Genomic DNA, 129,860 nt, shown 5'->3' on the forward strand with positions numbered 1-129,860 from the left:
TTAAACGTGGTTGTAGCTTTTTCAGGTTTGTTCTGAGCAAAGTCCTGGCCTACGTCAAAGCCAAATGTGAATCCAATTAAGTCTGTTAAATGATCCCCTGTGGAATCCATAGTCCACAGTCCAATGTCTCCCCATATGCTGATTGAAAAATTCATATTTTGATTTTGCGATGCACAATGCCTCCGTTTTAAGTTTAATCAAATACAGAGTTGATTTGTTTTTCAACTCTTTTTATGATTTTATGTTACTTTTTTGACAAATTCTAAGTTATATCTGAAGCAATGAAGTTTACATGATTTGTCCATGAGAAAGGCATATTTGTCTCAATTTTAGAGACCCATAAAATTAAAGATTTATGCACCACAAAGCACCATTAAGTTTTACTATGAATTATAGTAGCCGAAAAAAAAACATTATGCTGAAACTTTGTTTTTTGTTAATAAGAAAGGGACAAGGTCTGAGAAACGAGACATTTTTCGTACTTACACGCTGCACATTAACTTTCACCACACTGCATTGATTTTTTGTTTATCCATAGCATCTGTGGGTATTTTTCTTGACTACCTTGATAAAAGACCCATGTTTTTAGCAGCAGTTTAATCGGTTCAAGAGAACATCTGTTTTGTTTTTGTTTTTTCAATAAATTTTCAAAAAAATCTTGTGATGAAGTTACTTAGATAGTATTTCCATCAATTAGGATGTTACAAGACCCTGGGTTTGTTTTAGCATTGCCTGAAATAAAATTGTATAATTAAAGGCTTTTTTAAATAATCAATGAGATTCACCCACCATTTTAATGTAAAAGATTGTCTTTTCCAGGCCTGGAAATCACAATTTATAATTCCCTGATATTTCCAGAGAATTCTCTGTTTTTTTCATGACAATGGGAGCGCTATATCGAGTATTATCTGTCTAAAAATGTCAAAGTCTCATTTAAAAGAGTTTTCCCCAAGTATCCATTGTTTACATTGACATATTTTCCCCTGAGAGCCTCCCTGATGTCTAGGCTAATAGACCTTATTAAGGTTTCTATCACTTCACAGAGATGCTACTCATTTGACAGACAAGCCATTAGCAAAGGACTTTGGCCAAGTAATCCTGTATGTAAGTTACAGTCTTGAAACTTTCATAGTCAGTCTAATCAAGATGCTGAGATGTGACATGGTGTACCATTGTTAAGGATTTATACATCTCTCGCTCTCTCTCTCTGAAGGCATCTCGCTCTGACAACTTCAATCAGTCTACTGTTTGAGTGCACCTAGGTTGTTTAATTGCTTTTATTTGTTGTTTATTTATTCATTTTTAGAGGCGTTTTGGGCACTGTGCATTAGAGAAAAAACAAACAAACAACCAATGCTGAAACGTCTGGGGCAGGTGCGTAGGACACAGTCAATGCAATAGGAAAGAACATGGCAAAACGCGTGAAGGTCTTTGATTGAAACGTTTTTTTTAATGAAGATTTTCCACCTACAAAAGTGTGCAGAACTTTCTTTAAAAAAAAAAAAGAAAAAATAAACAGAAAAGCCTCGAGTTGATTCTCACTTCAAGGCTGCAGTGATTTGTGGGAGTTTTGTAATGTTTATGTAACACTGTGTCCATTTAAAGATAAGATCAACTTCAATGTTCAAGGATGTGACAACAAAAGTTGTCTTCAGCCCACAAATTGAAGTCGAACAATCTCAGACTCTTGTTGTGAGGCAGAAACACAAAATCTCTCACCCCTCCCCCTCCATGCTATGGAGCCATCACTATGATCTCTGGCATGCAGTCATCTCTTGGTTCCATTAGTAATGTTTGGGATCGTAAGCCACTGCAGCAGTAACCAGATCGACTAGAAATGAGAATGAATTTAGCTTTCTTTTCGTGGTCTTTATAACTGTCACGAGAGGACCACTTAATAATTATTGGGCTGGAAGATACCTGCTTGTCCCATGTCCAAACATGGGTCCAGGAAAGTGGTTAAGATCTATTTTCACCTCTATAACCCCCACCCCCAGGGTTATAGAGGTTCAGGGGTGTTGCAATACTGTACATGTAGTGAAGCACAAAAAGACGCAACTGCAAAATAAGACAATTTTGCAAAATGAAAAATGAGTCGTTATTTATTAAACATCGGTGTCATCTATCATTTTACAGTTGCACCTTTTTACGTTTCGCAACATGCTAACACAGTTGGAGACGTTAACTTATGCTTCGCAACATGTTAGTATAGTTGGAAACGTGAACAATTTATGCTTCATCATTTATGTTAACTTGTTACGCTTTGCAACGTTAGTACAGTTTGAGAAATTAACTATTTAAACTTCGTTATTTACGCTAAGTTGTTGCGCAATGCAAAATGCTAATATAGTTTGAGGTGTTAACTACGCTTTGGTATTTACGTTAACTGGTGCTTAGCAACATGTTAATATAGTTGGAGACATTAACTATTTATGCTTTGTTATTTACGTTAATTTGCTTCGCTTCAGAAGATGTTAATACAGTTGGAGATGTTAACTTGTTATGCTTCGCAACATGTTAGTATAGTTGGAGACATTAACTATTTATGCTTCGTTAATTACAATAATTTATGCTTAGCAACATGTTTATATAGTTGGAGATGTTAACTTGCGCTTCACAACATACTAATATACCTGGAGATGCTAACTATTTAGGCTTCGTTATTTACGCTTTACAAAATGCTAATATTGTTGGAGGTGTTAATTATGCTTTGTTACTGATGTCAACTTGTTACACGTCACCCCTTACAAAAAATCTAAACTAGCCGCAAATTTGATGCTTGTTATTTTCACTTGCAAATTAGCTTTTGATTAACCACAAATGTTTGCCAGAAGTTTGCAGCTCTTTGCCGGTAGTGGTGCAGCAAACCTTTGGCAACAATGGACAATTTGCCGCAAGTTTGCCGCAAAGCTCCTTTGCATGTGAAAATTAGCTGTGGCAAATTGGTCATGAATTCTCGATTTTCGTAAGGGATAGGATGCTAATATAGTTGAAAATGTTAACCATTTATGCTTTGTTATTTATTTTAACTTGTTACGCTTCGCAACATGCTAATATACCTGGAGACATTAACTTATGCATTGCAAGATGCTAATATAGTTGGAGACGTTAACTATTTACGCTCCGTTATGTTAACTCGTTACACTTCGCAACATGCTAATATACCTGGAGACATTAACTATGTACGCCTATGTACGTTACTTATGTTAAACTGTTGATGTTAATTTGTAACAAAATGTATTTAATAAGTAAACATAAAAATCATAATAAACAACTCCTCTGCCAAGTTATATAGTTATAAATAAAGCCTAACTTTAAGCTAACAACTGTTGCCTACAGTAACTTGGCATGTTAATAATACAGATTTAATTTAATGTGGGGTCATAGATGTGTGTATATTGGCAACTATTTTACAAAGACTTTAAAGATGGCTTTTCCAATCAACATGCTAATATTACTTAGTAATCATTTTGTAATTTCTCTCGTGGAGTCCGTCCAAGATGACAGGAAGTTAGCAGATTTGCTTACGTCAGTGCTTGTGTATTCAAGTGTAGCCTTGAGTTGGATTGGTTTCACTTTGCCCTTTGTAATAAAAAGTATTCAAAATTAAGAAAACAGAGAGAGCGAGCTGCTGAAGCAATGCATTGGGTATTGAAATTTTAATAGCAATTAACCTTTCGCAGAACCAGTGCAAAAATATTGACTATTTCTTGACAAATGCCTTGTTCATTCTCTGACAAGTACTCATTCTGACCTCATAGTACACCACTCTTTACATTGCTTTGTTTATAAAACACACACTCTAGAGTCATAAAAAAATAATAATAATAATTAAAAAAAAAAAAAAAATCTGTAATCATTTACTCACTCTCATGTTGTTCCAAAGCTATAAGGGTACATGATGACAGAATTTTTATTTAAGGTTGAACTATCCCTTTAAGTACTTTCAAGTCCTTAAAAAGGGCACCAAAAGGCCAAACACTGCCCACAATTGTGGCTCAAAAACATTCAGAAAGGTGCATTATTATAATTCTCTCGTTCCTTCTCTGGCTGTGAATGTGAGAGTAGCCAGCTGTGGAGGGATGCTGGGAGGTAAATCATGTCCAAGTGGAAATGTCAGAGAGGGCTTTTCAGATGGGCTGCCTTGAAATCGATAAGAGCCCAGATCATGTGGTTAATCAACCCAGCGCAAGCACTCAGGAGCGAAGGACCGGATCAGAGCCCTGCCGAGAGCGTGTCCTCGCTCCATACCAGGAAAAAACGATGCGCTTACACATAGACACACAAGGGTGACTGCTGTTGTTTACCTCTGTTGGACTCTGCTTCAGTGCTTAAGTGATGTCTTTATGAAACTATAACAAGACAGAAAGAGACACACATTCACGCGTACGTACTTATCCACCATATCAACCAATCCTGTCTCAGTCAAGCACACTTTCGTTGTAGTTAAAAAGCAGCAATCTATTTTCAAGAGGTCTTTGGAGAGCTCTCGTGTTCCTGATGAAAGCTGTCCGTCAGCTTTGCGATACACTCCTCAGCTGAAGAAATAGATGGATTTTTTAACCTTCTCCAGATTGAAATCACCTAGAAGAGAGCAATTACATGATTACAGATGCTTGGACTCTTAGGATGAAATATGTAAAAGGAAAGCAGGATATATATGTGTGTGTGTGTGTGTGTGTGTGTGTGTTTAGCACTCATTGTGAAGTCATTCAAACAGCCTGTGCCAACGGTCAGATAATAAATTCAGTGGGTGGTTCTGCCAGCATTGCAGTTAAAAATAATTTTTTTAATAATTTCAATGTATTTCAATGTTTATAGACTGGCCCCATTCACTTCTATTGTAAGTGCCTTAATGTAACAGTGATTTTTAAACAAACAACGGACAATAAGGACATTTTTTTTATGGTAATCAACATTATGCTACAAATGCTGTCAAATGAGCTTGTATTGAACGCGGAACATTCCTTTAACTGTCATGAAAATAATGTCACAATGATAGGTCTTAAAAAATAGGCTTCATTTTCTCGATGTGAAAAATAAGTTCTTATTTGTTTTATTTGATTTTGGGATGAAACTTTGACCCGGACCTTTCTTGACAGTGAGATTCACATGAGAGGTATTGTTGTGTGCTAAACTATGTCACTCCATTTAATCAACCCATTCATACTCTAATCAATTTCATTACAACTTGGAAACATAAATGAATCCCCATATAAATATAGATAAAGCACTTAAGCATTTTCAGCAACCATTGACTGAAGCATGGAATTGTGGGAGGTCTTCTAGCTTGTGAACCAAGGCGATGTCACCTTGTTGTAAAGAGCAGAGGAGAGGAAATCAGGCCTCTGGGACAAACACACCGCCTCCAGCTGTCCCCTCAGGGAGCCAGTTTCATTAGTGACAATAAGAAGGGGTCCTGGAAAAATACTGAGCATCTCTGTTCTCTGGGTTTCTCCAGCAATGTCTGATTCTGATAGATCTTTCTGACTCTGTAGTATTTACCAAGTGTTCCCTCTACTTTTGACCAATGGATTTCCTTGCTTCTTTCATGAATTTTCCAGTTGTTTCTGATTACTCAATGAGGATTTTCAAAATGATTTTATGGAGACTGCTGGGGCAGACTTCCATTTGTGTGTCAGGTACCAATGCTTTAGAAGTATATTGCCCGGCAAAGGCAAAACGAAGTAACTACACATTTTTGTCAAAATTGAGGTATGACCAAAATCATGTCTCTTAAGACTATGATCTGTCCTGTGACAGATACATCTACAAAATCCACACTTAAACCAAGCAATAGATCATCACACAAATTCATATTTGCATCCATTTGCACTGATTTTTAATTGTTTTTCTATGTAAACATGAGCTAGACGGGCGTCCTTTGCACCCCATCTAGCTGTTTTTTTATGCGTCACGTTTGGTGTGCATGGCCTCTAACTTTGAAGCCATTTTTTCATTTACAGTGTTGTTGTAGTTACTGCATTTTGTCTTTATAGAGCAGTATAGATATTATAGAATTTATAGATTTAAATGGTTGTATTTTTTAATGCAAGAATGCATTTGGTGTGAACAGCCCCCATCTTTGAATGAAGTTTGTGTTGTATTTATTGTATTTTTTCTTTGTAGAGTAGTAATGATACAATAGTACGATGGCATTTTAGTGCCATTTAAAAAAAAAAAAAAAAAACAATTTCAAGAATAAAGTAGTAATAATTTTAGAATAGTCGAAATTATGAGGATAAAGTCGTAACATTATGAGATTAAAGTCATAATATTTTGCGAATAAAGACGAAATTACGAGAATACAGTCGTATAATTATGTGATTAAAGTCGTAATAAATCAAAATTACGAGAAAAAAGTCGTAGCATTATGGGATTAAAGTCGTAATATTTTGAAAATAAAGTAAAAATTTAGGGAATAAAGTCATAGCATTATGAAATTGAAGTCATGATATTTTGAGAATAAAGTCGAAATTCCGAGAATAAAGTCATAACATTATGAGATTAAAGTTATATATAAAATATATATATAAAAAAAATTAAATTAAAAAGTCAAAATTACGAGAATAAAGTCGTAGCATTATGGGATTAAAGTCAGAATATTTTGAGAAAGTCAAAATTACAGTAAACACCACTAACCAGGGACATAACATTGACTATGCAAATTAATCAAATTAGCCGAGCTAAATTCGAGGGAAGTTTTTGCAAGCTCTCTGTTCATGAATGAGGTACGCATTAGTACAGGAGTTTTCAACCTTAGGGTACCTGTTAATGGAGGCACAATATATAGTCTTACACTCAAGTGAAGCAAAAAACAACAACAAACTGCTGTGAATTACATAGGTCCATTTCAAGTCACTGTACTGTATTGTGATTTATTTTCTCTCAAAATATTTCACATTTTATTCATGCAATACACTATTTTATTCTCATAATGCTATGACTTTATTCTCGTAATTTGACTTCATTCTCGAAATCGTAGATTTTTATTACATGGCACTAAAATGCTATCATAAAATAGAACTGACAGATTTAACTGGTTGTTTTTTATCAAGCCTTTATCAAGCGTTCAGTGTGAACAGTCCCTAACGTCCCTAAGCCATTTTTCTCCGATTCAGCGTTGCTGTAGTTACTGCATATTGCCTTTGTACAGAAATTCAGATACTATAAAATTTAAATTGTTACATTTCATTGTAAAAATGTCTTTAGTAAGACAATGTGGCAAAACGGCGAATTGCTCGAATAATATCAACAAAATATTTTAGAGCAGAGCTTAATAATATTAATTAATAATAATAATAATTCCTTATATTCATATAGCACTTTTCTAAGCACTCAAAGCGCTTTACATAGTATAGGGGGACTCTCCTCAACCACACCAATGTGCAGCATCCACCTGGATGATGCGACGGCAGCCATAGTGTGCCAGTACGCTCACCACACATCAGCTATTGATGGAGAGGAGAGTACTGTGATGTAGCCAATTCAGGGATGGGGATTATTAGGAGGCCATGATAGACAAAGGCCAATGCGGGGAATTTGGCCAGGACACCGGGGTTATACCCCTACTCTTTACGAGAAGTGCTCTGGGATTTTTAATGACCACAGAGAGTCAGGACCTCGGTTTAACATCTCATCCGAAGGACGGAAGTAGAAAAATGCATCTTCACTATAGAACTTTCCATGACTTTTAAGATTTGATTAATTTCCACTTTTAAAATGTTTAAATGAACAGATATTTCTAGATTTACCAATGACCGTAGGATCCCTGAAAGAAAAAATAAATAATTTGTGCAGTCCCAAAGTTAATACATTTTGTTATTTATTGCTTGTCTTTATTGATACTGCGATTTTAAACACTGTAAAAGTGCCACTCAACACTACTACTTCACAATCAACATCTTGATGAGCCAGATGTGTGTGATTTTGCAGTGAACGTGTTTTTCCGCCCATGTTGTCCAGCGCTTCCTCCCGGCATGTTACATAAACAGATTAAGCAGTTGACAGAATTAATTGTCATCAGTTTAATTAAATCCATCTTGTTGATGTACATAAAAGCACATGTGTTTTTGCAGGATCATTATGCAAGAGCCCACAGCTGCCTTAAAGCTGATAAGCTGTCAATTAGATAAGGTCAAACCACTGATCTGTTCGGCAGAAGGCAAAGATAGAAGTGGTTGACAGGCTAAACTCACCTGTCTGAGGAACCTTGGCCAAAAGCTCCGCCATCTTCCGGTATTCTTGAAACTTCTTTGGCTTGGATAGATCCCTGTGGGATTTAATATGGAGAGGCTTATATTATTGTTTTTTTTTTTTTTTTTTTGTATTGGTGTTTTGGGGCTCATCAGCCAAAATAGAAGCCAAATTCCAAAGGCATCACTCCACTCTACTGAGAATTACAGGCCAACTCTGTCCAATTACACACCAATTGAACCCTCCTTTAACTCTAAATAAATATATGAAACTAAAAATATTGCAATAATGTTTTATAAAGTTTTACACTTTTTGTTTACGTATAGCTGCCTCTGCATATTATGCTGGGATAGGAAACCGTATTTAAACATCGAAGAAATGACACACTTCACCTTTAATTATTAACTATAGTAGTTAAATACTGTTTATCAGCACAGATGTACATTAGGACTTACGGTGGTCTACTGCAATATTTCTGCAGGAGAAACCTGGACAGCTCCTCCAGAATGGGCTGACTATGAAGAGCCACAAATTGCTCACGACACACCTGAGGAGCGACAAAGAGCACTCAGTCAATCATTATGCACACTTATGTGCCAGCTTTAATGCTATCTCCCTCTCATTTCCTTTTTCTTATGCCCGTCTCTGACTTTCACCTCTCTTCTATTTAAACTGTCCCATTTTAGGAGGAATCTGTGGCCACAAAGCATGTCAGGAAAAGACTCACAGACAATAGACCCTTCACAGAAGGCGAGAGAGGGATAGGAGAAGATAAAAGTCAAAAAGAGGAACCAGAGTCCAATTCAGACAGCTGAATGTGGTTTAAAAGAAAAGGAAGGAGTTATTCCATGTGTGTTCAAAGGAGGTAATACTTAAGATATGAAGGTAACCGTCAAGTAGGTTCGAGAGGCTTTTATGAAGGTGTAGTGTGTTGTTGGTAAACCTTAAAGTCAGCATGAAAGGTCATTCACAAGCCATTTTAATTCTGTAATATGACGTATTCCCAAGTAAAACAGGACATGTAATGGAAAAAAGTAGGCAGAGACTTTTTATTCATCTGGAATTTATTGGATTGTGAAAAGTGGTCACTACATGACATATGGTTGGAGGGAAGGTGTTGAAAAATAAGGAGGCTTGATGATATCCAAAAAGGAAAGTTGTTTCAGACGTTATTACATTTTGAAGAAATATTACAAAGATTTATACGATTTTTTCTTTGGAATAACATAATGAATCAATACTCAAATACACTCACCAAGCACTTTATTAGCCACACCTGTACACCTACTTGTTCATGCGATTATCTATTCAGCCAATCGTGTGTCAGTAGTGCAATTCATAAAATCATGCAGATATGTGTCAGGAGCTTATGTTCACATCACAATGGGAAAAAAATTTGATCTCATTGATTTCGACTGTGGCATGATTGTTGGTGCCAGATGGGCTGGTTTGAGTATTTCTGTAACTACTTATCTCCTGGGATTTTCATGCACAACAGTCTCTAGAGTTTATTCCGAATGGTGCCAAAAACAAAAAAACATCCAGTGAGAGGCAGTTCTGCATACGGAAATGCCTTGTTGATAAGAGAGGTCAACGGAGAATGGCCAGACTGGTTCGAGCTGACAGAAACGCTACGGTAACTCAGATAATCACACTGTACAAATGTAGTGAGCAGAATAGCATCTCATAATGCACAACACGTCGAACCTTGAGGCGAATGGGCTACAACAGCAGAAGACCACGTTGGGTTCCACTTCTGTCAGCCAAGAACAGAAAGCTGAGGCTGCAGTGGGACCAGACTCACCAAAACTGGACAGCTGAAGACTGGAAAAATGTAGCTTGGTCTGATGAATCTCAATTTCTAGTGAGGCACACAGATGGTAGGGTCAGAATTTGGCGCCAACAGCATGGTACCAACCTTCCTTGTGTCAACAGTGCAGGCTGGTGGCTGTGGTTCAATGGTGTGGGGAATGTTTTCTTGGCACACTTTGAGTCTGTTAATACCAATCAATCATCACTTGAATGCCACAGCCTATTTGAGTCTTGTTGCTGACCATGTGCATCCCTTCATGGTCACAATTTACCCATGCTCTAATGACTACTTCCAGTATGATAATGCACCATGTCACAAAGCAAATTGTCTCAAACTGGTTTCATGAACATTGCAATAAGTAACCTGTTCTTCAGAGGCCTTCCCAGTCACCGGACCTGAATCCAATAGAACACCTTTGGGATGTGGTAGAACAGGAGATTCGCAGCATGAATGTGCAGCTGACAAATCTGCAGAAATTGTGTGATGCAATCATGTCAACACTGACCAGAATCTCAAAGGAATATTTCCAATATCTTGTGGAATCCATGCCACGAAGAATTGAGGTTGTTTTGAGATAAAGGGAGGCCTTACACAGTATTAGTATAGTGTTCCTAATAAAGTGCTCAGTGTACAGTATATTCGATTGTTTATGTAATGTGAAACTAGCAAATCTGGGCCTAAACACAGACATTTGTAAAATTCACCTCAACAAAGGTAAATAAAAGGTTACACCTTAAAGCATTTTTATATTTAAAGATTAGTCTGTTTCGTGGCAATTTTCCAAAAACTGCTGTCACTGAGAGGATGATAGGTATGGTGATACAATACCGAAATAACCCATGCTGACAGGGTTAGTTATTGAACATATGGTGTACTCTGCATGCAAACATCTGGCAGCTAATCTGACAGGGTTGGACTGCTCAGCTTTTCCTGTTGAAAATGCATTTAAAATACATCCTGCAGTGAACACTCTGTTTCTTACACACCTGGTTCATAGTGTCCACCGTCAGAGCGTGAGTCCAATAACAGTCATGGACAGATACAAATGTGAGACCAGCCCTACAACACAAAGACAGCGACAGGTTAAAAGTAAATTAAGGAAAAACTTACTAGTACATAAAGTATTTTGGAAAAATATATAAATAAATAAATCTCTCTCTCAAATAAATCATTAAGAGAAGTAGTACACCCAAAAACTATTTTTGGGTAAACTTTTCTGTAAATTCCAAAATTATGCATGACTAGTGAACAGTGCTTTTGGGTGTGTGATTTAAGACAACAGCTGGTTCATCACCTATAGCAATGCAGTGATGTCAGCATCATGTGAGTGGAGTCCAGGGAGTGGATGAAATTAGGAGGGAAGGCGTTTTTCTGCTTCACACTGTCTGGTTTCCTAAATAAGGCACAAGAAAAGGAGGAAAGACTGTCTTGTATGAAGTGCACACTCATTCTCTCTCACACACTCATGAGTAATTAAGGCCAGTGTAACCATATCCACAACGGCCATATCTACACCTGTAGTGTCTGGAGCTATACATCACTGAACAGGTAGGTCACTCTTAATTATCATCCAAGATGGACACACACATGAACTTAGTGCACCTACTAGACTGGCTGAGAGTAATGTGTGTGCTTATTCTGCCTGAAAACATTATATTATACAGCTCTATATCAGGTTGTATATAGAAAGAAAGGAAGGAAGGAAAGAAGGGAGAAATAAATCTAAATTATTTTCAAGACATTTGGTTCAGTTAATGGTTCTTGAATGTCTGCATTCTTCTATTGATGCAAACTGAATGGCATACTAAAATCCTCTGACAGCATTTCCCGCTAACAATGTCCAAACAAATTTGTAAACAAACACTTCTTTTCAGTCAGTTCTTTGCAATGAATTGGTCGCGAGTAGATAAAGTAAACATATAAGTAAAAGATTCGTTAATCGAATCATTAAGGAAAAGGAATTGTCAAACTCTGAAAATCGGTATAGGAACCAGAATTGTTAATCGTTAAATTCCTTATGATTTCCATCCATATTCCAAAGCCAATGTTAGAATGCCAGAGAAATAGGCTGTATTTCACATGCTTGTAAATGCAATACCAAAAAGTAGTTTTGCAAGTTAACATTTTTGAAAACGGTAATACTTTACGTGGCAGAGTCAAATGTAAAAGCGATAAAGGGTTTTTATCCGACTGAGAATGTTGTCAGATTCAAAGGTTTACATGGCTAATATTCTTCTATTTAACATATTATTTTAGGTTTACACGACCCTTTTCAATCAGATGGAAATTTCATTCTGATCGAGTTCAATCGGATCGACTTAGCTGTTTACATCAAGGTTTTTCAATTCCATTGAGCTATCGAATTATTACCGAATTATTAGGTTGCCTCTAAACGCAGCCACTGATTATTAAGCAATTGTTAGTAAACTGCCATCAAGAGGCGCTGCATTTTGTTTACGCTTGTTCAGATGCTGTTTTTAATCAGCGAACTCTCTCTGGACCATAATGTATAGGTTGTCCGTAGACCGCAGGGCTGGTGGCAGCAACTACGGTTGAAGGAGGCTTTTCTTTGTTGATCTCATCTCTGTTGTAGATGATAGTCTGGACTTTAAGGGCTTTAAATTAACTCTTATTAGTAGCATACCGAGTACTGAATGTGTCTAGAAAGTATCAACAGCTGCTAACAGATTATCTGCTTTAGAGACCTGCTTTACTTTGTGTTGGAAATCATATCTTGATGGGTGGGAATTTTGCTTCAGAAAGGGCTTTAGGTCGTTGCCACCCTCTTAATTTCATCATTTAAGTCTCTTCGTTAATGAGGGTCTTTTCAGGCTCTAATTAGACAACTTGAGGAACCTTTGAATGCATGGGTGTGAAAACTCCAGTTCAGTCTTTGCCAGAGTGCAGGAGTGGAAACAGAGTGAATCGCAAGGTTGCGTTTAATAAGTAAATATGCAGTCTGCATGTACAGCGCATTCAGTAAATGAGCATTGCTCTGTTGTTGGCCCAGTGTGTCTAGAATTTTTGGTTTCTGTTTCGGCCAAGAATTTTCACTTTGATGCATCACTAGTTGCGCCAAATCTCGTTGTTTTTTTCAGCGTCTTGTGCAGAAGCCCCATGTTTTTTTAGATGCCTTGTTATAATGCGCCTCTGCATCTAGCTTTTTTTTTTTTTTTTTTAAAGCAAGAACGCGTTAAGTCTGAACGCCCCAATTCATTTCTCTCTAAGGGATCACAGAGTAGTCTATTCCAAATTTCGAACAATCAAATGATCACTGGGTGAACAATCAAATAATCACTGGGCATCACCCTCGATTCAATATCGAAACTGCTCAAATGTAATGTCATTAAATAGATCCTATGACCAAACTTCACAATGAAGGGCTAGATGTACATTTTTCTATGGAATTATTCAAACTTTTATTAGATCAACTTGAAGGCTTAATTTTTCTTTTAACAACTTGAAGTATGGCTGACACTTGAAGAGTGGTATACTGTCATGAAGTAATTCTTTACAGCTTAGACAAGGGTATGTACAGCCTGTCACTTGGTCTTGAGTTGAACTGGACAGTAGTTTCTTTTTTTTTTTTTTTGCAGCTACACCTGATGATATCTGCTATTTCTCAAAGCCTGGGAGGGATGTACAATTGCAGTGGCGGCTATCTGTCTAGCCATGAGCACTTTGTCTTGGACAAGGGGGGGTTCCCTTTTCGTCACCCTAGCTTCTGTTAATGTGATTCCTGTCATAGCGAGTTCTGTTGTGGCTGTCACCTATCAGGCAGCGATAGAGAAGTATAAGTGCGCAAAAGTGAGGCCCATTGTAAGTGGTTTTTAATCATGTCCTGGCACCTTTTGGGGGAAGGTCACTGAGATAATTGTCATCTGAAGCAAGCAGACCTAGCCTGGAAGATATTTCATTGGTGTGGTATAAGCCAAGCTGTGGGTAAAGCTCTGCAAACTGTGAAATTAAGTGATGGTATTAAAGACCAGATGCTGGTGTATGGATTGAACATTTGGAGATTCAGTTTGACGAACAGAGTTTGTTTAATAAAAGATGATGTTGACTTGTAAACATACTGTAAAATGGTGGATGGATGACAGTACCTTACTGATGCATGAAAATTTGGGAGATACGCTGTTGGTCGAATAGGCAACGTTACTGTGGCTCAGTGTACACAACCTGTTACCAGTGAGGCTTAAAAAATAGTTCACCCACAAATGAAAAACTTATTGTTGTATGACTTTATTTAGATCTGTATGATTTTCTTTCTTCTGTGGAATGAAAAATGAAACACACTGAAGAATATTCTGGTCACTTTTTTTCCATGCAGTTACAATAAATAGGGACAGGAGCTTTCAAGGATGAAAAAAATATATGTATATCACCATAAAAGTGTCATAAAAATGGTCCACACGACTTGTGCGCTCTATTCCAAGTGGTATAAAGTCATACAGTAGCTTTGGGGTGAGAACTAGACTAACATTTAATTAGCTGAAAATCTCAACATCTACCTAGCTCTCCTTGGCATATTCATTGTAGAAGTAACAATGTCCGATTTGTGAATGAATCACCAATTCACTTAAAAAATCTGACTCAAATGAACGATTAATTCAAAAACCAGACATCACTACTTCTCTCATGAACTCTCAGGTGTTCTCATGGGTAATTTGGATAACTTTTATGGTGATTTTGCAGTTGAAAGCTAAACAGACATCATTTGTGACCAGTAAATCATTTACAATTTTTCCCTTTTCCGTTCCACGGAATACAAAAAGTCATAAGAGTTTGAAACAAGTTGAGGTTGAGTAAATGATAACAGATATTTCATTTTTGGTCAAACCATTCCTTTAATATAGCGTTAAATATAAAAACAACGCTAATGTGTCGAGCTCAGCGAATCACTTAAATTTGTCAAAATTCATCTTAACCATTTTAAAACATAGTTGCTTTCCAAAGCAAACGCATATCAAGAGATGATAAAACAAGTTCTGATGTTTAATCATTGTCCATTCTGGTTGGCCCTGCATTTAGTAAATGACATTTCAACACAAAATGCCACTCTTCTCATTTGAGGGACTTTCTGCTTCTTTCAAATCCTCCAGGGTCTTCCGTATATGATAATGTATGCTGCCTAGCCACACTGATGTCCCAGAACAAAGCGTCAAACACTTCCCGGACACAGGTGCTGCTTTCTAAGTGTCTAGAGAATGCAAAGTGTTCCTTTTATTCACCAATTTACTCATCATGCGCTTTAAGGATGCACAGATAGGAACTGGATGTCTGCACTTATATGAGATCAATTAAATCCAAGTTGCTTCATGTGGACTGATGGATAAATCATCAAAGGTTAAGTAAGCATCAATGCAGAGATTGTAGGAGGTAAAGAGACTGTGGGGTGGAGCGGCACTTACTCATTGGCATCATGGCTGATGTGGATGTTCAGATTCTGCATGCTGCTCTTGAGCTGTAAAACATACAAGAGAGTTTGAGTGTGTGATGGAGGAAGCAAGCAGATTGTGCAACACTAATGGTATATTCTGCGTCACTGCCTATTGACTACATAGGCAGCTACCTTCTAAGGCAGTATGCTAATATATAGAACCTCATAAATGACTCATTTGAAATGCTCAACATAGGCAGCAACATGTGTGTGGCACACAAATAGCGCTCCTCAAGGGATACTTGACACAATTAATTTAGATAGAGTTTGGTGTTAGCATGTTGCTAAGCTAACAAACAACTTGTTAGGCACAAAACAGTGCACCTTTCTGAAATCGGTGTGATGCTGTATTAAGCAAATGAATAGATAGCAAACACAAATATTGGGTAAAATAGTAAATTTTAATTAGATTGAACTGTTAGAATGTGTGAGACGAGGAGGAGGGTGTGGCTGGGCCGTGATGGAAAAAGGCCGGTGCTGAATCAGCTGATCTGTGGGAGAGTGAGATAAGGGGCAGGTGGAGATGCCAGTTCGAGAGAGAGAGACGCACGCAGCCGCGTTGCATGTGTGTCTGTGTCCTTATGTTTTATGTTGTTTTAAGCTCATTTACATTATTAAAGTTTATGTTTACTGTTCAGCCATTTCCCCCTGCCTCCTTGCCCGTCCTTTAACTGTAACATTTAAACAGTAAAACAAAATAAAACATAAGGACACAGACACACATGCAACGCAGCCATGTGCGTCTCTCTCTCTCGAACCGGCGTCTCCGGCTGCCCCTTATCTCACTCTCCCGCTGATCAGCTGATTCAGTGCCGGCCGTGCTCCATAACGGCCTGGCCACGCCCTCCTCCTCGTCACAGTATAATTTTCACGGAGCAAGGCGCAATGCATTCTCCATAAAGAATACATGCTATGCTGAATTCGAATTTGGCCAAAATAAGGTATCTTAGGAGCAGCATAGCAGTAGTTAAATTACCTAGTTTTTGGGCCAAACTTTGCACCCTGCACACACTTAACGACTGACAGCCTTTTATTTCGGTCACGCTGGTGTGCACACTATATGTCTGATCGCAGACTGAATGCATCAACAACAAGACCATTAATACCCGACTGAAGCTACAATCCCAGAATTCATTCACAAACGCACTCGTAGCAGCGGGAGAGTTTATTCGTTTATTCTTCAATGTTGTCAACAAATAACATGAAAGAAGGGCTCGCGCCCATTTTTGCATTGATTGCACTGAAGGGAGAAAACATCCATGAGTCGCACTTCTGACGATTTGTCGGCCAGATTTCAAACAGCTTAGTGTAGCATAACTAGTTAGAGCATGTTGCAGAAGTACACACATTACACGACCAGTCATGGGTACATCGAAGAACAGTTGTCGACTAGTTGCCTATGCAAAACATCAAAGGCAACTAGCTTGAGTCATGTACGCTAGGCTTATGATGCCATAAAATATTGCCTTCATAGGCAGCTCACTAGGTTTTAGAATAGAGCAATTTATTGCACTGTCTATGGGAGAAACTGCTTATATTGATACAGTGTCATAGAGGACAAGAGTTTAACCTTAGTTAAGGTTGTTGTCCATCATGTAGATGCTGAGATAGAGCCACTTGCATCTGAGTGAGTGACTGCTCTTGGTATAGGAGCTGGCAGTGCCAGGGCTGCTTCCATCACATTACTTCTTAGATTAGACTGTCCAGTGCCCCGGGAGCCTTTCCTGACTTCTAGTGCAGGGTGACAATGAGTGAAGTCTAGGACAGTGACGGACTGATATGCACCAGAGGAAAATGTACAAAGTGTTGAAGGGGGAGGTGGGGTAAAAGTTTTTGCTGGTAAATAGCCACGTTTCCACTATCGGGCCAAATGAGGGCATGCTAGTGCATGCCAGGGCCATTTGCGTTCCCACTTTCACTTCCAGTGCTTCGTCGTGCCTCTTTGGGGCTTCCTCAGGGCCAATGGCCTTTGGCCCACCGATTACCCTTGGGCCAAACAAGGCCAATGTCAGGTCATAGGGGTCAATGTCAAAGGCAAAGTTTCACTAAGTCAGGTCAGAGGTTTCAGCACCAAGATACCCATTTCCCATTCTTCTATATCCAGCTACCAGCTAACCTCAACAGATCAACGGAGAATGGACAGCCGTCAGTAATGGTCAGCAGACAAAATCAGGGCCCTTTTGAACATTTTGGCGGATGAAAATGTGCAACGTCAGATCGACGTAGAGTCTGGTGAACAAAGACGTGATTAAGTATATTGTCACCAAACTTGCCAAGTTGTGTATCCAGCGCACAATAATACAGGTTTGGGGAACAATGTAGAAAAAAAAATTGCAGGCACAGTAGAAATTAGTGTTCATTACGAGGGCTAGCTAGTCTCCACAATCTGATATCTCAGCTTGAGATTCCTTCTTGCTTATGAAATGGGCGGGGTGTGACACGTTGGCACCAGTGTGGAATATTAAGGGCGTTTTTTAGGGCAACACTGCAAGGCTATTGGCCACGTGGTGGGAATGCTGATAGATTTTGGTCTCGCGGCTTGATGTCCATGGCTTTTGGCCCCGGCTGAGCAGTTAATAGCCCTGGCTCGCACTGGCCCGATAGTGGAAAATGGCTAAAGAGTGTTGGACTGCAGGTTCACTGGGATGCATTGGGGTCATAACCAGGGTAAGAGTGATCTGAAAAAGGGTTACTGTGTGCATTCTGGATTGTCGATTTGGGGCAAAGGTATAAGGTGAAATAAAACATGTGGCCGTCAATTAAAAAGATCTATTAAGACAAATTCTTTGACCTTGTTTTGCCGCCATGAAGGTGAAGTTGGAGAGTTATCAGTTTATAACTGTAATATGTCTGATCAGTAACCTATATCCTGATCTGTTGGTTATGACAGATCTGAGCAACTCAAACTCAAGATTAAGGGAGACAAGTCCTAAGAAATTTGTTTTGTCACGCTGGCATGATACTCACGCAGTGAAAAAGGGAATCCTGTCTGAAGTGCGATTATTCCATGTTTGGACAGCTGCCTGTGTTTACCCTGCTGCTGATCAGAACACACATTGGAGAAGCACTGATCTCTATCACTTGTTCCCTTGTGCCCCCTTTTTTCCTTATTTAAACAAGGAAGGCCACCAACCTACCTTGCACGAACCTCGAAAATAAAAAGATGATGCTCTTAAATTAGTTTTTTGTAAACTTAAACCTCTTAAACCATTTTTGTGATTTCAACATTTTATTGGGAATGGAAGTAGATAGTTGACAGGAAATGATAGGGAGAGTAAGGAGGAATGGGATCAGGGCATGACACTGGTCAAATCAGAACCCTCCCGCATGAGCACCATAGCTTAATGTGTCTGGAGCATGTGTGGCGTGTCGAGAGTCTTTAAAGGAAACACCCCGGCATTACATCTTTAATGCAGTTATATTTAATGCGTTATAGTTTTATTAAAGTTAAAAAAAATAAAGAAGCAGGCCATGTAAATAACTACAAACTCTCTTCTATGAGTTGCGCGAAGGTCCCAATCTAAGGGGGAGAGATTGAAACTGTGCCCAGCTGAGGCACACTTTGTGGCTGGGACGCTCGTCCCTTGAGCGCACGCGCTTGCTGTAGCTAGATTATAATGTGATGGCTCGCGACTTATTAAACAATAATATATGTGTCACTGTGTGTTTATAATTGTGAAGAAAATTGGTAGCTTTATTAATAAGAGAGAGTTTGTTTTTTTGTCAGTTAAAAATGGATTGAAGTGAAGGTGAGAGGGTAGTCGTCGCCCCATTATACACTGCAACAAAATGTGTTTTTGATTTGTTTTTGTTTTGGCTTGTTTTCCAATATAAATATTTAAAACTCCTTTAAAGCAACGTACATTTTCTTTAGCAGCTATACTGCAGAAGAAAAAAATTGTTAACTGAGAATGTTGAATATAATATTAAAATACATATATTTTAAATTAGCTAAAAATCCTTTAAAAAAATATGTATTTACCTGAGCAGCAGCATATAAGATATTTAGACTTGCTTTTAGAGAATAGATCTTGAATACAAGTATATTTTGTCTTTACTGCACTCACAGAAGTATAACCAAGTGAAAAATATACACTTATATTTAAGATAAATTCTCTTAAAGCAAGTCTAAATATCTTATATGTTGCTTCTCAAGTAAAAGTATATTGTTTTAAGACTTTTTAGACAATTTTAAATGGAAAACAAGACAAACACTTTTTTAATACAACCTTATGTCGGACACAAGCTGAATAGTCGGTTAAGTGCTAATGATTAATCATTGCAATAATCTCCGAATAGTCGAATAATCGTTCTAATAATTGTTAGATTAGTTGATTATCAAAATAATTGTTAGTTGCAGCTCTACTAACAGGCCATAGCTCCACATATGGTGCTAGGGTATACTCAGTGTTGGGAGGGTTACTTTTGAAATGTATTCCACTACAGAATACATGCTGTAAAATGTAATTTGTAACGTATTCCGTTAGATTACTCAAGATCAGTAACGTATTCTAAATACTTTGGATTACTTCTTCAGCACTGGTAGATTTTTTCACTTGTTTTGACTATAAAAACTCTGCCAGTACAGTAAGACAAAATACACATGTTAAAAATACATTCTCTGAGAAACCTAAATATCTTATGCAGTGTTGTTTCTAAAACAAGATAAATCAAATTGATCTGTTTTAAGGGTATTTAGATATTTTTACAGGAAAATAATACAAAAATTATCATCAAGAATAAAAAATATTCCCTAATATCAAAGGTCTTACTAGAAAAAAGAAATTATGATCCAACGTGAATTTTCTTCATAAAAAAATATGATCATGCCTGGTAACATGCATGTAAAATGGCTAGAAGTAGCATTTTACAGCAGCTGACAATTTACACAAGGTTTCTTTCTATTTCTTGTGCTCCAAACTACTTCAAACTTACTCCTCTGTCTGCTCGTATGAATGTAACACATCATATGAAAGTGTTTCACCGCTGTTCAAATGCACTTTGGATCGCATCATTTATATGTATAAATGTTTTCCATCTGAAAGGACTAAATATTAAATGAAACAAATGACAAATAAATGCAAAGTAATCTCTTCAGTAATCTAAATACTTTTTGAATGTAACAATATCTAAATACCAATTATTTAAATTGTAAGTGTAGTGGAATACAGTTACTTATATTTTGTATTTTAAATACGTAATCCCTTACATGTATTTCGTTACTTCCCAGCCCTGGATATACTTAGTTTTTTCCATCTTAGTTTACTGACCACGAACCCAGACAGACACGTTCAATGCATGCACACTACGACTGCTTTATGATAGTCTTTTAGCACAGTCAATGGCATGTGCATGCAACGATGACACAGTGTGCATGACATTAATTTCGTTGTCAGCACAGAATGCTCACACAGTCCATGTGCAGCCCTCTGTACAATACACTAATTATAGTCCATATGAGCTCTTAACATTTAAAAATGTCTGACATATTAAAGTCGTCCAACATATAACTAGCTTGACATGACTGAAATCTCTTGCTGTGACAGTCCCATGAAAATGCTAATATCACAAGCCACAGATGGGATATGCAAGTGTGCCAAAAATGGCTGATTTGCATGGACACATGAAGGTCACAATTATTTACAAAATCAGCACACAAAGACTTTCCAAATTTTTAAATCCCCTGCATTTCACCTGCACACACAGGTGAAAATAATGGACACCTGATCAAACATGCTGGCATACAGATCCATCATTACAGTAATTAATCAAGCAAAGTTTCAATGGTTGCAACAGTGAAACCAGAGTGACAGATGTGCATTCTCTGTGACAGCCTCTGATCCTCAACATTCTGATCTCAATCTATCAAGGTCTAATGCTGAGTGCCATCTAATGGTAAAAAAGACACTTGGCATCATTGCAAAGGGTCAGATGAGATCAAAAAGGTATTGTCCAAAAGAGCTGTTCAGTTTGTAATCCTAAAACCCAGAAGAGAATTAGCATTTCAAGCCATTTCCAATGGGTTTTTACAAGAGTGTTTTTGAAAACACTTAAAAAGCAAAATAAATAAAGCAGTTTCAAAATTCACATTTGGAAATGAGGTGAAATTTATGTAGGAGTAAACATTAAAGTCTCTTTAACCTTCTGAAACCTGAGTGTGACTGCTGTGTGCATTTTCCATTTCCCTAGTAGCACCTAATAAAAAATAAAAACATTCAATGAGCAAATAGTTTACCTAAAAATGTATGGCAACATATGTGGACAGCGGGACTAAGTTGTGAAAATTTTAAATAATACAAAGCTACAAAAAAACAGATACAATTTTTTTATTATGTTTCCAGGAGTGTTGGTTATTCATGTAGACGTTACAGACATTACATCAGAAATTAGCATAACTTATTCAAAGTAATGGCCAACATCATCCAATCACTGCCAACCAAGTTAAAATAAAATTACACATTATAAATTTTGAATCTACAGTTGAAGTCAGACGTTTACATACACCTTAGCCAAATACATTTAAACTCAGTTTTTCACAATTCCTGACATTTAATCATAGAAAACTTTCCCTGTCTTAGGTCAGTTAGGATCACTATTTTAAGAATGTGAAATGTCAGAATAATAGTGGAGAGAATTATTTATTTCAGCTTTTATTTCTTTCATCACATTCCCAGTGGGTCAGAAGTTTACATACACTTTGTTAGTATTTGGTAGCATTGCCTTTAAATTGTTTAACTTGGATCAAACATTTAGGGTAACCTTCCACAAGCTTCTCACAATAAGTTACTGAAATTTTGGCCCATTCCTCCAGACAGAACTGGTGTAACTGAGTCAGGTTTGTAGGCCTCCTTGCTCGCACATGCTTTTTCAGTTCTGCCCACAAATTTTCTATTGGATTGAGGTCAGGGCTTTGTGATGGCCACTCCAATACCTTGACTTTATTGTCCTTAAGCCATTTTGCCACAAAAAAAGAAGACCCATTTGTGACCAAGTTTTAACTTCCTGGCTGATGTCTTGAGATGTTGCTTCAATATATCCACATAATTTTCCTTCCTCATGATGCCATCTATTTTTGAAGTGCACCAGTCCCTACTGCAGCAAAGCACCCCCACAACATGATGCAGCCATCCCCATGCTTCACGGTTGGAATGGCACTTTTCGCACCAAACTACATTCATCTCTAGGAGACAGAATACAACTCCTTCATGAGCTGTATGATGGCTGCGTGGTCCCATGGTGTTTATACTTGCATTCTATTGTTTGTCCAGATGAACATGGTACCTTTGGGCATTTGGAAATTGCTACCAAGGATGAACCAGACTTGTGGAGGTCCAAATTTTTTTTTTCTTAGGTCTTGGCTGATTTCCTTTGATTTTCCCATGATGTCAAGCAAAGAGGCACTGAGTTTGAAGGTAGGCCTTAAAATACATTGACAGGTACACCTCTAATTCAGTACACCTCCTACCAGAAGCTAATTGTCTAAAAGCGTGACATCATTTTCTGGAATTTTCCAAACTGCTTAAAGGCACAGTTAACTTCTGACCCGCTGGAATTGTGATATAGTCAATAAAACTAAACAATCTGTCTGTAAACAATTGTTGGAAAACTGAATTGTGTCATGCACAAAGTAGACGTCCTAAACAACTTCCTATACTACGACTAACACTATAGTTTGCAATATAGTATGAAATCTGTGGAGTGGTTAAAAAATGAGTTTTAATGACTGTAATGGGACAGTATATCCAGCTACGGTCAGCAATCGAACAGCTAAATCAGGCTGGGATAGCTAACAAAAAGAGTTTGCTAAGAGAAATGGCAACAGAAATAATAGAAACATCACCAAAAATATTGAATGATTACAATGTTATTTGGTTTTGCTTTAGCAAGCAGTAGTACGTGGAGATTAGCTCCCCTGACTCTACGAGGTGATAATTCTATTCCTGTCAGGGAGAGAGATGAGAGGAGCATTAACTGTTTCAATGGTTGCCCACAAGACTGACGCAAACAGAGGGAAACTTAATCCTTAATGTTCATGTCACATGCAGAAAAGTACGATGTAAAGCTTATAGAGCCTATCTTTACCACTAAATCTAGCTTAAAGGTGAAGTGCGTAATTTCTGCACTAATAGCGTCACCAAATGGAATTGGAGAAAAGAAAAAAAAAAAGAAAAAAAGTTTCAGGTCCTGATAGTCCCACCCCAAACACACACCATTGGTTGAGCCAATATTGATGTATTGGGCTGGGGTTTACACTTTTCATTTGAAATGTAGTTGTTCCAGCATATCAAGCTGGGATAGGAGGAATTTAACATAAAAAAAACTAGACACTTCATCTTTAAGAAAAGGCTAAATAGTTGGTCGGTCAAAATAAATAAATAAATAAAAAAACCAACTGCATGAAAATTATACTTGGTATGAGTAAAAACCTAAAATGGGGAAACATGGACCACACCGTTTCTGTGAGAACCAGACAGAGAGCTTATATTCATCAGTCAGGTTGAAATGCTAACCAGACTACAAAGTACAAAGAAACAGACTACCTTCACCTGGACAGCATCAAGGACAGGGTTTGTTTCATCTCAAATCAGCCAATTTTATATAACCAGAGTTTGTTACAGCATATATGGTCATTTTACCAAAGCGTGAAACGCCTCACCTTAGGGAAATCATCGATTTCCTTGAGTCGCTTTTCGATCTGTAGACGGCCCCCGTAGCGAGTGACGCCATAGACCACAGTCATCACCGTCTGCTTCACCACCTTCCTGCTGATGAAGCCCTCCAGCACCTGTGCAATCTTCAAACCCTTCTCTGCATCCCGAGCCCTGAACTCCTCCACCTGTGAGACATAGGACAGAACACTCAAAAGCGAGCAACAGTCTGGTTCCAGGAGTGAAAATCACATTCATTTTCACCATAGACAAATTGATTTTTAATGATAACTAATATACATTTAAAGACATACCTACTGTGAGCTCAGAGTTTGTTAATCAATGGGATATGCTTCTGTTATAGTCATCAGCCGGCATTATTTCAACTTCATTTGAAAAAATCGTTTAATAATAGCTAAATTCCTAATGAAGATCTACACTACCCATGTTGCTGAAGAGAAAGATTCACCAATCAGAGAATCGCTGCAAAGAAATCACGACAAAGGAGCTCTGCAGTGACGCACTGTGAATGATGCATTCGAGTCCATCTCCCAACACTGCTTAAGTGTACATCTGAATATTTTGCAATAAACTTAAAATATATTGTTTCTATACTTACAGTATAGACTTTAAATCAATAGATTTATATTTTTCCAGTTCCTGCTTCATGGGATTGTAGTTCATTCCCTAATCAATTAAAGACGTTAAGTACACAGTCTTGGACCTTTGTCTTTTTGTCCAATTTTTAAATACTTTTTTACTTCAAAACAAAGTTCAGAATGTTGTGATTCACCTCTGAGCTAGTTGAGTTGGTTCTAGGGGTGTAACGGTTAAAATTTCTCATGGTTCAGTTTGTATCACGGTTTTAGGGTCACGGTTTCGGTACGGTTCGGAAAAAGAAATATTACTGCCAAAGTAAAAATATTCTATTTGGTAACAAACACTTCAAGAGATTTACCCTCACTACAAATCACCATGGTTTTACAACAGTAACCATAGTTTAACCATGGTATTTGTAGTAAAATCACAGTAACCACAAAATTAACATGGTTACTCTCATGGTTACAATACTATAGTAAAACCATGGTTACTATATGGCTACTACAATTTTACTGAATAAAACCATGTCCTTAACTAAAAACATTTTTTTTCTCTAATTACTAACTCAACATTTAACTTAATACCTGTATTTATGCTACATGCATCAATATAAAGTGTATTTCATACTCAACTCAACATATATTCAACAGGAAGCTGTATATCACTATAGAAGAAAAAACCTTGCTGTTAAAATGGATGCTAGAAGGGATGTCGTAATGCAACACGAGTGTTTTAGTCATATGCGGAAATCCGACATCTTGATCAACGAAGTAGGGCAACATAACTTTGGCAATGAACACTCCAAGCGCTTTAGTTATTGTTATATGTTTGTCTGAATTAGCATTGAATTCCTTAAAGATGGAAGGGAGTGTGTTCAGTTTCGGGCTCACCTGCGGCTCTGTGTGCGCAGCGCGCTATCTATGTTTGTGTGATATCGACAGCTTCTCTCTGTAGCAAGTTGACCCACATGAAACAGGCAGAGCGTGCCTACAGAGCGATAAAGGTGCATTAGCGGAGGTAATAACTGCGCATGTCTATTTGGTGCTTTATTTTCTTCGCCAAACTGTATGATCCAGATGCATCATTAAACTTGAGATGAACCGCAGTGCAAATGCTTACCGAACCGTGGGTGGAGAACCGTATGGTTTGGTTTTTTACAGAGAACAGTTACACCCCTAGTTGGTTCATAGCTTTCTCGCATTCCATCTGGTTTGGTCTGTGAGTGAAATAAATATGCTTGTGCACTAGTTGAGACATTTCTAAAGATATATGTCATTTCTAAAGATATATGACATGTCTATCCGATCTGTATGTTTTTACCTGTTTCCTATTATGATTATTGTCATCATATTTCATAAATTTTGAAATGGAACACTTCTAAATAGTCAACAAATAGAGTGGTTCATATCCAGAAGACTAATTCACCATGGGTTCCCTCTGGAATTTCCAATGGGTTTTTATAGTAGGTTTTTTCAATTTATGAGTGAAATAAGGTCTGTGGTAGGGCTAAACGATTTGGACAAAAAAAAAAATCTAATTCCAATAATTATGAAAAATATTGGAATTTGAGCTGCGATATGATTATATATATATATAAAAAAAAAAACGTAATGTTCATAAAAATAAAAACGACCTACACCTGTTTTTGTCCACTTTGTGACAGGGTCTCAGACCACTTTTCACTATTATTTTTTGAAACCCAATAATTTAAGAAATTATTATGGAAATATATTTGTGTAAAATTCCACTTCTACTAGTCAAGTTAATTTTATTTGTATAGTGCTTTTCACAACACTCATCATTTCAAAGCAGCTTTACAGAAAATTATGCTTTAACAGAAAAAGAAACTGAAATATCTGTAATGTCTATATCTGTAACTAATACTACCACTACTAAATATAGGCTTATGAGTTTAACTGGACCGCATAGGAGTGCTGCATGCAAGTGTAAAATGGTACATAAATATGCTACTGTTTTATAATAATAATAATAATGGTCAACGCATGTAGAAAGTCCCACCTAACAGGTAAAAGAGCCAATCACCTTTTAGATACAGAGATCGCCTGTCAATCAACTCGAGAGCGTGCATGTGTATTAGCTATGCAATCCGGGAAAAATTCGTTTTTTTAACGTTATCTGAGGTAATGAATCCTAATTTATGATTCCAGTGTTATCAGATTTTATTGCTGATTTGAAATATGTTCATTGATCGTAATCTTGACCAACCATTTATGAGATTTCGGTCTTTCCCCATTCAAGTAGATAGGAGGTGCACTGTCATGACTGGAAATAGCCTCCCGGAAGCATTCCAAAGATGGCTGACAGTGGACTGACTTGCTAAAAGACTAAGCACAGGGAGTAGCGTGTGCAGACCATTTATTTAGTTAATTAAATCGCAGCCCTTCCGGTTTGATAATCGCTCTACCTCATTTCGCGATTTCGATTGTATTTTGATTAAATGTTCAGCCGTAGTCTGTGGTAAACATTAATTGAATATACTTGGACATTTTGTTCTACAACATAAATGACACAGCCATACCTCAAACGTGAATCAGCCATGTTTAAAAAAAAAAAAATGTTGCTAAGGAGTTACTAGATAAGGACTACAAATACCACAAGCATGTGAGTGAAAGTGCCTGCTGAAATGGAAAATCATAGTTTTCTACGATGTAAGGGAAAACTCTAGTTTAGGAAAACTGCCATTATAAAACAATCCAGCAGAAAAACCTTGATGGAACCCATGGCTCGAAAATTTGATTCTCTTCTGTGTTTTTGGACTACAACCTGAACAGCTCTATTAAAATGCAGTAGTTAGGAGTTGGTCAGATTGCCTATATACATTATAAAATTCAGAATCTCAGCTTTTAACAACACCTATTTTGTGTAGTGGGAGTTTTTTTTAAATTTTTTTATTCATTAGTTATCCGCTCCATTTAAAAGGGTTAAAACACAAGCTATGCAATTTTTACGGCCACAGCAAGCTGTTGATCATCGGTTATTGACCGAGAAATGTCATATTCGTGGATCCCTAACAATTATCCTCCATGAACTAAAAACTGCTTAATCTGCATGGAGGGGCAGAACAGGTTCATTAATCACACATGAGATGTGAAAGTTGTTGATGGTCTTATTGGGGCTCTTGAGAGCTTACCCTATGAAACAGAAGGTATGATCTCGGCTTGTGAAGAGCCTGGGAACAGTGAGGCTGTGTTTAGGCTAAACTCTGACTCAGCACTCTGACATGCTCAGAGTTCATTGAGAATCTGCAGTGTACTCCGATGCTATGGCAAGCACAATCTGATGTTTTTGGCTAGAATGGTTCAAGACTTTAGAGTTAACACTCACTCACACCGCATTCCCAAATTTAGCAAAATCAATTGGTAGCTCAAAATATCCCAGACGGTGTTCTCTCAAAATATGCAGTCATCCCAGAAATGAATACTGGAGCTTTGAGACCATAATTTGAGACTGTGCTTTATAGAGCTTTGACAGTTAAGTATTATTGTAAATATACTAGTATGTTGAAATACCTATACTTTTCAAAATATATGACAACATGTACTGCAGGGGCAAGAAAATGCATTTCCAAAATCAAAACAGATTTTAAATATACATGCAAATGTTTATGGACCAGAAAAAGGTTTATGTAAGTGTATCCATCCCTTTAAAGTGTGTAAGCAGCTACAAGTAGCTTTATTTTAGAACTTGTAAATGCACCAGAAAAGCAGACAGAATAGTGGGAGGAAAAAGCCTAAACTATTTTTATTCCTGCTGAATGTCTTAAGGATAACTCAAATATATTCATAATACTTTTATATAAGGGTCAATGATATGACACTCATTTTGTCTGGATACAACAAGTTATAAAAAATAAAAATAAAATAAATACACATATTAAAAATGCAATTCATATTAAAAAAATTGCTTGAATACACCATCTATGATGAGCATGTTTTAAATTGCTCAATTAAAAATCTTTTTGATATTTTTGTGGGCAATGTGGGGTTTGAAGTAAAAAATGTCTAGGTGGTGTAACTGTCCAGAGAATGTAAAAAAAAAAAGTCTCATTAAAAGGTGCAAATCCTTGAAAAACAAAATACAGACTTAAGTAGTTTGCTTAGCTAATATTATTTTATTTTTATAAAAAATAAATAAGCTGGAAGCAATCCCGGATATCTTTATTTGTCATAGACCAATACATTTATTTCAGTATATCTTAGAAATATATTTACGGGCATTTTTGTATATTTTAAAACACACAAAATTTATATATATCAAAAAACATACAATATATTTTTGTCCCATATAGGGTAATACACACCAATGGCCCCTGGTGCTATAGTATAACTGACCTGATGAGCTACACCACTGTACACATCCTGAGGAACTTCACAAGGCATTAGGTTCACCGAAGTAGCACCAATCACATCCCGCCCGAGAGCAGCATAGTGCTGGAGGCCGTTACAAGAGCCATCCTAAAAGAGAGAAATAATGAGGATATGTTTGATTATGTGTGATTATTCTCATAAACAAAGACCAGAAAAACAAACAAGACATACAAGGTCACAAATTTTATCTTAATTTAAAGTCCATCAAGGATATGTAAACTACCACTTGAATATGATTAAAAAGCAATAACACTTGTGAAAGAAAAAGTGCAGTTATTGAAGTAAAGCATCTAGCCATCTGGCAATTGCAAATGAGTGAGTTTTAATGGATTTGCAAATAAAAAAGACATGTGCAATGAGTCTGATGGCATTGAAAAGTTCTTATGCTTATAAATCTGTAGCGGCACAGACAATACAATCACATGTGGGTCCTTCTTCAACTATGGTGACATTTACGTTGAAGCGGTTGATTTTAATTCAAACTAACAGAGTTTATTAAACTTCTTTCTTTTTGTTATATTAAGGTCACATTCAAACTATCTTTTAAACTTTATTTCATGCCTTTATAATTTATTTTTTAAACTTTTCCAAAGCTTATGTATAGATTTTTTTGTTATACCCATGTACCAGACCCATAATTTTAATCTTAAACTATAAAATAAGAATTATTAAATTCCTAACAGTTAAATAAATAAAACTTTTCAATATGTATTGTGTGAAAATGGGTTTTCATTTTTTACACAAATTACAGTTGCCCCACAGTTGTGGTGTCATTTCCATCACAACCAACAATTTTGCCCTAATAAAGTTTTCAAAAGTTACATGTAAACCAAGTGACAAAAGTATCAGTGAAGAGCATGCTTGAGATAAAATATGATGAAGAAAATAAAGAAAAATAAAAGGTAATCATCATTTGTGAACAGGATATTTTTGTTATTTGCAAGTAAACTGTAATTTTTGCAAAGAAAAAATATCCAAAATGTGTGAAAATTTTATTTGTGTTTATTTAGAATACATAAAATGCTAACTATGAAATACCAAGACAAAGGAGTCATTTCATTCTAACAATTTTTAAAATGTCATTTCCACCACAGAATGCTATCAAATACAACACATCATGTGAGATGTGGTGGAAATTACATTTCTTGGTTTAGAAAAAATGATTTGGTTCTTTGAGGGAGCTAAAGAGTGCCATAGTTGAAGAAACAAACACACATGTAACGGCATCCATTCAGTAGCCAGCAGAGACAGTACCTGATGAACAGGGAAATAGGAGATGAAGTTGGTGTGGTCAGGTGACCGAGAGGCATTTGCTATCTCCATACAACAAGCCAGTGCCTGCCACGGCTCATCTGCATTCATCCACCATTTCCGACCCTGCAAAATAGAGCTGTGACTCTTTGGGAACAAGGAATTTTAATAAAACCCAAAACATAAAAATATTGCTCAGTTACCACTGTGCCTGTGGTATATTTGACTTGGAACAGAGATAACACAAAATCAATTATATCTTAGTAAATGTAGAAAATCTAAATACACAGTATGAATATTGTAGGTACTGTAAGCAGATGGCACAAGGTACCAGATGTACAGAAATAAATACATCAAGTATGAACTATATTTTAATAATGCAAATGGTAGGGATGCACTATTGTAGAAATTTTGGCAAATACAATAGCCAATAATCGTTCATGTTTTGGCTAATATGAACAACTGATACGCTGGACGATATTTTTAAATCTATACTCTTTTGTCTGTTACTTGTTTTGTGTTCATAATAAAGCTCTAATCTAGAATAGCACAGGCTGAAATCGGGTTTGAAAAAGCTAAATTGGAAAAAAATAAGACTCATATACTCTGGTTCCAAAATTGGCCAATTCAGACCTAAGCTGATTTAAAAAAAATACTCTAACACTGAACGATACTTTTAATGCTTACATCAAGAGGATGGTCTGCCGAGTCGAGAATATCCTCCATGATACTCTCTGCATACTCCAGTCTTCCAGCTAGTGAGCTACACTTCTTCAACCCAGTAAGATTCACCAGGTGGATCTTCAACCAATCAAGACCTTTAGGACCAAGAGGTCTTCCCTCAGCAAACAGCAGCAAAGCCCTCGTCACATCACTTCCCAAATGGTTAAAATAAGGCGGCCGGGGGTACGTACGGCCACGGAAGTCCATATTGTGAGGGAACCAGAAGATCATGTCCCTCACGTGGTTGGCGATGGACAGCTTATAAAGAGCGTCCATTCGGAGACTGTGCATCTCTGCAACCTTCTTCTTGGCTTTAATGCCCTCATGTTTCATATAGGCCTTCTCCACTTGAGTATATATAGGGTCATGAGGGTTAAAACGTGGAATTTCGGGAGCTTCGGACAAGGGCGGAGGGATGCAGAGCTTGTCGCTCCCCTTGTCGTTGAAGATAGAGATGATAATGTCCAACAGTGGCTTATTGATCTTCCAAGCGCAGTTGCCCACCTGATTGAGGGAGTCCAGCACGGCGTGGAGATCCTCATCTCGGCTCTTCTCCAGAAGGAGTTGGTGCTGGATGGCTCCATCGGTTGCACGCATTAGCTTGGTGGGCATCAGGAGGTAAGCACCGCTTTTAGGAGATGTCCAAGGCACAGGCGGACAAAGCATAGGCATGACGTAGGAGTCAAAAGTCAGTTTTGTTTCCATCGCCTCCCTCTGAATTTGGGTCACAATAGGGTGCAGCTTAATAAAGCCAATCTAATGAAAATGTAGAGGAGGAGTGTAGAGGAGAATCAAGAATTGACCTTTATTGCCTGCCGTCAAATGGACATTAAACATGGGCAACTAAATCTTGCATGCTATGACAGATCTACATTAATAGCCATCTCCCTTCATTGGCCTGCAGCAGCCCTGTAACCCAACTTAAATAAACCAGAGATGATGTATGCTGTGTGCTACTTGTAAAGTGTTTATGGATCACAAAAGACGTAACTGTGTTTGACAGTAAGATCAAAAACTTCTATTCACAGAGAAAGAGAAAGCAAAGATACACATGCTAATAGCTTGTCTAAACAGGGACCATGTTTACATGCACTAAACGATTTATTCCAGGGTTTTTGCAGAAAGCTGTGTTCTCAAATGTCATGTAAACGAGAATGCCATTGTCCTTACGCAGTTTAGGGGATTAAAAGAATGCGGGTTAACACAGCCAGGTTTCTCCCGAAGAACATGGCTTATGTGGCCATGTAAACGCATAAGCAAAGTTCTTAGAGGTTTTTGAAGAGTGTGCATGTGCGTGCAACAGACCGGAAAACTAATGTCATAGGATGGAGCCATACATCATATTACCAGTCAACACTGTGGAAAGAATTCAAAAATTTTGGGGAGTACAGTTGGAAAAGGGAAAAAGCACATACACTATAAAATATACCCATTTAAACACACTAATTTAAAATATCGACTAATGTCCCTCATGTCTGCTTATATGCAATGAAGTACAGTGGGGGAATCCCAGAGCTTTATGTAAAAGGGAAACCCCACTATTGCAGCAGAATCCTGCTGCAGGTCATAATGAAAAGTTAAAGGATTAGTTCACCCAAAAATAAAAATTCCGCCATTGTTTACTCACCCCTGTGCATTTTGGACCAGTGCCAGTTCATAGCATACGGGGTTACCGGCCACGATGCCAAATATAGAAACCAAGCGATTGACAGAATGTTCCGTTGCTCTTCACAGCTGCTTAGGACAAAAAAAAATTCTAATTAACATAGAAAAGATAACTTTTATTGCATGTCGTTTGGCGTCTGAGTAGGAAACGGTGTGACTGTAGCTACATTCAGCCTGATTTCTCTGTTTGATGGAGGACTCCACTGAAATGCATCTATTCTTCCACTACAAACTCTTCAGACATGTTTGTAAGTTCTGTTCTCCGGTTTGTGGGCAGCTATGTTGTGTTTTCTGTTATTAATGTCGCTGGTGGTCCTGTTTAAACGAAACAAAACGAGTTTTCGATGGAATGCCCCATCTTGTGCGTGCTGCGTAACTACTGTTTCTCTGGTGCAAAGAGCTCTAAAGTTCACGTGCAGACTCATGAACGTGCACAGGAGAATAACTGTCAGTGAACATTTTTACTAAATAATACATTAGATTTCGGTTTGTTTCGCACCAAGCCTTATCGTATGCTTTCATAACAATCATGAGTGTCATGGAATAATTTATTAGACTTCTGAATTCCTTTTGAAGCTTGAAGAGGTGATATCACTGAGAACAAAAATTTTTCACAACTTCTCCCTTTGTGTTAACAAAAAGAAAGAAAGTCATATGGGGTTATAACAACACAGGGGTGAGTCAACAATGACTGAATTTTCATTTTTGGATGAACTATCCCTTTAAGGATACAAACACAGTAACAACTCTAAATATCTGGGAATAAAGCGAAGCAACAGAAAATAAACTAGCGTGTCTTCCTTGGATCCCATATTTGTTATTTACTCAAGCGTTGCAGGGAAATTTTGTTGCTGTGGAGAAAGCTGCTTTCTGACTGAGCCACAGAGAAAGCCAATAACACGGTGTATGTAAATGCATACGCCGATTTTGAGTCTTAAGCAGCTTTTTCGCAACAGATTTATAATAATGTTAGCTTGACAAAGCCAACATACTGTTATTCTATAAACTTTGTTTAGGTTTTTTTTTTTTTAATCCCTAAACAAAGACCTACATTTCTGACTGTAACTTCTCCTAGAGCTTTCAAGCTACATCCACCAAATTTGGTACAGACCTTCAGACTGTTCTGGAATAGTGTGCTGTCTCTTCAAAATGATCAGACATACGGTTTTCACACAGCGAACTATCAAAATTCTGAAAAAGCCCATAGATTTGCATTGACGGAATGTTCAAATGGGCAAATGAAATGCTGGTTAATTCAAACTCCAACTGTCAAAAATTCAAATGTAAACAAACCCACTTAAGACTTTTAATCAGCTTTAAGTTGCTCTTTCTCTCTCTCTGACAGTCTGTCTGAACAGCTAGATATCTAGCTGTTTGTCTTACCGTATTGGCTGTTAACCATCAAAGGAGGCCTCTGTCAGAGAGCACGGCCATGCCTAGAAACAGGCCAGCGAAGTTAGGAATGAGACTCAGGGGACAAAATGGAAAACCCCTCCTGATCTTTTCTCTCTTTCTCGCCCCAACCCCCTTTGCAATCCCATGGCAGTTAATCAACTGGGCAATTAAGCAGACAGTAAAAAAAGAGATTAGTTTTGAAGCAATTCGTCTTCCTCCGCTGGCCCCGCGATCACTTGCACAGGAAACATTATTCCATAATTCATGAAAACGTGCATGCCCCTGAGAGGTTTCGGAGGGGCAGGAGGTGGGGGATGGAAGGTTTATGACAACTTTTAATGGACAGTCTTGGTTTCAAATGAAGGCTTTCTGGCCAAGGAAAGACTTTACCATGTGAGCAATAACAAGCTTGTCTTGGGAACATTGTGAAACAGCTGCTACGAGAAGACTGATTCCTCTTATCTCCTGTTTAGGGATGATGACAAAATTACTCAAAATAAATTTCCAAAGTTTGCTGATCTTGTAATACAACTGCCACAACAAGGTGATCAATCCCTCTCATATTCAGTTACGGTCAAGCAGGAAGTTAGCTGTCTGGCTAGTCTACGGCACTTACCTTCCGACTGCTACGGAACGTGTACATGTGGTAGAGGACAGGAATGAGCTTCTCCTCTTGAGTGGGGTTCAGGATGTTGCTCTGGACTTTGAGCTCACGCACCATTAGGTCAGTCAGAAAGCACCCAAGCTGTACCATCAGGACCAGTGGCCAAGGGGTGTCGTCGCTTAAAAGAGATGGGCCGCTACTCCTTTCCATCTCCAGACTCGCCCAACACTCCCGTGGCAACATGTCACTGGTCTGCAAAGAAGCAGGAAATGATGTAAGAGCAAATGCATTTTACACCAAAACGGATATTTGATACTAGAGCATACAGAAGGGCTTTGAGAAACACTGTAAAAACTGTGAGCAGCAACCAAATTTCTATCAGTCATTAAGGTAAACTTGAAACTGCATTCGCCACATGCTTCCATAATTGAGCAAATAAAGAGTGAAACAAGACATTCAATAGCCGCTTTTCCACTATTCCATATCAACTGCTCAGCCGGGGGGCAATAGCTCAGACCTCGTGCCACGAGACCAAAATCGGCCTGCATATCCACCATTGGGCCAATAGCCTGCACCTGGTGCCAACATCACATACCATGCTCATTTCACAAGCAAGAGGGAAACTCAAGCTGAGGTATCAGACTCTGGAGACCAGCTAGCTTGAAATGAACACAGATTTGTACTGTGCCTGCAATTGTTTCCGAACCTGTACCATTGTGCACTGGACACACAACTTGTTAAGTTTGGCAACAATATACTTATCACGTTTTCGTTTGGTAGATGCCGTCGATCTGACGTTGCAAATTTTTCTCAGCCCAAATATTCAGAAGAGCCCTGATTTCATCTACTGACCAGTATTGACGATTTCCCATTCTCCATTGAACTGTTGAGGTAAGCTGGTAGCTAGACATGAAAGATTGGGAAATGAATATCGTGGTGCTGACCCTCTGACCTGCCTCAGCTAAACTCCACCTTTGACAATGACCCCACCTCAATCCCAAGTTGGCTTTCTTTGGCTCAAGGATAATTGCCGAGGAAGCCCCGATGAGGCACGATGAAGCCACGGAAGTGACAGTGGGAACACAACTGGCCCTGGCATGCACAAGTACGGCCTCATTTGGACAGATAGTGGAAACACGGCTAATGAAATTAGGGTGGGACTTGATTTTATCCATCGGGAATTGATTGGATAGTGAAAACTGGTAAGAGTGCTTGGTGTATTAATAATGTAAATAGAGCTCAATTTGACTTATGTCTACTTCAAAAATGTTTCATCACAATATGAGCCACAGAATAAAACAAGCGGTCATTTTCATATCAAGTCTGGCAAAAGTAAAGCTTGTACCTTGGTATCGTTTGCCAGGAGTTCAGCATATGAGCTGTAGATGTTCCCGAGCTTCTCGATCATCTGACTGTGGCTCTTCTGCCGGATGCAGTACATATTATGGACTCTGGTTCCCATCTCTTCTGCCATGACGAGTAAAGATTCCCCACTGGGTGACAGTTTGGCTACACTCTAAACAAGACAACCCATCAGAAGCAAAGGAGAGATACAGCCGCCATACAGCTGCACAACAGAGCTCAAATCACTTAACCACTAAATGTATTAAACACTTGAATACTTATCGTATAATAACTGTAATTTGATGAAGAGTACCACTTTAAAGTCTATCACTAGTGAAAAGTCCAAGAAAATTTTCAATATTTGTGCACCTTTAATATCACATGTTTGTTTCAGGTTCAGTTCAGTAGGTACCTGAAGCATGATGTTCACATACTCCTGATCATCCAGAATACAAAGGTAAGGGTATATGCAGGTACTCCAGGCCCTCTGGCTGTTGTTGGCTAATATCTGTTTCTTCTCTTTCAATGCCTGAAAGAGAGCTTTCTCCCAGTTTGCCCGCTGGGTTGCTAGTAAATCTCTCTATGAAAATATAAACATACATATTACTTTATTTGAGAGCGCATAACACATGCAAGACTATTAAGCTAAAAAAAAATCTGATTGAAATGCTTGCAATAAAGTCTTAAGCTTTGCGTCATATAGATTTGCACAAGAGTTTGAAAAAAAGAGACTGATTACAATGTGCAGATTCTTTATGCACTTAGAAGTGATATTCAGCATACAGAAAATTTTAGTTAAGACAAAAACTCAGATATACATGGAAGAGACTTATCGACTTGTTTAGGGCTTGTCATTTTATCGTGTCACACCTGGTTGGGACACATTGTTTTATGCAAAAACTGCAAAGTCTTGCCACAAATCAGCATACATTTACTTAAGTACCACAAATACTACCATGATGTATACTATTAATCATACTTCACAAAATGTACTTAATTTAAGTAATACATAAATTACATAAAATATTATATTAAATGAGAATCTTTTTTTTTGGGGGGGGGGGGGGGGGATATGACTAGTTTCTTGACAGTTTTCATGAGATTCAACCAGCTACTGTTTATGGCCTGTTCAATACATTACACACACAGATTCTCCTCTTATGCTACCTATGGCTTCAGGAGTACCGGAGACTTTTTTTTTTTTTTGGTGTACAGTAAAAGAACACAGGCAGCTAAGGCAGGGAAGTAAATGCCAGCCTAGAAAGAATTTGGATTGTGGGAATATGCCTACTTGCAAATGCATGAGTTGAAAACTTTCACAAATGTCTGTGCTGACATTTTGTGTCAATTTGAATCCTAACAAAATATCATGCTTTAACTATTACAGGGAAAATCTGGGCATCTCCACAAGTATACATTATGTGTTTTTGAAAGGCCTCTTTATATTAGTTTCCCATGTTTGAGGATTCCCGCTGTGTTTATATCAGTTATGCTAGACATCCCAAATATTAATACTGGCCTACAAACTAACATAAATAATGTTGTATGGGTAGTTGTCCAGTACCAGTTGCAAAACATTTAGGTTAAATTTCTATGAACGCATATATTTCAGGTGCAATGACTGGTCACCATAATGTATTTGCAGGCACTAGCTCATTTCAAATAGACCTGCAGCGTGACAAATACATTTTTAAATGTAAAAATAATTAATGTAGTCTCAAAATGAATATGCAGTCATAAAACTAAGAATAAGCTAAATGTTAATGCACACACAAAAAAGTTTTAGACGGAGAACAGCATGTCAAAACCACAGGATATATCAACTTTCCAAAACTATTTCATGTCAGCTACCCATATGCTTTAATAACAGTCTTAATTATTAAATGAAATCCTTCATAAAAATTAGATAACTTGAAAAACAGACCGTTTGATTGATTCTCATTAATGTTAGATTCATCTTGGTTTCATACCATTTTAGCCATGTGTTCTGTGACAGGCTTCATGGCCTCCACTGAGTCGATGGTTATGGTATTGGCCATCTCCATATTCAGCTGAAGATTGAACCGATCCCGCAGTTCTGTCAGGCTGAAGTCCAGTTTAGGATATGTGGCACCTTGCCTCTAAAACACACAAGATGGGAGGGTAGGAGGTACAACAACAAGGAATTAAGGCATTATTTTTTAGTATAGTTGAACATACTAACAACACTCAAGCAGTGAACTGGCATATACTGTAAATATATATATATATATATATATATATATATATATATATATATATATATATATATATATATATAAACTGTTTAACACAAGTAACATAATTCCAATTAGCCAATTCCTGTGGCCAACATAATTCATTCAAATTAGCCAATTCCTGTGGCTAAAATTGGCATATATAAATTTCCAGGTGGTACACGCTCAAATTGACAGCACATCCTATTACAGAAACTGAGCAGTGCAAGCTTATTCATTATGCACGATGCATGTCCCGGGCATAATAAACACGGGAGCGTATTTACTTTACGGAGAATGGAGACTTCACCTGCAAGTGGTGAGCCAGGAGTGGGAGAGATATAGGCAAGCTGCCATATCTCTTCGCATCACATGAAAGTGCTCACTCCCCGTAATCTGAACCAGTGTCAAAAGCAAAAGTGCTTGAGAGAGACCAAGTGTGTGCACGACAGAGCGACCAAACGAAAGCCAGAGAAAATAAGTTTTGAGATTTTCAACTTCAGCAATCTATTTGTTTTAGATCTGTATGAATAGTGTCTGATAATGCATTGGTAATATACACTTAATGTTATCTTGCCAATAAAGCTTGATATGAATTAAACCTGCCCATTTGATCCTATTACTAAAAAAGTCCAAAAAGATTTAGCCAAACTTTTAATTACAGCAAATCCACTGAGAAAACTGTGAATAATCGATTCACAGCCCTATAGAGAGAGAGAGAGAGAGAGAGAGAGAGAGAGAGAGAGAGAGAGAGAGAGAGAGAGAGAGAGTGTATATAAGCCTACATTTCAGACCGTAAAGATTTTTTTTTTTTTTTTTTTTGCATTGTGACATTATTTTCAGGACAATTCTTAAAAATCTCCATGACTGTTCAAAGCCTGAAAATCACATTTTTAAAATTCCCTGATTTTTCCATTTTTCCATGACTATTGCTACCCTGTGGATGGTTATTTTGACAAAGGGTAGATTGCTATTAACATTTTTACTGACTGTAAAACATTATAGCACAATAATGCTTTAAAGCTTCCTGGCAGAACCAGTGTTTGTTTGTGTGTGTGTGTGTGTGTGTGTGTGTGTGTATGTGTGGTGATAAGTCAGCTCAAGAAGATCTGTTAAATAATGAGCGCAGAGAATCACAACTCAGCCAGGGGCTCAATGTTGATTATTACTGGCTCTTTATAACTGGATGTGAAAGCTGAGAGGGTTTAAATCTCGTTTGCACAAACGATCATTCATTTGCATGAAGCAAAGAAGCTAATTACGAAAAAGACAATTTACTTCTACCTTTCACACTTTGTGCACTTTGTTATGAGACCTGATCGAACATCGACGCTGCATTTTAAGCCCCAATTTAACATGATTATGGTACATTTAATGGGATAGATCACCCAAAAATGAAAATTCTGTCATCGTATACTCGCCTTCATGCTAAAAAACTTCTTGTGTTAACGAGCTTTACTCATAGTACTCATGAACTGCTAAACAGACGTTAAGCTTCTCACTGAAAGTGTACTTAAATTTTGTATCGTATGCCTTCAGGAGATTAGAAATATGACGCAACAGTTGCATGAACTATTTACATGACACTTTTGGGTCCTTTTTGAACTTTAAAGTGAGTTCCTATCAACTGCCATTGCACTGAAAAGATGGACCAGAATATTCATTAAATCTCCTTTTGTGTTCCAAAGAAGAAAGTCATATGGGTTTGACAAGAACAGTCCTGAACTGGACTGTTCAACCTCAGTTGATTTTAATTGGCCATATGTGGAAGTTACGAGACACAATAAACACATTTAGAATTTGACATTTGGATGTTATCCTAGCTATGGTTCGTGGCTGGCAGCCTAATGGGTGGCTGCATAAAATACGAACTGTAAATACGGCATATATTACAGCAACAGCCTGCTGAGTGGATCAGAGAATACGCTAAAGTGGGCTGTGTGCTGACATGTAGTCATTTATTATTTGAAGGGAGGCGTTGGAGGTCGGCAGAGACATCTGCGAATTATCACCAAACATATCATGAAAGGGCTGGAAAAGTTCGGCCTTAATGTCTCCTTTTGTTTTCCAAGGAATAAAGAAAGTCACAGGTTTGGAGCAACATAAGGGCTAGTAAATTATGACAGAATCTTCATTTTTGACCAAACTATCCCTTTAACATTGAATTCATGCATATGTGTATACCAGCTATTTTACTATGTTTTCAAAAAAGGTTCATCCTGTCTTATTTATAATGTATTACTTTTTTGAGTATAATTTTTTAAAATATAAATTGTGAAAAACTTGATGCCAGCACGGATGACAGACTAATTAATGAGCTATTAATAATTGTATTTTTTGGTTAGCATCCATTAAGTTCCAAATATGATAAGGTACCTTTCATTTGTGAGCTATTTAATTAACTGTATTATACAAATTTCAGGCTTTACTACATATTTAATACATGAAACATTTTGGGTTGAATTTCAAGCTAAAATAACTACTTTGTGAAACATACCATTACCATGATATAAAATTACTTATACTGTGGATCTAAGATTTTGGTCACACTGTAAACCCAATATACCGCATATGAAAATTTCCGCCTGCACAATGCTACATTTTATTACCACATAAATGCCTGATGGGCATCACTAGTACTTTGACCAGTTAGTGAGAGTACCATTACATCAACTGATTTGTGCAGAGAGTTGTGGTATTTTCAGAACGCCACATGACCCAGTTACTCTGTACTTTCCAGGAAACTTTCCATTGTTAAAAAAAAAAAAAGGTGGTAGAAGGCAGTGTGGGAAACAAATGGGCTTATTTGCACCTGCAGTAATGAACCAGCTGGGAAAAAGGGGGATGACAGGGAATTAGTGGAGGTGTAGTCTGGCCTGATAACAACACTCAGAGTGGCCAAAAATAGTGCGGGTACCTCCTTCTAGACGAATTATGTAGCAAATGATAGCAGATGACATGCTAGAGAAACTCTGCATTTTGACACATGGGCAGGTTCAGGCAGGTCTATTAATGCTGTCCATGAAGACAGGTGTATATAGTCTTATGAAGCACATCTTGTTTTGTTGTACCAGCCTTCGTCAGAATGTTGTTTCAGTAACGCTATTGGCCCATTTTACAACCAGTTTGATTACTAATAAATAGGACGAATACCAGTGTTCATATATGACAGAAATTACATTCCATAACAAAAAATGGTGAAGAGGAATCAGGTATTTTTTGGGTGTAAAAATATTGAAGGTCAAAGTGTCAGGTTGTTAAAATATGTAGAACATCTACAGCTCTAGTAAAGTAACAAAATGCAGAGTTTAAAATTAATATAATTATGGACATATAAAAACAGGAGGAGAGGACAAAATAGAATAGAACAGGACAGGAAAGGACAGAATAGAATAGAGGATGTGACATGCAACGTGTAAGCAGCAGATTGCCCTTTGTTGCCGGATGACTGTATAGACGGTCTTTATCTGCTAGCATGATTACTGAATGCATTTGGGCTGAAATTAATCGGCAATCGATAATCTTAATTGTTCAAATTATTAACGATGTATAATAGATAGTCGATTATTCATTAACATCCCTAGACAGGCCATAACAGTCTAGGACAGGACAAAACAAAAAACAGAGTAGGAAAAAAAAATAGAATAGAACAGCACAGGACAGGACAAGGGCTCGGTTTCCCAATTCGATTCTGATTCACAACCTCTCGATTGTATAAATACATGTATTTGTTATTTTTTATAAAGCAACAAATACATGTATTCAATCAATAAATAAGATATTATATTTCATATATTATTTTCTGTTACATGATTATTGTTTAATTGCATAATATGTACTATTTACAAGAATTTACATTGATTTATTGAACACGTGCTATAACCGTTACTCTCTCTTTAACAAAACCAGCATTTCTGTAAAGAGCGTTTGTAAATGAGCGCATGTTAACGAGAGACTCAAATGGCTTTATCACATCTGTGACATAAATGATTAGAATTAAATGTTTATTTTTTGTTGTTTTTGATCAATAACTGACAGCAGAGAACAGAAACAGTTTTAAAAGAGACATTATTCAATGACAAAACGGATTTCGTCTTTGGACACACATTACACGGAACAACTTTTACTCTCAACGCGAAGTGAAAGGATCTCGCTGCTGAATCCTCCACCACTATCCTACACAATCACTGGTGAGTGAAATCTAAATATTTACCAGCCAGTTGCCAAATACATAATTTTTTAGTCAAATGGGGTGAAATTTGGTTGCAATTGCGAGTGATTTTCTCTCATTGTAGTGGAGGGTTGCGCAAAGAGTAAAAGACAGATCTTGGTATTTAAGAATGGATATCGAGATTTTTTCAAATGAAGATCGCGATGCATCAGAAAATCTTTAATTTTACCCAACCCTAAACAGGACAAAATATAAACGCACAGAATAGAACAGAATAGAGTAGGACAAAATAGAAAAGGACAGGACAGATAAGATTAGGACAGTACAGAATAGAATAAAATAGGACAGGACAAAATAGAATAGGATAGGAAAGGAAAGGACAGGACCGAATAGAAAGAACAGAAAAGAATACAAATTGAGGAGAATAGCATAGAGCAGAACAGAATTAAAGAGCACAGAACAGAACACAATGGATGAGAATAGAATGGTACCTCAGCATAGAACTGTTCCACCAGTGGCAGCGAACAGAGTGGCTGATCTTTGGATACATGGGGTTGGTAGTCGGGCTGCACCATTCGCACAGCTCTCAGAACCAGGTCTCTCTCGTCCTGCTTAAACACACAATCTCTGAACAAATCATCCACCGACAGACCGTCCACCGCCATCTGCTGAAGACACCTTTGTGGAACAGAAGAAAGAGATTTTTGTCAGCAACAATATAAAATGTATTGTCAACTTTGCACAAGAGAAGGGGTAGATACACCTTAACCATGTCTTCTAGTGGTGGGTATTTAACCTTCACAGAAAATACTTATGTATAATTCTGCATCTTAAAGTCTCATCCACTCAAGCTTATTTTTAATTGCAGGCTGAATTCCCAGAATAGGCAAATAGTGCAAATCATTAATTTGTAAAAACAAAATATTTTGATAATACAAAGGCAGGGAGGAAACCTTATAATGAGACACCTTGTACAACTGGCAGGGTGTTGGAGCAGAATATCAAATATTTGCATTGACTCACAGCACCTTCGAACAGAACACTCTACTCCTTCAAATAGTCAGTGTCAGATAGGTCACTGTCATAAGTCCAAGAATTACAAGACGGAAAAAGTGTGAATAAAGTCAGAGTCCCACACAACTGACCGGCTCCATGTCACAAAGAAATGTGGTTGTCGCTCACAAAACTTTGCAATGTGTACGTGGCTGATTTTGTAATGATAAGCCTGACTGAATAGACCTCGGCACTGCATACTCTCGCTCTACTGCAACCCACAGAGCTATTTTACATTGCCAGGAGGCCGCAGGACAGACTGGGTTATTCCAAATGCTTGTCTGAGAATGCAATGATGCCTCAATTGTTTCCAAAGCAACAGGCTCCTCTGGGAAAGACTGTGATCAAAGACTGTGAGTCATCAGTGCCCTCTAGTGGGCACATAATGAGCTGATGAATTTATAGAGGGCCTTGAAAAAGAAGACATACCTTTACCCTTTCAATCTTGGGCGTGACAGAGAAACAATCACATCATTACCTCCTGGGGGTTACATTCAATACTGCCTTTAAATTTTAAACCCTAAGCTGCATTATTGTGCTAAAAATAAACTAGATGCAGAGCGATGCATTTAGTAGAACGCAGGTATCGAGAAGTACTTTGAAAAGTTGATGATGTTCTTTACGCGACACAGCTTAAAAAAAGAATAATAATAATTGCCGCAACCACCCAACAGTCAAAGACGTCTATCTAACACAATAACACATTCGGTGTGAACGGCCCTTCATTTACACAACCCATGGCATAAAAGAGGTGTATTTTCAATGTTGCTTCAGCTGAACAATCGACATATCCAGTTTTCCTGACCAACCACTGGGCTTAATGGTCAAAGACGTTCTTCTAGAGCATGTTTACATAGAAAAACCATGGCAGAAAAAAAAAACCCCGCAGATGGACACAATAACATGTTAACACTGTAAACTACTCTTAATTTTCACAACCCATGGTGTAAGAAAGGCATATTTTAAATGTTGTGTCGGCTGAACAATCGACTTACAGTTTAACAATGCAAAGCACTGAAATGCTGTCCGCCTATCTTTCACAGCCTTGTTTTCTTTCAAGTAAAATAAAGGTGAAATGTGTCTTTTTTGGGATGTTAAATACTTTCTCCTCTCCCAAACTTGATGTGCAGAGAGTGTGTGTAGTTGGTTTTCCAAGATTATTCTGATTGCCGCAGATTTTTTTTTGGTTGCGGTCTCTGTAACAAGCAATGTAAAAGCTACCGAAACTTGCAATCCAGACGGAGAACAACCACCATTTTAAGTGTTAGTTGGAGTAAAAATTAGTTCAGACTCAACTTGTGCAGTTGTCGGCTGTCATAACAACTCAAAGTAGTTAAAGATGTCAACATAATTAACCAGGGGCCATCGCTTCATGACATCTACACACTGACGGTTGAGGCACTGTCAAAAGACGGTCATCGTGACTCTGCAAAGTATCGGCACTTTTGAGCCACATGTTTTTTTTTTTTATTTTGGACATTTTTGCAAATTTAACACACTAAACATCACATTATCCACCAAAAACAAACACTGATGCAAGTGAAAACACTGGAGACAGGACAATGAAAACAGGCTGCCGTTATGAATCGTGGAACAGTTTCACGTTCAGGAAAAAGGTGGATACAAAAAGCTAACATAGAAAGCAAGGTCTGGAAACACTAGGGCTGGGTATCGCCTGGCACCTCACGATACAATACGTATTGCAATCCACGTCACGATTCGATATATTGCGATACATTACAATATCATAATTTGATTCGATTCCGAATCAATTCCAATTTCAACTCCATTTAATTTGGGTATATTTCGGTTATATACTGATGTCTGATGAAGAGCATGTAGCTGGAAACATCACGTTTTTATCTCTTGGTGAGCTCATGAAATTAATTTTGGAAGTAACAGTGTGCCAACTTTGTGTGTTTACATGATATGAATACACAAATAGTGTAATATAAATATCGATACATGGATCTCAAGTATCGATACAATATCATGAGAAAAAGTAGCACGAGTTATCAATATTTTTTCTTTTCTTTTTTTTTCTCCCCTTTTCTCCCCAATTTGGAATGCCCAATTCCCACTACTTAGTAGGTCCTCATGGTGTCATGGTTACTCACATCAATCAGGGTGGTGGAGGACAAGTCTCAGTTGCCTCCGTTTCTGAGACAGTCAATCCACACATCTTATCACGTGGCTCGTTGTGCATGACACCGCGGAGACTCTCAGCATGTGGAGGCTCATGCTACTCTCCGCGATCCATGCACAACTTAACACGCGCCCCATTGAGAGCAAGAACCACTAATCGCGACCACGAGGAGGTTACCCCATGTGACTTTACCCTCCCTAGCAACCGGGCCATTTGGTTGCTTAGGAGACCTGGCTGGAGTCACTCAGCACGCCCTGGATTCGAACTCGCGACTCCAGGCGTGGTAGTCAGCGTCAACTCGCTGAGCTACCCAGGCCCTCCCGATATATCGATATTGGATTGTATCGATACAGCCCTAGGAGACACACTTTTAAAAGCTGACGTTATGTTTTACCTGACACCGCATCTAAAGAAATGTGTCGCTCCTGTGTGAGATGCTGAAAAAACAGTTTAATGCGCCGTATCCAAAGACGTCCTTCTAGAGCATGTTTACGAAAAAAACACAGACGGACACAAAAACGTGCGCTGTAAACCGCTCTTAATATTCACAACCCATGGCATAAGCAAAGCATTATTTTAAAGTTGCGTCAGCTGAATAAACAACTTAAGCACTTATATACAACAGTGCATTGCTGATTCTGATTGCCGCTGCATTTTTTTTCTGGTTCTGGTCTCTATAAAAAGCAATGTAAAAACTACCAAAACAAGGAATCCAGATGGACAACAACCATTTTAAGTGTTCGTTGGAGTAAAATGAGTTCAGGCTCAACTTGTGCAGTTGTTGGCTGTCATAACTTAATGATATCAAGGTAACTTACCGCAGGCCATAGCTTCATGAGCTTCAAGTAATCTACCCACTCCTTAAACTTTGACTGAGGCACAGTCAAAAGATGGTCATAGAAACTCTGTAAAGTATCGGCACTATGGAGCCAGATGCTTTTTCAGCGATTTTTATACATTTAATATGCTAAACATCCCATTATCTTCTAAGAACATTTGCTAAAATTTTTGCAATTCCATTTAGTAACGCTTGTGGCTCAGAAATTACACACTACACCTTTAAATATAGTGTCGACCCTGACTAAGTTCCAAGGCGTAAGAAGGAAGGCGAATGTGGAAAAGGACAGATCTCTACGAAACCAAAAGGACACAATCGGAAATTTCGGATTGCAACGAAGGCTGCAACAGCCATGCCACATCAGAGCAAGAAGACAAAATGAAACTGGAGGAAGAGACAAAAAACAGGCTTCTATGGGGTTTGCAAAAAGAAGATTTCCACTGCAGAATAGTGTGTTTGTTATCAGCTTACAGTGATCGATCACCCAAACAGCTGTCACATGCCACCCTGCACCTGTACCTCTGTTCTGTCATTGGCAGACACCATATTGCATTAGCAGTCACATTCAGCATCTACCGACTTCACAGATTCACATATGGCCGGATACAATCAGGAGGATCTCTTTAAAGTCCTGTTACAGTGTGGTAACACAAGTTGCTAATGACAGGTAACAAATCTAAGGTGGAGACATGCATGTTTAGTCTGTTTCTTAAATTAGGAGGGGGATTTTCTTGGCCAATATCTGTGGGAGGAGAATTATTACTGCTAGCTGTTGAACTTCACTGAGACATCTATTTGATGTGTTTTCATCTGGACAATGTAATTTTTTTTTATATAAAACATGCCAAAATGCTCCCTTTGGGATATTAGAACGACATTCAACAAATGTTTTGTGATATTTATGATAGAAAATGTTGTTGAACCAATACCCTCTTTTTATTAGTTTTTAGAATTGTGAATCTAATGAAAAAACATGGCCATGTCACATTTCATTTCAAAATCAAAAGTTTTTTGTTTTGTTTTTTTTTACATAAAGAAAATTAAGCCTATTTTTAGCTTATGTCTATTAAAGGAATATTCTGTGTTCAACACAAGTTAAGCTCACCTCATTCTAACCTCATTCTATCAAGGAACTCCCCTTATAAATGCAAGGTGAGGTACAGGGAGGATGTATTCTCTACTAAATTCCTCCATGAGAAGAGCAGCACACAAAACAAATAGATGAGTTTATGCTCTTTAGATGAATGACCACAATTTGAATTTCAATTTTTGGACATGGTCAAGTCTGACTCAGAATAATCCTACAGTGCTATGTATGAATGAGTAAGCTTATGGAATATATACACAAGAATGCATATATATGAGAGTCATCATATCCGTGACAAATTTGAATTTGGATTCTAACAGGGAATCTAGACATTGATAAAAGCAGAATTAATCTTTGTTGTAGGTGACTAAATCGAATATTGCAACACTGACATCTAGAGACAAATTATGGAATTGTGTCAAAAACTATAAAATATTCGTATTATTATCAAATGTGTATTAACACTCAAAAATCAAATGTTTCTCTCATCATCGCACATATCTAGATGGTTCAAAGTCAATGTTAAAAATATTAATTGCACTACAAAAATAGCCTAAATTTCCTTTATGGAAAATATAATTTTATTTATAATAATTTCTGTTGATTTTTTTTTTTTTTTTCGCTTGGCTTTTTTGGGTTGAAAAATAAATAAATAAATCAACAGAAATTATTATAAATAAAATTATATTTTCCATAAAGGAAATTTAGGCTATTTTTGTAGTGGAATTAATATTTTTGTATTGTGACATTATTTTCATGACAATTACACATAGTGCCCCCTCCTCATTCCTTTTCTGTCAAAATGACGACACCATTTCGAATTGTTCATAAATGTTTTAACAAATTTGTGTTGTTTTTTTTTATGCAAATGTCATATTAACAACACCTTGCAAAGTCCACCACAGCACAAATTAAACTGCAATGAGATGTCCGGATTTTTTTCCCCAATTGTCTGGCAAAATGTATCATTCCTGGACATAAAAATTTTGGAAACTCTGATACAGACAGCCAAACACTATAAACACATGTGATGGAATAAAAAGCTTTTGGAGTAAATACGCATTGACAAGTGATGACTGACTGTCTGCAGGCCACAACTTAAACATGGTTGTGATTGGAACTCATTAAAGTGAACCTGTTGATCGAATATGGTTTGTCAGTGGGTACCTGTGAATGATCCATGATGAGCAGTCAGTCATGCGGCCCATACACTCTAGTGCAGCACTGTAAGATGTAATGTTGGGTTTCAGACCGGCTTCTTCAATCAGAATGAACAAACGACGAATGTGATTGATGGAACCCTGCACAGCACAGTTAGAAAAAAATCACTTAAAAATTTGTGTTACAGAACACTATGGAAAAATCAATTGGAAAATGTAGAACCTTATCAAAATTAAGCTTTACTAAGATTTTAAGCTCAACCAAAAATTTATTTAAGAAGTCAAGGCTAAAAATAAAATTCTAAGGGCTGTTCACACATAACGCGCCCTTTTGTTAAAGAAAAACATAAACTCAGTGCAACGAATGGAACAGAAAGCAGGTGTCTCGAGAAGTTTTTTTTTTTTTAAAGTTGAACTTGTTTTTACTTGACACAGCATCTTAAAAACACCTAACATACACAAAATACTTACAAAGAGCATTTTTATTACAACACATGCAGACTAGATGTTTACATTTTCTGAGGATAATGCTATGCATGTTGCTATGTAGTAGCTAGAATGCCCTGGGTGGTTCCTATGCCATCCTAGGTGGTTGCTTACTGGCCAAAGTCTCTATATGATATTCTGTTCCCTAGTTATGTCTCGGGTCCCTCCTTCAATGTAAGTCTATGGGATTTTTCGTCCATTATGCGGAGATTATGCAAAAAGTTTGATCACTAAGAAAAGTAATACCACACCTCTCTTTAACAAACCACATGACTTGAAGTAATTTTCATGTCAGTTGCACATATTGTGCAGAATAAATGAGAGGTGCAAAGACTTTAAAGGTGCGTCCCATTTTGTAGTATGTTTACACTGAAAATGCAACAAAAAGAAGTGTACTACGAGAACCTGGATGATGTCCTTTTTTAACCATCAATACGGAGTGCGTAATGTTGCTGGTATGACAAAACATTTGTAAATAATGAAGAATGTAGCAACTAGTGGAACTTCAGTGAAGACAGCACCTTACAAATGTGAATTGAATGCTTTATCATCACCCCACGCTGTGTGAATACTTTGGCTTCACTAGGTTGGCTAAAGCTAAAGCTAGCGGCAACACCACTTATGTCAGCTGTTAAATGGCAAATGCTTCCGTGTAGTAAAAAAAATGTAAGTGCTCCATTTGGGCCGATAATACACTTTGACAATTCATACACTACATGGCTGAGAGCAAAGCATACTGTGTAATGCGTCATTTGGGCGTCACAGCTTAATACTTTGTGTTGGGCATTTGTTCAAACAACTAGCCCTAAGTATGAGCAATAGTAAAGTAATGCTTACTTTAGTAAGCACTGCTAATTAAAAGCAATATAAATTTGATAAACTTAAGATTGCAAAGAATATCTGTTATATATCCACATTTACTATTTGTTGATATGATGCAGAAGGCAACAGAGAGATGCAAAAGCGCACACATACTTTTTTAGCCCACATCTTCATTATAATGTTGTAGGCGCTGATAGACAGTTGCTTCCGTCTGGATAGGTGACGGTGATGAGACATAAGGCAGTTCTGAGCTCGAGCAACATCGTCATTGAACACACATGCCTCTAAATAACAGCGTACTCGGAGTTGTGGATCTCCGTAGCAGTTCCCCTCCTTATCTTCCAGAAGCTTTTCTGCAGTGGTCAGACTTTGCTGGTTGGTTTGGTGGTCTTCATCTTGCTTCTCTTCCTCTGCCAATTCTTTTCCTACTGGCACTGCTAGTTCCTCTTTTCTAGACATCTCAGGAACCCTGCCAACTTGGCCACTGGAGATTTTTAAGACCTTCTGCATTCCTGGAAAACTGGTGGTTGAACTTTCGGGGACTCTGTAGATCTTCTTTTTTGGCTTTTTTGGGATGTCTTTGGAGGTGGTAGTGGTAGATGCATTAGAGTTGAGGTCTTCTATTTTAGTTTTTGTCTTGCTTCTTTTGCCAGTTGTGATTATCTTTGTAGAAGTACCAGAAACCATCAAACTTCCTTTGGTGCTTTTACTAGTAACTGGCTGATCATGAATCCTTTGTGAAGCTTGTTTCTTGGGTTGATTCCACTTTTCACGCTCGAGTTTCTCCATCCAGCGACTTGCGTGAGTTTTGAAGGACACACCAATGCCACCTTCAGTGTTTCCCTTTTTAGTAGAAGCCCCACTTTTGGCCATTTCTGTTGTGTCACCAGGCAAGTTCTTTAGAGTATTTCCATGTAAAAGATCCTTTCCGCTTTGCTGAAATTTGACAATTTGTACTTCTGAACGTTTGACGTCTACAGCGACATCAGATTGTAGCTGTTGGATCCTGGCCTCCAGAACTATGAGAAAAATGTTGAAACATTTAGTGTCTAGCAAAACAGCATTGAGCATCTAGCCAGAAGCTATTGTCAATTACTTTAAATGTGTGTGACCACTAAATCATGTAAATCCATAAATTACAATATGTAACCATAGCCTACCATAAATCATACAGCATATATGAACAAGTCCTATAAAATTAAATTGTTAAACTTGTACAACAGAGAATTTTAATAGACAATGCAGTAATCACTGGCTTTTGTACATTAAAACCTATCAAAGCCAATTAAAAAAACATTTGAATATAGATAACCATAAGAAAAAGCTAATAATATTCACACAGTACATACCATCCAACAAATGAGACCGTTCCCAGAATCTTTTCTTCCCATCCTTTTTAGGGATGGCTGAATAGTGTCTTTGGTAAATTGGAGCCCATGAATCATCTGAGAAACCATAAGTAAGATAGATAAAAGGATAGATAAATGGTGGAATAACAAAAAGTTTACTAACTCTGCTCTTTATTATTGCAGCTGGACTATAGAACTAGATTTAACACCAAATACATCAAAGAGTCCATGCAGACATAACTCTACTTTTGTTTTACATAGACGTAGCTCGAAGAGTACACAAAAAAGAAAATGTATCTAATCGTTTCACATGTTGTGAGTTGTGACCGATGTTGCATTTTGGTGCATTTTTAAAGCCTCCTTGATATTGAGACTTTAATGATCACCTATCCGAAATGTAAACAACAGCCAATGCTTGATCTTTTAGACATGTTTACAGTTGACAACCATTTTGTCTTATGTCTAATCTGTCCAATACACCATGAATTAATAGCAACTAAAGTAAAAAGCCTGACTTAGTGTGATTTGAAGGACAGTCAACTCTGCATTTGTCTACCTCCATTATTCCGTATTCTGAGACAACGGTGGCAATAATCGGCATTCAAAACTCCACGTACACTCCTCTCGACCGCAAAACTACGACTTAAACCGTTTGCATAGGCACACAGTCTCAAAAGTGACATGCTGTCATAGCAGTTATCAACCACCGCGTTATCCCGTGCAGAAGACCGCCATGTTTGATCAGACCTGATTAGTTCATAGGCGATACAATTAATCAAGACCTGCTCAATAGAGCAACGAGCAAATCGATCAAATATAATTTTGAAGTAGGAGGAAACACCCTTTCCGTCACATGTGAGTTCATTGTCATGTAATAACTTATATTTTAACTAAACTTTAACCTGTTAAACGTTCTTGTGAAACTGAACCCTAACGCAATGAAAAAAATATAAAACATAAGTCTATACTGGCGGGAACAGAAAAGGTTGTTTGAAATATCGACAATAAACAGAAATAGGCCCATTTTTCTAATTAAAATACATATATAATCCTTCCAAAAAATGTTCAAGAGTCCCAGACCGCATTGAAAATTTGGGACTCACAAACTTACCTTAATGAACAGAAAGTTTTAGGATTTTGAAAAAAATAAAAATAAAGCAAAGAAACGTTATGGTGTAAAATTAATTTCCGTACCATTTCTAAATCACTAATCAAATGTCAGCAAACTAATGTCGTTAACCACTCCAATGCTGGTCCAGAGATCTTTTATACTGACCCTCTGCGTTTTTACAATAGAAGAGAACGTAACGTCAACTAGCATGTTACGACAGTAAGTCACCGTTTGCGTATACCAGACAAATGAACGAGGAGAGCCGTAAACCGACACCTACCTGTCGCAAAATTGTCTGTGTCTTTTCTTATCCCCCTTTTTCCTGAACACGGAAGTATTCCAAGGTTCGCCTGTTTTCAATTTCCGGTCTCCAATGTTTTCACTCGCATCAGCGTTTATACTTAGCGGAAAAAGTATTACATTTGTAGAAATTGTCAAAAAGTACGTGACACTGTTTGCCTTATGCACCAGAGAAACTAGCGCGCAGCCATCTTGAAAATTTTGTCTCAGAACTTCCGTTCTAGCTGTTCTATATAGATATAAATGGTGTTGATGTAAAAGTGTAATTAGCTAGCGGAGTGGATTTACAAGTTATAAAGTTGTCATAAGCTATCATGAGTATTTTAAAGTGTTCAGGGGATGTCATAACAACTGGAAGCAGAGCAGGGAGATTTTAAAACAAGAGTACTTCATTCATAAATACACAAGATCCTACCTTCATGCAGTGGATGTACTGATGTGCCTCTGTGCTCATTAAACTCCAGTGTACGACACCTCTGACCATCTTGTCATTCACCCATCGGGTTACAGTTAAGGTGTGCCACTATACTGTATTTATACACACACATACATGTGAAAGTGTATGTTTTATTTTATATTCCGTGTACAACAATTTTAATAACATTTAAGCCTCTAAAAAAATGTAGGGTGACAAATTAATTTTAAAAAGTACAATTGTAATTTTCATGTTGAACTTGCATGTGTAATAATACGAGCTGTCACTGTTGGAAATTTCATGTCAACTACACATTTTAACACAAATTATTCACAAGTTGAAACCTAAAAATTAAGCAGAATTATGTGTGTAACAATTAAAGGCTTATGAAAAATTAAACATATTATGAAAAAGTGCAGTGTGTCATAGCTGTCTGAATGTGATCTGCCAGGATCAAACACCTCACGAGCATTTTCACATAGTAAAGGGGTGCTGTAGGCTCACACCAACTCTTGGTGAAAAATACTTTCTGTGCTCCTGCATGTAATTAATTTTGATCGACTCTTCTTAGTACCTTCAATTCAAACAGGAATTTAGATGACAAAATTCGGAAGAGGGGAGCATGGAAAAGGGGCGGGGCTGAATAAGGTGAAAGTGCCGATATGTCACAGAGTCGAGATAACACTGTGTAACAAATTATTATTATTATTTTTTTTTTTTTTGGTTCCTGGGTAGTAAGTGTTATTTCCTAATTGCTTATGCCTCAAAAGTATAGAAAATGGCTATTATTCCCCACAAACTTTGCTTTTGTGACCAGGACAGTGATATTTTGAAATGTACCTATTTTCCAGAACATTCCAAATAGATTCAATGCTGAGTAAACTTGGAGTAACTTCTAGAACTTTCCAGTAATATAAATAGTAGTATAAATACAGGGGCCTTAATCCCACCAGTTTAGTTTAGTTCCAGCTGCCTAAGTGGATACATATCTGCATTTTTCTGAGATGGCATCAAGAGGCTACAAGCATCCGGCAGACGCATTTTGCTATGTCTGCGGCCAGTTTATCAAGATAAGAGCGAAAAAGTACTCCGTGGAAGCATCTGCTAAGATGTGTGAGGCCTACAAGGCATATTTCGGCACGCCTGTCGGGGATCAAGACAAACCCTGGGCACCTCATTTCACCTGTGAGCACTGCAAAAAAATCTCTGGAAGGTAAGATGAACAATTGTTGCTTGGAATTTTATGTTATAAAATGTGTTAATTTTTTTAAATTGTAAAAGTTTTAAAATTTAGGCATCAATTTCCCCCTTTGCTGTAATAACAGCTTCCACTCTTTTGGGAAGGCTTTCCACTATACTGTATGTAGTAACATGGCTGCAGGGATTTGCTCTCATTCAGACACAAGGCTATCAGTGAGGTCAGGAACTGATGTTGGTCGATGGGCCTGACTTACAGTTGCTGTTCCAGTTCACCCCAAATGTGATCAGTGGGGTTCAGGTCTGGGCTTTGTGCAGGCCAGTCAGTTTCTTCCACGCCAGACACAGTAAACCATTTCTTTATGGACCTCACTTTGTTCACAGGGGCATTGTCATGCTGGAACAGAAAAGGGCTATCCCCAAACAGTTGCCACAAATTTGGAAGCACACAAAGCCCAAGCCATTACATAAAGAGACATTAAGATTTTTCTTTACTGGATTTAATGGAGTAACCAAATTCGTTAATTAGAAGGGGGTGTCCACAAACTTTTGGCCATATAGTGTATCATATATGAAAAATGTTGCGAGAATCTCTTACACATTAGTCATGGGTGAAATAAATGTATTTTTGTTGGATGGTACAGAGGGGAAAAGAGAGCCACGAAGTTTGCTATCCCAAGAATTTTGCGGGAACCCACTGACCACTCAAGTAACTGCTACTTCTGCATGGTGGACCCTTCCAAACATCGGACTGGCAAGAATGCACCTGCTATCACATATCCGGACCTTCCTTCATCTACCACCCCGGTGCCACACTGCCATGAGCTCCCCGTACCCACTCCTCCGGAGAGAGAACAGCCGTCTTTAGAAGAGAGCAGCAAGTCAGAGATCGAGGAAGATGTTGTAGATCCAGATGACAATTTCAGAGGTGGAGCTGAGGAGAGAAACCCATACTACCCCAACCAAAAAGACCTCAACGACTTGATTAGAGATCTTGGTCTCACCAAGTCCAATGCCGAGCTTTTGACATCTAGGCTCAAGCAGTGGAACTTGTTGGATGAAAGTGTGCAAGTTGCAGATCAGAGGAAGCGTCACCAACCTTTTTCCAGCTTCTTCACCAGTCAAGATGGGCTCTGCTTCTGCCACAATGTGACCAGTCTGTTCAAGGCAATTGGAATCGCCTGTAACCAGAACGAGTGGCGCCTCTTCATTGACAGCTCATCCAGGAGCCTCAAAGCCGTGCTGCTCCATAATGGTAACAAGTACCCGTCTCTTCCCCTGGCTCCCTCGGTGCACCTCAAAGAGGATTACAACAGCATCAAGACCTTGCTGGACGCCTTGAAGTATGATGAGTACATTTGGGGGCTGATTCGTGGAAGTGATTTACAGTATAATTGTAAATCTCGAAAAACTACTCACTTCTAAATCTTTTGTAGTCATTTTTGTATTGCTTTAGTATAAATACATGTTCATTTGGATTCATAAGTGGTTGTTTTTTCTGACTTTATGTGAACAAAAAGACACAAATTCGCCCGTTTTCTCATTGGAAATAGGTACATTTCAAAATAATCACTGTCCTGGTCACAAAAGCAATGTTTGTGGAGAATAATAGCCATTTTCTATACTTTTGCGGCATAAGCAATTAGGAAATAATTTTTAACAGTGCCTCACCTTAATAGATGCAAGTTGGTACAGCTGCAGACCGAAGACCTCCAAATGGGGGCAGAATCTCCAAAAGAGGGCGGAATTACTCCAAAGGGGGCGGGGTTACTCCATAAGACTGTTACCCTACCTCCAAAAGGGGGCGTCACTTTCAATCACGGTTAAGGTTAGGGAAAGTGTTAGGTTGGGGGCTCGCTATATCTTTAATGGTGATTTGGAGCTCACGCCCTTTTTGGAGCAATGCCTGCAGATATTCCAGATCCCGTCTGAAGGGGAGCCTACAAGCTTAGCCTAAAATAGCATAACGCAGCAGTACTATAGACATTCTATGGGCGGTACACTAGCGAGGAGACAAGAGGCCGATCTTTTTGAATGGATTTATATGGAGGAGATGCTTCAGTGTGCTGAACAAACTGTTTTTGTGAGGAAACAGCTCTTCACTTAATGCCTGCATTGTCCGCCTGTCCGCTAATCTTCAATATGTTTTACACTAAACAATCATTTTGGAGTGAACTGTGTGTGGGGTTTACTACGAAAAAATTGCTGTTTTATAAGAGAATCACGGACGATTTTGCGATAGGTAGTGTCAATTTACGGCTCTCCCCATGTATTTGTACGGTATCCTCAAACGGTGACTTGCTGTCGTAACACGCTAGTTGACCGTTATGCTCTCTACAAAGGTAAATACGCGGAGATTGTTATCTCGGTATTGAAGATTTCCGGCTATACTTTACTCAATAGATGACATGAAGCAATGGTTCAAGATTAGTTATATTAATATCATTAACTACTTTAGTTGTTATGACAGCCACCAACTGCACAAGTTGAGCGTGAAATTGATATTTAATCCAAATAACACTTAAATGGTTGTTATCCGTGTAGATCGGCCCTTCTGTTAGTTTTACATTGCGTTTCGAGACCAGAAACAGAAAACAGGCGATTAGAATCATCATGGCGCCGCCCATGGTTGCTCAGGAAAACTGTGGATAAAACAGCAATTGTATTGTAGTAAACTTCACACATAGTTCATTCCAAAAGGATTGTTTGGTGTAAATCACGTTGAAGGTTAGCAGACAATATTATAATGAATAATCATTTAATTAAGTGATGAGCTTTTCCTCACAAAAACAGTTTATTTAGCACAATCAAGCATCTCGTCCAACAGCCTCTTGTCTCCTATCCAGTTTAACACCCATAGAATGTCTATTGGACCACCACGTTATGCCTTGCTTTTCTAACCTTGTAGGCTAAAATTGGTGCTGGTCCATGCTAACTTGAGAAGCAAATGGGAGACTTGCCAACAACGAAATTCATGCAAACTATTAAATTCAGCTTTTCACTCAAATTGTTATGCTGATAACATAATCTGTAATTAATAAAACTAAAAAAAAAAAAAAAAAAAAAATGCAAGATGGACTCTTGTGAAACTCTAGATGGCAGTCTTTGGCAAATTCACGCATTACAAGGTCACAGTGCTCGAGGGGTTGTTCTTCAGCTTTCCAATTTTGTGACTTTAAAACATATTTAAACAGCTCGTCTGATCTGTTAAATGTGCCTAATTCTTATGTCTTCATACTACGATAGCTGAAGTTTTGTTATCTGTAGGCCAGTATGACAATTCACCTCATGTAAGCCTGATCCTCAGAGAATAACTTTGTCGTAAGTGCATTTTATATAAGTAAAATGAACTTTATTACTTGTTATGTAATTGTGTTACCATTTAAAAAGTCTCTTTGTGGACTGAATTGTTTTTTTTTCTATCTACAAAGTCCCAAATGAAAGCATCCAGTTTTCAGGCATTATTGAAATATGTCGCCTAATTAGGCCTATGTATTTTTCAATTGTTCCTTATAATGTAAAATGGATTCCCTTCTAAATAAAATGAAAGGATGGAGGATTCAACTTAAATTGTATGCTGTAGTGATTGCCTGTCAACAAAAGGACAGAAGACAGCCATTCAAACTCTATTCAAAGGTCACCATTTTCTGAGACTCAGTATGAAAGGGACATTTCTTTGTTTTTGGAAATGAGTGCTGCTCTTTAATTTTCACCTGCATGAGTGGGTGGTAGTAGGCTAAATATGTATATACAGTTGAAGTCAGAAGTTTACATACATCTTAGCCAAATACATTTAAACTCGGTTTTTCATAATTCCTGGCATTTAATTGTAGAAAACATTCCCTGTCTTGGGTCAGTTAGGATCACTACTTTATTTTAAGAATGTGAAATGTCAGAATTTCTTTCATCACATTCTCAGTGGGTCAGAAGTTTATATACACTTTGTTAGTATTTGGTAGCATTGCCTTTAAATTGTTTAACTTGGGTCAAACATTTTGGGTAGCCTTCCACAAGATTCTCACAATAAGTTGCTTGAATTTTGGCCCATTCATCCAGACAGAACTGGTGTAACGATGTCAGGTTTGTAGGCCTCCTTGCTCGCACACGCATCAGATTGAGGTCAGGGCTTTGTGATGGCCACTCCAATACCTTGACTTTGTTTGCCACAACTTTGGAGGTATGCTTGGGGTCATTGTCCATTTGGAAGACCCATTTACATCTGAGCTTTTATTTCTTGGCTGATGTCTTGAGATGTTGCTTCAATATACAGTGAATCCGGAAAGTATTCACAGCGCTTCACTTTTTCCACATTTAGTTATGTTACAGCCTTATTCCAAAATTGATTAAATTAATTATTTTCCTCAAAATTCTACAAACAATACCCTATAATGACAACGTGAAAGAAGTTTGTTTGAAATCTTTGCAAATGTATTAAAAAAAAAAAAATGAAAAAAAAAACATCACATGTACATAAGTATCCACAGCCTTTGCCATGACACTCAAAATTGATCTCAGGTGCATCCTGTTTCCACTGATCATCCTTGAGATGTTTCTACAACTTGATTGGAGTCCACCAGTGGTAAATTCAGTTGACTGGACATGATTTGGAAAGGCACACACCTGTCTATATAAGGTCCCATAGTTAACAGTGCATGTCAGAGCACAAACCAAGCCATGAAGTCCAAGGAATTGTCTGTAGACCTCCGAGACGGGATTGTATCAAGGCACAGATCTGGGGAAGGGTACAGAAAAATTTCTGCACATTGAAGGTCCCAATGAGCACAGTGGCCTCCATAATCCGTAAATGGAAAGAGTTTGGAACCACCAGGACTCTTCCAAAAGCTGGCCGCCTGGCCAAACTGAGCGATCGGGGTAAAGGGCCTTAGTCAGGGAGGTGACCAAGAACCCGATGGTCACTCTGACAGAGCTCCAGCACTTCTCTGTGGAGAGAGGAGAACCTTCCAGAAGAACAACCATCTCTGTAGCACTCCACCAATCAGGCCTGTATGGTAGAGTGGCCAGACGGAAGCCACTCCTCAGTAAAAGGCACATGACAGCCCACCTGGAGTTTGCCAAAAGGCACCAGAAGGACTCTTAGTCCATGAGAAACAAAGATTGAACTCTTTGGCCTGAATGGCAAGCGTCATGTCTGGAGGAAACCAGGCACCGCTCATCACCTGGCCAATACCATCCCTACAGTGAAGCATGGTGGTGGCAGCATCATGCTGTGGGGATGTTTTTCAGCGGCAGGAACTGGGAGACTAGTCAGGATCGAGGGAAAGATGAATGCAGCAATGTACAGAGACATCCTTGATGAAAACCTGCTCCAGAGCGCTCTGGACCTCAGACTGGGGCGAAGGTTCATCTTCCAACAGGACAATGACCCTAAGCACACAGCCAAGATAACAAAGGAGTGGCTACGGGACAACTCTGTGAATGTCCTTGAATGGCCCAGCCAGAGCCCAGACTTGAACCCAATTGAACATCTCTGGAGAGATCTGAAAATGGCTGTGCACCGACGCTCCCCGATGGAGCTTGAGAGGTCCTGCAAAGAAGAATGGGAGAAACTGCCCAAAAATAGGTGTGCCAAGCTTGTAGCATCATACTCAAAAAGACTTGAGGCTGTAATTGGTGCCAAAGGTGCTTCAACAAAGTATTGAGCAAAGGCTGTGAATACTTATGTACATGTGATTATTGTTTTTTTTATTTATTTATTTTTATATATAAATTTGCAAAGATTTCAAACAAACTTCTTTCACGTTATCATTATGGGGTATTGTTTGTAGAATTTTGAGGAAAATAATTAATTTAATCAATTTTGGAATAAGGCTGTAACATAACAAAATGTGGAAAAAGTGAAGGGCTGTGAATACTTTCTGGATGCACCGTATCCACATAATTTTCCTTCCTCATGATGCCATCTATTTTGTGAAGTGCACCAGTCCCTCCTGCAGCAATGCACCCCCACAACATGATGCTGCCACCCCCATGCTTCACAGTTGGGATGGTGTTCTTCAGATTGCAAGCCTCACCCTTTTTCCTCCAAACATAACAATGGTCATTATGGCCAAATCCTTCAATTTTTGTTTCATCAGACCAGAGGACACTTCTCCAAAAAGTAAGATCTTTGTCCACATGTGCACTTGCAAACTGTAGTCTGGCTTTTTTTATGGCAGTTCTGGAGCTGTGGCTTCTTCCTTGCTGAGCAGCCTTTCAGGTTATGTCGATATAGGACTCGTTTTTCTGTGGATATAGATACTTGTCTACCTGTTTCCTCCAGCATCTTCACAGGGTCCTTTGCTGTTGTTCTGGGATTTATTTGCACTTTTCACACCAGACTACGTTCATCTCTAGGAGACAGAATGCATCTCCCTCCTGAGCAGTATGATGGCTTTGTGGTCCCATGGTGATTATACTTGCGTACTATTTTTTTTGTACAGATGCACGTGGTACCTTCAGGAGTTTGGAAATTGCTCCCAAGGATGAACCAGACTTGTGGAGGTCCACAATTTTTTTTATGAGGTCTTGGCTGATTTCTTTTGATTTTCCCATGTTGTCAAGCAACAGGCACTGAGTTTGAAGGTAGACCTTAAAATACATCCACAGGTACACCTGGTTAAAAAATTAGTTTTAATGACTTCAACCTAAGTTTATATAAACTTCTGACTTCAACTGTATATACAGTATATGTATGTATGTATGTATGTATGTGTGTGTGTGTGTGTGTGTGTGTGTATATATATATATATATATATATATATATATATATATATATATATATACACAGTATAACATATTGAGGGAAATCTCTCCAAACCTGTCAGTACCAATAATTCAAAGTAAATGTGCATTAAAAAAAAAAAAAACCACGGCACTGAACAACAGATTTGCTTGAGTTCACACCGTTAGCACCAAACGTATCCCACATCTGAGAGCCGTATATTTCTCTGATTATCGCTAACAAGATTATCTCCAGTGTTTGAATGATGCACCACCAATCACACTGACTATCGCTTGTCTTTTTTCTTTAAAAAGTAACAGTCTTTGTTATCACTCCTAAATCTCTCTCAACTATCCCAAGAGGATGAAGACTCTCAGGAGCTGTTGATCAAATCAGACTACTCACTTATCACCGATTTCAGCTACAATGGACAATGGTCACGAAGCAGGAAATGCAAATGGACTGTTGTAGATTGATCCCCAGTTGTGGCGGCAGCAGACAGATCCTGAATTAGAAACGGATGTTTATGCAGGCGAACGCTCAGTGCAGCACACTGGTTATCTTGGCCACCTGGGTTGGAGGAACCTAGCAGGAAGTCTGTGGTTGACATGAGAGTTTTATAGTACAGTTGCATAACATCTGTTATGAGATGGTGTGATTCAGGACTATCACGTTATTATTAAATTGACTGCCAATAATTAGGGGATGGCAAAATTAGTTAAATGGATAATTGTTCACCCCAAAAAATTATATTGTCTTTCTTTCTTCCATGGAACACAAAAGGAGATTTTTAGGCAAAATATAGCCTTTTGTGTGAACGAAACATACGAGTTTGGAATAACATGAGGGTGAGTACAAGCAAAGACTTTCTAGCAAGTCAGTCTACTGGTGGCCATCTTTGGAACACTTTGGAAGCTATTTCCAGTCATGAAAGTGCAGCTCATATCTAGTTCAATGGGGAAATACTGAAATCTCCAAAACTGTTGGTCAAGATTATGATCAAAAAACTTATTTCAAATCAGCAGTAAAATCAACACTGGTATCATAAATTGTGCTTCTCAGATCATGCTAAACACAATTTTCCCGGCTTGCATAGCTAATGCGCATTCGCATTCTTGAGTTCATTGACAGGCGATGTCTGTATATAAAAGGTGATTGGCTCTTTTACATTTAAGGCGGGACTTCCTTTCTACATCTATTGACTGTTGGGTGTTCCAATTTCTCATATTCATTTTAATAGAATTGGCCCATCTCTGCTAAAAAGTCTCTGGTACAAGACAGAATTTTCATTTTGGGGTGAACTATCCCTTTAAAGGCCAAAGTATACTTTGGTTTTCCACATGCCACTGGATGATCTGTACATACTGTGCTGCCCAGTTTTAGAAACACAGACAGTCCGCATCGTCTGTATGCACCTGCCACTGACCGTACTGAAGAGTATCACAAAGTGTGCATGCGTCAAATGCGTCCGTATGGGCTCTCGGTCAAAAGTGTATACTTTGAAAGGCTGAGTGCTTGACTGTGCAAGAGACGGAGAAGCACGTGGAAAGATGAAGTATACCCTAGCCTTAAGTGGTCATTTAGGCTAATGCAAATATTGTGAAAATTGAAAGGCCACAGAATGCAAGTCATGAAAGTAATTAAATAAACATATTATACACATATACATATATATATAGGTTTGCAGGCTGATGGAATTTATCATAGGTTTAATGTTCTTTGAAGTAGTTGAGAGCAAGAAAGGGAAACTGAGGCCTGGCTGAGCGGGGGTTATGGAGGAGAGTCCATATGTTAGCAGGAGGAAGAAAACAATTAATAATGGGAGCTATTGGGGGGAGATCATCGGCGTAAAAGGGAGGTTGGGTTTCAGGCCCTTTTGGACGACTTTGATGGTACAAAACAGGCCTCATTACTGAGATATTATCTCCATTCATACACTTCCAGAGTTGCTGGGAGCCCTGCTGGGAAAGATTAGGTTCCTTAGGCTAGTGAACATCCCACATGGCTGCACAGATTTTCTCAGCTCAGGGCGCAACCGGCATAGCATGGCATAATAGGAGCTAAGCAAAGGCCCATTGATGGCTAACGATGTGCGGAATTAGTGATAGTTACAGCCTTTTACGTGAGGTCATGTCTATTAAAATTACATTTTCTTTTTTTTTAAGTTCACTATATATAAATGTTGAAGCACAAAAATGGAAATCTCAGTAACTTTAAAGTAATGGTGTTTTGGGTGGTTGTTTAGGGTAATGGCCTGAGTCAAAAAACCCCACCTACAAGTATCTATGATATTCTGATCCCTAAATATGGCTGGGGTCCACAAGGTTTTCGGATTTTTTTTTTCACCAGTTTTATGGACCCTAAATATGAGCAATCGTATTAATGAAGCCTGAGCAAATATGAATAATTTAAACTCGTGAAATGGCAATGATAAATACTTTTCTGTGCAATCAATTTTTGTGAGGAGCGAAAAGGCTGACAGACAAGAAAAAAACTTCATTAACACTTCATGTAGCCTTATTGGGGGTGATAGACTAAGATGCATGTACACAAGTTGAATTGAGGCTTTGAAGCACTGCAGTAACAAACCCATAGGCCAATATGCCAAAGCAGATGGGAATGAGTGTGGGGAGCTGAAAGACTGCAGACTGCTGTCTCCACAGGCTTTTATGGGCCAAGTTTGAGTGTTAAAACTTAAGAGATCAGTTAGTTAACAAGCTATCAAGGTGCAAAGAAACTCTGACTTTTCCCGGTAAAACACACTCCTCAAGACCATTTTCACCCTCTTACCCTCTTCCTCTGCCCCTAGACTGCACACATTATTAAAACCAGAAGCCTTTTAAAGGGACAGTTTACCCAAAAATGTAAATTCTGTCACCCTTATGGCATTCCAAACCGATAAGATTTTGTGTTCTTTTAGAAAATGATGTGCTTTTTAAACTTACAGCTGTTCATTAATAATATTTTAAGAGCATTATTCACCAGGTCAGAAGCTGACTCAAATAAGTGGATAGGGAGTGCCAACATACAAGTGTCATTACAGGCCAAAGAGACAGCTGTATTGCTATTGCTCATATTTGCTCCTCAAATTTATTCATTTTTAAAGTGGTTGAAAGGACCCTGACTTCAGTTCAATGCTTTTTAAATTGAGCAGATTTATCACCTGTCATTTACTTTGATAATTAACCACGGACCTCAATGAACACAACTGCAGTAGATCACACATGATTGCAACCCTCGTTTATTTTGGTTTGCCTGCCAAACTAAAGACAGGAAATTAAAATGATATGGCTCGTGCACATGCTGAGGATGATCATCTTCCTAAAGGTAAGGACATAGAGAAAAAAGAAAACACTATTGAGAGTGACATTTATTTAAATTGATTATGAATAATCCAGGCCCCACCCATCTCCTGTCCCCCAGATGCAAGCTCTGCCCTGAATAAAATGCAGGAAAGAACTGAGCCACCCTGCTAAAGAGCAAGCAGACAGCAAGGCACAGAGAGAGAGAGAAAATTTACAGCTTTACTGCTTCGTTCAGTCCGTCAGGTTTGCTCTCCCTGTCACCTCTATCTTATCCTCTCCCTCTCTTTCTCTCTCAGTAGTCTCACTCTCTCTTTGAATCTTTCTCTTATGCACACACTCATTAAAAAACACTCATTCACAGGCAGACAGGGTCAGGCAGCCTCACATTTCACCTTGCTCTGCACCTGGATGAGAAGAGAGAGCCCTGCAAGGTGCAGCCATCACACGGGACACAGGCTCCCATGGCTCAGTCAAGTTTGACTGAATGTCCTGAACGCAACAGGAAAATCTGAGAGGATACAGAAGTTTGTTTGGAATGGAATTGCAAAGTTTTAACTTATTCTGAAGAACAAGACTGGCAGCAGTAAACACAGACAGCTGGTTACAAGACCAAAGAGAAATACTCACTGGCTTTAATCATTTGAAGGGTTCCTGGGAAAAGAATCTATTACCCCCTCTTCCCATGTTCCTGCGTAGAAGGTCCATGTGAGGCAGAGTGCCAAAAGAAGTCCAGCATCATGCCGACTACTTGTGCAAGGGTCACCTTGGGAGTCTGACCCACCATGTGCGAATGGACACCTACCACCGCTGGTCTCTACTCTGACCTCACCTTAACTGGCTCAGCCCTCCATGGGCTGCAACTTCATTCTTATCCTTTTTCCCTGGCATGCCTGTCTTTGATCTTTCTGGCTTGCTCTGCTCTTGGTGGTTGCCCACATGCACTGGGGCATGACCCCTTTCATGTGCTGGCACAGGGTACGAACTGCTCATGGACTCTGGAGCGGCACACACGCAGCTATAACCACCTAGAGGGTGACGTCCGCCTGCGACGCCTCTACTCCGCCAACAAATTTTTTCTCTGCATCGACAAGACAGGCAAGGTGGATGGCACCCGTCGGAAGAATTACGCTGACAGTGAGTAGACGGCCAGTGTTTGTGGTCATTTATTTGTCCCTGCTGAAAGGGTGTGGGAGCTCATTATGTCGTAGAATTTTTATGATCTTCCATTGCCTCTCTTATCGTTTAGCTTTTTATGGGTGTTTTATTATTCGGGATTCCTATATCTCTGCTAGTCAGGTCAGACTTTTTGTTGTATGTACAAAGCTGTTGGATTTTTAATACTGAATTAAAATTTAAAAAGTATATTGTGTAAAGACACCATGATCAGCTTGGAAATACTGTGATTTGGAAAAAGGTATCAGTTTTACAGGCAAGAAATTAACTTTACAAAAAAAAAACAGCAAGCCCTTCATTTTTAAATAGAAAACGTAACCACAACTGTGTAGGCTATTTAGTTCGCAATTAAGTGTGGCCTCAAAATCTCCTGCAAGATCACATTGTATCCAATGTAATTGCTTAAGATCTTAAAACTTTCTGTATACAGTACTTTGACAGTGTCTTTTAATATTTAGTCCCCCTGAAAGACTCCAAAGAGGGCTAGAACAGTCAGTGAGCAAAACCTAATGTTTAGGAAAACATCTTAAAATAGCAGGTGCATTTGTTCTCTACAAAGCCTACAGTGATGCATCACCCACATGTGCCTGTCATCAGGGAGATCCCATGTTTCTTACAAATCATTGCCCCCAGAATCCTGTGTAACACAACCTTCTAGTGTGCTTCCATTATCATTCAGCCTTTCCAGCTGGAGCTTTACATTCTGTCATCCTGTGTCATGGTTTAATATTGGGTGTGTTTACATATACACCAATACGCTTATAACAACCAATATCAGCTTATTCCAAATATCCAACAACACAATAAAAACACATTTACATGAGATTTTAAATCTTTTGCTTATTCTGTGCTTTTGACGTCGAAATGTACAACACTTGTACACATTAGATAAGCCAATCAATAAAGGTGTTTACGTGCAATGCCAAATCAGTAATGGCCAATAATCTATGTGCCTTTGGTTTTTGCTCAAACTGTTTAAGACCTACCCTGATAAAGGAAAACTGTTTAAGGCATTTTCATGACTACACGCATTGTTGTCTAATTAAGCATAGAGTAATTGCTGTAACATTGTGCATTTAATGCGCTATGTGACATTTTGTTAGTTTAAATTGGGTTTTAAGTGGCCTGGGTCATAGAAATTACAGTAGGTTGACCTTGTTGTATGTATATGTGTTATTTCAACACTTTTTTTCAGGCAAGTTGGTTTAACTGCTCTGCCACTGTGTAGATTTTAACTGTTGCATGACATTTGTGCATGATGTACAGTGTTGGGTGTAATGCATTACTAAGTAATTAATTACTGTAATTAAATTAAGTAAGGGATTACTCTTATTTTTTCAGTAATTTAATTATAGTTACTTCTGATGTAATTGCATTAAATACTGTATAAACTATAGAACAATTCTATATAAAACAATAGTGAATTTAAAATAGAAAATTAACATCTAATTTCACGCTGCCCCCTTAAATTCTTTGGCCAGTTCATGAATAATTGATTTGTTTTAATTAATTTTACATGATTTATTTGAAAGAATTAAAAGAACAGTTTCATGTCTATCCTTGTATTTTTCATCTGGTCGAGGTTGATAAGGGTTTTAGAAAGTAATTAGTAATAAGTAATGCAATTACTTTTCAGAAAAAGTAATTAGTACAGTAATCTAATTACACTGTAGAAGATGTAATTAGTAGTTAGTGATTAATTACTTTTTTAGAGTAACTTACCCAACACTGATGATGTTCTGCTTGCCAAGGCAGTATCAAATCAGCTTAGATGCTCGTGCTTGGTAGAGCTGGGTGAAATTTTACAGTCCACAGAGGCAACTTGCTTTTACATTTACTTACCACCCTCTCATTTCCTGTCCCTGAATTAGGCTAAGGTCCTTTCAGCAAGATACCTTGCGTTTACTAGTCTCGCTAAATTTCTCAACATTGCCTTTCCTGGTATTGCCTTCCAAAATCATTTTAACTGAATAAATTTGAGAATCAAATTTAAGGGAATTTTTGATTCTCTCAAAAAATTAAAAAATACTAATTTAATTGGAGTTATAATTTATAATTAATTCATATTATATAAGGCAATGAAATACAGGCATCATGATTGATTTCAGCAAACAGAAACAGAACTATTTAGGGGCGTAACTGCAGGGTGGGCAGCCGCCCTATTGCCCGGGGTGAGATGGGGCCCCCAACAGTCAACAAAAAGAAACCATAAAAATGACTGCGGGCCTTACAGGTGAAGAAAAACAAGCCAGGCTCCCCAAGGAGTTGGCCCGACAGGTTCTTTGCACTGTGGCCTGTAAGATCCAAGTTACTCCACAGGAGCTATTTATAGAATACCAAATCCCATAAGAAAAAGAACTGTTACACCTATCCTTGTAGCTTTTCAGACTAAATTCCTCAATTATAATTGTTGTTTTTTTTTAATTGCGTAGCTTTCTCCAGCATCTTCTCATGTTCATCGGTCTTGTTGGTATTGCTTTGTTGCTATCCACCTCGTCCTTTGCGTAGCCCTCAGTGTCCATCAACACTGCTGTGTTGCCCAAACAGCCTTGCACTGACTCTCCCTCTCACTTTTTCCAACTCCCGCTCCCAAACTCTTAGGTGCAAAAACAGTTTGAATTAGTCCACGGGCCCTTGGCTAATTGAGGTAGGAAAATATTGTATCAATCCCAGTAAGCTGCTGACTGGAACAGCTGAGAGAAAAGAAGGACTTCAATGCGAAGGACTAAAGGAGAGGTTGAGAGGAGGAAGGATGCAATGGTGAAAATCGGATTGGAGATTCGATTAAACAGCATGTGTGTCAGTACTTCATCATTGCATGGAATGGTACACATTGCCAATACGTTTGACAGCGTTAATCAAACATAATTCTGTAATTTTCCTGATGACAACTTCTTTGGAGGGTTGTAAACAAGTAAATGAGCAATCGTCAAAACATGCTGTTTTTACCCAAGTTTCATTTGTTGACATGCTGATTTTAGATGTCACTGCTTGAGCCAGGACAAAATCAAGCACCCTGACCTGGTGGAAATGGCTTGCATAATTGTGCAAATGGTTTCAAGGCTTTACCACCCACAAACTAGCTTTGAAAGCCCTCGCTCTAATTCCTGAAACTTGTTTTTGTCGAGGTGCTAAATGGAACTCAGAACTTTGAGGTTTCAGAATTCAAATTAGATTAATGCCAGTCAGCTGCAATAAGATTCTTATCATTCACAGCTTATGCTGGACAAGATTTTTTACTGTAATATACTGCAGCTAAACCCTATAAGTTAAGAAAACCCTTGGTGACAATACACTTACAACTATAACTAAGGGTTTTCTTAACTTAAGGTTTTTTTTTGCAACCGGACCCTGACTTGAGGTGTTTGGTAGGGAGAATACTGGTAGTGGAGATCACAAGGGGTGGGCTTCTTGGGCTTAATCCCCAAATGTTTTTAGTAAAGTCCTGACTTTTTTATCATCTTGATAAAAGGGATGTCAAAAGTGCCAGTACTTCAGTACCAAGTCGATACCAAAATATACAGTTGTGCTCAAAAGTTTGCATACCCTTGGAGAATTGGTAATATATGTACCATTTTTAAAGAAAACATGAGTGAGCAGGCAAAACACATTTATTTCTTATGGGATTCATATTCAACTGTAGGTTATAACAGAATGGCACAATCATAAAACAAAACATAGCAACAAAGAAAAAAATTAAATGACCCCTGTTCAAAAGTCTGCATACTGCAATGTTCTTAATTACTGTGTATTGCCCCCTTTAGCATTAATGAAAGCATGCAGTCTTTTGTAATAGTTGTCTATGAGGCCCCAAATTCTTGCAGGTGGTATAGCTGCCCAATCGTCTTGGCAAAATGCCTCCAGGTCATGCAAAGTCTTTGGTCGTCTTGCATGAACCGCACGTTTGAGATCTCCCCAGAGTGGCTCGATGATATTAAGGAGACTGTGATGGCCACTCCAGGACCTTCACCTTTTTCTGCTGTAACCACTGGAGGGTCAACTTGTCCTTGTGCTTAGGGTCATTGTCATGCTGGAAAGTCCAAGAGCGACCCATGCGCAGCTTTCGTGCAGAAGAATGCAAATTGTCTGTCAGTATTTTCTGATAACATGCTGCATACATCTTGCCATCAATTTTCACAAGATTCCCCTTGCCTTTAGAGCTCACACACCCCCAAAACATCAGTGAGCCACCACCATGCTTCGCAGTGGGGATGTATTTTTTTCACTATAGGCCTTGTTGACCCCTCTCCAAACATAGTGCTTATGGTTGTGACCATAAAGCTCTATTTTGGTCTCGTCACTCCAAATTACAGTGTGCCAGAAGCTGTGAGGCGTATCAAGGTGTTGTCGGACGTGTTGTAACTGGGCTTTTTTGTGGCATTGGCACAGTAAAGACTTCTTTCTGGCAACTTGACCATGCAGCTCATTTTTGTTCAAGTATCGTCGTATTGTGCTCCTTGAAACAACCACACCATCTTTTTCCAGAGCAGCCTGTATTTCTCCTGAGGTTACCTGTGGGTTTTTCTTTGTATCCTGAACAATTCTTCTGGCAGTTGTGGCTGAAATCTTTCTTGGTCTACCTGACCTTGGCTTGGTGTCAAGAGATACCCAAATTTTCCACTTCTTGATTGAACAGTACTGACTGATATTTTCAAGGCTTTGGATATCTTTTTATATCCTTTTCCATCTTTATAAAGTTCCATTACCTTGTTACGCAGGTCTTTTTACAGTTCTTTTCAGCTCCCCATGGCTCAGTATCTAGCCTGCTCAGTGCATCCATGTGAGAGCTAACAAACTCATTGACTATTTACACACAGACACTAATCACAATTTAAAAAACCACAGGTGTGGGAAATTAACCTTTAATTGCCATTTAAACCTGTGTGTGTCACCTTGTGTGTCTGTAACAAGGCCAAACATTCAAGGGTATGTAAACTTTTGATCAGGGCCATTTGGGTGATTTCTGTTATCATTTTGATTTAAAAAGGAGACAAACAACTATGTGATAATAAATGCTTCATATGATCACTAACCTCATAAAAGTCATATTTTCAAAATCAATGCCAAAATTTCACAATTTCTGCCAGGGTGTGCAAACTTTTGAGCACAACTGTAAAATTTGAAACCAGTCTTACAGTATCCGTAATCAGTACACACATGGTGTCTACAGGCAGCTGCTTTCCAGCACTCATGTGTTTGCGCACATGAAAGAAAGGCGCTTGTGTCTCACGATTGTGGCTGTGTGTGTAAACGGTTAAAATGCCTGTATTGTTGAGATATTGAACATTGTGTTGATTTGGTCCATGGAGATGCAATAAGCAATGATTTTTATACAGATGTGCTTGTGGAATTTGCAAATTTGAACAGGACATTTGTGTTTTTCTGAATTCTTTCATTTAGACACAATGCTGCAAACTTTGGCATATCCAAAACCTTTTTTTTTTTTTCTCATAAGTAACGGCCTGTTAACAGGCGAATCAACTATATAAAACTGTCATTTGTACTCAAAAGTGTGGTGAACTACAAAAAGCCAAAGGGGACAAAACATAATTATTAGGTTTTTTTTAAGTAGCAATATTTGTTACTAACAAAATGTCAATCAGACATCAAAGGTAAGGATAGAAACTTTCCTAAGTCAAAGGTCATTGTTCAGATAATTATCATTAAAAAAGAAAGACTGTATATAGTTGTAGTCTATACCTAATCAGCCATCACTTGAAAACTAAAGTGGGCTGGTGAGAAACCAATGTTTTCTGTTCATGCCATTGTAAGATTCTGCTTAGCCAAGGTTGTTTTCGTTCACTTTTCATGTTGCAGGTATTTCTGAAATATTGCTGGCAGACACAACTAAGCTCTTTTTTCCTCTAAAATTTGTCTTTAAAAAAACACTGTTGAAGTCTAGGGCGTTTGTGGTTGAGGACATCAAATGCTTGACTTGAGTCCAAGCAACAACACTGCGCTTAAGGAAATAAAGTCGTGCGACAGTCATAATCAGAAAAGTCACTTTTGCTCAAATATGACCACTTTGCAGTTTGCCAGGCCTTTTCCTACATCTACCATTTTCTCTCGCTCTCCTTCCATTTCAGCTATATTTACAAGAGTTGTGTCATGTTTAACAAGTTTCCCCTCACTTTTCTGCATCTCACTTTAGATGTTACCATTTTCCCTTTGCTGTGATTTCATAGGTGTGTTGAGCTTGGACCCAAGTCACGGGAAGAAAATCATCCACCCGTTCTGAATATATTGTGGAATTATTTAAAACAGACTGTATTTCAAAAAGAGAGACTGTCAGTTCATAGACGCCTAGAAGTCACAGAGGAGATATTGTGTAGAACTGAATGCTGGCACATAAACCCCAAATAGAATCATGGGAGGTGAAAATTAATCACATAATGTCATATTCATCACTGAAGCATCATACCAGTGCTGCTCTTAACTTTCTATATGACAATTTTGAAGAACTAAAAAAATGTGTTTTAAATAGCCATGGTATTGACTTATGACAAAGTAAGAGCATGTATTTGATTTACAGACAGCTGATTTCAGAAAAGGGATTAAAGGATTCCCTTGACAGTCATCCAAAAGTATAAAAATGAGATGAGACTGTTCTTGCTTGCCTCAAATTCTTGCTCGTCTCAAATGTGTTAAGGATTGAGTGAGAGAGGGTGTGTACTCAGGACTAAGGAGCCTTTGTACAGTAAGTGAAGTGAAGATCCTGGTCTGTAAGGGCACATGGGTGCTAGGTGATTCCAAACGCGTTTGGAAAGTTTGGGAATGTTGCTTAAATTTAGCCTGTGGGGGCCTCTTGAAGATTTTAGTGCCAGGAAAAACGAAAATCCTACAAATCCAGCCTTTTTAATCCTTCTGATGGACAGTGGTCCAGAGTATAGTGAGAAAATGCTGAAAGTCCATCTCTTGCCAAGTGTTTCTGGCACAGGAAAAATTAATAAGACACAACTTGACACACACTTTGAGAGTGGTGATACAAAAGTGCCTTAATTTTAATAACCTCTTCTGTTTCGAAACAGAACGTGATAGCCCTGCGCTTCTCAACAGGTTTTGAATGCTTTAAGTGCGTGTCTTGATGGGCAAGTCTAGGGCATAAAAGACCACAGAGCATGTCAAATGTTCTCATGCTCTTTTAGCAGGTCCATAAACCTCACTTAACAGTGGTGACAGCAGCAACAAACATGACATATTCCAACCTTTCTCATGTTTACACTGTTGTCTGTAACAAATGTGTTCAGATTTGGAATTACCCTCATGAAAAACATAGTCAGTGGTGAAATACAGTAACTTGCATTTTGAACAGTCTGTCTAAAAAAATCTAATTTCCTATGTAGTGTGAACTGCAAACAAAGGATAACTGTCAACTAGCTGATAAGACAACCGTCAACAACATAAAAACGGTATTCTTCCTATTCTCCAACCAATGCAAAATACATTTTATATGTAGATTTATATGTTGAGTTCTTTACTATACTGTATATACCCAGTAGTGCAATTACTGACAGGTATACTCACAGTTCAGAAGGTATTACACAGCGTCTTTCATCTTCACTAGCCAAATAGTAACTTTTAAAGAAAACTGACCTGAAGCCATTTTATCGCTCAATGAGAAGTCATTAGCACTGTTATTATTATTCTAACTTTTTGTGAGGGATGTAAAACATATATTAATTAGATCAGTTGGGAGCCCACAGCTTGGCTCACTCGTGCAGTACCGCATGCGGACTAACATCTGCCAAAGGCAACACAGTCCACCTCTCTCAGCTCTGAGGTGAAATTAAACAGAAGGGACAGACAGAGAGACAGACTCAGCCTCATTGTGTCCAGGTTCATGCACTAGGCAGTGCCGACTTAAAGCACCCTCTTGGGATTTTTGTCGCTCTGAATTGACCTTTTGATTAAAGCTATTCACCTTCAAGCTCAGGTTAACCCAGACAGTGTATCTTGGAGACTAGACTAATATTGCTCTTTTAGTGACTTCTGGGGGATTCCCCTGTATGCATTTATGGCATTTTGGAGATTTACACATTCTTTGCCTGTACCATTATGATGTGGTAAAATTAATTTTTAAAGCTGCCATTTTGGGATAAAAAGCAAAAGTAGTAGTGCAGGTTTATTAAACTTATTACTCTTAGTCTGAATGATACAGGAGGCTTCTGACTTCTAAGTCTCCCACAGGACTTCAATGGGTTTTCTTTTCATTGTATTTATTAGTGATAGGTTGGTTGTTTTTTGACTAAAATGTATGCTATTTGTCTACTTGATGCTACTTGATGAACAGTGATATAATGGTCCCTGCGGTATACCAAAGCTACTTATAAAATATGGGCTGATAATAATGCGGCACACTTAGTGTGCAAATTTCCATTGGGAATACACTGTTTTACAGCTGATTGAGTTGTAAAAATTGCAATAAAAAATGAGTGACTAAAGACAGACCCTCCTTTGTTGGCCTGCGTTTTGGATTCTTAAGGCAGCACAAGTTGTTATTGAAGGACTTTGATCACTTACTGTAGATTATAGGGCTTATGCTAGATTTAGTTGAGATTGATTCATTGAAAAGGTACTTCCAGAAATGCAGGAAATAGTATGACTACAGATTTGGCAATTATTATTTTACAAAACCCCATGATGAACAACTTAAGTACGAAATTGTTAAGAAGGCTGCAAATGACTTTTTACTTTTGGAAGTGTGTTTCACAATTTCTGCCTACAATAATCCTAGTCATAAAACATCTTATATAAAACAGCACAAAGCAAACAGTTATTACCATAGTAGCAGTTTAATCTAAATAAGTATGTCTATTTAAATAGTTCTTAGAAATTCCAGAAATTGCACAAAATCAGACATGGAACAACAACAAAAGGTAGGCCACTCTGAAGGCCAACTACCTGGATTGAATATTTCAACAGCTTTATTTCACCACCTAAAGAAATAAAGTAATTATGATCTGCTGAAATCTGCTGTTGTGAAATGACAGATGAGGACATCTCATTGAGGCCATTCAACATGATGAGTCATGAGTACTCATCATGAGAGGAATTGCCCCATGGATCTGTGTAAACTGGATGTGTGTTCTTCACTTCTTTGGTAGTAATTGACTGTTAGTACAGTCAAGCTACAGTATATTGCTTATACATGTACAGTATCAGTAATTGGGTTTGTTTGTAAAGAAAGTGACTTGATTAGGCATGGAAACTTGAATATGTGTAGGGATGTGCAAACTTGACTAGTGAATGTGGTGCCTAAACGACTACTCAACTAAGAGGTTACAGTCTTAAATAAGATGCATTTGTTTGGGGAGCGTTTACATAAAACATGTTCTTGCATTTAAAAACAGCTAGACAGAGTACAACAGAATGCAGGGGTCCAACTTAAAATTTTGATTTTTTTTTTTTTTTTTTTTAGCTTCACACAATGTCTAAAAAATGCAACAGTTGTGGCAGGATGCTCAAAAAAACACCATGAGACATAGTGCAATTGCCAAAGAAGTCCATCTGAATGTGTATGGTTGTAGCAGCTTTGTATTAAAGGTGATACATTTAAAGATGCAACTTTTCCAAGAGGGTTTTGCTGTGCAAACTGACGCTAATTAAAGTACTGCTGTTAGAAATATAACATCTGAAGGAAAAAATCTAGATAAACCAGTTAACCTCACTAATTGACTAGTCAGTTGTTGGACAACTAGTCAACCATCGTGACAATTATGGGGATTGTTTGTAATTGAAGTGGCTTGATTTGGCCAATAAAGATTGAATCAGTTCTCCACAGTGATTGGAGTCATAATAATTATCCATATTAGCTCATAGATTCTGTGATAATAGACTAGAACTGTTTACTATCTCTTCCATTGCTGGTTAACACTACCTTACACAAAATGTATGGCTAGCAGTCTACATCCGCAACCATTATGTTACCACCATTATGAGGCTGTGACTGATGCATCATCTCAATTTCCTTGAACATTTTCTTTCCTTTTTGTATTGTCCCATCACCACCATATATGAGTCACAAATATGATAATAATAATTACAGAATTATATATTTCCTGCACATCTGTTTAGTTTTCTGTGTGGTCAATTAGCAGAATCAACATTTGCAGGATTTGTGCTGTCTGTCAATTTTCTGATTTTCCTCTGTGTCAAATATTAGGGTTGTTACATCTATAAGCAAATTGTACCATCTAACCTTTGATCTTTAAAGAATAGTAAACATCAGCAAACCAGATATTTATCTTTGCTAGTAAAACAGTGCAACGCCAGAGTCTAGCATGCAGCTGATGCTAAGTCTCCAGCCATCAGGGGCAACCCCTATTTGAAATGTGGGGAGGTGTTGTCTTGACACTCCCTACTACTCATTTCAGTTGCAGACTTTCAGGTGAGCTCTGATCAGAAATGCTCCTGACCAAGGTTGAGTGGACAAGGGCCAGAAATCCCCTGTGGGGAATAGTGTTAAGGTCAAGGCCTCACTCATAGCTGAGTGATTTGACATATATGACAAAAAGCTGATAGCCCCTTTGTGCCGCCTGTCAGCTTCCTTTTCAGTTCGTCTCATTTCAGTGCTTTGAAACACAGGGCCAGCTCCAGCCATGGAAAACATCCCATTTTGGATTGACCTAGTGGAACTCCTTGTCTATGCTCATTCAGCCCTGTGTCATGTACCTTCTCTTTTGTTGTCACTGCAACATAGTCTTTGTAACTATTTTTAGGTAAAGTGGTGTTGTTAATAAGAGAAGGTGATGTAATCGATGTGTTCTAGATTATGGTAATTGTCGTTGTTCTTTCTGACAACAGGTATTAAGCCCTACAAACTCAAGATAAGTTCTGGATAAATTCAAGCATTGCTTTGTTTGAATGAGCAATGCATATATTTTCATATGGGTGGTACAAAGATGAGGTAGTAGAAACTAAAAGGTCATGCTCTTCTCCTAAGCTAGTCAGGACAACTGCATCTGCATCTTGGCAGGCGAACTGTACTCCTCTCATGCAACTTGGTGCAATTAACTGCCTCTCAACAATGACCTCAGCCTTAATTCTGTGCCTTTTGATAGTGCTGGGCGCAGAAAACAACAGAAGCCTTGAGTCACTAAATAGCCCTTGAATTTGCGTGTAGCTATCTGTACAGGCCATTGATGGCTACCCGCGTTCTATCACAGGAAGTGATGTGTAATTTGAAGGCATTGCTGCACACCCTCTCCTTGATTAAAGAAAAGCCCATTAATGGGGTTCTGCTTTCTTTCCATGCCACCTCTGTTCTTTAGTACCGCACAAGAGCAGACACACCAGATTATGTCTTTATTCAAGGAATAGTTCTTCATTAATGTGATTACGAATTATGTCATCATTAAATCACATTGACATTTCGTGGTTCATTACAGGTATCGCAGCAGTTGAAATTGTGATATGTCCACTATATGGTGCTAAAAGCGAGCTAAATATTCTCCCAAACAGATGAGGTTTTTAAAGTTAATGCTCTATAGAGTTTTAAATCAACAAAACCTACCTCCCTACCCTAAACCTTAAACCTAAATCTAAACAATAATGTGATAAGCAAATATAAAATGAAAAATGCAATTGCTGAAGCAACCATTTCATTTTGTGATGCTTCTGACACTTTCAGCTCAGGTGTTGACTCGTACCGCGGTCCTTTGCATCGCAAGTGCAACGCTCTATAAGTTTCGTTACCACAAAACTATATTGCAATCGAATAAGCTGGTAATTGTAGTCGGTTATGTAATGCAAATGTTTAAATATATCGCCTTTCAAGTCATGCGCTATAGTAAAAATGTTTTGATATCAAAAGATTGCATTGTGTAAGAAAGAGAAGAAAAAACATGAGTTTATGAACTGATAATCTGCCATTTCACTTGTGATTTGTGTGAAAATGAATAAAAGACATTGTTGTAGTGCCTCTGGTGTTTATTTATTAAGAAACTGCCGCAATATGTACAACGAGCCACACAAAAATCATTTTGCAAATATCTAGGTATAATAACGTGATTCTATGAGACCAGGTTGCCCTTAAATTATGCACCATATACAGACAAACTTACAAATTCTGTAACATTTGTGTAAACTTATGAGCACAACTGTACTTTCCGTGTCTAGGCTTTAGTTTCCAGGCCTTTTATCTGACATTCCGCAGACATTTTAGATAAGCCAATGAAGTAAATTGTCTCAGTTGAAGTGTCTCACTTTACCCTTTGTGAGCCATACAGTGGCTAAATCGTTCTGGGATCCTGTTTGAGGGGTTGATGATGTCATTTGGCCTCTGACCTTGAATTCATTGACACTGGAAGTGGCTTCTTTATCTCGGACAGTAATTGACTAATGAAAGACTTCCTCTGCCTTGTGAGAATCTCTCTTCTACTAACTAGTCTTATCTCAGAGTAGAAAGAGAGATCTAATTTTTAACTCTAGATAGCAGCATTTAAACATACATTTCTACCACACACGCAAATAACAGAATGGAAACAAAGTTGCTTAGCTTGTCTATCCTAGACAGATTTGAATTTAATGATCCAATATGTTTTAAGCCTTTCTGTCACACATCTATCCCCTTGTATCACACATTTCCCAACATGAAACCCCTCTACAAGATATGGGGAACCTATCTATGACGGAAAGAGCAGTCTGTTAATGTAGACCAGGCAGACAAACAGACAAAAAGAGAGTGAGGCCCTGGCTAAGTCTCTCTTTGTCCCTGGCTGACCCCTGCTCTCTTTCCTGGCCTCTGTGCCTCTCACCTGGATTGTCTCTCTGTGTGCGGGGGGTAACGGGATACCTGTCACTGGCTCTAATGGCCTTTGGAGGACCTGGCTAATCCCCAGAGCTTGCATTCAGCAAGCCATAAAAGTGAAACGAAGCCAAGGGCAGGCCCCTGAAACTGTAACAGTTCTGAATTGTGTGAGAGGGAACATCACCCAAGTGTGCAGCCATGGCAAATGAGTGTGATAATGGGACTCTAAACTGAGGAGAAGTACGTTGATGCTCGTGGTTCATATTTACACAGCCTCACTTGCCAGTGTGATTGCATTTATGTTGGAGATCGAAATGTTGGTGCCACCAAAAAGTCATTAAATATCTTTTTGTGGTGATAATGAGGTTTCGAAGTTCTGTCATCATTTACTCATCCACATGTCGTTCCAAACTCATGACTTTCTTTCTTATGCGGAACACAAAAGGGGATGTTTTAATGAATATCTCGGTCCGTCTTTGAAATGGCTATGGATTGTGCTCCACTTTAAAGCTTAAAAAAGGACCCAAAAGTATCATAAAATTAGTCCATGTAACTCATGCATCATATCCAAAAATTCTGAAGGCATACAATGTTTTGGTGAGAAACATTTTGTTGAGATGCAACCTCAAATGTAAGTAATTTTTTTGTTAAAATCTTGATGTCCATTTTGCATTCATGAATGCATGAGAAAAGCTTGTTCACAGTGGCATGTTTTGATGTCATTTGTTTTGGTGGCTTGATGCAAGGAATATTCCATATACAGCTTGCATCATCACATTTACTGTAGGTGAAATAAAAACTTTAAGCGTCCTAGATAAATTAAAGATTGTGCATTTTCCACTGGGGTAAAAGTTGTTAGAAGACGCGCAAGTCACGACTTATTTTTTCTTTTTTTGTAGATGGTTTACATATATTTCATTTGAAGCATTATGTTTACATCAGCAAGGGTCAGATTATAATTTCTTACCATTTAACTTAAACCATACATGTTACGGTATCTAAAAAGGCCAGCTGTTGAGTTTTATTTTCTCGGCAAATCAAATTTTTACTCACATTTGGCATTTGGGGATTGATAATTTTGGACCCTGTTGGTTCCCCTTTACAAGTGTACCAGTGGCGTCTCTACATTAGGGGCAAGTGGGGCTGAGCCCCACCAGATGTGGCGCTATTGTGCAAATTGCATGGAATATTCATACATTTATTTTAGGAAATAATATGTTTTCCGCATAGTAAACTTGTTTTATGTCCATTATACAAGAGAACAGTAGATATTCTTTTAAGAAATTCTATCATTATTAAGTCCTGTTGCGTTAAAGCCATTTAATACTTTTTATTAAAAAACTCATTGTTATTCAATTGAGATTTGGAGAATGTAATACGCATGTGAAACAAGTGTTAAATGTTAGCTTGAGGGGCGCCTTTACCTACTAGTCAATAAAAAGCTTTGATCATATGGATGTCAAGCTGACATGGTCCTCGTAAATTACTGCTCTTGAATGCAGACCTGTGTAGTGAACTTCATTGGTAAGTTTTAAAAGCTAATTTTATTCTAATATGTTGCTGGTTGGATTAGTTAAAGCGTACCGCTCATCATTTCAATGAATTGTATGACATTGCTTTGAGGTGTTGTTGATGCAGTCGTTTGCATCACAATAACTGCTAAAGATTGAGAGTCTTTCCTTTTTGATTAGCTAGTTTTAAAAGTCTTAAAACCAAGGGGTTCAAGGGTCAAACTATCTGTCAATCAACCGCTGCGCTAAAACAAGTTTTTTGAATTGGTTCAAGAACATAATATATGCACAAGTTCACTGAATTTGTAGGTGTGCCTGAGAGCTACATAAAGTGTCACAGATAAGAAGCACACACATCTCTAAAGTTACAAGTTAAGACAAGTTTATACATTTACTCCAGTAAAATAACTGAGAATTCTACTCTAAACTTAATGTTTGTGCTTATATTAAAAGTATAATTAGCAGAAATTATGTGACGGACAGCATTTGGAATTATCTGTTAATGTTTAAAAAAATTGGTAAACTGAACCCCTGACATGTTGGGTTTAGTGATTGTTTGTGCCCCACCAGAAATAATGAGCCTGAGATGCCACTTAGCTATACACATGTATCAACCTCACGGCTGAGCATTCTGTTTGGAGCATCTGGGGTAAAGTACTCTATATCAGGCGTAAATTAGTTTCAGTATTATGGGTAAATGTAGTTTTCCAATCATGACCCTTTGGTTAATGGAATATTATTATTTTTTCTGTTGTTCACTACAGCTTGAGTGAATATGACATATCCTTTATTATACTGGAGCCCTATGAAGCACATGGTGAGAAGGAAAGACCAAGTCTGAACCAGACGTTTCACATTATAGCCAATGGACATTTATGAGACTGGACAGTAAATGCTTGGCAGAGTTTTTTTTAACTTGAACGTGTGTGAAATATATATATACAGGTGCATCTCAATAAATTAGAATGTCGTGGAAAAGTTCATTTATTTCAGTAATTCAACTCAAATTGTGAAACTCGTGTATTAAATAAATTCAATGCACACAGACTGAAGTAGTTTAAGTCTTTGGTTCTTTTAATTGTGTTGATTTTGGCTCACATTTAACAAAACCCACCAATTCACTATCTCAAAAAATTAGAATATGGTGACATGCCAATCAGCTAATCAACTCAAAACACCTGCAAAGGTTTCCTGAGCCTTCAAAATGGTCTCTCAGTTTGATTCACTAGGCTACACAATCATGGGGAAGACTGCTGATCTGACAGTTGTCCAGAAGACAATCATTGACACCCTTCACAAGGAGGGTAAGCCACAAACATTCATTGCCAAAGAAGCTGGCTGTTCACAGAGTGCTGTATCCAAGCATGTTAACAGAAAGTTGAGTGGAAGGAAAAAGTGTGGAAGAAAAAGATGCACAACCAACCGAGAGAACCGCAGCCTTATGAGGATTGTCAAGCAAAATCGATTCAAGAATTTGGGTGAACTTCACAAGGAATGGACTGAGGCTGGGGTCAAGGCCACCACACACAGATGTGTCAAGGAATTTGGCTACAGTTGTTGTATTCCTCTTGTTAAGCCACTCCTGAACCACAGACAACGTCAGAGGCGTCTTACCTGGGCTAAGGAGAAGAAGAACTGGACTGTTGCCCAGTGGTCCAAAGTCCTCTTTTTAGATGAGAGCAAGTTTTGTATTTCATTTGGAAACCAAGGTCCTAGAGTCTGGAGGAAGGGTGGAGAAGCTCATAGCCCAAGTTGCTTGAAGTCCAGTGTTAAGTTTCCACAGTCTGTGATGATTTGGGGTGCAGTGTCATCTGCTGGTGTTGGTCCATTGTGTTTTTTGAAAACCAAAGTCACTGCACCCGTTTACCAAGAAATTTTGGAGCACTTCATGCTTCCTTCTGCTGACCAGCTTTTTAAAGATGCTGATTTCATTTTCCAGCAGGATTTGGCACCTGCCCACACTGCCAAAAGCACCAAAAGTTGGTTAAATGACCATGGTGTTGGTGTGCTTGACTGGCCAGCAAACTCACCAGACCTGAACCCCATAGAGAATCTATGGGGTATTGTCAAGAGGAAAATGAGAAACAAGAGACCAAAAAATGCAGATGAGCTGAAGGCCACAGTCAAAGAAACCTGGGCTTCCATAACACCTCAGCAGTGCCACAAACTGATCACCTCCATGCCACGCCGAATTGAGGCAGTAATTAAAGCAAAAGGAGCCCCTACCAAGTATTGAGTACATATACAGTAAATGAACATACTTTCCAGAAGGCCAACAATTCACTAAAAATGGTTTTTTTATTGGTCTTATGATGTATTCTAATTTTTTGAGATAGTGAATTGGTGGGTTTTTGTTAAATGTGAGCCAAAATCATCACAATTAAAAGAACCAAAGACTTAAACTACTTCAGTCCGTGTGCACTGAATTTATTTAATACACGAGTTTCACAATTTGAGTTGAATTACTGAAATAAATGAACTTTTCCACGACATTCTAATTTATTGAGATGCACCTGTATATATATATATATATATATATATATATATATATATATATTTTTTTTTTTTAAAACGTGCAGATTTCATCACATTTTATATGTGAACTACAAACTCCTGAGCTATATCAGAAGTTATCCTTTGCTTTTGTACATCTTGTTTGAAAATATACCTGATATACACCTGAAATGATAAAACCAATAGTTCCAGTCATGGATGCTGGTTGGTCTATCATATAGTAACATTACCATATAGTCCATATTAGCAAAGTAAAGGCTAGGGCATACTTTTTCACATGCCATTCCGTCAAGTGCATGATCAAGCGATTCTGCCTTCTAAAGTATACTCTTTTAACCACAAGCCTATACAGATTTGTTCAATGCATGCGCAATACAACTGCTTGTGATGCTATATGCTACGATGCGCATAGATGCAGACTGTGCAAGGCAGATGTCTTTGATCTTTGTGCCGCATCTCTCTTTGAAAATTTTAAAAACGCATCTCGAGCAGCGTCTATTTAGCGCAAGAACTTGGTCTGTACTGCCTCTAACGAAGTTCACGTGTGATCTGTTATTGTTTTGTTTTTTGTTTTTTCAACCAACAATCCACTCACCATTGTTACCCAGACAACAAATGATTAAACAGGAATTTTTTTTTTTCTAATATTCAAGAATCCCTGAAAAATGTTGTCAGCTGTTGTCTGCTTTTGTGTACTTACTGTGCTGAGGCCACAAGGCATCTTGCTCAGGCCTATTATTGCTGGAAAATCTATTTAACGACCAATTTAATTGTGAAAAAGAGCATGTTTCCCTCACACATAGGCCTCTGGTGCAATGGATAGCAGACTAATAGGATGAGAAAGACTGATGTTATCAAAGCCAGCGTAGTTTAACACGCCACCCCACCCCTGGGAGATGGCAAGAATGTGGGAACGAAGACCGAAATTAGGCCAGGCAAAGAATTGCTTGAGTCACATCCTTTCTTTGCATTCTTGCCATTTCTTTCTTCCCCTTCCCTCTACCATTTTCACATTAAGGACAGGCTCAAATGCAAAATAGTACATTCGAACAAACCATTGTCCTCTTTCTGAAAAGATCATAGTGTATTATGCAGTATACTTTATTTTGTGCAATGTACATGAACGCAGATGCTTCCATCATAGCAAGCTTGAGTTAACGTGTCTTTGTGTTCTGAAATGTGTCTGAATGCAATCTATAACACAACACATTCATTATGAAAATTTATTGCATTCTCAATGTTGCCACAAGAGGCGCCATAGCGACATTTAAAGTAAACGCTTCATAAAAAATAACCGTAAGTAACCTTTATGACTGTGTACGATGTCAAGAGGACTAAATATGAATCTTTCAAAGTGGGTTGTACAATTATAGGCCTAGGCAGACTTGCGTCATTTGAGTAATAGTATATGAAGCTAAGCTGGAAAGCTACACTAAATGCTGGAACTTGGACAAGAGACATTAGTATACTAGGACAGTACCACTGAGGTTACAGGGTCACAATCTAGCCATACTGTATATGTTCTGTATGTGTGCAGTTTTCATGGACTGAACAGTTTAGAAGTGGTGTATGTGTGCGGAGAGGAGGCATGTGTCATAGCCTGTTGGCTTGGATGAATACACCCTCTCCACCTTCAGAGACTTCGTAGTTATGATGCATGTCCGGAAACTCAGGCTGGAGCTCGGCAGCTGGCCCTGAGTAACTACTCTCTGGAATACTTTCAGGATCATTCGCCTGTTAATAAGCTTGTAAATTTTTTAACCCCGAACAAGCTATTACTGCATACGGGTGAGGATGTTTGACCACATAAATGGTCAGTGTGGAGCTGCCTGTAAGTCTTGCCAAGGCAAGTTGTAAAATGGTATTAAGCTCAAATTGGAAAATGAAAGTTTAAAACATTTAAACATAGAAATTAATTTCCTGATTAAAACCATTATGAAATTACAATTACAAGGATAAAAGAACTGACCCCAACTACAATTACTGTAAGTACATTATCTCTTCATATTAAAGTATACTCTTTTGATCGCTCTTCATTTTCTTAAGCAGCATACTTTTTTTTGTTTTTTGTGGGATTAAATAAAGTTTAACAAATCACTAAAAAATCAATCGGAATATGTAGTTTTGCACTGAAATTAATGGCAATCCAGGTTAATGTGATGAAATCAAATCAGGAACAGACGTGGCTAAATTTCGTTTTGTTTTTGTTTTTTTTTATGTAACATTGAATGTTTATTTGTCTAGGATTATGTTTTACACAGTGGCTCGAAAGTGAATAGTTCTGTCTTGAATTATAAGAAAGAATTTCCCACTAAGTTATACATTTTATGGGAACTATAGGCCTAAGCACGCTTATTTAAATATGATATTAATACAGTTGCAATCAAAATTATTCAACCCCCCCAAGACAGTAAGGATTTACAAAGGTAAGCTTTTCTGATGACCCAGAATTTTTAAACTTTACATCTATATCAGTTGAGTGACACATTCAAAGTCAGTGTGTGAATATATAACCTAATATTTGTAAATAGCAGGATTTTTTAAAAATACCGCCATGTCATAATTATTCAACCCCTATTGCATGTAGCTGTTTCTTAAATATGTAAGGCTACACAAGTAATTGTTTTAAAACAAAATTAAGTCATCAATCTGCAATGGCACTCATTTAAGTTTTAAAATTTAAGTTTAGCGTTGTAAGCAAAAATGTATTTCTGTGCAAAAAACGCAATTAAAAAAAAGCTGTCTCAAAAGCTAATAGAGGAGATTATTTCATTACACAAGAAAGGTCATGGCTAAAAGTACATTTCCAAGGCACTTCAATTTCCAACAGACAAAGTTGGCAGCACCATTCATACATTTTTTAAATATGGTACAACAGCAACCTTCTTGGGGTGTGGAAGAAAGCAAAACTTCACCAAGGGAAATGTTGACTTGAATATTCAAGACATAATAGGAAAGAAGTTGGAAAGACCTGTGGAGTCCTGGAAGAAGGTTTAATAGATGTATGACACTAAACTGAAAATGAGTTTCAGACCCATGGGTCAGCAGTACATCTAGAGTAAGATGACAAGGTGATGACAAGAACGACCCCATCACCACAGTCAAGTGTGGAGGTGGGTCAGTCCTGTTATGGGGGTGTTTTGCAGCTGCAGGAAACGGCTATCCTGACTATGTGACTGACACCATGGATTCTTTCAGGTATAAGGCCATTTTGGCATGGAAAATTTGATGCCTTCAGTGTGTAAATTGAAGCTCGGTGATCACTGGACTTTCCAGCAAAACAACATCAAGGATACATCCACGTTGTCCAAAATCTGGTTCAGGGATAGGTCGTGGAATATCCTTAAATGGCCCTTTCAGTCCATCATTAAAATCCCATTGCAAAACTTTGTTGGGATTTCAAGGAAGCAGTGGCAGCACAGAAACCAAAGAATGTCAATGAGCTGGAAGCTTTTGCTCATGAGAAATGTGTATAAATTCTAATAGAGAGGTGTCCGAAGCCTGAGAACACTTACCTGAAACATTTATTTGCTGTTATTAAGGATAAAGGATGCTCTACAAATGATTGACTTTGGGGGTTGAATATTTTTGACATGTCATTTGTGGAGAGAATTAGTTATTTTTTATTTTAAAATTTGGGTAAACTGAACTCTTTGTTCTCAAAATCACTCAAATGTGTATTAAAAACTTACTTTGACTGTTTACTGAAGTTTTGGTTGATGTGTTTTAATTCACATCACCAGAATGTATTGCTGGTAAGGGGGGTTGAATAATTTTGATTGCAACTGTATAATTGGACAAGACTTGATATGATGTATTTTGAAGCAACTGTCTAGTCATATACCAAGACCTGTTTAGTGTGTTTAAATGCACTTTAAAAGTTTGATTTCAGTCGGACTGAAACAGTTCATTTTATTTTAACAAATAGTGTCATGTAACCGCTTTAGTCTGACTGAAATCTTACCATTGCGATTTTGTGCAAAGTTGCAATAACAGACTTAGATAACGCAATTGTAGCTTGACTTTGTCCAACATGCATACATGTTAATCAGACCGCAGTTGGCCTCAGCATTGTGCGCATGCTCCGAAACACAGAGTTGTAGCACAATGTATATTTAACACTCAACTTACATCCCTTTTTCAAATATTTGATTATGCATTGTCATGTATACTTGGACAGACGGATGAAGACTCTAGCATGACTATGCAAAAAATAAAACTGCACATAACTGCACATGTAAACGCATGGAGCTTATTTAGTAAAACATTTTAATTGGGAGTTTATATCTCTGATGAACAGTAGGCGATAGCATTAGATGATAAATGCTTTCCCAGGGCACAAGCGTTAAAGTGAAAAGAGATTTTGATGGTAACAGTGGTCTTAAAGTAGAGCAAAGCAGTTTCTCTCACACTTTGAACTCAAGCTGTTTAAAGTTGTGGTGACTGGGGTGGGCTTACTGTCTGAACACTCACCACACACATAGGACTAGAGTTCAGTCAGCTTAAGAGCACGTAGTAGAAGGAAGCTGATCTGATCAAACTTGCTGGTCACGGCCATTAAGCGCAGCAATAAGGACTCGGCATGAAAAGGTTGTGAACTGAAAAGGAGAGAGAGAAAAAAACATCAGTACCCTCTAAGTTTAAAGGAAAAAGCAAACTGTGGAAAAAAAAAAAAAAAAATTGAAAAGGTATGTCAATCAACTACAAGCACCAAGTTGGAGACAAGAGATTCCCAGGCTTTCTCTCTAAGGGGCGACAGGCCAGAGAGGGCTTCTGGAGAGGGCAACCTGGGAAATTAAAGACCCTCTTTAAAAAGCACATAAGGGGGGAGGGGGGACACTTAGCTCCATCTTTCACTCTGTCTACCCCCTCCTTCTCTTTTAATTGATGTGGGTGGAACTTTGCTCCCTGTGACAAAAGCCGGGTCATTAATGAGACCTTGTCAGCTTCCAAATCTCAGTTAGGTTACAAAGGCCTATTGGGAGCAAAGGGCCAGTTAAAGGAAACATAATTTTAGGAACCTTCTGACCTCTGCCCTGGCTCTCTTTATTACGAGTTTCTACATGTCGCTCTCTCCTGCTCCTCCTCTTGGCCGACAATAATTCTGACAAAGGAATCGCTTTGAGAGCTCCTTCCTGCTTTTTTAAAATTATTTGCTTTCAGCTTCGAAAAAGGGCTGAATGATCTGAAGATGGGCTTACTTCCAAAAAAGTAAAGAGTGGAAGATTAGGGCAAAACTGAAAGAGAAAAAAAAGACTGTGCAAAGAGCTTTTAGAAGTTACATCTGAGATGGAAAGAATGGGCATTCTACACTTGAATAAGTCTGTAAAAAAATTTGAATTTTGTTTGTAAAAGTTCAAGCAGCTTATTGACAGCTCCGGCCAAAACATGTCAAAGGTCAAGAGAATTTGCCAAAGATTAAATGAAAACAAACTTGCTGCTATTCACCATTTCCAACAAACTAATCAGAACATTACAAATTTCTTACAAAACGCCAACTTAAGTTGTCCTTTTCTTTCTCTCTACACTCCCAAAGTGGGTAAAGTAGAATGACTTACCACTACATGTAAAGTATTATTCAGGATAATTTCACAATATGGTATCTGTGAATATTAACATTTTGTGGGACTTCCTGCCCTTGTGGTTTATCTTGTTGGGCTGGACATTTTCATGAAAAAATTAAAACATGGAGCACTCCAGAGACCATGAGCTTAGAACACAATAGAGGACATTTTCAAAGAGTATAAAGATTAATAAAAGGTCCAACCTGCTTTTATTGGTGTTTTGTCAAGCATCAAGAGCTTAAATAATTTAAACTAGACAAATCCTCACTGCATATTCTTTGGATTTTCTCTACTGTGATAGATCGGCTGGTTCAAATAGTGTTACAAAAGTAGTAGATAAAGTAACTCTAATCTTTATACCAAATGAGAGAATGGGCTTTTTTTTTAAAGTAAGGTAAGATTTTGTGCATGAAATAAACCGAGTGGTGGTGACGTAGTGGGCTAAAGCACAGAACTGGTGAACGGAAGGTTGCCGGTTCAATCCGCATAGTGACCACCATTGTGTTCTTGAGCAAGGCATTTAAATCCAGGGTGATTGTCCCTGTAATAAGTGGACTGTAAGTTGCTTTGGATAAAAGGATCTGCCAAATGTAATGTAAATGTATTTTGGTTGAAATGATGATTCCAATATTGTCCAGCATTTTAGCTGGGCTAGACGCTTTGCCCTCGTTGGAAAGGCGAAACGCTTGAGAGGGATCCCCGTCCTGTACTGAAGTGCTGAAAATGCTGAAGCGTCCCATCTTCGCATGGCAAAAAGTTGGCAACTCTACCCCCATCAGGCATTTTACATCAATTCAAATATGATCACCTTTCCACCTGGCGCTACTGACTAAGCGTTGCGTGAGCAACCTCTGTAACAGGTTTCGGTGCCTTGGAAACCAGGAAGAAATTGCGTTGCCATAAACAATAATGAAAGCAATTCGGAGGTTGCATTTTCCCTGGATTTAATGTTTTCTCCACATAGAGTTAGGTTTAGGGTTGGGGTTTTGGTTAGAGTGTTGGGTTGATCAAATTTGATTTACACTCACTTTACAACTCGCTTTTGGCGCCACTCTGTGGTTATTTCACCCGCACACTGGAGTTCACATGGTGGTTCGAATTTCGGTAAACACAGACCGATTTCAGTTGAAGAACTTTCAACCTACTGTTGCCGAACGAACTCACAGTGAGATCAGTGTGCAAGGGTCTGTTTCCAATTTCCATGTCAATATAATCTTGAGACCACAGTGTGGTTAATAATACATATAATAAGGCATGTAATTCAGCAAGTGCCTTCATGCCAGGTAGTGTCACTATATTGCAGTCAATAATTGGTCTAGGAGTTTAAGCTGGGAGAAATGGCTCTTGAAATATAGCTACACCTGCTCAGACCTGACTGTGTGGGTTTATTCAGTCACAGCTGAAACGCTTTAACCAGAATTCCAACTACGGGTTCTTCAGTCTGCCACCTGCAACACTTGTGTTCAACAGATCCACCAACAAAGTACTGTGTTTTCTGCCTTCTTTTCCCAACTGGTGTAATGTCAACATCTCATTCAGCACCTTAGTGTGTTACTGTGTTTACAGACCTTGTCCAAATCCAACAGCTGATTTGTCTGCACCATTTCCCCTTTTCTGTATTATAGAGAGACACCCAGCTGACTCCAAATGTTTTTACTAGTATTTAGTATTTTTTCCTTTAAGCTGGTTTTTATGAGCCTTTCAAAATCATAGAAGATCTCAACAGATAGCATCAAACATTACGCATTTGATGAGATGTAATGAAGAGGAATGCTGTGACAGAGAGCAATACAAAAATATCCACAGATTGGCTGGGAGATTTTCATGACATCTCCAAAACAATTTGCCCTATTGTCATGACATACTGAGCAAAAACAGGTTGATCAAAGAGCCTAGCATTGCTTTATGATGGACATTCAACCCAAATCAATCTGAAATGTAACAGGCTAGATTTCCTACACTTTTTAAAAGCACATTTGACTATTGCTTCATACTGCCATATTGTTAAGTAACCAGATTTCCAAGGAAAACCAAAGTGTAGGTTGTTCTTGGAAGCTTCAAAAAGAGAATCATTCAAAATGGCCTATTGTAGTGTGTCCTGCTTTTTCTTGTCCTGGGAAAAAAACCTCATCCCTGGAGCATATGGATTCCTGCTATTCTAATCAGTAATGATATGTGGCTTTTTATGGGGAAACTCCCCCTCTCTAAACCAGACTTCTGTTCCTTTTTTTCCTCTTTTTCAGGTCTGATGGAAATCCGATCTGTCAGTGTGGGAGTTGTCGCCATCAAATCTGTCAGCACCGGCCTGTACTTAGCTATGTCCAAAAAAGGCACGCTCTTTGGTTCGGTAGGTACATCTCATAATGGTGTTTACAAGGCCAGCTGAGATGAAAGAAAATTGTTATTGATTTCGTCAAAGGAGCATCTTTAACCATAAAGATAAAACATAAACTTATGCAACTTTTCTTTAAATAAAGAAAAAAAAAATCTACTTTTCTACTACTAGTAGAATAGAGACATTTGAAGCAGTAGCAAAGAAACTTATAAGTGAAAATGGGTCATCCAGTGAATATTTAACCTAGAATGCATATCGTCGGTGTCTGATGAAAAACACATCTCCAAAAAACTAATTTTTCAAGAGCATGGAAAAACTATTTTTCTCATAAATATCTTACAATATACTTGTTAAACAGACAGCCTGATTAAACATCTTTTCATTGGTCATTTCAACACAAAATTCAAACAGTAGGAAGAGGTCATTCGGTGCATTCTGCCTATGGTAAAAGAAAACGGCCAAAACTGGACATATGTGTTTTCATCGGATAGCGACATTCCAAAGGAAACGTCATTATTCCAGCTCTTTTAATTTACAAAATGCAAACCAAAGGTTAAGAAAGGCTATTTACATGATCAAAGACATTTTAATTGTGGAATTCCAAAACAAATACATGTATAAAAACTAATGGTTAATGATTCAAATCCTTTTAATTTACAAAATAACAAACCAGATGTTAAGAACACTAATTCTTATAATCAAATACACCTTAGGAATTTCTGGAGTGTCATGATAGTACCAGTTCCTGTGAAAAAAACTGCAAAAATATCAGGCGCCACCTACAGTATGCATCTGGGTTTACATTAACTCAAACAAGGGTATTACAGGACTGCACTACACTATCCAGAATGTGTGGTGGCTCACAACACAAGTCAGTGTGTGCCACCAGACAGTTGATTGTGGCTTGTTTAATGAAGACACCCCTTTGCATGCTGCCTGAATGCTTTAACTGCTCTCTGAAAAATCTCTCAACTATGATAAGATGGCCTACAGATATCTTTCCTCCAATGCCATGAATAAACATGACAGACCTTGGGAATCATTCAAGACTTAAGTACCCTTCTTCTCATCCCCTTTCAGATAGGGACGGGCGATACCAGTTATTTTCTTTTTGATCCAGTACCAATAATATCAAGTCCAATATCGTCGACAGCAAAACAGATACCCCTATTAAATGGATTTTCACAATTTCTTGGGATAAAATTGGTCATTTTAAATATACTTTTTAGTCATAATTCAAGTCTTTTTTTTATATATTTAGAAGCCTAAACAGAAAAATATTAGGCTTGTTTTTTGTTTTACTATCTTTTACTACGTAAATCAAACATTGTTTTACTACATTAACCATAGTTTAACCATGATATTTAGTTAAACCATAGTTACCAAAAAATTAACCAAGGTTACTACAATATTACTATAGTAAAATCATGGTTAATTGTATCAAAACCATGGTTTCTGCCAACCATGAGAACTACAATATTCTTGATACGACATCAGTATCGTAAATATAAGTATTTTAGGACCGATCTTCACATCCCTACTTTCAGATCACATGTAAATGATTTTAAATCACATTCACTCATTGCAAAGTGATTTTATTAGACTAAGGGGTTTTGTCACCATGATCTTTCTCCGGTCACACTTTATATTAGGTGGCCTTAACTACTAAGTACTAACATTAAATACACACAAGACTATGTATTTACTGTATAACTACATGTTGTTCTGCAAAATTCCCACATTTGCTGCTACTGAGGTTGAGGTACGGGTAAGTTTAGGAGTAAGGGTAGGGTTAGGGTTAGGATTAGGGGTTAAGTTAGGTTTTGGGGTAAGGGTTGGATTAGGGTTAGTGGTTAAGTTAACAGTGTAACTACAAATGTTATTAAATGCACATACTTTAAATGTAATTACAATGCAACAACATGTATGTACATAATAAGTACATTGTATCAAATGGTTAAGTACATAGTAGTTAAGGCAACCTAATGAAAAGTGGGTCCCTTTCTCCTTTTCAAGTTAAAAGATTTCTCCAGCTGTAGCAGAGTACCAAAAGCTCTTTGGCTTTGTCAGGTGGCTTTTTGAGCCCAAAAGAGAGGGTGATGGTTGGTTTACAATGACAGACTGGATAAGATAAATAAGAATGTGTCATAGATACGCACTGGAGCATTTGGAACACGTCTCACTTATCACAGTTTGACCCAGTGTAGGTAATTTGTAGATGTCAGATGACACACAATTCTCATTTAATTTGCTGTTTTTCTCCATATGGTTCAGTTAGCTTGGTAGAACAGTGCGGATCAATATGTCAAACATGTGAAAGTACCAAGGTTGTAACCACATATTCAGAACTGGGGGAACCAAATGTAATACAGTAGTTTCAGAAATGGCAATTGAAAAATCTATATAGAGTTTATGGTCACAAAATCTGTTTAAAAAAAGTCTCGTGTAGCAACACTTTTCACTGTTGACATAAAGTCTGGTCAACTTTACAGTGGATTTTACCCAACTTTGACAGGAAGTGGCCATCAAACTGACATGCAAAGCGACCAACCACAGTTCACTTTTCCACATGATGTTCCTGGCAGGATAATCTAAAATTAGATAGCAAAGGATGTGGTCAATGATATCTTGCTACTAAACCCAGAATGTCTTTTAAAGATTTCATGTCAAGTATATTGCAATCTTTGGAAAGTCCAGTGACCAACCAGCCAATCAGAGTGGAATTGACGATTTTAGCTAGCTCTTTCCAGTTTTGTGAGCAAAACTTAATCAGGGTCTACGCCATATTTAATGTGTATCTAATTACTGTGGCAAAAATCTAGCAAAATGACAGTATATTACTTGATTCCTTAGATGTTTCGCATCAGTTCCAAGGTGGCATGTACACTAAATGGTGCTAAAAGTGAGTTAAATGTTCTCCCAAACAGATGAGGTTCAAGTTTTAAATCAACAAAACCTACCTTAATCCATAAACCTAAACATAACCGATAGTGTCATAAAAAGCAAATGTGACATTAAAAAAGCAATTGCTTAAGCAACCATGTCATTTTGTGGTGCTTCTATGACACTTTTGTCTCAAGTGTCTACTCTTGCTTTCAGACTCTCATGTGTGCTCTTTAGCAGAAACATGATTCTATGAGGCCAGGTTGGACAGAACATTACAAAAATGTTTATCCCTTATAGCCTCGTCTTCAGTTGCGAAAAATTAAGTATGGCATCAACCCAGAAAAAGGTCTGTATGTGGCAGATCACTGAACAGTCCATTGATGTGCTGTCTGTTTTGATGTGCTGTCTGTTACTGAGACTAATTTCAGTGCAACTCTATTCTATAGTGTTTCAACAACCCAGTTTGAGTAGGAACTCACCTGAACTCTTCACTTGATGTATTGCAGGTCAGATACAACACCAGCTGCAAGTTCAAAGAGCGCATTGAGGAAAACGGCTATAATACCTATGCCTCCCTCCGTTGGAAGCACAGGGGGAGGCAGATGTTTGTGTCGCTGAACGGCCGAGGGAAACCACGTAGAGGCCACAAAGCTAGACGGAGGCACCCATCGACCCATTTCCTACCTATGCTCCCCACATAGCTGGACTTTTCCTTATGAGGAAGACTAATAGAATCATGGACATCATTTAAGTCCATCTACCCCACATATTTACTTTTATGTGCATTTGACGGGGACTTGATGTTATTAAGTGTTGGTTTGTCTGTTTTGACTTTTTTTTATTTTTTTTTTATAATAATATTAACAAAAAAAGCTCTGGTACACAATGATGTAAATTCTCCCAACATACTGTTGAAATTTAATTATTGATATTTGGTTTTTGCACAATTATGTTGTCTGTCCAATGTGTATAGTTTAAGGGCATTACCTCTAAATTGTCTAAAATGGTAAAACATACACTATATTGCCAAAAGTATTCGCTCACCCATCCAAATAATTGAATTCAGGTGTTCCAATCACTTCAATGGCCACAGGTGTATAAAATGAAGCACCTAGGCATGCAGACTGCTTCTACAAACATTTGTGAACGAATGGGCCGCTTTCAGGAGCTCAGTGAATTCCAGCGTGGTACTGTGATAGGATGCCACCTGTGCAACAAGTCCAGTCGTGAAATTTCCTCGCTACTAAATATTCCACAGTCAACTGTCAGTGGTATTATAACAAAGTGGAAGCGATTGGGAATGACAGCAACTCAGCCACGAAGTGGTAGGCCACGTTAAAATGACAGAACGGGGTCAGCGGATGCTGAGGCGCATAGTGCGCAGAGGTCGCCAACTTTCTGCAGAGTCAATCGCTACAGACTTCCAAAGTTCATGTGACCTTCAGATTAGCTCAAGAACAGTGCGTAGAGAGCTTCATGGAATGGGTTTCCATGGCCAAGCAGCTGCATCCAAGCCATACATCACCAAGTGCAATGCAAAGCGTCGGATGCAGTGGTGTAAAGCACACCGCCACTGGACTCTAGAGCAGTGGAGACGCGTTCTCTGGAGTGACGAATCACGCTTCTCCATCTGGCAATCTGATGGACGAGTCTGGGTTTGGCGGTTGCCAGGAGAACGGTACTTGTCTGACTGCATTGTGCCAACTGTGAAGTTTGGTGGAGGGGGATTATGGTGTGGGGTTGTTTTTCAGGAGCTGGGCTTGGCCCCTTAGTTCCAGTGAAAGGAACTCTGAATGCTTCAGCATACCAAGAGATTTTGGACAATTCCATGCTCCCAACTTTGTGGGAACAGTTTGGGGATGGCCCCTTCCTGTTCAAACATGACTGCGCACCAGTGCACAAAGCAAGGTCCATAAAGACATGGATGAGCGAGTTTGGTGTGGAAGAACTTGACTGGCCTGCACAGAGTCCTGACCTCAACCCGATAGAGCACCTTTGGGATGAATTAGAGCGAAGACTGCGAGCCAGGCCTTCTCGTCCAACATCAGTGTCTGACCTCACAAATGCACTTCTGGAAGAATGGTCAAAAATTCCCATAAACACACTCCTAAACCTTGTGGAAAGCCTTCCCAGAAGAGTTGAAGCTGTTATAGCTGCAAAGGGTGGGCCGACGTCATATTAAACCATATGGATTAAGAATGGGATGTCACTTAAGTTCATATGCGTCTAAAGGCAGATGAGCGAATACTTTTGGCAATATAGTGTATGTTAAAATAAAAAGACAATGTTAAGATATACCATTTGATTGACACACTGGTGGAAACCTTTGGAGAACCTTTAGTCACCCTTTCAAAAATGGCAGTTTTCTGAGAAACTTAAAAAATGGAACTCATACACTCACTGAGCACTTTATTAGGAGCACCTGTACACCTACTTATTCATGCAATCATCTTAGTACAATTGTAAAATGAAGTACAATGTATAAAATCAAGCAGATATGGGTCAGAAGCTTCAGTTAATTTTCACATCAACCATCACCCACCCCCGGCTGTATGCACGCATGCTCACACACACACACACGCACTGGAACCACTTGGCTGCATCCGAGACACCAAGGCATTTTGAGGACACAACATCGTTTGAGGTAAGTAACGTTAACTAATTTTACAGTATCCACTGCAGTTATCCACTAGTCCAAACACAATTTTATCATTATCAGTGTACGACAGCAAACAGATAACGTTACTGCAGAAGTTATCATTGATAATAACGTTAATCTAACGTTGGCTAAATTAGGTAACGTTAACATTAGCTAAAGATGTTAGCTGTCAGTCTCCTTGCTTATGTCGACTGACATATTCGGCTGCTTGTCGTGAAAATTATGTATAACGGATGAGACGTTATGTCTAGCTAGCTAACGTTAGCTAATTATCTAACATTAATGTTATTACCAGCGGCTCTGGAAATCTGGTAATCATCATAATTCATATCTATATATGTGTTTATGATTAAATTACTACTAGAACACAAAATTGTTTACAAGAGCACAAAGTTCTTCATAGATCTAGCCTTTTAATTTTGCTCTCAAAGTGCACCAGATTGAAACATTTAACTTTAAAATGTACAACATTTTATTATGGAGGAGCATGCCCCCGCACCACCCTAGAGGGTCCGAGGTCCACCCACCACAGTCTCACAAAATCATGTGGCAAACACTGAACGTCATTATAACTGAAAGGATTTGAGGCACTTCAACTATATATTGAAGTTCTGTTAGTTCACAATAGGATATTTGAGTGCCTAGATGTTCTCCACAGGGATCCACAAGTGATCTAATAAACTCCAAATGGTGCTTATATCTTTTAATTTTTACAATAATAGTCTATGGACTTAGAAGCTACCAGTCTCCAGAAATGATCCAACAATGGAACTTCACTCAGATATCGCTGATTCCACCCTGTTAGCATGCAACAAGGGTCATCATTAATGAGGAACAAACACTGATATGGTTACACGAGTCCCCACCGAAGATGGACAATCCATTAGACGAAGTCACATTCAGCATCCAGAATCTATGACATGCAAATGGATTCATTCCTCAGATTTCCTTTTAGCATAACAAACTTCCTGTAACTCTCTGAAAATGTGTTTTTATACCCATACTGTATGTTCTTACTATGTCACATTAACATATCTTTTTTCACAACTTGTCGCAAAATAGAACATTTAATATATTTCAATCTTTTGACCTGTTCTGTTCAGCTGTGGTGTTATTGTTTTTATCCTTCGAAACCGCAGTCCCGTCCAAATCTGGCTCCCTCCATGTGCCAGCAACCACAACTGCATGTTCTACCTACTAATGATGAGCATCACCTGTCGAGTGGTTAGCAGTGGCAGAAAATCCCAAGATGTTGTCCAAAAAGGCGGAATTCTAGCCACGTTTATGGGAGCTTCATTTGTTTGAGTCAAAACTGGAGATCTGGCAGTCTGTAAAAAGCTATGGAGAGTTTTTAACCCATATCAACTGTCAGTCAAAAAGTAAAACGAACACAGGATTTTATTCACTGTGTGAAATATTGGTTGACATTTTTATATAGCTATTTGTGTTTGAGCAAGGTGATGAAACTAATGGGGTATGTTAAGGTATGTGCGTATATTACATTACAAGAGTCTTGTGGTATATTTTGGTGGTTTATTAGGCTCATTGATTTTCATCTTACTGTATTTGCATGCTTAATGATGACAAAAATCCCTAATATTATTGCTACTGACATAATGATTCAACAGTCTTATTAACAAAATGGTATTATTTGGTCCCACTTGTGCTGCAAAGTTTGGAAGACATGAGAAAAGGTCTATTCAGAAGGAAAGTCCCACAACGTAGAAGGCCAAAGGATCTTTACCTTAAACTGAATAAACAGAGCAAACTATAAAGACTGCATTAGGAATATAAGTGAAAATCTGTTCTGTGTGCTGTAATATTACATGGTTTTATTTGGTTTTATGCTACGTCTGCATTGTAAAATAAGCAATGAAGAATAAATTAGATGCATTAGAGCATAACATTTTAAGCCGTATGGATGAAGGTAAGTAACTTGATAAGTGTTAAGACACTATGGGCCCAATTTTAAGAGCCCTAATGCTAAATGCAGCACTATGCTTTACATTGTAAGTGCAAAGTCAGTGGGCATGGCGATGATGTTTTGGTGAAATTATGTGTGCAAAGCGCTAATAGGCTGGGTCAAGCGCAATTCTTAGGTTGTTCTCTGGTTATTCCAGCATCTGCATCCTATTATATAGTTGATTCCCTGTCAAGCACCAGCGATATAAACAAATACTGCACATTTATAAGTTCATAGTGTAAATTAACTGTATGCAATTAATTAGAAGAATAGAAAACACTTCCACCCACGGCCACTTGCGTTGGCACAAAAAAATAGTGCTTAGAATTACCGCTCTCACGAAAATTGAATAAGATGTTGCGCATGGTCTTAGCGCGTAGCGCTCTGCTTTGCGCGCTTTTCGAAAATAGAGCCCAAAATGTTAAGACAAATGTTAAAGCACTAAAAAGAGGATTCTCTTTTGGATTCCTTTAAATATTACTACACATTCAGACTGATCTTACAGGAAAATCAGCGACAGAAGGTTGAATGTTTTGTGTGCTAAAATCGCTTGATGCTTGTCGCCTGTACGCAAGCGCTTCTTGAATGAATGTGATGTGAAAGGCACAGCATGTCCAATTTTCAGAAACATTTGAGTAATAATTACATTAATAGTGTTGTAACCCTAACCATAACAGTACTGAGACTAAACAGCAGTATATAAAGGAACAGCATGTCCAATTTTTGGAAAAGTTTGAGTAGTAATTACACTAATGATATACTTGTAACCCTATCCCAACCCCTAAACCATAAAGGCAAGGGTACACTACTGTTATAAAAGTTATGTAAAAGTATAGTTTTTTGACCATAGACCATACAGATGTGTTCAAAGTTAGCGCACTACGACTGCTTTATGATACTATACAATTAAGGTTAAGTAAGTAAATATGTAAGTAAGGTACACTGCAGGCGTTTTTCGAGGCATGAACATTCACTGCATGGTTGCGCTTGTCCAGAATTCGGTACATTGGGACCAACTTTACATTAAGAACTAACACACAGATTTCCTGTGTGATCATGTTAGCACATTACAGCAAAGCAGAAAAACACCAACCTTCTGTCATACAGAAACATCTACTATTTTCAGCAACTAAGAGTAAAAGCACTTTAGCTATCAGCCTTTACCTGCACTACAGCTCAGGAATTCAGGCCGTAGTACAGGGTGTCTGTTTATGCCAGTTTTCTTCTTGAAAGACAGAAAGAAACATAAAGAGGAGCCTGTAATTATCATTGTTGGTCTACTGTCCTGTCAGTTCGCTCGCCAGTGAGACCGGAGTGAACTTTTGGCAGCACTAGGACGAAAGATCAAAGCTGTGGACCTTTGATCAATGGTAAAACAGCCCGCAAACGTCTCTGTGGAAAATCTCTGTGGATGGAATGCCTGAGAAAATAGAGGACAGGACTCTGGAAAGCTTGGAGAAGACATCTTCTGTCATCTTCCATTTTTAAATAGCATGGCAGCTTGATTGCTCAGGTTTTGTGTCTTTAATTTAGATGTTGAAGGAACAGTGAAGGATAATGTCTTGATATAGGCCTAATAGATCGATGCACTATTTTTGGTATGAGGCATTCAGTCTTAAAATAGATTTTACCTCTACATTGTAGGTAAAATATGTGTGGCCAACAACACCACTCAAAGAACCAGAGAACATAATGCCAAAGGGTTTTCTAAAATTGATGCAGAAAGATCTTTATGTGCACTGAAAAAAAGTTGTTGGTTTAACTTAATTAAATTGTGGACATTGGCTCCACACAATGACAATGAGTTTCTTCGATATAAAATTAAAATGCAAGCTCTACTCAAATACTTTGTGTAGCGAAAACCTGAATGAAATGAAACCTCACTTAAATTTTTTCTGTTCAAATAACTCTGTTGTATCTTGCAGCTTGTTGCTAGCTAGCATCAAACACATTCATATTAGCATATTATATATGTATCTTTTTGTACTGTATGGCAAGTTTGGTGCTATTGAGAGTTTAAAGAGACCCAATCAGTCTTACTGATGAACACTCAGTATTTGCTTCATGCCATAATTCGCACTTTCAGTAGTAAAGTATACAACCTCGGACTTAACCTTAGCTCCACTCTTCTCCACAATGGTAACCTCCAAAAAAAAATTAAACATGACAAAAACTCTAAATACTGATATAACAGAACATTAAACACTAACAAGTCTCCTACTTCTTTCAATTTGCATCGAAATGCATTAAAATAACACTGAATTCCATTCCTATGCAAAATCCGGAAATTCCCTTCCTGGCTTCAGCAACACATTGATGCAACAAATATTATACACATAGTCCCAACACAAGTGGATTAAGTGAACATAGATGGTTTGTACACAATAAAATTGAGTTGATACTACCAAATGCTAAAGAATTGTGTTGCATTAGCTCATTTGAAATAAGTTAATTGAGCAAGCAGTAAAAACCATCTGTTAGAAGTCTGAATCCATCTGAACATTTTATAGCAATGTGATCATAGCACTTTTTGATGACTGATTATTATTATATTAATAAATATAAATGTATTAATTTGAATTTAAGTGTACTGGTTTACTATTTTCATTAGAGATGCTTTCCCTTTTTTTTTAGTTTAGCCCACAAAGGAAGTTCTTCAGAGAGGCTTTGTAGTCTGTAGGGACAAGGACCACTGAAGATCACTACCAAGCCATCAATTCGCTCCGACATCCACTAATTTCTTCAAATCACACCATTTAGCCATTTACAGCCTTACTCTCTTTCTCTACTGCTTTCACTCAAAAGCATTTTTTATCTATCCCTTAAGGCCAAAAACACTATATATTTGCTAGATTAACATTTGCAACTAATAACCAGTGAACCTGTTCTGTTTTTTCACTATTAATCAAGTTTGTCTCATGAAGAGCTCACTGATTTAGAAACAAGAATGAACAGAAACTACATTTTTCTAAATTTTTTGGGGCACATTTCAAGGTTGTTTTGAGATTGATCCAGTTTGTGTAAGTAATCCAAAAAAATAAAATGTTACTCTCAACATCTCTTGCTCAAATTTGCCATTTAATTTTGGTCATCATCTGCACCATCTACTTAATATGAGGCAGTGTTATTATTGTTAATGAAAACTAAATCATTTTTAATAACTGAAATAAAAACTAATATAAAATTGTAATAGCTGAAACTAGACTAAAATAAATTTTTATGACTCCAAACCTTACTAAAATAAAATTAAAATGACAACTTTCATATATTATGAAATTTGAAATCATTGACATCTGACATTACATAGTGAATCGGTCCGTTTGGACAGTTTATGTAAATGAATCAATTCAAAACATGTCACCATTTTGAGTCCCTGCATTGCTATTTACTATTTATAATATACTATTATATATATATATATATATCCCCTTTTCTCCCAATTTGGAATGCCCAATTCCCACTACTTAGTAGGTCCTCGTGCCTCCACTTCTGAGTCAATCCACGCATCTTATCACGTGGCTCACTGTGCATGACACCGTGGAGACTCCCAGCATGTAGAGGCTCATGCTACACTCCGTGATCCACACACAACTTACCATGTGCCCCATTGAGAGCGAGAACCCCTAATCATGACCACGGAGTTTACCCCATGTGACTCTACCCTCCCTAGCAACTGGGCCAATTTGGTTGCTTAGGAGACCTGGCTGTAGTCACTCAGCACACCCTGGATTCGAACTTGCGACTCCAGGTGTGGTAGTCAGTGTAAATACTCGCTGAGATACCTAGGCCCCCTCCATGTATATATATTTTTAATTTATAACTCAATTATAAAAATTAAGGCATATTCTAGTTGCTTTTTAATTGTATGTAGTGTACAGTAATTACTAAATTACTAAAACTATTTACCGAAAAAAAAAAAAAAATTATATATATATATATATATATATATATATATATATATATATATATATATATATATATATATATACTTATATAAAACTATATACTAAAACTAAAATACTTAAAAAAGGAAAAAAACAAAAAAACAAAACATACATAAAATATAATACCCTGGTATGAGGCCAATATGTTTTTTACATATAGTGTATTAGCTTTTTCAGGTCTGTCAAAGAGCCTAGTATTGTAGCATTGCATCTGTCCGAAAGAATTTAAGAAGGCAATTAAAATGAGTTGTTGCATGTCTCTCAGGCTGAAAAAACAGTTATTTCAAAAATTCCTCGTTCCAAAGCAGGTTTTTTTCCTTTTGCGGTTGCTCTCTTTCTTTCAACCTTGGCTGACATGACAAGATCCATCATGGCGTTGATTTTCATCATGTCGAAGATTAGTGTGTGCTGTCTGAAGCAACTGGATGCGCATGAATACTGGAGCGGTGCACACACCTCACGATCCCCGTCATGCCACTGTCGCGGTATGTGCCGCCACCACAAAGTCTCCCCAGACTTCGGCACCATTTTGGCATTCCCAGAATGCTTGCGGACGAGCCAAATCCTGGCGAGCGGGTTGAGGAGGCTGCTGTGAGGAGAAGGGGGGTTTGTGAATAGAGGAGGGCCAGGTTGCTGTCCATTGTTATAGGTTTTGGACAACTGAAGCAGGCTGTATATTGACTGCAGTCCCAAGATTGTGAGGTTGTCTTTGGCTTTTGAGGGACTGGGAAATGCGTAAGATGGTATGGGTCCATGCAAATCCTATATGGATGCCCATGCCAAACCTCGGTCTGTCATGCTCTCGGAGTTCTGTCGTTTGTGTGTATGTATATGCATGTGTGTGTGTTTTAGAGAGAAAGGCTTTCTTTGGTTTAGACGGTTTCTTGGGGAAATATACTAACAATAAATTGTACCCGCTAATAACATAGTTTTGTTGTTTTAACACCCAATTCAATAAAGGAATTATGAAAACCAGCTAACTATGCAAACAAGCCCAAAACATCTGTGCTGAAAACAATTTGCACAATGCAGTTCCCTATGTTGCAAGCCGGTTTTGATTGCTAGGTTGTGGAGGAATCAGAAGACCCCCACAATCGGTCATAATTTGCTAAGACTGTACAGCATTGCTCAACCACTGCGATCCAGGCACCTAAATCAGCTTTTTAAAATGCAGAAAGTGTACTAAACTACAATACATATCTGGGTATATGCCCAGTTATATTGCTACTCTCTCTCCTTTGATGAATTATTGCTGCCATGATCGACAAAAGATGTATACAAATAAATAACACCAAAAAACAAATAAAGTATTTGCATGAACATGCATGCCACTCTGAACGAGCTTCACTTATAGCGCTCATGAATGTGCAACAAAAACCTATAGTACACCTTTAGAAGATTTGGAATATGATCGTATGGACTACTTTTATAATACGTCTTGGACATTTTTTAATTTTTAAAGAGAGACACTAGCCATTGCCATTGTAATGAACAGATAGCACGTGATATTCATTGAAACATTCCATTTTGAATGAACTATACCAAATATACCAGGCAAATTCACTGAGTTTTGTGAATAAGGCAAAGTCTACAGTATAATAAGCCAATTTTACATAGGAGGCGTGTTTGCACAAAAAAAATAAAAATAAAAATAAAAATAAAAAATTAAACCACTAAATTTCAACAATAAAAATTCAGCGCATTTAGCACTTGTTTAAACTATATTGCAGGTGGTAAGTGAATAAGGGGGCATTCACACTAGCACTTTTTGTGTCACACCCGGGTTCGAATGGCTCTGTTCATTTGGGTGATGTGAATGCTGTTTTTCAAACTCCGTTCCACTTGAAAAATGTGGTCTGGGGAATGGTTCATGTGAACTCCAGTATGGTTCGCTGCTTATATGAACACAGTTGTACCAAACTGCGGAAGTGAACCCTTGTAATGACGTATAATTTGTGTCTTTGCAGGCTCCCGATCGCAATTGTTATGGAATAATGCATTTCTCATACCTGCTTGTCTCCAAATAAATCACCATCAGAGAGCATCTCACATTCTTCACATCTCTTGCAATGCATCCGAGGGCTCGCGGCAGACAAACGCTAACATCCATCATTGCACATTCAGTGCATCCATGGAAGACAAACACAAGTGTCGTTCTGTGCATGGTAAGTTTCTGTGGTAAATCCAAAGAGAAAAACTATAAAACTACACTTAAAACAGTGATGTCTTCTCAAGTTGTTACCTAGTTACAGTGGTAAACAGCTGCCGCTTTTATGCACGTTGATGAAGTAATCGGACAGCGGTTCGGACCCAAATAATATGATGTGAACAGAGACCAGCGGGGGCAGGGGGAGGAGGATGAAATGAACTCGGGTTGAAGTGTGAAAGCACCCTTAGACACAGATTGTTGCACTGAAATACGTTGTACAGCCCCTGAAATAAATTTGTCCCCTTTGTCTTTTGTCACCGTCTGTGCACTGATATTTTCTCTGTAGAAACTTGCGCTGGCCCTCAAATGTTCCTCAAGAGCTCATTCTGTATTTTTCCTCCCTGAATGTTTAAAGTTAGCTTTTCATCACACTTTCTCTCCCTCCCATCCAACAAATTTGGTAAAATAAGCTTGTCTATCTGTAACCGAGACATTTATTTTGGACTGTTTCCACTGGGCTAGTCTAAGTCTCACAGAGAACAGTGGCCAATCAGATTTCAGTCCTAGTTTGTCATCGTTTTCTCTGACAATTACGTTATCTTGATATTGCTGGAAATATCATACGCACATGTTGTTTCCATTTGGTTTGTCTGATTTTACAGGATATGTTATTGAACCTAGTAAAAGTGTTTAGAAATGAATGAGATTTTCATTGATGTCCTGATGTGAATCCAGCAGACTTTGAGGTGTGTGCACATGTTTTCAGATATCTAGACATTTGTGCCTTTGGCATTAGCACAGAATATGCTTCTGGTCTCCATCATTGTGTGTGTTGTATCCAGGAACGTCATTGACAACCAGTGATCACCTTGCATTTTCGTTGCATGGGAAAGAACAGATTTCACATTTTGATAATATCTCATTTTGTGTTTCAAGTGGGGAAAAAGTCATACACATTTTGAGTGACATGAGGGTGGGTACATGATGACAGAAGTTTCCATTTAAAAGCAAATGGACTGACTGTCCACATTTACTGTAGACATGTGAATGAGTGATTTTTGCCACAGCATTTTTGACAAAAATGTTTTTACTTACAAAAATCATGCAGTTTTATAAACTCTACAAATACATATTTTTTGGAAGTTGCATACACAATCTACTAACTTACTAAAATGGTGTTACCTAGTATTATTACAGTGGCCCCGTAGTGCACAACACAACAAAGTTAGCAATGCAAATAAAAGCTGAAAACACAGCAAAAATAAACTACACCACAAGAAAATTAAGCCATAACACAACAAAATCAAGCCATATTCTGTGTACAAACCATCACTATAGTGTTACTGACACAAATGTGACTGAGACCTCAAATGCCGAGCTACTTATCAAACAATATAGTATCACATTATCAGAATCAAGAGGGCTGCATTGAATCAAATTTAAAATTGATGGTAAAATGTATATTTTTTTACATCAACACTATTGTTCCCAAGCCTGTTGAATTAGCTTAGTCAAATAATTTTGCCATTTAAAGCTGTTTATGTATACTGACATTGATTTACACATTATAGACGAGACTACATGCACCATGCATATGTAACAGTTTTAATCTTATCATCCAAATGTCTCCTTAATATAAGCAAAGAGGTATTAACAAGAAACTATCTTCTTACCATCAGTTTTGCAGGAACCATAGATTAAAAAAAGTGTTTTTTCAACTTACCGTTGTCTCCGCCTACCCTCCGCCTACCCTTACCATATTTATACTTACTTTGTCAGTGAGAGTTCACTTCGATTGTGTTCTTCATCATGACCATTATCGCTCTGCTCCTGCTAGCCACTCTGCTGCCAAACCTGACCTTCACTGGTAAGATTGATCAGCATATTAATCACCAAAAGTCAAAACATTGTTATTTTGTATAAAGTTGTATGAAAACTATACACCAACAACATGTCAGTATGGTCTCAGCAAACCTTTATATACTGTATCTCCATTTAAATGACTGATTAACTGATAAATTCTAACTGATACCTCATAAAGATGTTTTTTTTTTAACTGAATATATAATCTGAATATGATGATGGCAACTCTCTTAGCACATGAATGTGGGTATAGTGAATGGCACAGAAGCAAGACCTTATGTGGTTTCTGTTCAGATGAACAACCAACATATCTGGGTGGATTTCTAATTTCTGATGAGTTCGTTTTGACTGCTGCACATTGCAAGGAAAAGTACGATTTTGTTTAGTTTGATTATAAGTAAAACTTTAATCTCTCATGGTGAGTGTCTGAGATGATCACTGCACTGATTATTGATGGCACCATAATCTGAGTTATAATTTAGTTAGGGCTGGTAATTTAACACATTAATTTAGCATAATTGATTATAAATGTATATATAAAAATAACGTGTTAAATAAATAAACACAATTAATCATGCCCCCTGAACCATACGTAAATGTTTCCTACCATCAGAGAAATGTAAGCTGGAAGTACATGTAAATTTGTGTTTTTATGAGCCACATCTGCAGGGGGCAGTCAGAGCAGTTCAACAAACCAAATCTCGCAAACACCACAGCCACAGAATGAGAGTCAGTCTCACAGGAGTGCACGTTCTTGACAGCTAGACAAAGCACAACAGAATGCAGGAATGTCGATTTACAACTTTTTTTAAACTTGACACAGCGTCCTAAAAACTGAGCATTAATTATACTGTTAACCAGTAAGATGCTCCAAAAATGTCATTTTGACGCATATGTACATAAATCGGCAAATACATATAGCACAGACAAAATCCAAAAGTATGTCCTGTGAAAAAGGGATTTAGGTCGACTGCAGGCTTGTTCAGTGATTTGGGAATAAAACAAACATTACAGTACATAATGTAGCCACTTTTTGTATTATCTAATCAATGCTTTACTCAACTGCCACAATAATGCAGTATACCCTATTTTAATCATAAAACATATATATAATAATTATTATTACTTGAATTATTATGCATTATTTATATTGAATTATCTTTATTTGGGGGCCATTGATATATGCGATTAGTTGCAATTAATTTGATTAATCGGCATGTCATGTAATTCATTTGATTAAATATCTGAATCGATTGACAGCCCTAATTTTACCTACAAAAATGACTGCAGTGCGACTATAGAGTTTATCATTCTGAAAAGTCCATCATGACTTTTGCCACCACATCAGAATTTAACTCAGAATTTTTAGAATACAGAAATATAAGTAAAAATATAGCTGCAAGCAGCAAATTCATGGCCAAGCACCAACATGGCAACCACTGCAGAACACAAAGATCCCACAGAACAAGTATAGATACCATTGTCCCCAGATGGATTTGAATGCATGACTTGCCGTTCCACAGTTCAGTATGCTATCCACTGCACCACAATATTGCCAGTCAACAAAGGGGCATACCAAGCTTAGAGGAATCACAGCTGAGCACAGCTATTACCATGTCCAACTTTTCATTCATGTAACTTTTCAACAAAGATGCAAATCAACATTTGATTGGGAAAAGCCCAGTCTCCATTCAGTATGCACAACACAAAATCTCCAGAACTACACACATTTCTAATGCATGACTTGCTGAGGTGGGTATCAAACCAGGAACCTTCCATTTCATGGTTCTAACCACTGCTCCAGTCAGCTGCTGGGTTCACACCCACCAAAAGGATCATACTATGGTAAGAATTTTTTTTTTATTTTTTTAAATTGTTTATTTTATATTACAGCGAGTCACCATGATCAACTTTTTGTATTGATGTAACTTTTCAACAGAGATCAAATTCAGAATTTGATTGTGGAAAAGCCCAGCAACTATTCAGTAAGCACATTTAAAAAATCAACAGAACTACAAAACTTCTTACAGAATGACTTGCAGAGATGAGGATTCAAACCTATGTCCCATGAAACAATTAACCAGAGCTTTAACACACTGAACCACTCAGTTGACATTTCCATTGAGTGGCAAAGAGACTTCCTGACGTTAGAGTTAGCACACGAGTGTAGATTATCTTTTGAATTATAGGTTGCACTATCTCTAAACTGCTTACGTATCATCAGGATATGATGTCGATAAAGCATACAAATTTTCTTTTAAATCCGACAATGTATTTAAAAGATATATCATTTTTTAATAAATGTCAATATGGTGGAGAGGCAGTCTGGCCAATATGAGAAAAACTGGTATAGTTGAAATCATACGTTTCAAAGTTACAGGCAAAAATAGCCATTTTTCACATCTTTTGACCCATAGGTGGCGCTGTTGCAAAATTCTGTATGTACCCTCAGACCATGATCCTCATGAAGCATACCAAGATTCGTTTCGATAGGACAAAGTGTTGCCGAGATACAGCCTCAAATCCATTTTCACATTGACCTCGTTAACTTTGTGATGCCGTAACCTTTAAATAAAAATACAAATTGTGAAGAGTAATTTCTGTGCGGCTCGGTCTGGAGATTATTTTGTCCAATGTTTGGGAAAATCAGGTGCTTCGGTGCATGGCCCTTAATAATGATAACGAAAACAATAGGTGCCACAGCACATTCGGTGCTTGGCCCCTAATAATAATAATACTAACAAAAACAATAGGTGCCACAGCACCTTTGGTGCTTGGCCTCTAATAATAATAATAATAATAATAATACTACCGAAAAAAATAGGTGCTACTGAACCTTTGGTGCTTGGCCCCTAAAAAAGCTGAATATATTGATTAAAAAGACTTGTTTCTTTTAACAGAAATTTTATTTTGACCATTTTTGTGGGTGCGCTTGACCTGTCAAGTGAGAGTGAGAATTCGTTCCACGTCGGAATGAATTCCTACTACAGGCATGTAGACTATGAAAACCCAAGTTTTCTGAATGACATTATGCTTTTGAGGGTAACAAACTAATATATTCCAGCTGTTGGTATCAAATTGGTATCTGATAAGGAAAATAAATTTGAAATTTGGAAATATCCCTGTGTCTCCATCAGCTCCCCTTAGCTCCTTATGTCGTGAATCAGTATATCAAGAACATGAATTCGGGCACTGGCAAGGGTGTTTATCCAAAGAACATTAGGAAATGTATGGCTCAATTACCTGTGACATAAGGACCTCAAGCTTTTAAACACAGCTGGTATTAATCAGCAACATCACTGTATAAATGACACTGTCATGCATTTTAATGGTAGATCCAGCATTTGAAACTGCGTACTGACACAGTATATACTGTATTTGATGAAGCACGCACTTCTCATCCGGCAAAACATCATGTTCTTTTAGGTATGCATGTGAGTAGTATGAATAGATTTCGGACATACTTCATCCGGGGACATGTGTTTTGACCCGTGACCAGAATATATAACGTAAGAACAACAACCATGAAAAGAATCTGCTTTGGTATTGTTAACCAAGCACCATTTAAGCACAAGAAACAACTTTCATTGTAGACATATAACTTACGGTTGAAAAGAGACGTCCGATATGCGGTTCACTGCCGTTCTATCAGGAAGACTTGCAGACTTGAGTGAAATATAAGATGACATTTATTTGATGAATATAAAACAGAAATGTAATGTCTCTCTTTGGCGTAAGCCCCGTCTGGCGGTCCGAAGAAGTTGTACTCAGAACCGTCATATCCTGCTGGAGATAGGAGGCAGGGGCGAGGATCCTACCCCTGTGCAGGACAGGACTCAGCTGGTGTTGGTGGGGTGGTGGAGGTTGCCGTGTTAGCACACTGAAACAGCAATTTGATAGATTGTGAACAGACTTATAAAGCAATGGCTTACATGTGATTGGCTAGGAGTTACCTAGCTAATGGTGCTATGATGTACAGCTGCTAGTCTTCCCGCTAGAACTACGCTGCGCTTACATTTCTTTTAAATCCAGTGTTTTGAACGTGACGTCACCTCACCTCCCGAGGGATGATGGGATTGTAAAGTGTCCAGTGGATCCGCACTTCAGAATCTCACCGGAAATAGTTGGTCATCTGGGTATTTCTCGCTTACTGCTTCATGAATACTGAGGATTCGGACATACTATTCCAATAGCATACTGTTTTTGGCCTACTATATAGTAGGGAAGTAAGTATATTCGGAAACAGTGACAGCGTTATTTTAACATATATAAGACATAAATGAAGAAATAAATATACATTTGAGTGCATTTTTAATCTTTTTCTAACAACTCATATATATATATAAATCCCTTTTATTAATATTATGGATGAAAGATAATTTTCTTTTAAAGGGGCATTCAGTGGTTCTCTAGCTAGTGTTAGCATTGCTCTTCTTCATATACTTTAAGAACCGATATGACAGTGGTGTTAGATGCTGAACTGCCATCTCTGACGTGGATCAGCATGACTATCTCTGCTGCCCCAGCTCTGGAAAATCATTTGCATCTGGAAAATGTCAGTGTTTGAGGTAATTTCTAAAATTATTTATTACTACTATAATATAATGGCTTTGCCTAAAAACAATCATCAGAATTCAAGCGAACAGTCTTCTACAGTTAAGGATAGATTATTATTGTCACATTATTGAATGTTAAACGGCTGAAGAGCCACATACCAACGGGTGATCCACGCGTTGGTATCCTTCATGCGGTGGAGCCATTGGAGTGGGGCGTGATCCGAGCAGAGGGTGAAGGCCCACCCCAACAGGTAGTACCGGAGAGTGAGGACCGCCCACTTGATGGAGAGACACTCCTTCTCTACGGTGCTGTACTTATTATCCCTCAGCGAGAGCTTGTGGCTAATGTACAGCACCGGGCGCTCCTCCCCCTCCACCACCTGCGAGATTACGGCCCCCAGCCCTCTGTCTGAAGCGTCCGTCTGCTAGACAATATGGAGAGAGAAATCGGGTGAATGTAAAAGCTGCATTAACCTGCATGAACGCCTGTTAACATTGCTCCATCCACTGGACCGGGTCTGGAGCTCCATTTTTTGTGAGATCAGTCAGCGGGCTGGTGACATCCGAATAATTAGGTACGAATCTCCTATAATAGCCAGCTAGCCCCAGGAACTGTCTCACCCCCTTTTTTGGTCTTGGGCCTTGGGCAGGTCGCAATCGCCGCAGTCTTGTCAATTTGGGGACGCACCTGCCCATGGCCCAAGTGGAACCCCAGATACCGTACCTCCACCCATCCAATCGCGCATTTCTTGGGGTTTGCTGTGAGTCCCGCTCGTCTCAGCAATCTCAGAACCGCCCTCAGATGCTGAATGTGCCACTGCCCATCATTGCTGTAAATGATGATGTCATCTAAGTAGGCAGCGATGTAAGCCGAATGCGGTCTGAGGATTCGGTCCATGAGAAGCTGAAACATAGCTGGGGCTCCAAACAAACCGAACGGAAGCGTCACAAATTGGTGTAATCCAAACGGCGTGGAGAAGGCTGTTTTATCATGGGAAATTGGTGTCAAGGGGATTTGCCAATAACCCTTTGTTGAATCCAGTGTCGAATAACATTGAGCAGTGCCCAACCAATCGAGCAACTCCTCGACGCGAGGCATTGGGTATGCGTCAAATTTAGACACCGCTTTGACTTTTCTATAATCCACACAGAACCGTACAGACCCGTTGCTCTTAGGTACTAGAACAACCAGGCTGGACCAATCGCTGTGGGATTCCTCTATTACCCCCATATCGAGCATTGCATCCAATTCTTCCCGGACAATTTTCTTTTTGTGCTCTGGCAATCGGTAGGGACGGCTACGTACCACCATCCCAAGCTCGGTCTCTATGTGGTGCTGTATGAGGTTCGTACGACCCAGTAGAGGGGAAAACACGTCTGCAAATTCCTTTTGCAACTTGGCAACCTCTGCGAGTTGATATGGTGAGAGGTGGCCTTAAGTGACTGGGTGAAATGATTGTGTTTTGTATTCATCTCTGGCCTGAGCTCCACCCTCTCTGGGATTACCGTAGCCAACGTCACAGGGACCGCCTCCCTCCACAATTTCAGGAGGTTGAGGTGATATATTTGACGTGCGCCCACTCTATCGGTTCACTTTACCTCATAATCGAGATCCCCCACTCGTCGTGTGACCATAAAGGGTCCTTGCCACTTGGCGAGTAATTTGGAGCTCGGTGTGGGAAGTAATACAAGTACCTTATCTCCCGGTGCAAATTCCCGCAGCCGAGTTCCCCTGTCATGCAGTTGGCTCTGTCATTCTTGAGCTTGGAGCAAATTCTCCTGTGTTAGTTGCCCCAAAGTGTGGGGTTTTGCTCTAAGATCAAGAACGTACTGAATTTCATTCTTACTGTTTGAAGGTCCCTCCTCCCAAGCTTCGCATATAACATCAAGCACGCTGCACGGGTGCCGCCCATACAGCAGCTCGAATGGGGAAAACCCAGTGGAGGCTTGAGGGACCTCTCATACTGTGAATAACGGGATCGAGCCATTTGTCCCAGTTTCTAGCATCCACGTGCACGAACTTACGAATCATGTTTTTAAGGGTTTTATTAAATCGATCCACCAGGTCATCTGTTTGTGGATGGTAAACGCTGGTGCGGATTGATTTAATGCCCAATAATTTGTAAAGCTTGCGTAGTGTCCATGACATAAAAGTTGTGCCCTGATCGGTGAGGATTTCTTTCGGAACCCCCTCCTGGGAGATTATTTTGAAGAGTGCCTCTGCAACACTGCATGCTGAGATGTTGCGCAAAGGCACTGTTTCTGGATATCGCGTTGCATAATCCACTAGGACCAATACAAAGTGATGTCCGCATGCTGACCGCTCTAATGGCCAGACTAGGTCCATTCCAATTCTCTCGAAGGGGACCACGATCAGCGGAAAAGGGCGCAATGGCACTTTTGGGGTTGCTGGTGGATTCACCAGCTGGCATTCGCGGCATGCCACACACCACCTGCGGACATCGCTGCCAATGCCTGGCCACTAAAAATGGGCTATTAGGCGGTTCAGTGTTTTTCTTTCCCCTAGATGACCCGCCATGGAATTATAATGAGCCGCATGGAACACCATTTCCCGATGGCTCCGCGGTATTAAGAGCTGGGTTGTATCTTCCTTTGTTTGAGCATCCTGCATCACTCTATACAACCGCTCGTTTATAATTGAGAAATAAAGATATGAAAGGGCGACATTCGGCTGGAGTTGTTGACCATCAATCACTCTCACTTGGTCAAAGCTGTGCTTGAGGGTTTCGTCTCGCGACTGCTCCAAAGGGAAATCCCCTCTGGGAAATCCCCTGAGGACGGGAGGGGCTGCAGCCTCTCCCCCCCTCACGTCATCCTGACGTGGAGCAGATGAAGACAGCCCTGGCTCCGCCTCCCCTGCCAGAGCATCGCACATTTCACATCTCACTGCTTTAGTGCAGGACACATCCGCGCATATTCTCTTTAATACACTTCTAAATTCAGGCCAATTAGTCCCCAAAATCAGTGGATGGGTGAGGCAGGAACTAACCGCAGCCTCCACTCTATGTTTTGTTCCCCAAAATTTAAATCACAAGGGTCACCACAGGGTAGTTGTGAATATCCCCATGCACACACTTCACCCTCACCTTTTTAGCTGTGCCCAAAGCCTCGTGTTGAACCAAGCGTTGGTGGATAGTGGCCTGATTACAACCCATATCCACCAATGCTTGGTGAGTACCCCCCTTGACACTTACCGGTATCTGCTACGCTCCGGTCCGATCGGGGGCAGCCTGCGGAGTGTCGGGGTTCTGGACCACTGTTCCCAGCTCCATCACAGGGCATTGATCCCAGAAGTGTCCCGTATCCTCGCAACATCAGCAGACCGGCCCAGGTGCCACGCCCTGAGGGGGAGAGCGGCGGGGCACTGTCACTGCTGTGGGCGATGCAACACCCCGCGCAAGGGGAACTGGCTTCAGTGGTGGGACTCCTCGCCTCTGCGGGGTAGGAACGGGCTCTGGGGAGAGAGCAGAGTGAGAGAGAAGAGGGGAGGGGGAAGAGAACGGGGAAAACAAAGGGGGAGGGGAGAGAGAGTGGGAGGGCTCTTCCGCCATCTGGTACGCCACCATATGGTCCTCCGCCAATCGAACAGCCTCCTCCAGTGATGCCGGGCGGTGGCACTGGACCCATTCTGCCGTTCCTTGCTGTAGCCGATGGATGAGCTGCTCCAGTACCACCTGATCGATTATTCCCTCGATGTCGCGATCCCCCGCCAGAAGCCATCTCTGGCGGGTGTCTCAGAGCCGTTGGGTGAAGGCAAACGGGCGGCTGGTCATCTCCAACTTCATCGACCGGAAGAGCTGGCGATGCTGCTCTGGACTGCGGCCAAACCGCTGCAGGATGGTCTTCTTCAGGTCCTCATAAGCCAGGAGGTTCGCCGCTGGCAGTTGTTGTGCTGAGAGCTGGTCTTCCCCGGGCAGCAATGGGAGGAGCCTGGCTGCCCACTGATCATGCGGCCAGCTCCATATCTCAGCGGTCCGCTCGAATAAGTTGAGGAAGGCTTCCGGGTCATCCTCGGCCCCCATCTTCAGAAGCGTGGGCAGGGGCATGGGGCTGTGGTTGTCCGGGGAGGCGGCCGGGGCTCTCTCCTGGCTGAGAAGTCTCCAGATCGCATGCCGGTCCTCTGCTTGAGCCCGAAGGATCTCAAGCAGGGATTGTTGGTGGGACTGGTGTAAGCCAGCGAGGGATTTGAGGATCTCTGCCAACTGGGAGGACTCCATGGGGCGTACTTCAAGATCCCGGGTTTCGGCACCAGTGTAACAGCTCACAAACTGAAGGGAAGGAGAACACAGGGAAGCAGGTTTTTCCAGGCTCAGGAAGGACATTTAATTGGCCACTTCAATGCTTTACATCTTCACAAACTTGTCAACATCACAGGCACGTAGTAACTTAAACACATCAGCTTCACAAACATAACAGATTAAACTTAGCAGCTTCAGGAGCACAGTGGCCTTCCTTGTGCCAGACTCTCTCTCTCTCTCTCTGCTGCTGGCGTGGCTGCTTATATGCCGCTCTCCCCATGCTCACTGGAATTAGAGACAGGTGTTACACCTAATCTAGCTCAGGTGCAAACGCATTTACCGCTTTCTCTCTCTTTGGACGGACGCTTGACCACGCCCCCGCTGCAACAACACCATTCGGATCACTCTTCACAAAAACACAATTCATTCGTTAATGTGTAAAACTTTATAAATTTGCCTCAAATTACTGAATGCACCTTTAAAGAGAAAATAAAGCTTTGAGTCTATAGTTTTACACATGCTCATCTTCTAATGACTTGAGAGACTTCAGAAGACATAACAACATTTCTGGTAAGGGAACATAGTGAACAACAATGCTCCCTGGTTTTTATGGTGTATTCTGGCAATTTTTAGGAAGAGAACGTTTCAGTGCACTGGAACGATTTTGCGATTGGGGCAGACTGAGAAATGGCCGACTTCCTGATCAGTGCCCTTACTACTGAACTAGGGAGCTGATTGAGATTACTGTAGTGTCTGCTATCCTGTAAGCCTTCACACATAGTAAATTTAGAAAATATCATCAACTGCAGTTTGTTCTTGTGGAAGATGATTAAATCTGTTTATCAACGATGATAATGCTTTTGGATTGCTGCTGGAAAAAAGTCACACAAAACAACAATGTCAAGTGGATATCCATACCTGTCACATTTAAATGTGTTTTTGTTCATGTTTTGTTTTCATGCCTTTTATTTTGAAATTAGTTTACTTCCTGTCCCTGTTTCTGCTCATGTGTCCTTGTCATGTGATTTCCTGTTCCCCTCATTTGTTCCTGTCGTGTGATTATCTGGTTTCATGTGTTTTGTTGTCTTATTATCAGTTCTGTTTTATTATTGGTTCCTGTTTATTAGTCTTGTTAACCTGTTGATTAATTTAGTCTCGTCATTGGTTGTCTATGTCATGTGGTAACCTTTTTGTTTGTATTTAAGCCCTCAGGTTAGCCATTGTCTCTAGTCGAGTATTGTTGGTGTAATGTTGTTACAAACAGCCTGTAACAGTCAAATCGTTTAGATTTGAATTCACATTTGGATACCATCACTGTAAATAAAACTGCACTTGGGTTCTCACACATCTTCGTCTCGTCCTGACTTCAGCCAGCCTGCCTGAACGTTACAATACTAAAAACAGAAGAGGACATCAAAGCCGGTCATGTTTGCTGTGTTACTGGCTGAGGATGACTGACCACTAATGAGCAAAGCTCTCATGAAATCAGATGTGAAAGTAGGACTTCTCTTCTACACAGATGATGTGTGTATATGGCAAAGGAGGAAGTTGTAAGGTATGTAAACAATTTGATTCACATACAGATTACATCAAGATTTGGCATCACTGTGGTCGTAAATTGTTTTAAATGATGTGTTTGTGCTCACATAGTTATCTGTGAGTTACATTCTTAACAGGGTGATTCAGGAGGTCCTTTGGTTTGTGGGAACACTGCAGTTGGTGTTACATCATTTGGTGACAAAATGCTCTGCAATATTCCTGACCATCCTGAAGATTTCAGCATTTCTTCCATGGATCATTAATTGACTTAATTAAAAGGGTTGTGAAATATTTATTTTGAAGAGCTGTATTCCCCCAAAATCTTATTGATGCTTGACATCTAAAATTACATAATGATTTACTACCATCATGTTAAGTTATTGTCATTGTTTATGGTCCTCCAAGTATATACAAATACGTTCATGTTTCACATGCAATGTTTGTTAACACGTGGGTCAAAGGTGACAACACCATGTTCCCTCATTTTACCAATTTTAAAAGCACAATGTTATTTAATCTTGACAAAGAACAGAGTCAGACACGTGGTTGGAGCTTATAATCTGAACAGCAGATATAGCAAAATGGTTGTAATGTTTTACCATATTAATCTATAACATTTTCAAATTGCTCCAGGTTTTGTAGTGCAAGCTACACTCCTGGCCAAAAAAAAGTCACCATTTGGATTTAAATAAGCAGATACACTATATTGCCAAAAGTATTCGCTCATCTGCCTTTAGACACATATGAACTTAAGTGACATCCCATTCTTAATCCATAGGGTTTAATATGACGTCGGCCAACCCTTTGCAGCTATAACAGCTTCAACTCTTCTGGGAAGGCTTTCCACAAGGTTTAGGAGTGTGTTTATGGGAATTTTTGACCATTCGTCCAGAAGCGCATTTGTGAGGTCAGACACTGATGTTGGATGAGAAGGCCTGGCTCGCAGTCTTCACTCTAATTCATCCCAAAGGTGCTCTATCGGGTTGAGGTCAGGACTCTGTGCAGGCCAGTCAAGTTCTTCCACACCAAACTCACTCATCCATGTCTTTATGGACCTTGCTTTGTGCACTGGTGTGCAGTCATGTTGGAGCAGGAAGGGGCCATCCCCAAACTGTTCCCACAAAGTTGGGAGCATGGAATTGTCCAAAATCTCTTGGTATGCTGAAGCATTCAGAGTTCCTTTCACTGGAACTAAGGGGCCAAGCCCAGCTCCTGAAAAACAACCCCACACCATAATCCCCCCTCCACCAAACTTCACAGTTGGCACAATGCAGTCAGACAAGTACCGTTCTCCTGGCAACCGCCAAACCCAGACTCGTCCATCAGATTGCCAGATGGAGAAGCATGATTCGTCACTCCAGAGAACGTGTCTCCACTGCTCTAGAGTCCAGTGGCGGCATGCTTTGCACCACTGCATCCGACGCTTTGCATTGCACTCGGTGATGTATGGCTTGGATGCAGCTGCTCGGCCATGGAAACCCATTCCATGAAGCTCTCTACGCACTGTTCTTGAACTAATCTGAAGGCCACATGAACTTTGGAGGTCTGTAGCGATTGACTCTGCAGAAAGTTGGCGACCTCTGCACACTATGTGCCTCAGCATCCGCTGACCCCCGCTCTGTCATTTTACGTGGCCTACCACTTCGTGGCTGAGTTGCTGTCATTCCCAATCGCTTCCACTTTGTTATAATACCACTGACAGTTGACTGTGGAATATTTAGTAGCGAGGAAATTTCACGACTGGACTTGTTGCACAGGTGGTATCCTATCACAGTACCACGCTGGAATTCACTGAGCTCCTGAGAGCAGCCCATTCTTTTACAAATGTTTGTAGAAGTAGTCTGCATGCCTAGGTGCTTCATTTGATACACCTGTGGCCATGGAAGTGATTGGAACACCTGAATTCAATTATTTGGATGGGTGAGCGAATACTTTTGGCAATATAGTGTACTTAAGAGCCTGTGACTGGATCATTATTGCAGTGATTAATGTTTCAGCTGGCAACCATTTTTATTTTATTTTTGCAGTGTGTAGCTTCTCATTTCTTAAACAACCATGTTGGAAAACGTATCCCATGGTCGTGGAAAAGATGTTACTGTGTTTCAGAAGGGGAAAATTATTGGCCTGCATCAAGCAAAGAAAACAACTAAGGAGATTGCTGAAATCACTGGAACTGGGTTAAGAACTGTCCAACGCATTATAACCTGGAGAGATAGTGGTGAGCCATCAGCTTTGTGGAAGAAATGTGGTCGGAAAAACATCTGGAGATCACTAAAATGCTTGGAAGTCACAGCTTAAAAAAATCGACAGTAGAACTCACGGCTATGTTTAATAGTGAAAGTAAGATCATTTCCACACACACAATGTGACGAGAACTTACAGGATTGGGACTAAACAGCTGTGTGGCCACAAGAAAGCCATTTATTAGTGAGGCTAATCGGAAAAAAATGACTTCAAGTTGCTAGGGAGCATAAAGATTGGACTGTGGAATAAGGGAAAAAGGTCATGTGGTCTGAGTCCATATTTACCCTATTCAAAAGCGATGGGCACGTCAGGGTAAGAAGGGAAGCGCATAAAGCGATGCATGACGGGTGCATATTGCCCACTGTACGAGCCTTTGGAGGCAGTGTTATGATCTGGGGTTGCTTCAGTTGGTCAGATCTAGGCTCAGCAAAGCTATGCAGCAATAAAGTGAAATCAGCTGACTACCTGAATGTACTGAATGATCAGGTTATCCCATCAATAGATTTTTTTTTTTTTTTTTTTTTTCTTCACTGACAGCACGGACATATTCCAGGACAACAATGCAAAGATTCATCGGGCTCAATTTCAGTGGTCAAGAAATGTGAAAAATGGCAATTTTTGCTTATAAAAATAATTTATATAGTTTTGCCTAAAATCATGAGATTGGTCTCTTTAGATTCCTTGGGGTATACTGAGTCGAATGATACCCAATTTTCTGGCCATACTGGGCGTCGGCCATTTTGAATTTTGTCTTAAATTGCTGTATATTACAAACACATTGACATGTCATTACGAAATTTGGTATGTGTCATTGGGGCCATGTCCTGAAGTTACTCAAAAAGCTTGGGGACAGTGCCACGCAGTGGTCAAAATATGCAAATAAATGCTTAAAACTTTTGAATAATGCCTCTTGTCATGAGACATGCATCGTTAGCTTCCTTGGGCCACGCCAAGTACGTTCATACCAAATTTGCAATGGTCGGCCATACGTGTCTGTTATTTTGAATTTAATTAAAAACCTACTTTTTTTTTTTTAACTCCTTAGTCAAGTCCGTTTTGCACTAAATTTTGCATGCATCATTTAGAGATATTCATGACAAAAGTACTGAAGTTTTTTGATAGACCAAACTGTTCTCCTGTAATTCATCAACTAATTTAATGGCAAGATGCCAATAAGGATCTGAGGTTGTATCTCTTGAGAGTTTTGGTGTATTGACCTGAAACTTACAATACCATATCAATTTGGTGACACCGCCACCTATTGGTCGGAATTTATATGTATTTGTTTAACACTAAGTAATAAAACAATTCTTTTTTTTTTTTCACCACTCTGCTTAAAATCATCACCGGAATTCTATATTCAGTCTAAATGTTTGTAACTGGTGTGCTTGGCCCCATAATTGCTGCCTGCAGCTATATTTCAAGCTTGAATTTATAAAAGTAACAATAAGTGTGATCTTCTCAGGTCAGTATCTGGCACTACTCTTTCTGCATAAGGTGTACAGAAGTTCTCATTGATGCAGAACCATCATGCTGCAAAGTCTTGGTGGGATGGAACAATTAAGAGCACCCCAGTGCCCGGCTATAGACTTGGAGCTGGACTTATGAGGTGCTACGTAAGGGGTCACTACAGAATCATTCCATTACAGACTCACTACTACAGAGTAGAATATCTGCACTTGAGGAAAAGATGTGACTACTCTGTCCCTGTTTTCATCATTTATTTCACTTCTTGTCATTACAGGAAGTCTGAATAACACACAACTACAAGCTGCTGATCTCCTGTGCAAAGTAATCTGTGTACAAACCACCAGTTTACTGACACTGAGACCACAAATGTGACTGATTCCAAAGGCTGAGCTTCTTTTATCAAACGGTTGTGGTGATGAAGCATTCTGAATGCATGAGGCAACAAGTACACTATCAACTAAAATCTCTCTTCTTACCATATGTTACAGATACCACAAGCAGATAAAAGAAAAGAAAATATGGGAAACACAAATGTCTCTGCTCCCACACTTATTTAAACGGTTTTCTCAGTGAGATCTCACTTATTGTCGTCAACATCATGACCATCATCTGTCTGCTTCTGCTGGCCACTCTGCTGCCAATCCTTACCTTCACTGGTAAGACTGATGGAAGAGCATCATAACTGACACTGTTATATTAGCATATATCAGATATTGAGGAAGAAATATGAGCAAACAAACATTTTCTACATTAATGTTAAAATTATAACCAACATGTACATATGGTTTCAGTAAAAATCTATAAATTCTCTATTTAATTGTCTCAATAACTGAGCAGTGTTTGTTGATGCCTTATAAAGATTTCTTGTAATGCATGATCTCAATGATATACTAAGAAATACTCATAGCATTTCTTTCTCAGCCCATGTGAATGTGGGTATAGTGAATGGTAAGGAAGTGAAACCCCACTCCAGACCTTACATGGTTTCTGTTCAGTACAATGGGCAACATAAATGTGGTGGATTCCTCATTTCTAATGAGTTTGTCTTGACTGCTGCACATTGCCGAAACAAGTAAGATTTTATTTAAAGATGCCATCTTAATTTGGAAATACTGTTATAATCTCAGGTAAATTCTCAGAATACAGTGGTTTCACACCTCTGAGAGTGATCATTTGTGAAAGTAATCACAAAGAAGCTTGATTAAAGGGATAATTCACTCAATGTAAATTCTGTCATTATTTAGTCACACTTGTGTTTTTTCCAAACCCTCATGACTATATTTCTTCAAAGGAATATATTGCACTCATATATAATATATAAAATTATTTATTTTGTTTTATAATTTTTTTTATATTTTTTTTTTTTTTTTTTTTTTATATATAAAAAAAATGTGGAAATCTTAAACATTTTTGGAGTGTGTTAAACTGATTGAAAGTCTCAGTCACCATTCACTTACAATGAAAGTGATTGGTGACTGAGGTTAATATTCTTTCAAACTTGCATTCCATGAAAAAGTCATATAGGGTTGGAAAAACATGACGGTGAGTAAATGATGACAAAATTTGCATTTTTGGTTGATCTATCCCCTTAAATTTTTTTTTTTTTTTTTAATAGCTTTAATAAAATGAAACTGAAATAACCATCAGAATGCACTTCTAAATATATATATAACTAAAGACTTGTTTCTTTTACCAGATCTCAAATTTTCACTGCTGTGGTAGGTGCTCATGACCTACGAAACAAGAGTGAGAATTCTGTAAGATTCAAAGTGAATTCCTACCACGAACATCCAAACTACAACAATAAAACTTATCACAATGACATTATGCTTTTGAGGGTAACAATCTCAACTCATTTCACTTGTTCACAATTATACTTGACTCTTCCTGTTTGGAACAATATGAGGATGAATGAATAATGACAGACTTTAAACTATCAATTTACGCTTTCATACAGAATAAACACAGCAAATACAGTATAACTCAATTGCAGTTCAATCTTATGGAATATGATAAATCTTTGATGCTGCTGTTTTTGGATTGCAGCTGGAGAAAAAAGTCACACAAAACAACAATGTGGATTGGATATCATTACCAAAGACAGAAGGGGACATTGAAGCAGGTTCTGTCTGCAGTGTCGCAGGCTGGGGAGCATTGAAAACTAATGGCACACTGAGCCCGACGCTCATGGAAACAAACGTGAAGATCATGCAGAACAAAAAATGTGAAAATAAATGGGGCAAGGAGTTCTCCGCTTCCAAGATGATCTGTGTTTATGGCGATGGAGGAAGCTGTGCGGTATGTAAAAGAGGCCATCTGGTTTACAGATAACAATGGTAGTGCATGAATTGGTTTCACTGAAGCCTGTGATGCTGATTGGTTGCAGTAAATTGTGATAGCACTTTAGTAATGTGTAGCTTTGTGTTTGCATTCTTAACAGGGGGATTCAGGTGGTCCTCTGGTTTATGAATATACTGCAGTTGGAGTCACATCATTTGGTGACATAAAACAGTGCAATTCACTGAAGTACCCTGAAGTTTATACTAAGATTTCAGCATTTCTTCCATGGATTCACAACACAACTGGAAATGTTAACTGACTTTTGCAAATAAAAACATGGCAAAATGTATATTCATCCCAAATGTTCTTTCAATAAACATTTATATGTCTGGATCATCAAATCAATTAGTCCTCATTGTTGCACTGTTAAATTTCAACCTACTGAAATAGAAAACATATGTGACCTGTTCCATCATTTTGTGTCACTTTAACTCAAAATCACATCGAGTGTTATGCACTAAATTCAAAAAGAAAAAAAACATAGAATCCAGACATATAATCCATTTCAATTGCTTTGCTTTTTACTTTAGTGCATACAACTCAAAATTTGTTTCTGGGTCAAAGTAACTAAAAATGATGGAACGGGTCACAAATGTTTAATTGCTGCCTTAAGTTTTGAAGTAAAACCAAAGTGGTGCCAAAGTTACATCCTGCAGATTTGATTACTGACAAAGAAAATCTGCTAAGGTCTAGGAGACGTTTCAATCTGATAAGCATTTTCTGCTGACTACCAAATTTATTAACATGATTGTACATGCTGATAAATATGCTATTTCTTGCTCACATCTGCAACCTACTGTATGTTTAACAACATTTATTAAGTTGGTAGTACATTGTGCATTTTCTGCTTAACAAGATGAGATGTTTTTACCAAATTTATTAAAGTACATTCATTACCCCCAGTAAATTTCCAACCTTGATCACAGGTGAGAGTATGACATGTGAGAACCGCAAATGTTTTTGAATTAACATTTAAAAAAATTGCAATTAGCTCAGCTGTGGTTCTGACCAAATGTGAGGTTTAACCACAGACACCCTGGGCAACATGAGATTGCTTAAGTTTTGTATTGCAAACCATCTTAGTTGGACCAAAATGTGATGCATTAGAAGAAATTAACAATTAAGAGTCATTTGAAGAGTGTATTCAATTGAATGCAGTCATAATAATAATAATAAAAGCTTTATTTTCTTTGATAGCTTTATAATAATCCATTAAATATCTGATGTGGAACTGGGAAAACTGGGCAAATAAAGGAAAACTACTAGATGTTTAGCAGTCCCAGGAGCCTTCCCAAAATAAGGAATGTCCCAACAATGTATGTACTAACATTTGTATTCTATTGTGCCTTAGAAGCCAGTCTGAAACAAGTTTTCTTAAGAGTTACCTTTATACAAATGTTGTTTGTTAAGTAATTGACTGGGCAGCAAAGCAGCAAGGACTTTGGTTCAGTTTTTTTCCTATCCTGTAACCTGATTTTTCTCAGGGTGACACTAGCGTGACGCAAGAACAAACTTTCTTTGAAGGAGGAACACTCACAGGTATCCGGTATGCTCCTGCTCAATCGGAGGCGGCCTGTGGTGCATCGGGGATCCGGACCAATATCTCCATCTCCATCGCGGGGCATCGGTCCTGGAAATGCCCAGGTTCCCTGCAGCTCCAGCAGACTGGTCCAGACTTCACGCCCAAACCCGCGGCAGTGGATTCACCAGCCTGTGGGGGAGAGCAGAGAGGGTTAGGGAAACCAGCGGATAGAATGGCCCACAGGACCGGAAAACTGGTTTTGGGGTCAGAACAGCATGAGGGGAAGGAGAGGGAGAGAGAGAGAAGAGGTTTCTCCCCGAATACACCACCATATAATCCTCAGCCAGCTGGACCGCCTCGTCCAGCGACGCATTCGGTTGCCAGCAGCCACTGCCAGCAGGAGTCAAGGAGCTGTTGGGCAAAGGCAAACGGGCGGCCGAGCACACAAAGCGTCAGCACAGGCAGTGCGGCTCTGCAGCTGACCCATTGCAAGATGGCTTGCTTCAAGTCCTGACACCTCAGGAGGTTGGCGACGGGTAGTTGCGCTTCTCCCAACAGCAGCAGGCGGACTCTGGCCATCTCGCTGCTTCCGCCGCATGCTCAAGAAGCTCCACGAACGGCTCAGGGTCGTCCTCTGGTCCCAACTTGACGAGCGTGATGTGGGTCATGGCGGGGGTGGCGGCTGAGGTTGTGCCGGTGGAATTCCCCTGGGGTATCAAGCTCCGTAGCACCTGCCGGTCCTCTTCTTGTGCTTGAAGGATGACCAGGAATCGCTGCTCCAGTTCCTGGCGCAGCTCAAGCAAAGCCTGATGTTGTGTATGATGAGGGTCTTGATCAGATTAGCAAAGAGCAAGGACTCCATGATGGCGTATCTTCCTCCAAATCCCGGGTTTCGACACCACTGTGACAAGTCACGAACTCTCTTTAAAGGAGGAAGTGGGAGCCGGATAAACAATTCAACGTGAGTCTTTATTTTGCACACTTTTCAGTCTACACAAATGGGTTGCTTTTCTGCCCAACACCGACAGTCTGCTCTCTCACATCTTGATTTACAAGTGCACAAGTGAGTTTTGCTATAGATTTATTGCAAAAATAGATGCAAAAGTCAAGGTAGGAAGATTTTAAGTTGCAGTGGCAGATTTGAGAGGTTGTAACTGCCGATTTGTGCTTGTACTGAGAAAGTGAATTAAAGTGTCTGTCGTTGTATTTATGCGAATGTCATTTTACACATTTGTGACTATTTGTCTACAACTTTGAATTCAAAACACAGGTTTTTGGTTATTGTCTGTGAGTGCAGATTGCAACATTCAACTTCAGATTTTTATTTGACAAGTATTCACAATGTTGCTGTGAGTGTACATTTCAACTTATGAATACAAATATTTATTGTACAAGTTCTCAAATTCAAATCCACAAGCTCTCAAGTTTTGCTACTGTTTTACCTTCATAAGTTTTGGTCATTAAAATTTGTTAATTAAAAATAGTTCTATTTTATAGTTCAACTTTAACTCATTGATGGATATTGTTTAATAAAAGTGAATGTTCGACATTAACTTCATACATCTGCCTGCGTGCCGACATGTCATGCATCTCGCCGAAATCGGAGTTGAAGTTTTCTGCACGAGTTTCCAAGTTGTAAGTCCGACTTTAAGAGGCATTCCATTGCATTTTTTCAAGTTGGAAATGGTTTAAATATATACAGTATACAGTATATTATACTTTGATGTTCCATTACCATACAGCATATCTATCTCTCTATCTATGCGATTATCTAAACAGCCAATCGTGTGGCAGCAGTGCAATGCATAAAATCCTACATATACAGGTCAGGAGCTTCAATTAATATTGACATCAACCATGAGAATGGGGAAAAAATTTGATCTCAGTTATTTTGACCGTGGCATGATTGTTGGTGCAAGACGGGCTGGCTTGAGTATTTCTGTAACTGCTGATCTCCTGAGATTTTCATGCACAACAGTCTCTAGAGCAGCTACTCAACACGTGGCCCGTGGGCCGCATGCGGTCCTCGAGCAATTTTTTGTGGCCCACGTTATCATCATCAGACCTATATTTATCAGCAGCCTATCAAATCTGTATGAATTGTGAGGTATCCATTTTCATGAGGATTTACGCTAGTTCTCTACATTGCTGAATCACGTTTGAGAGGGAATTCAGCTGCAAGAGGATGTTACAAATACATTAATAAAAAAACAACAATAAATATTATCTGAGAACGGCTGATATCATGAGAGCGGCGGTTGGTCTGCACGCATGTTCATACAGTACCGTACATGTGTGCTCAGGTGTGGTCTGTCAATCAAACATGCACGCTCGCAATCTCAATTGAGAGTTACTCAACACAGAGTGAATCTGTCCAATCTTTTGAATACCTCATCAGAGATATGTACTCTTCATGTCAACAGTATTTACAGGAAAATATTAACAGCTTTTCCTGCAGTGACAGCGTTGAGACGTCTTCACACAAATGCTTTTTAGTGATCTACTTAGGTGCAAAACGCTATGGGGGATGAACAAATCTTTATGACTTGTCACTGAAGGAGCTCTGGTTTTGACAATCACAGTGACAACAGCACTGATCTTTATCAGAAAATGTAACTGTTACATCCCCTATGTTTAAAATAATAACTAAAAGGGAAAGTTCACCCAAAAATGAAAATTCTCTTATCAATTCCTCACCCTCATGCCTTCACAGATGCGTTTGACTTTCTTTCTTCTGCTAAACACAAATCAATATTTTTAGAAGAAAATCTCTGCTCTGTTGGTCCATACAATGAAAGTGAATGATGGCCAGAACTTTGAAGCTCCAAAAAGCACATTAAGGCAGCATAAAAGTAATCTATAAGACTCCAGTGGTTAATTCTGTGTCTTCAGTAGTTAAATGACAGGTATGGGTGAGAAACAGATCAATATTCAAGTATTTTCTTTACTATAAATCTCCACTTTCACATCTGTAAGTCACATGTGGTGCCTGTTTAGTTTCACTTTCACATCTGATAATTAAAGTGAAGATTTATATTAAAAAAGACTTAAATATTGATCTGTCTTTCATTCATAGAACTGAGATATTCTTTCTTAAAAAGAAGAAGAAAGAAAGTTATACACATCTGGGATGGCATGAAGGTGAGTAAATGATGAGAGAATTTTAATTTTTAGGTGAAATATTCCATTAACTAACATTCCAACATTCTCACTATAAAAATGTTAACTTTTAATTATATATAAATATATACAAAATCATAAAAATTAAGTGTGCGGCCCTCGAGGGTACAGAGATCCAGCTTTGCGGCCCCTGACCTTTCTGAAGTTGAGTAGCCATGCTCTACAGTTTACTCAGAATGGTGCCAAAAATCCAGTGAGCTGCAGTTCTGCGGACAGAAACGCCTTGTTGATGAAAGAGGTCAACGGAGAATGGCCAGACTGGGTCGAGCTGACAGAAAGGACAGAAAGTAACTCAGATAACCACTCTGTACAATTGTAGTGAGCAGAATAGCATCTCAGAGTGCACAACATGTCGAACCTTGAGGCGGATGGGCTACAACAGCAGAAGACCACGTTGGGCACTTTATTTGGAACACTTTGGAGTAAATCTCCAGTTTTAAGAAAAGGCATAATATTGTTTTTCCTAATTCCTCCCATTTTCCTTATCATATCTCATACATCAGAAATTTGCGTTTCTCATCCAATAGAGTTACAACATTATTTCCAATAGTTCCTCTTTGCAGCTCTAATAGTTTTTCTGATGGTTGCTTGGACTTTTTTATAACTAACAAGATCATGAAATGCATATGATGATTTCATTTTCCTAAATGCACTGTTCCTAGATTTAATTGCTTCGCCACACTCTTTAGTCCACCATGGAACTGTTTCTTTGACACCTACTTTGACATACTACTTATTCTTGAATTGTACTCCTCTACTTCAACAATGTCCACTTAACTGAACTAATCCATTACTACATATTATGTTGAACTTCTTCCAGTCTACATCCCTTATCTTCCACCTAGGCAAATGGTCTTCTTTTACTATTTGAACCTCTATACCAATCACACAGCATACAGGATAATGGTCACTGTCCAATGTGGACTCATTTAAAACATTCCATGTATTTATTCCTACCAAATCTTCAGAGATTAGAGTAAGGTCTAGTACAGATTCTTGAACATGCACTATATCCAATCTTGTTCCACTGTCATCATGAAGACAAATCAACCCTTGTTCATCTAACATTTCTTCAATTACACATCCATTAAAATCTGTCATTGCACTCCCCCATAATGTATTATGTGTCATGGTTGGGGATTGGGGAGGATAAAGGACGCAAAAGCAGAGAGAGCGTTCAACAGTACTCATTCACAAGTTCTCAAAAGTCAAGTCAAGGTGTACCCTGTGCCGGCTGAAGAAGTCGGAGAACCAGTGAGCCACCAAGGGCTAGTGATGAGTGTGTTTTCGTATGGGGAATGTGTGCTTTGTGGAAGTCTGGAGCACTCAGAAGAGAGTCCGTAACAAGGCTTCTCTGGTGGCTTCCCAGGTGCATTGGCAACTCTACAAATATGCATGGACAGACGGAACCTGAGCATCGGGCTCGTGAGCGGGGAACAGACGGGGCTGGTGGCCGAGGCTACACTGGAAGGGTGACAAACTAACTGTTGTCCCCAGTTGTCGACAGAACTCTACCCAAAAACAAGACACAAATTGGGGGCCTTTGTCAGAAACCACGTCGACTGGGAGGCCATGAATACGGAAGATGTGATTAATGACCACTACTGCTGTCTCCCTTGCTGGAGGTAATTTAGGGAGGGGAATGAAATGAGCCGCCTTTGAGAACTGTTCCACTACAGTCAAAACGACTGTGTTGCCATGGGAGGGGGGGGGGGGGGGGAGACCAGTTACAAAATCCATGGCGACGTACGACCTGGGTCTCGAAGGCACCGACCACGGTTGGAGGAGCCCGGCTGGTGGGACGACATCAATGGCAAAGGATAGAGATTCTTTACCGTGATGTCATTCAGCGCCCAATAATCTATGCAGGGTCTAAGCAAGCCATCCTTCTTCTCCACGAAGAAGAACCCCGCCTTTGCGGGCGATGAGGAAGGGTGGATGAGACCAGCTGCCAAAGAGTCAGTAATGTGCCTGTTCATGGCCTCCCTCTCGGGAGCCGAGAGTGAATATAACCATCCTCGAGGAGGAGAAGTGCCAGGAAGCAATTCAGTCGCACAGTCATACGGGCAATGAGGAGGGAGGGTCGCAGCGCAGGACCTGCAGAACACCTATGTGTGGATTGTGTGTAACCAACCAAGGGTGTCCCAGCACAACTGGGGTCGAAGGGGATCGGATGAGGTAAAAAGACAGCTGTTCAGTGTGGTTTCTGGAGATCAAAGTGACCGGCTTAGTGGAACAGGTTATGACAGGGGCGTGCTGCTAAGCGTGTGGGCGATGATGGGCTCATCCAATGGGATCCTGGCAAGCTGCCATTTGGAAGCCAAGTCAGTGTCGATGAAATTCCCCTCGGAGCCGGAATGCACCAGGGCCAGATAACATGACAATCTGTACCAATCAGCAACCTAGCTGGGAGGAGCATGCGGTGTCCGGGGGCTTTGCCCAAGGGTGTCGTGCTCGCCAGTAACCCCCTAAATACTGACAAATATTGTCTTTAAATGGACAGGAGGCAACAAGGTGGCCAGAACAGCTGCAGATGAAACACAAACCATTTTGAAGTCGTCACTGCCTTTCCTTGCGGGGCATGGAAAGTCTACCCAGCTGCATGGGTTCAAAGTCAGGAGGAGAATTGGAAACTCTGGTTGCAGGCATGAACTGTGAGTGAGATTTAGCTGTCCGTGAGAGGGAAGAGTGGCGGTGACGGTGCTCATTGCTTGAGTCAAATGGTGATCCACCCGGATGGCTAAGTCCACCAAGTCGTCGAACCGCAGGGGAAGGTCCAGAGAATAAATGTAATCTTGAATAGTGTCCGAGAGGCCTCGTAAGAACAAATCTCACATTGCGGAACCATTCCAATCACTGGAAGCTGCCAAGGTGTGAATTCAATGGCATAATCGGCAACTGATCAATTACCCTGGGACAGCCCTAATAACATCCTCCCAGCTTCCCGATCTTGAGCTGCCTGGTCAAACACTTGGCGAA

General features: G+C 38.9%; 3 protein-coding genes across 10 annotated transcripts; 2 read left to right on the plus strand and 1 right to left on the minus strand.

Moving 5' to 3' along the window:
- Positions 1 to 3,650: 3,650 nt before the first annotated feature.
- Positions 3,651 to 52,160, minus strand: LOC127437967 (DNA-directed RNA polymerase, mitochondrial-like). Of its 3 annotated transcripts, XM_051693147.1 has the most exons (19): positions 51,970 to 52,160; positions 51,414 to 51,509; positions 50,218 to 51,083; positions 48,764 to 48,897; positions 42,964 to 43,150; positions 38,038 to 38,187; positions 36,480 to 36,647; positions 36,069 to 36,239; positions 34,736 to 34,975; positions 31,024 to 31,815; positions 30,340 to 30,462; positions 29,050 to 29,172; positions 24,106 to 24,285; positions 15,421 to 15,473; positions 11,304 to 11,402; positions 10,996 to 11,068; positions 8,652 to 8,743; positions 8,199 to 8,272; positions 3,651 to 4,584 (listed from the first exon to the last, which is right to left on the minus strand). In XM_051693147.1, exons 1-19 carry the CDS (start codon positions 52,094 to 52,096, stop codon positions 4,535 to 4,537), a joined length of 3,798 nt encoding a protein of 1,265 aa, XP_051549107.1. In that variant the 5' UTR covers positions 52,097 to 52,160; the 3' UTR covers positions 3,651 to 4,534. The 3 variants fall into 3 exon arrangements, with proteins under 3 accessions (XP_051549107.1, XP_051549108.1, XP_051549109.1); XM_051693148.1 differs by lacking the exons at positions 3,651 to 4,584; positions 8,199 to 8,272; positions 8,652 to 8,743; positions 10,996 to 11,068; positions 11,304 to 11,402 and adding an exon at positions 11,411 to 15,209; XM_051693149.1 differs by lacking the exons at positions 3,651 to 4,584; positions 8,199 to 8,272; positions 8,652 to 8,743; ... (2 more) ...; positions 15,421 to 15,473; positions 24,106 to 24,285 and adding an exon at positions 25,466 to 25,684.
- Positions 52,161 to 65,244: 13,084 nt separating this feature from the next.
- Positions 65,245 to 94,096, plus strand: LOC127437977 (fibroblast growth factor 22-like). Its single transcript, XM_051693169.1, has 3 exons — positions 65,245 to 65,596; positions 90,216 to 90,319; positions 93,700 to 94,096. The coding sequence occupies exons 1-3, from the start codon at positions 65,245 to 65,247 to the stop codon at positions 93,892 to 93,894; spliced, it is 651 nt and encodes a 216-aa protein (XP_051549129.1). The 3' UTR covers positions 93,895 to 94,096.
- Positions 94,097 to 115,632: 21,536 nt separating this feature from the next.
- LOC127437974 (granzyme B-like) lies at positions 115,633 to 122,468 on the plus strand. 6 transcript variants are annotated; one of them, XM_051693166.1, is made up of 6 exons: positions 115,633 to 116,141; positions 116,904 to 120,495; positions 120,761 to 120,911; positions 121,536 to 121,596; positions 121,886 to 122,137; positions 122,280 to 122,468. In XM_051693166.1, exons 2-6 carry the CDS (start codon positions 120,438 to 120,440, stop codon positions 122,436 to 122,438), a joined length of 681 nt encoding a protein of 226 aa, XP_051549126.1. In that variant the 5' UTR covers positions 115,633 to 116,141; positions 116,904 to 120,437; the 3' UTR covers positions 122,439 to 122,468. The 6 variants fall into 6 exon arrangements, with proteins under 6 accessions (XP_051549126.1, XP_051549122.1, XP_051549123.1 ...); XM_051693162.1 differs by having other exon boundaries at positions 118,153 to 120,495; positions 121,536 to 121,677; XM_051693163.1 differs by having other exon boundaries at positions 119,835 to 120,495; positions 121,536 to 121,677.
- The last annotated feature ends 7,392 nt before the right edge of the window (positions 122,469 to 129,860 follow it).

This window comes from Myxocyprinus asiaticus, chromosome 49 (genome assembly GCF_019703515.2).
Source record: "Myxocyprinus asiaticus isolate MX2 ecotype Aquarium Trade chromosome 49, UBuf_Myxa_2, whole genome shotgun sequence".
In the NCBI taxonomy this organism is placed as follows: domain Eukaryota; kingdom Metazoa; phylum Chordata; class Actinopteri; order Cypriniformes; family Catostomidae; genus Myxocyprinus; species Myxocyprinus asiaticus.

Coding starts and splice junctions, on each gene's coding strand:
- LOC127437967 (XM_051693147.1), bottom strand. CDS start 52,096: ATGTCACTTTTGAGACTGTGTGCCTATGCAAACGGTTTAAGTCGTAGT. Junction 43,151..48,763: donor TCATCATGGATCATTCACAG/GTACCCACTGAC, acceptor TGTTCCACAAAG/GTGTCTTCAGCAGATGGCGG. Junction 36,240..36,479: donor ATGTGAACATCATGCTTCAG/GTACCTACTGAA, acceptor TGTCTTGTTTAG/AGTGTAGCCAAACTGTCACC.
- LOC127437977 (XM_051693169.1), top strand. CDS start 65,245: ATGTGCGAATGGACACCTACCACCGCTGGTCTCTACTCTGACCTCACC. Junction 65,597..90,215: donor TCGGAAGAATTACGCTGACA/GTGAGTAGACGG, acceptor CCTCTTTTTCAG/GTCTGATGGAAATCCGATCT. Junction 90,320..93,699: donor AAGGCACGCTCTTTGGTTCG/GTAGGTACATCT, acceptor GATGTATTGCAG/GTCAGATACAACACCAGCTG.
- LOC127437974 (XM_051693162.1), top strand. CDS start 120,438: ATGACCATCATCTGTCTGCTTCTGCTGGCCACTCTGCTGCCAATCCTT. Junction 120,496..120,760: donor GCCAATCCTTACCTTCACTG/GTAAGACTGATG, acceptor TTTCTTTCTCAG/CCCATGTGAATGTGGGTATA. Junction 121,678..121,885: donor ATGACATTATGCTTTTGAGG/GTAACAATCTCA, acceptor TTTGGATTGCAG/CTGGAGAAAAAAGTCACACA.